Here is a 121,521-nt window from a genome sequence, read left to right on the forward strand (position 1 = left end):
CGGGTAAAATGCAGGAAGTATTGAACACGTCACCATTTTTCTAGGTAAATATATTGGTGAAGGTGCTATTGACATGAAATGTTCCCCACTTGTCGGTAACCGCCCATGCAATCCATACATACAAAGACACCAAAACAAAGTTCAGAAATTAAGTTCTGTGTAATAAAATGTAATGACAGTGGGAAAAAGTATTGAATCTGCTAGCTGAAATGTATTTAATACTTGGTACAAAATCCTTTGTTGGTAATGACACCTTCAAGACGCCTCCTGTATGGAGAAACGAGTCGCATGCGTCGCTCAGGTGTGATTTTGGCCCATTCTTCCACACAGTCTTCAAATCTTGAAGGTTCCGTGGGCCTCTTCTATGAACTCTACTCTTTAGTTCTTTCCATAGATTTTCTATTTGATTCAAGTCAGGTGATTGGCTGGGCAATTCTAACAGCTTTATTTTCTCTTTCTTTGAAACCAACGGAGAGTTTCCTTGGCTCTGTGTTTGGGATCATTGTCTTGCTGAAACGTCCGCCCTCGTTTCATCTTTATCCTGGTAGAATTTTTATCAAGAATGTCTTGGTACATTTTTTCCATTTATCCTTCCTTCAATGAAATTAAGTTTGCCAGTACCGTATGATGAAAAACGGCCTCACCCACACCTTGATGTTCCCGCCGCCAAACCTCATGTCAGGTCACCTTGAGGCGAGGTGACAGATGCACACCGTAGGGATCAGGAGTGCACAGCAAGGTTGTGGACCCTACGGCTGACTGCTGCGGACGGGAGACAGGTCCCACCGGGGTTAGAGCGTAAGATTCCCTGAGGCGCGGAGTCTAAAAGCCAGCAGGTGTTCACCAGCGCCTCGAGTGGTGAGGATGAACTTGGCTGCAACTGGCTCCAGGTCGCGACCCCCAGGGTCTCCCAGCTCACACCCACAGTAGGCAACAGGAGGATAGGGATGGTGAGGGACAAGGTCGGGGCCACAAGCAGACAAGAATAGTCGGGGACACGCCAAAGGGTCAGGATCACAGGCAAACAGGGATAGTCAAAGGCACGCCAAAGTCGGTGACAGAAAACAGTAGAAGAGCACACGGCAGGTAACAGGAAGCTAACACATAATGGTTGATCAGCCCTGATGGCCTGCAGTGCACAGGTTAATATAGAGCTCCCCAATAGGGCCTGGGGTGGAGCCATGCTTAGAGGAGATGTTATAAAAACCACCAGGTGGAAGTGGCTGGCCTCTTAGTCTGAACACATGAGGGGAGGTAAGCAAACACAGGAAGATCACTGCATAACCATGACACCTCACTGTTGGTATGGGGGTTGTTTTTGGGGTGATGTGCCATGTGACCTCCAAACATGGTGTGTATTATGGCATCCAAAGAGTTCTATTTCAGTCTCATCTGCCCAGACTATATTCTCCCCGTATTTCCAGGCTTGTCCAAATGTTATGCAGAAAACGTTAAACATGCTTTTTCCTCAGCAATGGAGTCTTGCGTTGTGAGCGTACATACAGGCCATGGCGGGTGAGCGCGTTACTTATTGTTGTACCTGTTAATTCCAGGTCTTTCTGAAGCTCTTAACAAGTGGTCTTTGGCAACTCTTCTGATAATTCTTTTCACTCCTCTGTCAGAAATCTTGCGAGGAGTGCCTGGTCATTGCTAGTTTATGGTGAAATTATGTTCTTTCTGCTGCCGGATTATGGCCCCAACAGTGCTCACTGGAATAGTCAGAAGTTTAGAAAACCTTCAATGCCATCAGTATGTTTTTCTACAATAAGGTTGCAAAGGTCTTAAGAGAGCTCTTTGCTTTTACCCATCATGAGATGTTTCTTGTGTGACCTTGGTAATGAGACGCCTTTATATAGGCAATCAGATGAGACTGAACCAGCTGATAGTAATTTGCACTGACAAGGGGCAGGATTGCGTTCTAATTACTGATAGATTTCAGCTGGTGTCCTGGCGTTCCGTGCCTTTTTGCACCTCCCTTTCTTCACGTGTTCAGTACTTTATTTCTAATCGTATTTGTTTTGGTGTCTTTGTATGTATGTACTGCACTGGTTGTTACCGACGTGTGGTGAATATATTATGTCAATAGCACATTTACCAATAGATTTACCTAGAAAAATGGTGACTTGTTCAATGCTTATTTTACCCGCTTTATGTATATACACATGTAAGATACACATCTGCAGTGTATATATGAATTATATATTTTTTACTTTTTTAAGAAAATTTCTTTTTTTTTAAGTGGAATGTCCATTTAAATGGAATCTATAGTATTTTTTAAATTTATGTGAATTTTATTGTATACATTTTATCAATGTGTGCTACTGTTTACGGTATATATTGTCTTCCTATGTATAGATTGTCAAAATAAACTGTATATATGCACTCCGTGACTTGCGGGCTTTGTCTCTGGCTTCATAATGCTGTACAATGACTGTGCTCTCCCTCTTGGTCTCCTCAGACCATCTGAAAACATCAGGCTTGTTCTGGCGTATAGAGTCCGGGCATCACATAGTGTCCACTCTGTACTGCACATGTGCAGTACGGAGCAGACGAAGCTTCGGAAAATCTCCGAAGCTGAACGGCGCCTGCGCCGTGAGTGGTGGTGGTAGCCCCACCATCCAAGCGGACATAGGGTTGTGAATTTTAGAGGGCCCCTCGCGGGCGAGCTTCACTCGCCACGCTTCGGGCTCGGCCTCGCTGCGCTCGGCTCTTTTTTATTCTAACTCTATGTCCACTTGGATAGTGGGGATAGAACCTGGACTCACGGCGCAGGCGCCGTTCATCCTCGGCAATTTTCGGAATCTGTGTTCCTGTGTACTGCGCATGCGCAGTACGCAGGGGACACTATCTGATGGAGGACGCTATTTGACAAGACACCGGCTCACACTGCCGCGACTTGGCATTTGACAAAGGAACCAATAGAACCTTTCTAACCGGTGCGACTCAAGTCGCTCCAACTTAGAAAAAAGGTTCCTGGACTACTTTGGGGACCACTTCATCACGACTTGCATTGACGTCTATAAAAGCGGGAGTCCGCCTTTTTTTTTTTTTTTTTTAAAGCCAGCAGCTACAAATACTGCAGCTGCTGACTTTTAAAATAGTAACACTTAACCGCCCAGCGCGCCCGCGATGTCGGCACCTGAAGCCGATCTCTCGATCGTCTCTCGGGTGCTGCCGCCGCCATCTTGGGTATGGGAATCAGGAAGTGGAGCCTTTCGGCTTCATTTCCCGGTTCCCTACTGCGCATGCGCGAGTCGCGCTGCGCAATAAGGATGGTCCCCGCTGTCTCTGGGATCCGTGTGTTTCCCAGCAGGCAGAGGGGCACTTGCGGAAAGGGGCGTAGATTCTGCGGAAAGGGACGTACCTTCTGCAGAATCTAGGATGGAAGTGGCTGCAGATACCTGTACTGTACAGGTACCTGCACCCCCCTCCCCCCTGAAAGGTGCCAATTGTGGCGCCGGAGGGGGGGGGGATTCCAATGAGCGGAAGGTCCACTTTAGGGTGGACCTCCGCTTTAAAGAAGTCGTATGCAAGCCGTAATGAAGACGTCTGAAATATAAATTAAGCTTTGGCGCTAAAACCTTTTTGTGCACTGTGAATACTAAAATCATATATAAGTGTAAGATGATTTATTATCTCTACTGGTGCTCTGAGGAATATTAAAACAAATTTCAGTGGAAACCTCTTAAAACCACTATATACGTGTAAAAGAATGCGTGAAGAAAGAAAAGGGGATGTGTGTCTGTTAATTTACACCTCAAAAAATGCACATATGTATTGGAAAAAGTGGTGAATCGATCATATAAAAAACAATTCTACTGTGCTCGATAAACATACATAAACCAATATCTGAAAAAACATATGTAAATATGTTCAAAGTGATAACGTTTTGTGAAAGTACCCAAAAGAATAATAATAATAGTAACAAAAAATCTTATAATGTCCAACGGAAATTTTCAAAGTCGCATCAACCAGTTGCTGTAAAAACGCATGGAACTTTCATCAAATGAGGAAGGTAGAGTAAAGTGACTAGTGCAGAAGGGTTAAATGCATTCCTCTCCGGTGCGCCACTCTGTGTTAGGCAAAAAGTATGTATATGTGCTCACCAGACAAAAAACCCTCAATGGGTTAATCAGGCAGCCACAGTATGAGCCACTGTGCAGCTTTCTTTGGGCTCTGCTTCTGCTATGCTGGGGAGATGCTTTATACTTTTCCTTCCACAAGTGGTCCGTTTAGCAATTATACATGAAGGGAAACAGAAGTACAAACATAGTGCAATACTGTTGTTTGAACGTTTTTTATGTTTATTAAGAAGTCAGGTTACTCACAATATCCAAAGAGACAAAATCGTGCAGGGATGTCGGCTTCACAGTACTAAATGTACTGTCGATTTTTTTTCCTGCAACAATATACTCTGATCAGCCATAACATTCTGAAAACCCACCATAACCCATTGCATGCATGGACCCCAGTAGACCACTGAAGGCAAGCTGTGGTATCTGGCACCAAGCCAGTTAGTAGCATAACCTTTGAAATCCTATTGGTTGTGAGGTGGAGCCTCCATGGATTGGACTTATTTTTCCAGCACATCCCACATATGCTTGTTCGGATTGAGATCTGGAGAATTGAGGCCAAGTCAAAACCTCAAACTCATTGTTGTGTTCCTCAAACCATTCTTGAATTGATCAGACCAGGCCACCCTCTTCCATTGCTCTGTGGTCCATTTCTAATGCTCACGTGCTCATTGTAGATGCTTTTGGCTGTGGAAACAGGCCAGTATGGGCACCCCATGTGCATCAATGAGCCTTGGCACCCATGACCCTATCTTCAGTTCATTGGTTTTCCTTCCTTGGACCACTTTGTCAGTCCTGACCACTGCAGACCGGGAACATCCCCACAAGAGCTGCAGTTTTGGAGTTGCTCTGACCAAGTCGTCTAGCCTTTACAATTTGACCCCTTGTCAAAAAAATCTTGCAAACCCTTATGCTTGCCTATTTGTTTCTGCAACATGTTCACTTGCTGCCTTATATATCCCACCCACTTGCAGGGGTCATTGTAATGAGATACTAATTATTAGTGATGGCCGAACGGTTCGCCCGGCGGTCGTTTCGCGGCGAATTTCCGACATTCGCGGTCCGCACGTTCGAACGCCTTTTTCCGTCGTTCGCCGCGGCGGACTTACGTGTTTAATGTATACAAGAACTTTAACCTTTGGTGACACGTTTATCATGTGATACAGGACAGCCAATTGAGACATGACAGCACATGGACACTTGTACATTCCCCCTAACCTATAAATACACCCGATCCGGTGGCCATTTTACATTCTTTCTTCTGTTAAGATAGGGACAGGTTCCTGTGTGGAGTAGGGAGAGATAAACCACTAGCTATTTGGTACACAAAAGTTCTTTTCAGGACTGGTATAGGTGTTAGGTGTTGATAGGTTTGCTGTGCTGCTGATTCTTGCAGCAGCCTGAGTGTCTTTTGTTAGTTTAGAGAAAGGGAAAGGACGGTGTATGCTACAGGGACAGCCAGATTAGTCTTTCATCATCATCATCATCATCATCATCATTAGCTGTTACTATCAAGGTCCACAAAAGAGCTGTTCCAGTAACCACTAATCGTTCTCTTTTTTTGCCAATTTGTATAGGGACAGGAAGGAAGCAGTGTTGTCAGGCAGTGAGGGTAATTTTAAAGACTTGCTGTTATTATTAGTTCCACAAAGGTTCTTTTCAGGACTGGTATCAGTGGTACAGTAATAGGCTTGTACATGTATAATATTCTTTCTTCCAAATATAGAAAGGATATTATACTTGACTGCTGCCCTTCTGCTGCAGTCTGCTAAACATTCACAACTCACTTGTTCCACAAAAGTTCTTATAAGGACTGGTAACTTGGTATAGGGTGCTACGGTACATAGGCTTGAGTGCGGTACAGTCTGCTGTTCTGTAAGGACCGCTATCGGTCCACAATAGATAGGGTTGACGTGCACCACTGCTGACCGCTGCCCTATACTGCAGCAGTCCTTCAGCGGTATAGGGACTGACGTACAGTCTGCTAATCACTAACACACAACCTGCTTGTTCCACAAAAGTTCTTATAAGGACTGGTAACTTGGTATAGGGTGCTACGGTACATAGGCTTGAGTGCGGTACAGTCTGCTGTTCTGTAAGGACCGCTATCGGTCCACAATAGATAGGGTTGACGTGCACCACTGCTGACCGCTGCCCTATACTGCAGCAGTCCTTCAGCGGTATAGGGACTGACGTACAGTCTGCTAAAAACTAATACACAACCTGCTTGGTCCACAAAAGTTCTTATAAGGACTGGTAACTTGGTATAGGGTGCTACGGTACATAGGCTTGAGTGCGGTACAGTCTGCTGTTCTGTAAGGACCGCTATCGGTCCACAATAGATAGGGTTGACGTGCACCACTGCTGACCGCTCACCTATACTGCAGCAGTCCTTCAGCGGTATAGGGACTGACGTACAGTCTGCTAAACACTAATACACAACCTGCTTGTTCCACAAAAGTTCTTATAAGGACTGGTAACTTGGTATAGGGTGCTACGGTACATAGGCTTGAGTGCGGTACAGTCTGCTGTTCTGTAAGGACCGCTATCGGTCCACAATAGATAGGGTTGACGTGCACCACTGCTGACCGCTCACCTATACTGCAGCAGTCCTTCAGCGGTATAGGGACTGACGTACAGTCTGCTAAAAACTAATACACAACCTGCTTGGTCCACAAAAGTTCTTATAAGGACTGGTAACTTGGTATAGGGTGCTACGGTACATAGGCTTGAGTGCGGTACAGTCTGCTGTTCTGTAAGGACCGCTATCGGTCCACAATAGATAGGGTTGACGTGCACCACTGCTGACCGCTCACCTATACTGCAGCAGTCCTTCAGCGGTATAGGGACTGACGTACAGTCTGCTAAACACTAATACACAACCTGCTTGTTCCACAAAAGTTCTTATAAGGACTGGTAACTTGGTATAGGGTGCTACGGTACATAGGCTTGAGTGCGGTACAGTCTGCTGTTCTGTAAGGACCGCTATCGGTCCACAATAGATAGGGTTGACGTGCACCACTGCTGACCGCTCACCTATACTGCAGCAGTCCTTCAGCGGTATAGGGACTGACGTACAGTCTGCTAATCACTAACACACAACCTGCTTGTTCCACAAAAGTTCTTATAAGGACTGGTAACTTGGTATAGGGTGCTACGGTACATAGGCTTGAGTGCGGTACAGTCTGCTGTTCTGTAAGGACCGCTATCGGTCCACAATAGATAGGGTTGACGTGCACCACTGCTGACCGCTCACCTATACTGCAGCAGTCCTTCAGCGGTATAGGGACTGACGTACAGTCTGCTAAACACTAATACACAACCTGCTTGTTCCACAAAAGTTCTTATAAGGACTGGTAACTTGGTATAGGGTGCTACGGTACATAGGCTTGAGTGCGGTACAGTCTGCTGTTCTGTAAGGACCGCTATCGGTCCACAATAGATAGGGTTGACGTGCACCACTGCTGACCGCTCACCTATACTGCAGCAGTCCTTCAGCGGTATAGGGACTGACGTACAGTCTGCTAATCACTAACACACAACCTGCTTGTTCCACAAAAGTTCTTATAAGGACTGGTAACTTGGTATAGGGTGCTACGGTACATAGGCTTGAGTGCGGTACAGTCTGCTGTTCTGTAAGGACCGCTATCGGTCCACAATAGATAGGGTTGACGTGCACCACTGCTGACCGCTCACCTATACTGCAGCAGTCCTTCAGCGGTATAGGGACTGACGTACAGTCTGCTAAACACTAATACACAACCTGCTTGTTCCACAAAAGTTCTTATAAGGACTGGTAACTTGGTATAGGGTGCTACGGTACATAGGCTTGAGTGCGGTACAGTCTGCTGTTCTGTAAGGACCGCTATCGGTCCACAATAGATAGGGTTGACGTGCACCACTGCTGACCGCTGCCCTATACTGCAGCAGTCCTTCAGCGGTATAGGGACTGACGTACAGTCTGCTAAACACTAATACACAACCTGCTTGGTCCACAAAAGTTCTTATAAGGACTGGTAACTTGGTATAGGGTGCTACGGTACATAGGCTTGAGTGCGGTACAGTCTGCTGTTCTGTAAGGACCGCTATAGGTCCACAATAGATAGGGTTGACGTGCACCACTGCTGACCGCTCACCTATACTGCAGCAGTCCTTCAGCGGTATAGGGACTAAGAGTTTTGTCACAGGGTCATTTAAAAAATGACATGCAGAGGAAGAGGCAGGCCCTTCCGCAGGGGTGGTAGGGGTAGGGCAGGAGCAACAGGCTTGAGCCAAAGTGGGAAGTTGCAGAAGGTGCGTTCAATTACTTTAAAGGATGCACCAGACTTGGTTGAGTGGCTCGCTCAGCCTTACTCTTCTGCACCCTCCTCATCCTCTCGATCTGCACCCTCTTCTTCACTCTCTGCTATGTGCACCCCCAAAGACACTACCACCAACAACACGACCACCACCACCACCACCACATACCTTCCGCTTGAGTCACTGGAATTATTTTCCGATCCATATCAAGAGGACATTTCTGATGCGCAGCCACTCTTGGTATTGGATCAGGAAGAGGAGGTAGCAACAAGCGCTACTCAGCAGTCTGACGCCAGTACCCAGATCAGCCCAAGGAGGAGGTTGGTCCCCGGTGTTGCTGCCTACTCCGAGATCTCTACTTATAGCGGTGGGGAAGGTGACGTTGATGATGACGTGTCTAGTGATGTCACGTGGGTGCCCACAAGAGAGGAAGAGGAGGGGAGTTCAGAGGGAGATATGGACCAGCAGATAGGGAGGAGAAGCAGCAATGACTTACATTGCACAGCAGGGACAAAGCAGACTGGAAATGTATCAGGAGCGAGTCATCGACCATGTACGGTCACATCTGGCGCTCCCAGGACACCGGCACATGGCTCCGCAGTGTGGGCTTTTTTTAACGTGTCCGCTGCTGACAATAGCGTTGCCATCTGCAATCTTTGCAGTCAACGCGTTAGTCGCGGTAAGCCCAATACTCACCTAGGGACGACCGCCTTAAGAAGGCACATGAGCAGCCATCACCGAGCCCAGTGGGAGCAACGGAACACACAAAGCCACACTGCAGGCTCTCACCGTCCAGCCTCGTCTTCTACTTCTCCTTCTCCTCTCTCCTCACAATTGTCCTCCACTCCACCTTCCATCACGCCAAGCTCACATTTTTCTGCAAAAAGGCAGGCTTCCGTGGGCCTAATGTTTGAGCGTAAAAAAATGATGATGCCGGATAACCCTCTTGCCCAACGGTTGGCGGCTGGCTTGTCAGAACTCATAGCCCGCCAACTACTGCCATATAAACTGGTGGACTCGGAGGCCTTTCGCAAATTTGTGGCCATTGGAACACCACAATGGAAGGTCCCAGGAAGGAAGTATTTCTCAGAGAAGGGCATCCCAGAGCTATATGGCCATGTTCAGCGGCAAGTGAATGTATCTCTGGCACACAGTGTCGGTGCCAAGATACATCTGACCACAGACACGTGGTCTAGCAAACACGGGCAGGGAAGGTATATCAGTTTTACTGCCCACTGGGTGAACCTTCTGACGGCCGTCAAGCATGTAACCCGTGGCACCCGTGTAGATTTGGTTTTACCGCCACGGATTGCATGCAGGCCTGACTCTTCTTCTCCTCCTCCTACTCCATCCTCCTCCCTCTCCTCCTCAGCTGCCTCCTCCTTTTCCGCTGCTAGCGTCTCTTCCACTGCACCGCCCAAGCTCCCCAGAACCTATTCCACATGCCAGGTGAGACGTTGCCATGCCGTGCTGCGTCTGTTGTGCCTGGAAGCAAAGAGCCACACTGGCCCGGCACTCCTTTCAGCTTTGCGTTCACAGGCAGATGAGTGGCTAACACCGCTCAATTTGACAGTTGGTAAAGTGGTGTGTGACAACGGTGCCAATCTGCTTAGCGCATTGAAACAGGGCAAAATCACGCACGTGCCGTGCATGGCACACGTCTTAAACTTGGTCGTGCAGCGATTCCTTGTCAAATACCCTGGGGTCCAGGACATCTTGCGGCAGGCAAGGAAAATCTCGGCCCATTTCAGAAGATCTTACACGGCCATGGCTCGCCTTGCTGACATTCAGCGGCGACACCATCTGCCGGTCAGACGTCTTATTTGCGATTGCCCGACGCGATGGAACTCAACCTTCTATATGCTTGATAGGCTGCTCCAGCAGAAACGTGCAGTTAACGTCTACCTGTATGAACTCTGCGAAAGAAACGGTTCTGGGGAGCTGGGTTTTTTTTCACCGCGCCAGTGGCTGCTCATGCGCGACACATGCAGACTTCTGCGGCCATTTGAGGAGATCACCAAACTGGTCAGTCGCAGCCATGGCGCCATCAGTGACATGGTACCTTATGCCTTCTTTCTGGAGCGTGCATTGCGTCGTGTCATTGATCAGGCTGTGGAGGAGCAGGAGCGGGAAGATGAGGAAGTCGCAATGCTGGATGAATTCCCAGGGGGGGCTACTCTATCTGAGACAAGTCAACAACAGGAGTCTGATGAGGAGTCAGAGGAGGATGGTGCCGGGGCGGATGAGCAGGAGCAAGAAGAGCATGCTTTAAACCTTTCTGGGATCCCTGTTGTGCGAGGATGGGGAGAGGAGAATGAAGAGGACGACATTATCCTGGATGATGAGCAGGAGCCAGGCCACCACACCGCTTCCACTTTAGTGCAAATGGGGGCCTTCATGCTCCAGTGTTTTAATAGGGACCCCCGTATAAAAAGCATGAGGGTCAAGGACCAGTACTGGGTGGCAACGTACTTAGACCCCCGGTACAAACACAAAATGGCGGAAATGTTACCGCCGTCGCAGAGGGCTGTCAGAATGCAGCACTTCCAGGCCTTGCTTCGAGAAATGCTGCATTCTGCTTTTGCGTGCGCTGGCAGAGGAGCAATTCCCACTCCCAGAGAAGGATTTGCGGGTACCAATCCAACAGCGCCTGCAAGAAGAGGCCGGTTTGAAGATGTGTTGGTGACTTCGGATATGAGGTCATTCTTTCAGCCGACCCATCGACAGGTGTCATCCGGATCCAGCATCAGGGAACGCCTAGACCGTCAGGTGTCCGACTACATTGGGTTAACGGCCGATGTGGACGCTCTGAGGAGTGATGAACCCCTAGACTACTGGGTGGGCAGGCTTGACCTCTGGCCAGAGCTTGCCCAATTTGCAATCGAACTGTTGGCTTGCCCCTCATCCAGTGTCCTGTCCGAAAGGACGTTCAGCGCAGCAGGGGGGATTGTGACCGATAAGCGTACTCGCCTAGCTCACCACAGTGTTAACTACCTCACATTTCTAAAAATGAATGAGGCATGGATCTCGGAGGAATTCAACACATGTGACCAGTAGACCATGTATATGTCTATAAACTATTTTTTTAATCAAGCACACAGACCTTCTTAATTCATTTGGCTCACTTCCTTGACCCAAAAAAGCACACCGTACTATATGCCCCTACCCTCCTCTTTGAAGAGGTTGAGCGGTGTCATATTTCTACTGGGGCTGCTTATGATATCCCTGTGCTGTGCTGACTTCCTCCTGGGGGTTCTTATTATGAAGGGATCACACTATCCCTGTGCTGTGCTGACTTCCTCCTGGGGGTTCTTATTATGAGGGGATCACACCATCCCTGTGCTGTGCTGACTTCCTCCTGGGGCTGCTTACGGTGCTGCTGTCAGTGCTGTATGTCACGGTGCTGCTGTCAGCGCTGTATGTCACGGTGCTGCTGTCAGCGCTGTATGTCACGGTGCTGCTGTCAGCGCTGTATGTCACGGTGCTGCTGTCAGCGCTGTATGTCACGGTGCTGCTGTCAGCGCTGTATGTCACGGTGCTGCTGTCAGCGCTGTATGTCACGGTGCTGCTGTCAGCGCTGTATGTCACGGTGCTGCTGTCAGCGCTGTATGTCACGGTGCTGCTGTCAGCGCTGTATGTCACGGTGCTGCTGTCAGCGCTGTATGTCACGGTGCTGCTGTCAGCGCTGTATGTCACGGTGCTGCTGTCAGTGCTCTGTATTACGGTGCTGCTGTCAGATGCCTCTATCACGGTGCATGTGTCATTCCGGTATGTCACGCTGCTGGTGATCATCTCCTGCACCCTCTTCTTTGCCTACCCTGGTCCCTGACCTTCCCTCTCCTCCATTGCCTTCATTAGCTCCATAGTCCTGAATTGTTAGAACAATTTCCCAAATAAAATAAAAATGCTTGTAGTTATCGATCCCAAATTCACCTCATACATGTATTATGTCATTGTCCAGATGGTGGGACTACGTTTTACCCCCTAATAATTACCACGTGGCCGCAAATTCGACATGAAGGTTTGCAAAGTTCGCCTCCCATTGAAGTCAATGGGGCCCGCGGCGAACGGTCGGTTTCGCGAACGTTTGGGTCCGTTCGCATTTCGCGTTCGCGAAACGTCCCGTCGGAAGTTCGTCCATCACTACTAATTATACTACTGGGCCAGTAAGTAAGGTTTTGATGGCATAGATACAGTATAATGCTGGAGTTTAAAAACCAAGGGTAGGGTGAAGGCGTTCTTTAAGCCACAGTGGCTATACTGTGTACTGAAGTATACCACATTATGCTCATTCTTTCTTTAGTAAGAATGTGTGCACCGTGTATGAACTGAACAATTCAGAGTGTCAACAGACTTGTCTTTGGGGAGCAGATTGTGTACCGTCTTCCTAGGCAGGTGCAGTTAGCCTTTTTTGCCATTAGGTGGCTCTGTACCAGAATAGCGTCTGGTTACAGCAGACAGTGTCATCAGGTGTTAGATCCCACCTGCAGTGATATCATGGGGGATTCAGGATTCATATATAAGCCAGGTTGAGAGGAGCCTGAGTGCATGTGGGGCATGGGAGCCAAGTCTCTCTCTCCCCCCCCCTCCCACACCAGCATAGATGTAACCAGTACAGAGGGGGTCCCTGTACAGGCAGGAGGCTGGGGAGGAGAAGATCTACACCCAGGAGAGCTGGCTGTAGACTGGCTGACCCTTATGTGGGGGGGGGGGGGGGGGAAATAGGACAGGTCGCAAAAGGCCTTTTAGGCCAGGCCAAGCCTGGAAGTCCCAGGAGAGGTGCCTACAGGGAGCCCAGTCCTGTGTGTATAATGACACCGGGTGGAAGAAGAGAGTGTTAGAGGGAGATGGCTGCTAAAACCACGCTATAGCCAAAGGTAGCGGCTACAGCGTGGTTGTCTACTTCAGGGTGGCCATCTGTTGACAGCCTCCCAGAACCAAGCGCATCCGGCGCGATCTGTGACTGCTGTGTCCATTGGACACAGATCGGGGTAAAGGGCCAATCACAGTGGCCCTTTACCATGTGATGAGCTGTGTCCAATCACAGCTGATCACACTTGCCAGTTATCGGCATTCCTTTCCTCACATGCTGTCACAGCGGAAAGTGTGAAGGGCGACATCTTCACTGATTATCAGTGTCCTGATGATCAGTGCAGCCCCAACAGTGCCCATTGGTACACCCATAAGTTCTGCCAATCAGTGCAGCCTCATCAGCACACATCTGTAAAGGAGAAAAATTACTTATCTATAAAATGTAACAGAAACAAAGAAAAAAACTATTTTTTTTTCTTCAAAGCTTTTGGTTTTGATTTGTTTGTTTAGCAAAAAAATAATATGGGTACAGCATTGTATGACCATGCCATTCTCATTCAAAGTGCGACAGCGCTAAAAGCTTTATATTGGTCTGGGCAGGAAGGGGGCGAAAGTGCGCAGTAGGCAGCATCAGCTTGTAACCACCCATTAGCAACCACCTGACATAGTGATGTCCGGCTGACGATCTTCCTCTGCGTCCTCCACATCAAGCCTGGGACACCGGAAACCCACGCCGCGGGGCTCGACAGGATATAGGTGCACCAAGCCACCCTGGAGTCCTGTGACACCTTTGGTCGCTCCCTAATGATGTGCCCACAAACAACTGCAATCTAGTGAGTGCAACTATGTGTGAATAAAGTGTGCTTTTATAACTACTACACTCAGATTGGTGCTGCTACATAGTAGGTAAGGTTGAAAGGAAAAAATAAAAAATAAAGGAGGACACAAGTCCATCCTATGTGTGTGATTATATGTCAGTATTACATTGTATATCCCTGTATGTTGCGGTCATTCAGGTGGTTATCTTATAGTTAAAAAAAAAAAAAAAAACACACCTATCAATGCTGCGCGCCGCCCCATCCCCCCCACGGAAGGGAATTCCACATCCTTGCCGCTCTTACAGTAAAGAACCCTCTACGTAGTTTCAGGTTAAACCTCTTTTCTTCTAATTTTAATGAGTGGCTACGAGTCTTGTTAAACTCCTTTTGCTTATTTGTCTTTTATGTTCCAACTAAATTTGACAGCAAGCCTGCCTAAAACATCAGGGTGCTACAGAATGAGGAGTACCATTGCTATTCTGTTAACAGTTCTTTTCTGCCTCTGTATATTTACTGCCGGTGTTCTGCCGTATAGTGTCCGGCCATCAAATGGTGTCCGCTCCGTACTGCGCATGCGCAGTACGGAGCAGACGAAGCTTCGGAAAATCTCCGAAGCTGAACGGCGCCTGCGCCGTGAGTGGAGGTGGTAGCCCCACCATCCAAGCGGACATAGGGTTGTGAATATTAGAGGGCCCCTCACGGGCGAGCTTCGCTCACCACGCTTCGGGCTCAGCCTCGCTGCGCTAGGCTCTTTTTTATTCCTACTCTATGTCCACTTGGATGGTGGAGATAGAACCTGGACTCACGGCGCAGGCGCCGTTCATCTTTGGCAATTTTCAGAATCTGTGTTGCTGTGTACTGCGCATGCGCAGTACGCAGCGGACACTATCGGATGGAGGACGTTATATGACAAGACATTGGGATGACTTGTCAGGTGACTTAGCCGCCTGACAAGTGGCGTTCCGTTCAAGTCGCTCCGACTTAGAAAAAAAGGTTCCTGTACTACTTTGACTTCTAGAATTGACTTCTATATAGAAGTCCTTTTGCAAGTCGCCATTGCTGTCGTGTGCAGGTTGCCTGAGGCAGTCGCGCTGCAAGTCGCGCTGCTTCAGTGTGAACCGGCTCTTACTGTAGAAATGAGGATCTCTAAAGTTTGTGGGTTCTGGTTAGCCAGGGCAAGAAATGACACTGGTTGGAAGATAATCTTTTTAATGAAAGGCAATACAGTAACAGACTAATTGCATGGACATTAGGTGGAAATCAAGGTGAGCAGAATCCAGCAACACACAAGCAGTCTGATGCTATGGACCATGTAACCTGGGATTGTCTATATCTTAAAGCGGCAGCATCAGTCGGCAAATCATGCTCCACCACGACTCTACCATCTAAAATTATAAAGTTACACTAATAATGCCCCTCCCCCATTTTACAGCTTCTCCACTTTCAACACAAAGTTCTGGATGTCGCGGGCGAGAATTTCTGGCTCCTCAAAGGCAGCGAAGTGCCCTCCGTGGGGCATAAATGTGTAGGTGACAATGTTCCTAAACTTCTCCTTCGCCCAAACCTGAGGGGAGTGGACCAGCTCACACGGGAAAGCAGCGATACCGGTGGGCACGTACACCCCGATCCTGGAAGAACATAAAAAAGTGTAAAACCACTCAACGTCTTGCACACACTTTTCCTAGGAAATGCCTACAGGTGATAGATCTTTTATAAATGCTAACTTGTATCAGAGACCTGTACCTAAAGTATCACCAAAGGCTAAATTAATTGTATTTTTTATTTTTTTTTTGCCATCTGTGTCCCATTAGGGAGAGTTCCCTTCACTTCCTGTCCCATACCAAAAACAGGAAGTGAGAGGGAATCCCAGCGTGTTACCAGGGTCACCAGAACTAGTTTTCTCCTCTATTTTTGTTTCAATGTCAACACAAAAATGTGGGAATTTTTTACTTTCATTGATGGTAATATAAATACAGTGGAACCTTGGTTTGCAAGTAATGCGGTTAACAAACATTTTGAAAGATGAGCAACTTTTTAAAAAAAATTCTGATTCGGTTTGCGAGTGTTGTGTCAGAATTCAAGCTAATGGAGTGTGCAGTACCACATTTGTCCAGAGGTGCGGGGGCACCGGTGACACTCGGAACGGTTCGGAGCCGTTTGGAAATACTTGGAACGTCACAAGGGGGTACACACCAAGGCTCATATGCAGAGAGCAGTTCACTCTTGCGACTAAGCGCACTGCACCCCCTGGAGATGGTACAGAGGGTGGATGGCACAAAGAGGCACAAGCTACCAGCAGGCTGGGCAGGGCTTGGCAGCCGTGCAAGAGCAAGTGAGCATGAGTCCAACAGAGGCTGAAGAAAAGCAGAGTACAAAAAAAGGCCAGGGGTCTAGCACCCAGAGAAAAGTCTGTGGGTAGGCTGGGAGCCAAGATACTGTGGACTGGAGGCAAGTTCAAGAACCGGCTGAGGGTCTAGGCACGGGAGACTGAAGGTAATCCGGGTCACAGGAAGAGGGTCAAGGCACAGGAGACCATAGAGCAAGCCAGAGGTCAGGTCCAGGAGAAGATCAAGGCAGGTCAGGGTCGATCCGGGTCACAAGAGGCAATCAGTAAACAGGAATAAGTACACAGGATGCTGAAGACAAACCCGCTTTTATAGGTAGCAAGGAAGTCTCCTTATGCATGCGCTAGTGCGTGGGGCCGCGAATGTGTGTGCACCGAAACGTCGTTCCACCACAAACGCGCAGGGAGATGGCGATGCTGACAAGGTTGATTCAGATTTCTTTTTTTGACATGGAATCACTCAGAAATACTCCGTTCCCGAGTGTTTGAGCCTTTGAGTTCAGCTGAGCTGTCCCCAAGTATTTAGGCTCTCTGGCACCCCCCCACCTCTGGCCACATGCGGTATTGCATGCAATAGAAGTCAATGCGGAATGAATTATCTTCGTTTCCATTGACTTCTATGGGCAAACTTGCTCTGATATGCAAGTTCTTTGGATTATAAGCATTCTCTTTGAACGGATTATGCTCATAATCCAAGGTTTCACTGTATATGCATACATTTCGTTCCAAATTGTTTTAACGACTTTCGACAAATATTAAAATCAACGAAAACCCGTTTAACAGATTTTTCTGAATATTCGTAAATTGAAAAATTCGGAAATTCTAAAAATTCGAAACGCAGAAATAACTTAAAGCGGAGTTGCACCCATTTAAAAGTCAGCAGCTACAAAAAAAGTGTAGCTGCTGACTTTTAATAATCAGACACTCACATGTCCCACAATCCAGCGATGCGGGCGTACAAAGCCCCACTCCTCTTCCCCTCTGCGGCGCCGGCATTCTAACAGTGGGCTCCCGGCTGTGGCCCAGGCGAGCACTGCGAATGGGCGAGCCGTGCTGCGATTGGCCGGGCAATCTTCTGGGACCTGTGACGTGTCCCAGAAGATTGCAGGGAGGGAGGGGGAGAGCTGATCTTCCGGCGCTGTGGCACCAGGGGAGGAAGTGGGAGCTGGGTGCCTGTAAAAACAGAGTACCCGCTTCTCCCCCAAAAAAAATGACATGCCAAATGTGCCATGTCAGGGGGTCACCAGCACTTAAAGTGGAAGTTCCATTTTTGGGTGGAACTCAGCTTTAACTATTAAATTATAGGTATTGTAATTTCCTTTGAAAATTTGGCTGTTTGTGAACTTAACGAATATGAATTTATCCAAAGTTACAAATTATCTGAAATAATGAATGCTGCATCTAAACGAATGGAACGTAACAAATTAATAACAATAAACAATAATAAAAACTTTTATGATTATTAATTATTCACTTGTTCCATTCAATTTGTTTTAGTTGCAGCATTCGTTATTTCAGATAATTCGTAACTTCAGGAAAATTTGAAAAGAAATTCCAATACCTATAATTTAATAGTTCGTTATTAGTTATTCTTTCGTTTTTTTTTCTTTTTCTTATTTTTGGTTTTTCGAATTTCTGATTGCGATCATAACGAATAACCCGAAAAAAAAAATGAATGAAATTAAAATGAACACATTTTTTGGCAGTGCACATATCTAGTAAAACAAGACAAAATAGAGAGGGTGAAGCTCCCTAACGGGGACACACACAGCAGTAAAACCTGACAGGGGTTCTAATCTCTCTCCACTCTGTCCAAAACTAAAACATTCTACCTTTAGAGCCGGTTCACACTGCGGGCGATGCGAGGCGACACGACTCGCCTCGCCGCGCTCTCGCAAGTCGCCCCCGTTCTGTACAATGGAACCGTTCTGAGAGGAGCGACTCGAGTCGCTCCGACTCAGAAAAAAGGTTCCTGTACTACTTCTGGGCGACCTCGGGGCGACTTGCATTGACTTCTATACAGAAGTCATCTGCAAGTTGCCGCTGAGGTCGCGGTAGGTCGCGGCGAGGCAAGTCGGTGTCGCCTCGCCTGCAGTGTGAACCGGCCCTTAATGGCACTTTAAAACAAACAAAGAAGTATAAATTGCACACTACAGAAAGTGAGCAGAGAGAATACTCAGAAGGAGGAGAGGACCCACCCCTGAGGAGCTTACAACAGCATGTATTCCATTTGCAATACATTTTTATTAGGATTTTACATAATACAAAACATAACCCATGTTACTGCGTGGGTAAGGACAATGCATCAGTAAATTCTCAGCTAGTAACAATCAAGTGAGAGGAGGATAGAACAGTTGAAGTAAAAAAAAAAAAAAAAAAAAAAAAAAAATCAGTAAGTATTCCTGGTTACTGTATGAGCTAGGATTACAATTAGGGAGGCAAAGAGGATAGAGAAGGAAAGGTTGTGGGGGGAAGTAGAAAAGGAAGGATGTCAGGGATACCCCAGTCAGAGCCCTAGGACCTCAGGGCCTACAAAGAAAGATACATAACTTCTTACAATCACATATATTCTATACTCACTTGGTGTCCGGGGTGCTGTTATAATTCCGTGGGAAATTCTCCTTGTAGAACCTCATGGAAGACGCAATTGATCCAGTGATCCAATAGATCATCACATTGGTCAGGAGATCATCAAGGGAGAATTTCCTGAACATAATTAGAAACAGGTTAGTGATTGGCTACTGGTGCGTCATTGTATGTTTTTTAAACAAGCCATTTTTGACATGCATTTACTACTTTGAAATTCAGCACATAGTTGCCAAGGAATCTTCTTGATGCTGGAATTTGCCCTTCCCTTATATCTTGAAGTCCTGCGCTATTCTTTTATACACCAGTGGATTGTGTTAATAGCGAGTCTATCACAGCCCATGTCAACCAGGCTTCCTTCAGAGGTTGTTTGGGGTTCCTTGAGTTGTGCCCAATGAATCTTCCATTTGATGGTGCCTGCCTAGCTCCAGGACCAATGCCATTTGGCAGAGCCAGCTGCATGATATCAAAGATCTTCTTAGTTGTCCAAAAGTGTGGCATACTGACCACCACAGTGTAAGAAGCATTCTTCCCCCTGACCACCAATGCAAAGAGCATTCTTCCCACTAACCATCAATGTAAGAGCATTCTTCCCACTAACCATCAATTTAAAGGAACATTCTTCCTAATGCCCACCAATGTAAGGCTCCTTCTTCCCACTAACTATAAATGTAAGGGGCATTCTTCCTACTGACCACCAATGTAAGGGGCATTTGTTGATATTTTGTTGATATTTTAGCTGAGTTTTACACCTGAAAATTATTTCAATGAGCATTCTTCCCACTGATCACCAATGTAAGGAGCATTCTTCACACTAACCATCAATGTAAGGGACATTCTTCCCACTGACCACCAATGATTCGATTTTAGCAGGGTTTCTTCACACCTGAAAATGATTTCAATGGTTCCTCTGGGCCAAAAAGTTTGAGCAAGATTGGACTATCAACTTGTCTGAATGTGGACAATTGTTTGATGCCATTTCATGCTGTGAGCCCCTGTACACACGGTCGGAGATTTCGACAACCAAATCCGTCGGATCTTGTCTGAAACTGTTGCATAGACACGGTCGGACTAAGTTGTCGAAAAATCCGATCTTTCAGAACGTGATGACGTAATTTCGTTACGATGGGACTACATTCAGGCTAGTAGCCAATAGCTTTGATGTGGGAATTTGATCTGAGCATGCGTGGCACTTTGTCTGATCAAAATTCTCTACACATGATCGGAGTATGTCTGATCGAACCAGTTGGTTGGAAAATATTTCCAACAAGTTGGAAAATTGAGTCCGACGGATATTCCAACGGAATCAGTCCAATGCATACCACACACAGTTGGATTATCCGACAACGCGGTCCGATAGGACACATTCCGATGGATTCTCCGATCGTGTGTACAAGGCTTTAAGAGTTCTTCTTTTGCCGTTTCAGTTGCTAAATGAAAGACCAATGAGCAGCCCACTATAAGTGACCAGTTCTGGTAGTGGCCTGTTGTTGCTCACCTGTTCAGGCCACCATCTTCTAGATTACGAAACTCAGTGTTTGTCCAAGAAGAAAACTTCTCCAGAATGTAGGCTGCAAGTCCAGCTGGAGAGTCATTCAGAGCGGAACCTGTAGGAGAATGGAGTCCTGTGAGAAGCAGAGGTGGCCCCTGAAGGGGGCAGGAAACATTATAGGGCTCTGAAGGGGGCATCTAACACAGTGACATTAGATAAACAGAACGTAAAAGAGGAATCTAGTTTTAAAAAAATAAAAATAAAAAAAAAATTAAAAAAACTTTAAAATGATCTAATTTACTTGTGAAGACAGACTGATTGTTCAGTAAACATTCACACTTCTGCTGTTCCTGGGGATTGGGAATGATTATTGCAACTTTCGGTAATTCTTACCAACAGTGTCTGGTTTGGTGGCCTGTATATGGAGGTACCCACTCTCCAGGAGAATGGCAAACACGTTCTTCTCCATGTATGGATATATACGCCTTGCGTCTTCTCGCGTTAAACCCACCAGCCAGGGAGCGTAGCGGCCAATAATGAGGGATTTCAGCCTCCTCAAGCCTCCAAATGGGAGAACCAAGAAATTGAGGTGGAGGCCTTTCACTGACCTGGAGGAAAATACAGATACATTATAAGGAGTGATTGAGGGAACAGAGAACAATGTATTTCATTGGGACGGGACCCATGCTTTGACAGCAGTGACATTTGCCAGAAGCACTGAAGTATCTGACAATATTCATGGATTGCTGTGATATTCTGTGGGTTGCTTAGCCTCTGATCCTCTCGGGGGGGCCACATTTATATCTTCTGGGCCCTGGGGAAAAAAAGACAAGCAGGATCCAGTAATATTTTGAAAATAGCCCTCTATCGACACAAGCATCTCAAGTGTAACTACAGCCACTTATTCTTTATATCTGGTTTCCCATTAGGTGACTTTCCTCTCATTTCCTATGTGGTCACATCTACTGTATACGAAAAGAGAAAAAAAAACTCCTTAACATTCAACTAAGGAGGACTTAATTCCCCTGTAGGAGGAAACTTCACCTCTGCTACACTTCACCACTGGCTACATGTCTCCTCTTAAGGCAGTACCATGGGGTTGGAAACTTGCCATGGTACAAAGGGTCCACCAGCCACTCTCAGATACTAGGAGCCTGAACCTTCCCAGGTCATCCTTGGTTGTCTACTCCATTGACACCATGTACCTCTCCTTTTCTCAACATCAGCTTCCATGATCACACAGAGTTTTACCTACCTAGGTAATTTCTGCAGACACAGGGACCGATTTTCCCCAAGTCAACCAAAGCCTTCCTGATTGTGAACCACCCAAAGACTGTGCCCAACTGACTTTGGGACACTGGAGGCCAATCTCTCAACTCTGTATCCTGGTCCATGCTTCTGGAGACATATTTCACACCCTAGTAGTACAAATGTGATATTGACCTCCCATCTTTAGCCCCCACTTTGAAAGATGAGTCATAGCAGCTAAAATAAAATCTTTAATTCAAAAAGTTCAATACAACAGGGACGTACATCCAACATTAAACCTTAGGCAGTTCCTCATCAAAGACAACAGGTGCCCCCATGATCTATTCCACCATCAATATGCCCTTACCTTGAAGGAAACATTGTTCTCCCCTGCCAAAGCTGGGATTAGCCCCACTCCCCCAAAGGGTAGCCAAAGTCCATAAGTCTCGCATTTCTTTTTGTGGTCTAGTATCTCAACAAAAAGAGGTCCTCAAGGGTGTCCTCAACTGTGAAACCAATACCAAAAACTTCTCCCAGACCTCCTCTATATATTCATTCTTGGCATGTAAAGTGGCAAAATGTATTCCCATTGTAATACCAAGGACAGGACCATCCCTTTAAGAGCCTTACATGCAGAGACAGCATTGTAAACTCGACAAAGAATCTATTGCTTCCATGCTTTATAAAAAAAAAAAAAAAAAAAGTTTACTGGCATTTCTATACTTTTTGTGAAAGACAGCCATTACATAAAATATAAATAAATATATATATTTATATATATATATATTTTACACACACACTGTACTGTTATTGATACTGTGTGCTTAGCTGGAATATACAGCAGTGCAAGCTGTTGTACTGGCTCTTACATAGTAAAGTTTTGTAGCATTCGGCCCCAGACATCAATGTGAGTATCTGCCCTTATACACCGGTGTGAAGGTAACCTTCATACATACGAAACCCCTCATACTTACTCTGGCTTCATCTGAGACAGGAGAGTGGTGATTCTGCTTCCCCAATCTCCACCCTGCAGGTAAAACTCTTTGAACCCCAGTCGAAGCATCAATTTGTAGAATATGCGGGCCGCAGCAAAGGCCGTGAATCCTGTTTTGTGGAGAAAACACATTTCATGATATGAACCAACAGAGGAACCTCTGTTCAGACAAGCAACTAATATTCTGAGACCACCAGGCACAGCTGTAGCACTTCTCTCACTATATGGTCCCTATATTCTGAATTCTTTGCAATCCATTGCTACTAGGTTCCAGGGAGCACCTCACAGGGTCTGCTGTGCAATTTCCTCTCCCTCTGAACCACATGTTATGGTTTTTGATATACTTTAAGCAAATTGCTTCACCCTTCCTCAGCGGTGCTTAACTGAGAACTTAGGGTTCATTCAGACCATGCATTGCGTTAATTTATGTTCATTGCCGCAGTGCGATATTGTGCATTAGGGCAGTCCATTTATTTTGAATGCACCTTACCGCACTAAGAAATGACAGACCAATAATTTTTTTTAAATCGCAACTCAGCGCATGTTGTGGTGTACTTCAGTGCAGATGTTGCTGTAAAAATGCACTGTGGTGCCATTCCAAGCAAGAGGCACCACGACACAATGCACCCTGGATCACGTGGATTAGTGCAAGTTGTAATAATGCAATAACATTCAGACGTTACCATGTGTTATCGCAGAGCAGGTGTTACTGGAACAGGAATAGAGAGGCAATCTACCACTGTGGACACCAGTTGGTGTTTACAGTGGCGCCCCAATGCACCTCCACAAATTCACCAGTGAAACCATTCTATACCCTTTATAAAACTAAAAAACAAAATTGCCTTTAGATACACTTTAATAAACTACAATTTTCACCCAATTATGACAAAAACCATGCATCGTCCATTGCGCCCCATTCCCCTTTCTCCACCTCTCACCTTTCTTGTGTGATGCCTCTGAGAAGCCATACCCAGGGATAGATGGACAGATGACTTCAAAAACAACATTGGGGTCCAAGCCATGCTTCCCGGGGTCAGTCAGGAGCGGGATGATGTGATAAAACTCATATACGGATCCTGGCCAACCATGGACCATCAGCACGGGGCGAACCTTTTGCCTGGAAGATAACTGTGGGGGCTTCACATGGATGAAGTGCACCTCCAGACCTGCAGGTGGAAGGATGATATTGGTGAGTATACTACATATATGTATTTGTATGAATATACCTCTAGACAAAATGGTGGTTTATTACAGTGGCAAATAGACTGTCTGTGCTGGGAGGATCCATCAATGAATGATTTGTCCCTCCAGATGTGCAGAAGGAAAAGCAATTTATTATATTGGTGAATATATACTATGCCCGTACTACAAACCCCCATCAGTGGATGAAGTGCCCTTTCAGATCTGCGGGAGGAAGGACAATATTGGTGAATATACCAATTCTCTGCTGGATGGATCCACCAGTGTATGAATGCGCCTCCAGACCCGCTAGAGGAACTTTATCTGTGCTGGGAGGATCCAATAATGGATGAAGTGCCCCCCCCAGATCTGTGGGAAGAAAGGTTATTTATGATATTGGTGAACAAACTACATCTGGGATGGGAAGACCCATCAATGGGCCTCCAAATCTGCAGGAGGAAGGATGGTATTGGTGAATATACAGTACTACTCTGCTGGATGGACCCATCGACGTATAAATGTACCTCCAGGAAGAACAATGGCCAACTATAATGGTGACTAGACTTGGTCTGTGCTAAGAAGACCCATTAATGGATGAAGTGTCCCTCCAGATCTGTGGGAAGAAAGGTTATTTATGATATTGGTGAACAAACTACATCTGCGATGGGAAGACCCACCAATGGGCCTCCAGATCTGCAGGAGGAAGGATGGTATTGGTGAATATACAGTACTACTTCTCTGCTGGATGGACCCATCAATGTATAAAATGTACCTCCAGACCTGCAGGAAGAACAACGGCCAACTATAATGGCGACTAGACTTGGTCTGTGTTAGGAAGACCCATTAACGGATGACATGCCCCTTCAGATCTGTGGGCTAAAGGACGATTTCTTATGTTGATTCTTATGGTTTGCATACACAGTATAGTTTACATATAAAAACTTATCCAAAGCCATCTCAATTTAATAAAAATTGAAAAAGGTCACTTTGGCCATCCAACTGCCCCGTTATACCTTCTATAGTGGTCTTATAATGAGGATATCTGTTGAGGATTTTCACTTGCTTCTTCCAGTCAAACTCATTTCTCCAGTACGAAACCACTCTTTTCAGCTGGGTGGAGTTGAAACCATAGTGAAATCTGGAGTCCTCCAGAGGTGAAAAGAACCGCGTGCGATCGAGACGTTCATGGAGGTCCTGGATAATACAAACAATTAGAACTTACTCCCCAACTTACACATAGACTAAAAAAAAAAAAAAAAAAAAAAAAAAAAAAACCCCACACACCCCCCACAATTTATTGATAAAACATTTTCTCACTTTGCCCCTCCTCTAAAGCTCTTCCCACTTTTGTACGTGCCAAGATGGAGTGAAGATTTTGCACCCCCTGAAGGTTGTACAAATAGATTTCTAACAGCTCACAGGATGTGTACATACAAAAGTCCGCAGACATAGTAGATCTATTTGTTGATCATATGCACGCCTGGGACATCCAATTATACATGTTAAGGGTACTTTTATTTTTTAAAGCACAACTCACAGACCATAAAACAGAGCCTTGAAAAAAAGTATTCACACCCCTTGGAATTTTCCACATGTCAGGTTACAACCAAAAAACATAAATGTATTTTATTGGGATTTTATGTGATAGGCCAACACAAAGTGGCACATAATTGTGAAGTGGAAGGAAAAATTTGCAAACTTTTTTTTACAAATAAATATCTGAAAAGTGTGGGGGGCATTTGTATTCAGTCCTCTTTATTCTGATACTCCAAAACAAAAAAATCTAGTGGAACCAATTGCCTTCAGAAGTCACCTAATAAGTAAATACAGGCCGTGTGTAATTTTATCTCAGTATAATTACAGCTGTTCTATGAAGCCCTCAGGTTTGTTAGAGAAACTTAGTGAACAATCAGCATCATGAAGGCCAAGGAACACACCAGACAGGTTATGGTTAAAAAATAAATAAAACACACCACACACACACCACCTATCCCAAGGTTTGAACATCTCACGGAGCTCTGTTCAATCCATTATCCAAAAATGGAAAGAGTATGGCACAACTGCAAACCTACAAAGACATGGCCGTCCACCTAAACTGACCAGCCGGGCAAGGAGAGCATTTATCAGAGAAGCAGCCAAGAGGTCCATGGTAACTCTGGAGGAGCTGCAGAGATCCACAGCTCAGGTGGGAGAATCTGTCCACAGGACAACTATTAGTCGTCTCTCCACAAATCTGACCTTTATGGAAGAGTGGCAAGAAGAAAGACATTTTTGAAAAAAAAAAAAAGCCATGAGAAGTCCCATTTGCAGTTTGCGAGAAGCCACAGCAAATGTGGTAGAAGGTGCTCTGGTCAGATGAGACCAAAATTTAACTTTTTGGCCTAAAAGCAAAATGCTATGTGTGGTGGAAAACTAACACTGCACATCACCCTGAACACACCATCCCCACCGTGAAACATGGTGGTGGCAGCGTCATGTGGTGGGGATGCTTTTCTTCAGCAGGGACAGTGAAGCTGATCAGCGTTGATTGGAAGATGGACGGAGCCAAATACAAGACAATCTTAGAAGAAACCTGGTAGAATCTGAAAAAGACTTGAGACCGGGGCGGAGGTTCACCTTCCAGCAGGACAACAACCCGAAACATACAGCCAGAGCTACAATGGAATGGTTTAGATCAAAGCATATTCATGTGTTAGAATGGCCCAGTCACAGTCCAGACCCAAATCGCATTGAGAATCTGTGGCAAGACTTGAAAATTGCTGTTCACAGACGCTCTCCATCCAATCTGACAGAGCTTGAGATGTTCTGCAAAGAAGAATGGACAAAAATGTCCCTCTCTAGATGTGCAAAGCTGGTAGAGACGTCCCCAAAAACTTGCAGCTGTAATTGCAGAGAAAGGGGGCGGGGGGGGGGGGGTTCTACAAAGTATTGACTCTGGGGGGCGCTATACAAGATGCGTAACATTCACTAACAGCCCAATTTGAAAGGAAATTCCAATACCTATAATTTTTTTTTAAAAGGTGTTTATTTTAAAATATTTTTGAACATACATACAGCATATAAGGCAAACAGTACATAAGTCAAGGAGTCTCCCTCCAGAGGTGAATACAGAGGCAACAATAAAGACGCCTCGTTGGAGTAAACCAAACTGCTACCATTATATGCAAAAACACAGAGAAACCCCAACAAAACAAAGACACAACAACAGACATGCCAACATTCGCGCACACACACCCATCACACTCACACCTGTCACCGTCCCCCTATGCAGTATCATTTCAACATAAATAGCTGCCATATAAGGTCATACAGTAGTAAATTACCACCCCATTTCGTTCCCCCCCCCATACCCGGGACCACCATCCACAAAGCCCAAACCTCCGGCCCTACCCCCGCAGCCCCCCCAGGGGGTCCTGCGAGGACAGGACCGTCCCCCAAAATGATCCAGAAACATCCAACCATGGTTGCCACACCTTATGAAACTTTTTCAAGCAAGCTCTGTGTTTATACACTATTTTAAATTTAGGGAGTTCACCATTAATAATACCATACAGTGATTGAATTTTGGGAGGAACATTGTCTTTCCAGTGCAATAAGATCACTTTACGTGCATAAAATAAAATGGTACGCAGAAGAGTCCGTTCTGACGCCCTGTGGACAAAGTCATTCAATATACCCAGCAGCCCCACCTCAGGGGTTTGAGGCACCGGGAGAGCAAGATGATCATCAAAGAATGTAAACAGGTCCGTCCAATACACATTTAGTCCAGGACAACTCCAAAACATATGAAATAGATCAGCATTATCGTGAGTACATCTAGGACACAAGGCATCAGTTCTCAAACCCATTCTAGCCAGTCTAGCCGGTGTGTAGTGCAGCTGATGAATAAACTTAAACTGAACATATTGGTCGGAAGTGCTGATAATATCCTGGAAGCAGGTTTCAGTAGTTTCCTCCCACCCCTCCTCTACCATGGCAGGTATCAAACGCTTCCACTTCACAAAGGAATTACAAAATGGGTCTGCTCCTGCCCTGGAGAGGTGATCATAAAAAGTTGTAACCTGTTTAGTAAGATCCGGGTAAGACATTAGGTCCTCCATAGGGGACTCCTGAAGCTCTATGTGCAAGGAACCAAACTGCGCCCGAATGGCATGTCTAAGAAGTAGATACTTATAGAAAAATGTATTATCTATTGAGAAGGTACCCCGTAAGTTTTCAAAGGATTCAAACTCATTTCCCTTGATGATGTGGGACAGGCGCAGAACATGCAGCCTAGCCCACCATTGGGAGTCTGGGTGCCTCTGTAGTTCAGGTACACTGGGATTGTCCCATATCGGTGTTTGTGGTGACCTGCCCGGGGTAGAAATAGAAAGAAGCTTCTCTCCCTCTCTCCAGGCCAGTAGACCCACCTCCATAGGGGAGAATCTAGAGCATCTAGAATGTAGGGCCCTGTGCAGTACGTCATTAACCGAGTCAAACGGGGCATGAAGGATTGACATGAGAATGGCGGAGGGGGGCTGGGGGTTGGAATGCAACCAATCATATATATATGTCAGTTGGGAGGCAAGGAAATACTTGCCTAGGTTCGGGTGGGCCAGGCCTCCTTTCGATTTAGGGGATTGCAAAGATGTCTTGGCAAATCGCGGATGGGAGTTTTGCCAGATAAAGGAGGACACACTGGATTCTATATTCATAAATACCTTTTTTGGGAGATAGACCGGGGCAGCTCGAAAACAGTATAGAAATTTTGGGAGGAATATCATCTTAAAGATGTTAATACGACCTATTAAGTTGAGAGGGAGAGTTGCCCACGCTTGAAGTCTGTCAACCATCTGTTTTGTGATTGGGGTAATATTCAAGGCTTCATATTTGGGGAGCTCATTATGTATCTGAATGCCCAGATATTTAAATGACTGGGACGTCTGAAGTTTAGACGCGGTCAAGTAATCATAGGAGTAGCGCGGGCCGATGGGGAAAGCTATCGACTTGTCCCAACCTACCCTCAGACCAGACACATCTCCAAATTCCTCAACCACCCGCATGAGACCATGAAAGGAGCCTTCCTTACCATCCAAATAAATCAAGGCATCATCTGCATACAAAGATATCTTTTCCTCCAGTAATCCTACTCGGATGCCCCCTATCCCCGAAGCCTGCCGCACCGCCAGGGCCAGGGGCTCTATGGCGATGGCGAACAGGAGCGGGGACAGGGGACACCCTTGTCTAGTCCCCCTAAACAGCCGAAATGGTGATGAGACATCTCTATTAGTTCTCACCCTCGCACTCGGCTTAGCGTATAGCAGGCGGACCCATTTTGTAAATAGTGGGCCAAAGCCCATGTTAGCCATTGTCTCCCACAAAAATGACCAACGCACCGTATCAAATGCCTTTAACACATCTAAGGACAGTACCAAACTACTTTGTTTATCCCTACATGCTCTATGGATATGTAGATATAATCTGCGTATATTGTCAAAAGTGCTACGTCCAGGCATAAACCCAGCCTGATCTGGCGAGATTAATGAGAGTATGACCTTTTGCAAACGAAGAGCCAATATCTTGGCCAAAATTTTTGCGTTGTGGTTTAGGAGGGAGATAGGACGGTAGGACTCACATAGCAATTTGTTCTTGCCCGGCTTGGGCAAGACCACTATCAGGGCTTCATTCATGGAGTCAGGAAGAGATCCCATGTTCAAAGACGCTCTGTACGTAAGGAGTAGCTTAGGGGCTACCAATTCAGTATAGGTCTGGTACCACGCCGAAGGGATACCGTCAAGGCCGGGGGCCTTCGAAGGCGGTAGGGAACCTATCGCTGCCTCCACCTCCTCAAGAGTAATCTCCCGCTCAAGGAGGTCTCGCTGGGCCTCCTCCAGTCCAGGAAACACCAAAGACGAGAAAAAACCCTGAAATGTAGCCTCCGATGGGGGCACTGGATCGTCATAAAGTTCGCTGTAGTATGAGGTAAATTCCTGATTTATCGCCCCCGGGTCTTCAGTAGTAGAACCATTGGGCAGTTGTATGGCAGAGATGGAACTATCCAGATAATCCGTATGAGCGAGGAAGGCTAACAGCCTCCCATTCTTACCCCCGTGTTCGTGTAGTTTTGCTGTCAGGTGTAGTTGTTGTATTTTAGTCGTGTCCACAAGATGTAACTAACAGCTTGTGGGCATTCGTCAGGTCACCTCGAGTGGTCTCAGTCGGGTTGAGTATATGTCTACGTTTAGCCTCCTCAAGGGAACGTTCGAGATCCAGTTGTTGGGCCCTCCCCGCTCATCTATGATGCTTAATACGGGATATGTACGATCCGCGCAGTACCGCCTTAAAGGCATCCCAGGTAGGTCCCGCTGCCGTGGTGCCAGTGTTCGTGGACCAGTAGTCTGACATATCTGAGGGAATGGCCTCTTCTATCCCCGGTGTGGACACCCACAAGGGACTAAGTTTCCACACCCTAAATGAAGGACAGTGCCCCAGGGAAAGGGTAACCTGCAGTAGTGAGTGATCCGAAACTGTTTGAGAGATATATTTAATCGCCCTGACGACCGGCAGGAAACTCCCGGTGGCCAGTGCATAGTCTAGTCTGGACAAAGAGCCATACGTTTTGGATTGACATGAGAATACCTTTACCCCCGGGAATTTCCAACGCCAAATATCAACATATCCATAGGCCTCACACCATTTACTAAACATTCTTGATTCGCTTCCATGGGGTTTCAACCGATCCAGATCAGGCTGTAGCACCGAGTTGAAATCACCCACAATAAACGTAGGGCAAACAGGTAACTGTGACAACTTAGTACTCAGATCGGAGAATACCGTGGCCGTGGCTGGCGGAGGAACATAAATTGTGACCAGAATGACAGGAGTTCTTAGCACCGTGGCATGCAACACTAAAAATTGACCCCCGGGGTCCGAGACCACCTGATGGCACTCAAACTGTAGCCCCTTGCGTATTAAGATGGCCACCCCACGAGCATAGTTGGAGTAAGTGGAATGGAAGTTGTGAGCCACCCAACACTTTTTTAACGCAAGGATTTTTGAGCCCACCAGATGAGTCTCCTGCAGACAAAGAATATGCGGGTGCAGTCGTTTAATCTGCTCAAACACCAATGCACGTTTAAATTTAGAATTTAGCCCCCGAACATTCCAGGAGCATATGTTTACCTCAGCCATGTACGGGCTGGGAATAGTGTACAAGAACGTGAACAAGCGGGTGTAGCCCGCCCAGGAACCCCAAAACAATCCCTCACCAGACAGCCAGAGCCACAGTACCTCCAGGGGGACAGGTGACACAGACATACTCCCATCCATCCACACACCACACACTCCTCACCCATACAACAGACAACAAATAAAGGGCTGCCAAGTAGCAGCAACAACCCTGCCCTGCTCCCACGGAAATGGAGCGGCTTGTACCCAAAACTGGGGCCATGCGTGGGGCGCATGGCCTGATAGCCATGCAATTATCCACAACTAGATAACCTCACCACAATGTGGCTCAAAATCGTTCTGCCTGGAGCAGCTCCCAGGTACTCATCCAAGAAATGGAGGAGAAAAAGAGTCCCGCAACATAAAAAAAATAAATCTTGTTAGTCCCAACATGTTTCAATAAGAGCAGCAGAGACCCGCCTCCCTGACCGAGGCAGTTGCAAAAAAGAAAAAAGGGGGGGCAAAGAAGAAAATAGAATGATAACCATCCAGGCCATTATCCTTCAGGCAGGATCTTGAGGGGGTTGGGGTAGGGAGTCCCACCATGCAAGGACGTTCTTGGGTGACTGGAAGAAAAGAACCTTCTCCTGATAGACAATACGTAGGGTAGCCGGGAATATCATAGAATACTTCACTGCGTGTTCTCTCAGCTTGCGTTTAACAGACTGGAATTGCGCCCGTTGGTTGCGAACCGCCACAGAATAATCCGGATACAGTGACACAGCAGCATTATTGATCTTCAAGCTGCCTTTCACTCTGGCCGCCCGCAGTATAGCATCTCTGTCTCTGTAGTTCAGCAACCTAATTACCATGGTACGTGGCGGATTGCCCGCGGGGAGAGGTCTGCCCGGGACTCTGTGAGCCCGTTCTATCACAAAGCAGGGGGACAGGGTGTCACGGCCAAATTCCTGCTCAAGCCAACTTTCCAGAAAGGCCACTGGGTCAGACCCCTCTACCCGCTCAGGAAGACCCACCAGCCTCAGGTTGTTACGTCTGAGGCGGTTCTCGAGGTCGTCCATCTTGTTTTCTAGGGAGGCAATTTTACCCCCCGCCGTATTAAGTTTAGGCCAGATAGGGTCAACTGCATCCTCCAAGTCACTAATACGTTTCTCAGTCTCATCCACCCTTCCGCGTATTTTCTGAACATCCTGTCTCAGCAATGTAAAGTCACTTCTTATTTCAGCCACAGTCCCCATTAGAGCCACATGGTTTACCTTAATGGTGTGCAGCACATCGGCAAGCGTCGGATCCCGGCCGCTCCCCTCCGCCTCCTCTCCCTCCGAGATCTGTGACTCCAGGATCGGGGGATCCGGATGTCCCGGGGAGGACGGCGGAGAGGATTCTCCAAAGAGATCCGGCGTGGAGGCCGGAGAATCACAGAGCTCCGCGGTGGTGGTCCGGCGGCCATCTTGGCCCGAGCGTGTGTGTGCGCAGACATTCGCGCCGGCGGCTGCCTTCTGCGTTTGCCCATCCGCCGATATCACCTGCCAGGGAAGCAGGGGGGTCCTCCGGTGCAGTCGGTGTCTTTCGGTCGGCGATTGGCGCGGGATTAACCCAGGATGGAGCAGGATTGTAGCGGGAGAAGACGGAGCTGCTCAGAAAGACGTCCGCTCACATGACCACCTAGGCCACGCCCCCCAATACCTATAATTTAATAGTAATAGTTATTATTTCAGATTTTCAAATTTTTGGATTTACGTTGTCATTTTAGATCTTTTGAATCTTCAGATTTTCAAATTTCAAATTTTTGCATATACGAATTTTTTAATTTTAAAATTTTCGAATTCTGAATTTCCGAAATTTGTTTGTTTTCGGGAAAAATTGTTAAAACATGTTTTCGTTAATTTGAATATTTCCGAGTTAACGAATTTGTCACATTTCATTGAAAAACAAATTTGGAAAGAAACAAAAATTGCAGATGTCTAGTTCCCGCCATCATTGATCTGTTGGATGCAACTGCTCCCCGTGGTGAATTTTCATCGATCTTGGTGTACTGGGTGTTCTCACCCATCCTGGGGTGTTCCCACTTCTCCTATTTTTTTTTTAACAAAGTCCCACTTCTCCTATTACTTTCCACAATATACGGTAATATAGATAATTGATAAATCCATCAGGGAGAGGGAAAGCCCCTCATAAAAAGGTATAGGGTGTGGAAATGTAGACCCCCCGGGGGACTGAACTCTCCAGCATCCAAACACTAAAGTATCATTTGTGGGTGCAGTGATCTTTTAAAGAGCTCCAATGACATACAGACCATGTAATGCAGTCTCAGTAGATACCATCATTTATAAGAGTTTACCCAAGAAGTAGAAGTAGATACCACCATAAAACGTTTGCCCGCACATCGATACCTCAATATCAGCTTCAGAGGCCTCAATGATGAACGGCCTAATGCTGGTGTCCTCGCTTAGTAAATGGGGCCTGTCCCCTGGGCCCCACCATCCTTCTCCCAGCTCAAGGGTCTTCACTTTCTTGCCATGCAGCCTCCAGCAGAGCAGTGCGCCCCCCAGACCGACAGCAGCGGCTGGGACCAGAAGACTGTGAGGCCAGTGAGTGCCGAGGGCCTCCCTGCGGAGAAAGGATAGCACACTTAGAATCCACCAATGAAAGACAAATTGCACACCTCATCCAAAATATCAGTCTGAACTGCCTACACCAGAGGTCTCAAACTGGTGGCCCTCCAGCTGTTGCAAAACTACAAGTCCCATGAGGCATTGTAGGGCTAACAATTACAAGCATGACTCCCACAGGCAGAGGCATGATGGGACTTGTAGTTTTGTAACAGCTGGAGGGCCGCCACTTTGAGACCCCTGGCCTACACCCTCAACATACAATTGGAGAACAAAGCTTGTATGCACCAATCAACTTAAAGTATAAAAATATGACCTACATGCCCTTAGAATTGGCACATGGGGTGGGGGCTTTCTGGCCCCAGGGCTGGGACAAGGGGTGGGCACCACAAGTAGATTGGTGGGTGTTGATTGGGGGGGGGGGGGGGGGGTGGGATTTGTGTTATAAAAAGTAATATATGTTAGAGCTGCACAATTAATCGTCAGGAATAGTTATCGCGATCCTGACTGAAGTGTTTCACAATTCTTTCTATGCAGAGAATGCTCTCTGCTCTTCTGAAGCAGACAGCCTTCAAAAGAAAGGAAGAGAAAAACCAGGCAGTCTGCCAAGAATCAAAACATTCTTTATCAGTTGAACTTAAGTATAAACATTGTAACAATTTGTCAATGAAATAGTCTGTGTGTGAGCGGAAAAAGTTTAACCATTTAAACACTAAGACCCCTTTCACACTGGGGCGTTTTGCAGGCACTATAGCATTAAAAAAAAAAAAAAATATATAGCGCCTGCAAACCGCCTGAAAACAGCTGCTCCATTCACTCCAGTGTGAAGGCCCGAGGGCTTTCACACTGGAGCGGTGCGCTGGCAGGGCCTCAGAAAAGTCCTGCCAGCAGCTTCTTTGGAGCGGTGAACTCACCACTCCTCCACATTGAAATCAACGTGGCAGCGCTGCTATACCGCCGGCAAAAAACGCAGCTGCATTTTGCAGGCAGATTTAACCCCTTTTCAGCCGCTAGCGGGGGGGGGGGTTAAAACCTCCCCGCTCGTGGCCAAATAGCGCCGCTTTACGGCTGACTCGGTGTGAAAGGGTAGTAAACATTTTTCTGACATTTGTTGGTTTCAAGTTAAAAATCATTTTCGTGTGAGAAAATTACTTAGAACCCCCAAACACATTATATTATATATACACATTAAGGGGTGAACATGCAGATAAGCGCTTGATTTTTTTATTTTTTTTGGTGGGGGGGGGGGGGTTATTTGCTGACACATAATGCCCATACATCTTGGGGGGGCACAATTTGCCATATTCACCCTTGTCCCGGCACTGTCTGACCCTCATGCTAGTGATTCATTTCTCTGATCACCCCTCCTGTCCACACATGTGCACTACCGGAGAGCCTCATTGGCTCCTATTGCCATCCCACCTTTCTCAGTACGAGATCTGCTCTGTAGGGGAACACAGGAATCCGATTTGAAATCACATTCCGGTACTTACACTAGCTGCTTTTTTGAAGCAATGCAGAACTGCAATAAATCTAAGTTATGATAATGGAGAATGCAGCAGAGGACAGCTCTTTTCTGCTCCTGCACTGTACAGCAGGCATAGTGAAGACCCAACAGATCTTGGAATTATTGATCACTGAGCGGTCATAGGCTGGATTCCAGGTGGTGTCCCACCATGTACTACCACCAGGACTGTGATTGGGTCATTATTCTCACTTCATACTTTGCACTCAAGAAGCAGCGGTCACTCTTCACCTACTTAATGCTAAAAATTAACTTTCCTGTATAGACAGCCACGTGCTTCTCTCTGCTCCGCGGGACAATCTCCACCCCCCCATCCAGGGTACATACATACATAGTGGTTAAAGGGGAACCCTATGACAGCAGTAAGAGGGGGAAAAAAAAAAAAAACACAGCATGGGGCCCTCCCCAAAATCCATACCAGGCCCTTTGGGTCTGGCATAGATTTTAAGGGAGACTTCACACCACAATTGTCCCCCCCCCCCCAAAATCCATACCAGACCCTCATGCGAGCAAGCAGTCTGGCAGGCCAGGAAAGGGGGGGTAGGGGCAGGATTTTTGTTGAGAATGGGAAATTGGGGGGGGGGGGGGTGTGCGCTGGAGTAGGATTTGTTCTGGGAGGGGTAAAAAGAATTTTGCTGGGGGGGGGGGGGGGGGGAATTTAGGAGGGCAAATATTTCTATTGAGATAGGGGAGATAGGGGAGCATGAAGGGCACTGTCTCTCTCATTCTCCACTTCTAAAGTTGGGAGGTATGTTAAATGACATATTAATGATTACAGAACTGCATTTGTTTCATCTTTTCTATCTGCCGGGAGTTCAGATTTAAACCCCGAGAGAGTGTGTTGGAAATGAACACAGACTAATGATGGGATTATAGACAGAAGCCATTGATGGGATTAGTGTAATGTTTCCCTATGGGTGGAATATGACACTTACTTTCACCATTTAAATAAAAAAACTTCCAGAATGTTCCGTGCCAACGATCTGAATTATTTAATCTGTTATTACAGACACAAAAAGGTTTTATATTCCACTGTTTGTTTCTACCAATCACAACATCTTATTCCCCATATGACCCGTGTCACCCAACACGTTCAGCTACATGTCCCAGCAGGTTATGTGCAGACACGTGTGTGAGAATATACGGAGATAAGTCCACTATATACACACACACACACACACACACAAGTTCTTCACTCCTGTATAATATATCCTATATCTGGAGAGCGGTGATGTCACTCCTGTATAGTTACATAGTAAGGGAGGTTGAAAAGACAAAAGTCCATCCTATGTGTGTGATTATATGTCAGTATTACATTGTATATCCCTGTATGTTGCGGTCGTTCAGGTGCTTATCTAATAGTTAAGAAACTATGAATGCCACCCACTGAGACTACCGCCTATGGAAGGGAATGCCACATCCTTGCTGCTCTTACAGTAAAGAAGCCTCTACGTTAGTTTTAGGTTAAACCTCTTTTCTTCTGATTTTAATGAGTGGCCATGTGTCTTCCGCAAAAAAGTTTTCTCCCTATTGTGGGGTCACCAGTACGGCATTTGTATATTGAAATCATATCCCCTCTCAAGTGTCTCTTCTCCAGAGAGAATAAGTTCAGAGCTCACAGCCTTTCCTCATAACTAATATCCTCCTTGTGTCAGAACAAGTGCCCTTCATTGAAAACCCTGGAATCAATTTTCATTGACGTTTGTTGCACCCTCCTCTAGTTGGCTACTAGATTAAATGTAGTTATTGGCTTCACTGTCATCAGTGATGAAGCAAACTTTGCTCATAACTAATATCCTCCAGATCCTTTATTAGCTTTGTTGGCCTTCTTTGTAGTCGCTCCATTTCCAGTACATCCTTCCTGAGGACTGGTGCCCAGAACTGGACAGTATACTCCAGGTGCGGCCGGACCAGAGTCTTGTAGAGCGGGAGAATTATCGTTTTATCTCTGGAGTTGATCCCCTTTTTAATGCCAATATCCTGTTTGCTTTAATAGCAGCAGCTTGGCATTGCAGAGTCTATCATCTACTAGGACCCCCAGAGGTTCTCCCCCCAGTGTATAGATTGCATTCAGATTTTGCCACCCAAAATGCATTATTTTACATTTTTCTTTTCATTAAATCTCATTCACCATGCAGTTGCCCACCCCATTCATTTGTTCAGATCTTTTTGCAAGGTTTCCACATCCTGCAGTGAAGTTATTGCCCTGCTCAGCTTAGTATCATCTGCAAATACAGAGATTAAACTGTTTACCCCATCCTCTAGGTTGTTTATGAACAAATTAAATAGGATTGGTCCCAGCATAGAACCCTGGGGGACCCCACTACCCACCCCTGACCATTCCAAGTACTCGCCATTTATCACCACCCTCTGAACTCACCCTTGTAGCCAGTTTTCAATCCATGTACTCACCCTATGGTCCATGCCAACGGACCTTATTTTGTACAGTAAAGATTTATGGGGAACTGTGTCAAATGCTTTTGCAAAATACAGATACACCACGTCTATGGGCCTTCCTTTATCTAGATGGCAGCTCACCTCCTCATAGAAGGTTAATAGATTGGTTTGGCAAGAAAGATTCTTCATGAATCCATGCTGATTACTGCTAATGATACCGTTCTGATCACTAAAATCTTGTATATAGTCCCTTATCCCCTCCAAGAGCTTGCATACTATTGATGTTAGGCTAACTGGTCTGTAATTCCCGGGGGATGTATTTTGGCCTTTTTTAAATATTGGTGCTACATTGACTTTTCTCCAATCAGCTGGTATCATTCCAGTCGGTAGACTGTCAGTAAAACTTAGGAACAATGGTCTGGCAATTACTTGACTGAGTTCTCCCAAGTACCCTCTGGTGCAAGCCATCTGGTTCCTGGTGATTTATTAATGTTACGTTTCCCCAAGTCTAATTTTAATTCTGTCCTCTGATAACCATGGAGGTGCTTCCTGTGATGTGTCACGAGGATAAACACTGCAGTTTTGGTTACTGAAGCCCCCCCCGATTCCCTTGTGAAGACTGAGAAGAATAAATGCAATAGCTTCGCCATCTCCCCATCCTTTGTAACCAGATGTCCATCCTCATTCTTTATGGGGCCAATATGGTCTGTCTTTTTTTTTTTTTTTTTTTTTTTATTTATTTTTTTTTTTTTACATACTTCATAATTTCTTGGGACTTTTTTGCTCTCCTTTATGCGTCTTTCGTGTTCTATCTTTGCCTCCTTAACTGCACCCTTAGATTTCTTGTTGCACTCTTTATAAAGTGTGAAGGTCAGCTCACTCTTAATTACTGCCATATGTGGGCTCTCCCAATAAATGCTTATGAGCTTATAACCATGTATATACTGTCACAAGTATAAAGATTTAAATAAAAATTTTCACTTTTTCCATACAGAGAAGAGATATAAATATATATTTCTATTTTTTTAATTTCTTCTCCTTTGCTTTTATATGCATTTTTACATTGGAGTTAAGTCATCCAGAACATTTGTTCGCTCTTTTAAATGTACTACGCAATGGAATGCATTGGCTTATGTCCTTATTTAACATGCTCTTAAAGCAAACCCATCTCTCCTCCGTGTTCTTTGTTCCTAATATTTTATCCCAATTCATCATGCCTTCTAGCAAGGTTCATAGTTTAGGGAAGTTGGCTCTTTTGAAATTCAGAGTCTTTGTATTCCCCTTATGTTTCCCATTTGTGTGATTTATACTGAAGCCAAGTGACCAGTGATTGCCGTTACCTAAATTGCCCTGTTTTTTTTCACATCAGTGATCAGGTCTGTATCGTTGGTAATCAGATCCAGTAACGCTTTATTTCTAGTTGGTGCGTCTACCATCTGAACCATGAAATTGTCATGCAAGCAATTTAGGAACTGCTGAGCCTTAGCCCTTGTACACACAGGTCAGAGAATCCGTCGGAATGTGTCCTATCGGACCGTGTTGTCGGATAATCCGACTGTGTGTGGTATGCATCGGACTGATTCCGTCGGAATATCCGTCGGACCCAATTTTCTGACTTGTTGGAAATATTTTCCGACCAACTGGTTCGATCGGACATACTCCGATCATGTGTAGAGAATTTTGATCGGACCAAGTGCCACGCATGCTCAGATCAAATTCCTACATCAAAGCTATTGGCTACTAGCCTGAATGTAGTCCCATCGTAACGAAATTACGTCATCACGTTCTGAAAGATCGGATTTTTCGACAACTTAGTCCGACCGTGTGTATGCAACAGTTTCGGACAAAATCCGACGGATTTGATTGGCAGAATGTCCGACCGTGTGTACAGGGGCTTAGACGAATGCGTGGTTCCCTCCGCCCAATCTATGTCTGGATAATAATAAATCCCCCATTATGATAACACTTCCCATCCTTGCTGCTAATCTAACTTGTGATAGGAGATCTGTCTCCCCCTCCTCCATCAGGTCAGGGGGTCTATAGCATACTCCCAGTATTTTCCCTCTTAGCTTCATCCTTTTGGAGCTCTACCCATAAAGGATTCCACCTCCTCCCTTAGTGATGTCGTTTCTCACATTCTTACCTGTGTCAGTCAACAGCAGCTGCAGGGGAGAAAGAGCTTGGCAATGGCTGATAAAGCCTGATGAGGTGATGTCACCCCTAGGTTTCCATGTCACAGTTGTTATTGGTGCTCCCTCTTCTCCCCTGCATACGCTGCTGGATCACACAGGTGAGATAACATGACCAGATTGGAACAGTCTGAAAATAGGTTAGTCTGCATTGCTGTTAGGGGTAAGGGAACATGGGGCAGTTTTTAAGGCTAGAGCAAGCTGGAATTATTTCAATCTACCCTCCCTATTGGTGGTTTGTGGCAGTGTTAAAGCAGAGCTCCACCCAAAAGGGAAAGCTACACTTGTTTGCACCCTCCCCCCCTTCCACTGCCACATTTGGCACTTTTTGGGAGAGAGAGTGTACCTGGTTTTGCCGAGGCGATCTGAGCCACATGTAAAACCATGCAAAATATGCTGCGAGTGACCACAGCAAGTGAAGGTATAAAACATACAATTAGGCAATTACTCACAAAAAAAAAAAAAAAATTTTTTAAAACCCTACACCTGCATGGCGCAGCATTGGCTTAAGACAGTGGGGATTTTAAAATCTGTATGGACACAATAGCATCTTTAGGCCGTTGTGCCCATATAGCTGCTTTTGTGCCCATGTAGATGCGGGTGTGCCTCTATATGGGTGCAACAGCATCTATATAGGCACAATAGCAGTTATATGGGCACAATAGCATAAAGATGATATTCTGTCCATACTGTATAACTCTTACTGTGCCCATGCAAATGCTACTATCTCCTACTGGGCGCTCCCAGTGCCGGGACAAGTTTATCTGGTGACCAGGGCGAAGATGCCAAACTGCGCTTAACGCTGGGTGTCTTTAGTTAGCCTAAATACAGATTTCTTCTAAAATATTAACAGCTACATACAGAATGCCCAAAAAGATTTATACTGACTGAGAGATTTTTAGACATTTGTAACTGACCTTAAAAAGGGATTGTAAAGTGATTTTTTTTTTTTTTTTTAAATAACAAACATGTTATACTTACCTTCACTGTGCAGCTCCTTTTGCACAGAGTGGCCCCGAACCTGCTCTTCTGGGGTCCCTCGGCAGCTGTCTCGGCTTCCTCCCTCAGATGCTTCTCATGTTCATGCGAGCTCCCTCGCATGGTGGGAAGCATCTGCGGGCACGCTCCCGTGATACAGCCGGCGGCTATAGCCACTCGCTGTATCACACGACCCCGCCCCCCGGGACTCCGCGTCAGTGGATGTGATTGACGGCAGCGCGAGCCAATGGCTGCGCTGCTTTCCATCCATCCACTCCAGCCGATCAGCGGCCAGGCTGAACAGTGGAAATAATGTCGGGGGACGAGCGCGGGACTTTGAGGGGTGAGGTAAGTAAAACGGGTGGGGGGCGCAGGCAGTGTCAGATGTTTTTTCACCTTAATGCATAGAATGCATTAAGGTGAAAAAAACATTTACCTTTACAACCCCTTTAAAAGAATATGTAACTGATCACAAATGTATTCTTGTAGACACTCACCTCCTTTGGAATCAAAACATGTAGCTTTAAAAGTGTCCATTACAGATTTGTAATGAGCCTGGGAAATAGTATAATTGTCCTGGTCTGGGGTCTTAGCAAAGTTGCTGGATACTGATAATTAAACAGTAATCTGCAAGCACTGGTGATTACAGACAAACCATGACACAGAACAAGCTGACACTAGCCCAGCTTGTTCTACAAATATCATTTAGCACTTCACCTTAAAGTGGTGTTGCTACAAAAAATATTATTAATAATAATAATAATAATAAATAATAAAAAAAAAAAATTGTACTCACTTCTTAATGCCTGTTGCTAGGGGGTCCCTCGTAGTCTACCTTCTTCGTTGCCTGGGCTGGTGACATCGCTTCCCCCCGCACAGTCCTCTGGGACCTGTCACGTGTGCCAGATGACTGTGCGGCGTATCAGCCGGGTGCCCACAGTAAGAATGACGGCCCTGCGAGCGGAGTGGGGAACGAGGGGGGGCTTCATTTCCCCGCATTGCTGGTCCCCAGGAAAGGTAAGTGTCCGATTATTAAAGTGCAGTATTTGTAGCTGCTGACTTTAAATTTTTTTTTTTTTTTTTTTAGGGGGCACCCCACTTTAATGGCAGCTTCCATGGCTTCAGGAACTTCTAAGCTGGCCTGGGGTGAGCTCTGTGCTGGACAGTGGCTGCTGAGTGAACTTTATCTTCCTGCTCCACCCACCCTCACTGCTGCTCTGACTGTGATCACTCTGACTTGGACAGCAGACAAACATGGGAGGATCGTCCTCCTCCTGTCTGGCATGGCTGCAGCTACAGAGAAGGAGGCAAGCACAGCCTCAGTTCAGTGTGCGGCTGTATCAGAGTTCAGAGCATGGGGTAGTGTGGCAGCTGGGCAAGTTGCTGAAGAACTTCTCCTGAGCGTTATGAGCACCCCCTTTCCTCCCCGCCGTGCCTGCCAGGACTGCTCACGGACACCAATGTGCAGACACCTTGCCTATTCCGGGGCACTACTTGCCCCCCTCCCCCCCGCGCCTCTATCTGTGGATGCCCATGGATAAAGGGTATAACCTTGAATGCCTGCCAGCCAATCATGAGAGCTGTTGAACCAGGTCTCTGAAATTCCCACAAAACCCAAATCCTCCTCGAACAACAGTATCTCCAGTTCACCCATCTTGTCCGCCAGGCTCTTGGCATTGGTGAACGTGCCGTAGTTTAGACCGGTCGCATACTATCCTCTTATTGGCTGTTCTGAGATTGCAATTAGATACAAGATATCTTATATCTGGAAAACTGATGTTGCTCCCCTATAATTTAACTTTTATCTGGAGAGCAGTGAGGTCCCTCCTGTATAATATAACTTACATCTGGAGAGTGGTCACGCGACTCCATGTTCTGTACAACGAAATGAATGGACAAGCATGACTATATTACCCCATATATAACTCACAACGTGCCCTACAGGAAAAATAAAAAAGGTGTTACATGAGGGTGTCCCATATAAGGTGGATCCTTGTCCAGGAACTCCTACATGACCCATGTTAAAATACTCATATGTTGTGCAGTATGACGTATACATAAAAACAGTAATGCACCGCTCACCTGCCATTATCCAGAAGCTGCCTCCACATTCTCCTGCCTTGTCTGCTCTGGATGGACTTTGTGCGTTCATAGGGCTGCCAGACCACAGGACTCCTCCTCTCTGTACATATGATATATCAGAGCCATCCAACTGCAAGAAAAATCTCAAAGATTCACACCAAACTCTGCAGGTTAGAATTAGGAAAACAAATCAGATTCCATTTATCGCTAGAACTACCAGAATGCTGGAAAATGCATTACACAGGCAAGCGTTTGTGTTCACCTGATCATCACACCTAGCTGAGCTTGTTGGACATCACATGCCAAAACCATCATAAATATTGACCCACCCCACGGCCATTAATATGGAGTTCAGACATCTTGTTACACCCAGCCCATATAGTAGAATTTAATTTTTTTATTCCAACATCCCTTAATTCATTTGAGTCAGTAATTAAATGTATTATCACTATTATTCCATTTAGTGAAAAAGTATAGACCACTGGCCTTACGAAAAATATACACTTTTTTTCTTAAAATAATACTAATATAATACAAACGGATATAATTTAATCTGTGCTTATGGAATGCACCGAAGATGCTACCATTTGATGCCCAAATTGCAGGTGCGGCTTGCTTGCCCTCACGCCCCACATTTTGGCTCTGGGGGACTTTCCATACATGCAACTCCTCGCAAGGTTCGCAGTGGCGCCTCTGTCCTTATCTGTGTTGCACCGGCCGACCAGGGACCCGCACTGGGACCGATGTGGTGGAAAACTTGAGGATTTTAAATTCAGGAGAAACTGCCAAACATATGTGATTGGTAACTATATGCAAAACATTAAGATGTATCACTACTGTCTAAGTGATGAGAATGATATATTTTAATTGTAAACTTCTTTACAGCGCTTAATCCTCTGAAGATGACCTGTGGGGGTCGAAACGCGGCAGGTTTCGTTCAAACTATGTCAGTCATTCTAGCGCTGATATCTCCAACACTGTGTTTAGCTTTATATATGCAGTTTTGCTGCTACCTCCTGGATCATAGCTCATAATTTACTATTGTTATTCCCGATACTTATGTCCTATTAAAGCTTTTTCCATTTTTAAATATTGATATATATTTTTTTCGAATTTGTTGCTGCCTAGAAAACCCCATTTTGGGGGACAATTCTCTTTTTTCTATTACTACTCGGGGTGTGCAGCGTTTTTCTTTTCTCCAAAGTGTCCTTTGTTCTACAGCCCATATAGTTAGGGTGCTGCTTTTATGTGGCCGAGTGCAAGGAGTACCAAGATGGGCATCACAGGCAGCCTTTCCTCATTCCAGTGTCTGCCATCACTGTCCATAAATGCCACCTATCAGTGCCCAATGCCCATAAGTGCCAGCCACCTGTCATCAGTGCTGCATATCAGCACCACCTAATCCTTATTGTGCTTTGAAAACTATCACAAGACATAAAAAAAATAAAAAAAGGTATCGGTAATCGGCACTTGTACTCGGCCTTAAAGTGGTATCGGGACAACCCTACTCTCTAGGGAGGGTTCCAGTTCTCCTGGGGCTGCTACCCATACAAAATAGCTATTGAGACAATAAGTTGCAGTGTGGGCACCAGCAGGAGTTGGGCTTAGGGCCTAGAGGAGATTGCTGATGGAATTTTTCCTGGCGGGCACTTTACTGTCCTGGTCTGGAGGTGGATCTTCTTTCCCCCTCGCTGAAGATCTACCGATAGATGCTGGGTGGCAGACGGTGGAAAAAAAAAATTATTTTTAAGAGCTGACACTCTACAATCCCCAAAATCAGGTCTTGCTCACAATGTCCCAAATACTACAGTCAGGTCCATAAATATTGGGACATCAACACACTTCTAATATTTTTGGCTCTATACACCACCACACTGGATTTGATATGAAACAAACAAGATGTGCTTTAACTGCAGACTAAGCTTTAATTTGAGGCTATTTACATCCAAATCAGGTGAACGATGATTACAACAGTTTGTATATGTGCCTCCCACTTTTTAAGGGACCAAAAGTAATGGGACAATTGGCTGCTCAGCTGTTCCATGGCCAGGTGTGTTATTCCCTCATTATCCCATTTACAAGGAGCAGATAAAAGGTCCAGAGTTCATTTCAAGTGTGCTATTTGTATTTGGAATCTGTTGCTGTCAACTCTCAATATGAGATCCAAAGAGCTGTCACTATCAGTGAAGCAAGCCATCATTAGGCTGTAAAAAACAAAACAAAAACAAACCCATCAGAGAGATAGCAAAAACATTAGGTGTGGCCAAATCAACTGTTTGGAACATTCTTAAAAAGAAAGAATGTAGCTCAGCAACACGAATCATGGTGCCTCTCCAAGCTGAGAGCACACCCGGACACCTTGAATCCTCCCTCAGTTACTGCGCCTTGGACCAGCCAGGTCCGAGACACAGGAACAGATGGATCCCTACCCCAGACCAGACGGGTCTATCAGGGGCCACTGTTAGGAACATGTTGCGGGGTGTCGAACACCTCGTGACCCCTCACGGGCTACCCCGGTCCTGGAACCAGAACAGACCACACGGATCTCACGAACCTCTCTCCCCAAAACACGTGACCCACACCCCTTAAGTACCCCCTCCCAGACTCCTCAGCGGGCCCCGGCACTCCCACTGATTGGCTCAGAGAAGGCCGATACCTAAACATCCAACCAGGCCTGGTTCTGGCCTCTCATGTGCACCTCACTGTCCACATGACCAGGCAGAACTTCCAACACGGCCCAGCCAGACTGGTGTTAAGGCCCAACCTACTCAATTAACCCTCAGAACCCCTACTGTTCTGAGGCAAAAACTAAATTTACATGCGTGTGACATTTTGTCCAAAATGTCATCCGCTACATTAAAAAGTGAAAGTTTGATGGATGATTGTTAACCACTTCAATACCTTCCTGCCCAGACCAATTTTGAGCTTTTAGCGCTGTCGCACTTTGAATGACAATTGCGCGGTCATGCTACACTGTACCCAAATGAAATTTTTATCATTTTTTTTCCCACAAATAGAGCTTTCTTTTGGTGGTATTTGATCACCTCTACGGTTTTTATTTTTTGCGCTACAAATAAAAAAATACCGCAAATTTTGAAAAAAAAATGTTTTTTTTGTTTGTTTCAAAACTTTGTAAATAAGTACGTTTTCTCCTTCACTGATGGGCACTGATGGGGCTACACTGATGGGCACCAATGAAGTGGCACTGATAGGCGACACGGATGGACACTGATAGGTGGCACAAATTGGCACTGATAGCTGGCACGGATGGGCGGCACGGATGGGCATGGATAGGCGGCACAGGTGGGCACGGATAGGCGGCACAGGTGGGCACGGATAGGCGGCATTGGTGTTATACTATAGTAATGGATGCCAATCAGTGCCAAACAATAATGCATGCCAATCAGTGATGCCCATTGTGGGCACTGATTGGCACCCATTGTGCTGACTGGCATCCCTGGTGGTCTAGGGAGGATTATGACCTTTATTACCTTTTTCCTGGTGGTCTGGTGGCGTCCCTGGTGGTCCAGTGTGGGCATCCTCGGGGGGGCTGTGCTGATAATCGATCAGCACAGACCCCCCCCCTGTCAGAGGAGCAGCCGATCGGCTCTCCTCTACTCACGTCTGACAGACGCGAGTGAGGGAAAGCCGATCACCGGCTCTTCCCATTTACACTGTGATTAGCCGTGATTGGACACGGCTGATCACGTGGTAAAGAGTCTCCGTCGGAGACTCTTTACCGAGATCGTAGTTGCCGGGTGTCAGACTGACACCCCGCAACAACGATCGCCGCGATGCGCGCCCCCGGGGGCGCGCAGCGACTCATAATCCTGATCACGTCATATGACGTCCGGTCAGGATTATGAAACCACTTTGCCGCCGTCAATTGTCTATAGGGCGAGCGGCAAGTGGTTAATCTGTCCCATTACTTTTAGTCCCTTAAAAAGTGGGAGGCACATATACAAAAACTGTTGGAATTCCTACACCGTTCACCTGATTTGGATGCAAATACCCTCAAATTAAAGCCAAAAGTCTGCAGTTAAAGCACATCTTGTTTGTTTCATTTCAAATCCATTGTGGTGCTGTATAGAGCAGTGATTCTCAACTAGGGTTCCTCCAGAGGTTGTAGGGGTTCCTTCAGCATTGGGAAATTTCTGCCTCTCAGATAAGTTCCCACTGACACCATTGATCTTTTTATCTATCTGTAAGGAAGTAATTCTTCCCAATGACCACAAGTGTAAGGACCATCACACTAATGTCAGGAGTTGTAGATGCCTAATTTTTAGCAGGGGTCCCCCCCCCCCCGAGACCAAAGAACTATTCCAAGGGTTCCTCTGTGTTGAAAAGGTTGAGAAAGGCTGGTATAGAGCCATAGAGATTAGAATTGTATCAATGTCCCAATATTTATGGACCTGACTGTAGATTGCTACTCTGTTTCCCCGAAAATAAGACCTAGCGCGATTGTCGGTGATGGCGGCAATATAAGACCTACCCCCCAAATAAGCCCTAGTTAAAATCCTTGTAGGTCTCATTTTCAGGGAAGGGCTTATTTGTGTGTTAGTGGGGGGGGGGCTTATATTGCAGCCATCACCAACAAGCACGCTAGGTTTTATTTTCGGGGGGAAACAGGGCAATTCCGTTTTGGAGTATCCTGGGACCCAAACTCCTCTCCCGTTAAAGTGATTCAGCTACACATTTTAAAAAGACATCCCGTAGACTGAGCGTGAATTGTTAGCGTGCATAGAAACTGTGCTTGCGATTGGCAGCCTCTGAACTATTGTGGGAGACCTGAGTGTAGTCTCAGCGGCCCCTCTGTAGAGTACACCCTCCAGGGGGTGGCAAGTATTGCAGGTTTGTACAATCTCTGATTGTAGCCCTGGCCGGCGGGACCTTGAAGGCAGTGGCCTAGGCAGGGCCGTTTTTAAGGCAGGGCAAAAGGGGCAGCTGCCCTGGGCCCTGTCATTGTTGTGGGCAGGGCAGGACTTAGGGTGTTGGGGGCCCCTGGGCTTGAGTCACTTTCGGGCCCTACCTTCTATACATTATCGGATTTATCGGCGTATAACACGCACCCGAAGTTTAGGATGGGATTTTAAAGGAAAAAAACTTTTAGGAGGGAAGTTTAAGGAAAAACACTTACATTTAAATGCCCATCAGTGCACCCTTATCAGTGTCCATCGGCAGCCTTGCCCATCCATCTGCAGCCTTGTCCAGTGTCATTGCCTTGTCAGTGTAGCCTTGTCATTTGCAGCCTTGCCCCAGTGTCATTTGTAGCCTTGAAGTTTAAAAATTGCGCATCTCGGTGGCTCTCGGGTCCTCTTGGCGGCTCTCGAGTCCTGTCGCAGTCCCCGAGTGGAGCAGAGAGTATCCGAGTGTACTCGGCTTGGCTCATGTTCACGCCCAGTCCCTGTGTTACGTCCATCATAGGGCGGGACTGGGCATGACTGTGAGTGGAGCCGAGTACACTCGGCTAAGTATCTCGGCGGGGCCCCCTATTTGGCGGGCCCATGGGCTTGAGCCCAGTCAAGACCAATGGTAAGTCCTGCCCTGGTTGTGGGGCCTAAAGTAGCTACCTCATACTTGCCAAACTATCCTGGTTTAAATTCCCTTGAAGTTTTAGTCCTGTGTTGTGTCCCAATAGCTCAGTGTGAAGTGCTGCTACAAATGCTGCCCAGATCTATCCTATTGCTGTGTACAGATGACTCACCTGCAGACCCTGTGTTTACATGTAAATTACTGGCATTCATGTGTAAATAGAGGAGGTCGGCAGCATTGATATGTATATCATGCCCCCCTGAGGTCACATTCAGAGTAATCTCTAACAACCAATCAACAAGCAGAAATCATGTGCTGTAACCTCTAGCAACTAATCAGTGAACCGTGTGTGCTGAAGAAAGGAGAGAGACACTATGCGGAGAGGAATGCCCAGAGAAAGCTTTCAGAAGCCTTGTGGATGCTCGCAGGTATGAAATATGCTTAGCATAAAATTCCCAACATATTTCTGCACCTGGAGAGCGGCAGGTGTGAAGCGTGATCGCTGGCCGTATGTAAATGTGACGGTTCTGGTCACATGTAGCTAAAAAGTTTTTTATTTTTTTTTTTATATATATATATATATATATATATATATATATATATATATATATATATATATATATATATATATATATATATATATATATATATATATATATTTTTTTTTTTTTAAATGTGAAAGTTTTACATTTGGAAAATGCATTGTACGTGCATGCGCATGTTAATGCTGATGCACAGGAGCAGCCACATTTACATACTGCAAGTAGGGGGGTGTGAAGCCATTCACTACTCTGGCCAGCTATGTGCCCCCCCCCCCCCCGGCTCCCCTGTGTGTTATGTTTATTTTCTGTTTGTGTGAAATAGGAAGATCATTTCAGACATCTGCTTAATTAAACCAATCCCGATGGAGTAGCTTGCAACATGGTTTCTGCAGAGCAGTTAACCCCTTGGGCCAGCGTTCTCCAAACTGCGGCCCTTCCGGGATTATTTCATTCACTGATACCAGCAGTGGGGCAGAATTCCTCGCATTGACACCAGGGGTGGGACAGAATTCATCCCAATGACAATGATGGGGCACTATTCCCTGTACTGACACCAACAATAGGGCTCTACTCCTCCCACTGACACCAATGATGGGGCACTATACCTCCCACTGACACCAATGATTCCTCCCACCGACACCAATGATGGGGCTCCATTCCTCCCACCGACACCAATGATGGGGCTCCATTCCTCCCACTGACATTAATGACGAGGCACTATTCATCTCACTAATACCATCGATGGGGCACTATACCTCCTACTGACATCAATGATTCCTACCAATGACATTAATGATGGGACAGGAACTTATCCTCCCACGGACATCAATGATGGGGCATTATTCCTCCCACTGACATCAATAATGGGGCACTATTCCTCCTCCTTCTGACCCCGGGTACTAAGCAATTTTTTTCCTTTTACTCCCACTGACCACCAAGCCATAAGCATTGTTTCAATTTCCACAGGCAACAATTTAGCCTCCCTGAAGTCTGAAGAACGGTAAAATGGCCCTTTGGAGTTTGGAGACCCCCGCCTTGCATAGATCACTTTCCTCTTCCAGGGCAGTTTGAGATCTGCTTACCAGGGCCGGACTGGGCATAAAAACCAGCCCTGGAAATAATTTCATAGCAGCCCCAGTGGCGCAGCGTGGGTTGTCAGCACCCAAGACAAGTAATTTGCGCCCCTAACCCACGGACATTTAGCACTCCAAGTCCCTTCCACTCGTACAGTATTACACCTCTTAGGGGTCTCTCTCTCTTGATGCCAGACATTGCATGTAATTCGCAGAACACTGCCGTTCGCATTACATGCAATGTGCGGGTTCGATGTCAGCCATACAGATAGTATGGCTGATATCGCACCGCGTTCGGTGCAAACACGCACAGGATTCTTTTTTCAGTTCGGAACAGAATCGGATCGCGTGTGCGTTCAAACATATGCGATCCGATTCATGTCCGAACCGTCAGTTCACAGTGCGATATGCGAGCTGAAATGGGGGTGTCATTAACATATAATTACACTCCCCAGCAGTTCACATATGGCAGTGTGAACTACCGTGCGTGCCGGGTGCGATGCGGGAACCCACAGTTGATTTGCAGGGTTCTCACATCGCAATAGCGATTACCGGCCCTTAATCCTTGTTCCCCCCCTCCCCCCCTCTATATCTATACACACACAGTATGCATTTACACCTATATGTATATTGCACCCAATGAATAATTGGGTTTTGGGGGAGGGTGGATTCCAATGTGAAATGTGCCTCAGCCATAGCGCCCAAGCATTCTCCCTCTGTACTGGTCCAGGACTGGGGCTGTGTGAGAGAGTGTGTGAGAGAGTGCAGCCATGGCGCAGGAGACGGTCAGAGACTGCATTTAAAGCTGAACTCAGTGTACAGGTATATAGTATTGCAGAGTTGCTCCACTCTATTTAAACCATCTCTGCAAGATCAAGTCAGTCATTTTTCCTTTGAAAAGTACAACCAAGTGACAGAAGAAAGCATTAACATCCAATTTCCAAAATACAAATTTTCGTGCAAACACTGAACTGCTGAAGATTAACGTAGGCCAGTAACCAGTTAATGGATCTGTGAAGCTTTTGGCTTGATTCAGCAGTAAATCCTCCAAAAAACAAAAACCTCCCATCAAACTGTGCAGCATGCACACACAGAGGGAGCTCTGGCTAAATAGCTGATTATAAGGTCAAATGGTTATCAGCCATGTGTCCCTGGTCTCATAGAATGCTGCTGCAGGTCTTTCAGAGATCTGATCAGTGTGATCAGGTCAGGTCAGGCAGATAAAAAAAAATAATAATAATCAGGGAGACAAGAGGGAGGGGAGGCTGATCAGTAACCTGCACACTGCCTGATCACATAGATATCTGGAAGACACTGCAGCCGGCCAGCAACATGTTACTGTGATCCCAACGATCCTGTTTTTTCCATTCAGCCAGAGTTGGGTGTCCTGCAGAACTTGCATTGTTGTAGTCCTACCTCCTTCTATCTCCCTCCTGGCATCCCAATTCAACCCAGCTCCAGCACTTACAGTCACATTTGAGCAGGGAGGAGGGCTACACTGCCTGCTATTTGGCTGTGGATGGATGGGAGGAGGAGCAGGTCTTGTATTCCCCTAAGCAGCGCTATTGGCTAGCCCAGAGAACACACAGTAAGTGTCCATGCTCCCTCCCACCTGCATTATCCACACCACACACCTGCCAGTGTAACGACATATTCGGCAACCCATCGCAGTTTGCTACGGTAGTGACATTCCGTCGCCGCCATCTTACTACACCCCACACTCGTCCACAGTAAGGATACACTAAGAAGGGGTAAAGCGGACATCTTGTTACACCCACCGGAGTTTTGCGTTTTACACGTATTTATAACAATAAAGTCAGTTTATATAGCCAAATACAGGACTTAGAACTCCGTCTGACTACTTAGATGTTCAATTTTAAAAGCAGGGGCAACCCTGCTCATCTCACAGGTTTGATAATCTGACAGAAGGTCGCTGCTTTTAAAATTCAATATCTAAGTAGTCTGACAGAGTTCTGAGTCCTGTATTTCACTAAATAAATTGACTTTACTGTTATAAATACGTGTAAAATGCAAAACTTTGGTGGGTGTAACAACATGTCCGCTTTCCCCCTTCTTAATGTATCCTTACTATGGACGAACGTGGGGTGTAGCAAGATGGCGGCGACAGATCGTCACTTCCATAGGGTTGCCACATCATCCCTTTAATCCGGGACACACATTAATTACACAGGTTCTGTGGCTGATTAAGGTGGTAATTAACCCCTTGCCGCCGAGCGTACGCAGATGTGCGTACTCAGCTTTCAGGGGGTTATACCGGGATGATGCCCACAGCTGCAGGCATAATCCCGGTACTGTTTTTTAGAGCCGGCGATTGGCTTTCCAGCGATAACAACCCAGGCGGCTAAAAGCCGCTCGGCTGTTATACCGGAGGAGTGGGAGGGGAGCCCCAATCAACAATCTGCCGCTTCTGGCGGCTAGGGACAGGCTAGATTGAAGCTGCAAGACGCTTCATTCCAATCTCCTAATTGTAAACACGGAAGCGACGTCATGAGGTCACTTCCCGTTTACTCGGCTGCCAATGGTCCCGGTTTAAAAAAAAAATATAGTATTCAGAATCCCCGAAAATGGCGATCTGAATACTTTGAAGTGCAAAAGAGGGATTGGAGGTCTTTTAGACCCCCGATCCCTCCATAAAGAGTACTTGTCACCACCTATTACTGTCACAAGGGATGTTTACATTCCTTGTGACAGCAATAAAAGTGATCAACATTTTTTTTTTTTTTTTAAAACAATTTATTCATTTTAAAATAAGACTTTTTTTAAAGCACCCACGTCGCCGCGAGCTCGCGCAGCAAAGAAAACACATACGGAAGTCGCGCCCGCATATGTAAACGGTGTTCAAATCACACATGTGAGGTATCGCCGCGATCGTCAGAGTGAGAGCAATAATTCCAGCACTGTATCTCTAACCTGGTAACCGTTTGAAATATTTTAAAGCATCGCCTATGGAGATTTTTAGGTACCGTAATTTGTCGCCATTCCACGAGTGCGTGCAATTATAAAGCGTGACATGTTTGGTATCTATTTACTCGGCGTAACATCATCTTTCACATTATAGAAAAAAATTGGGCTAACTTTACTGTTTTGTTTTTTTAAAAATTCATGAAAATATCCCTTTTCCAAAAAAGTTGTATTTAAAACACCGCTGCACAAATAGCGTGTGACATAAAATATTGCAACAATCGCCATTTTCTTCTCTAGATTCTCTGCTAATATATATATATATATATATATATATATATATATATATATAATGTTTGGGGGTTCTAAGTAATTTTCTAGCAAAAAATATGGATTTTAACTTGTAAACACCAAATGTCAAAAATAGGCTTAGTCATGAAAGGGTTAAACTCACTTGGTGCCTTATCTGCATTAAATCAGCCTCAGAACCTGTGTAATTCCTATGTGTCCTGGATTAAAGGGATGATGTGGCAAACCTACACTTTCGTAGCATACTGCGATGGGTCTGGTGTCTGTTTTCCGGGACCTGTGTGTCTCCCAGAATACAGCAAGGGGGAGCGGTGTCTCGGGAATCTATGCCCGGAAGTTGGAGAAAAATACCTGTATTAGACAGGTAACTGCTCCCCCCTCCCCCCTAACAGGTACCAAATGTGACACTGGAAGGGGGACCGGAAAAGCGGAATTTCCATTTTTGGGTGGAACTCCGCTTTAAGTCGCTAAACTTCCCTCATTTGCACGCCAAAGTCTATTCCTTTCATTTTAAAGGACAAATCGTTACAATGTTTATACATAAGTTCCACTGCTAAAGAATGTTGTGATTCTTGACAGACCTCGTGTTTTTTGGGGGTTTTTTTCCCTTTCTTTTGACGGCTGTCGGCTTCAGCAGAGCAGAGAGAATTCTTTGCATAGAAAGAATTGGGAAATACTTTGTCAAGGTTGCAACGGGGGAAAAAAATCACGATAATGATTCTTAACGATTAATCGTGCAGCTCTAGCATATGGGGTATCTCAGCCAATGGGCAGGGGTTTTCTTAAGTCCCTTGGCCTGCTGGGAGAACCTATATATTCGGGTGGAGTCAGGTGATCGGGGTTCTGTGCCACCTGGATGGCTGTTTCGGTGGATGTGTGTTGTATGCCCAGGGCTGCTAGGCCGGAGATTGGGCATATCCTGGGCACATCTGGCTGCTAGATTTTCTGAGGGCCTATCCAGAAGCAAGAGAGACACGCAGGGTTGGGAATGCGGCTTGCAGTCCAACCAGAAGTGACGGTTCTGCTGGTCAGAGAACCTGTCGTGGTCGGAGGTAGAGGGGAAGCTGTTGCCACTAAGGGACCATCCACCTTATTACCAGGGACCACCGTGAATAACTGAAGAAAGTACCGGAGAAGCATTCTCACCAACCGGGGATGGTGAAGAACCGGTATCAAGCCAGGGAAGCAGTCAGCAGAGGTGACGCTTGCAGAGCAGCCTTGTGTGTCAAGCCAGGCACCGGCCGAGTAGGCCGGTGGGGTGACGCTTGAGAGGTATCTAGAATGCAAAGCAGAGAAGCGGGGGTAACGCTTGAGGAAGATACCACTGTGAAAACTGGAGGAGCTCAAGGGATTCAGTGGCAGTGAATCAGTGGATCTAGGGAGAGACCGGGAGCTCAGTGGGAACTACAAGGAGTGATTGTAGTGAAAGTGAAGGAACTGTTATGTTTGAGTTTGGAACTGTTAAAGGCTGTTGCCATAGGAGACAGCATTTCTGCACATGCAGATGTGGCATCTTGCTGGAGGCCTTTCCCTGCATGGCTGTCCTCCTGTTGAAGTCTCGGAGTCTGCCAATTAATCTTGCAACTACCTAAGGGTGTCCTGGCCCTAACCCTCTCTCCCCCAGAAAAAAGTTTGTTAAGAGAAATAAACTTTCTTTTGCATTCAAGAAGTGTCTGGCGCCCAATACCTGCAACTACTTTACACCCACGAGGCCTCAAAACCCACTACATACAGAAGGCTGTTCTTTATACCTGGCCCTGGAGGCTCTTATTAGACCAAAGGAGGCCTGGGACCCTGCTACATATACATTTCCCCTCATTAGGAGCAGCGATATTTACAGAATTAATTTTTATTAGGCAGCACATGTGGAGTTGCAGGTCCTATCCTCTATTTAGTGTTTTGTTTCCACCTTGGATACAAATTGCTGGATGTCACGGGCGAGCAGTTCGGGCTCCTCAAAGGCAGCAAAGTGCCCCCCACGGGGCATGTAGTTGTAGGTGACGATGTTCTTGAATCTTCCTTTGGCCCATACCTTGGGGGTGTGTCTCAGCTCACATGGGAAGGCAGCAATGCCAGTAGGAACATACACAGGGGTGCTGCAATACAAAGACATCAGAGTCCCATGGTACAATACCTGTACAAATGACCATAATGGAAAAAACAACAGGGGCCTTAAAGCCCAACTGAATTTTCAGAGGTCCGACATGCCACCTGCTGAGTCAGAACAAGAGATCTCCAATCAGCAGGAATCATTAGCTTTGCTGATTGAAAAACAAGTCTAACTCAGAAAGGGGAATGTCAGACCTCTGGGGAGAGACCACTGCTTCCACGATGCAAAGGCCCATCTCTGCATCATGCTGGCCAGGGACAGGCTTTTCTATTGTACTGAAAACAATCTGTAAGGCTGCTTTCACTCCGGCCGTTAGCGGTAAAGCGCCAGACGTTTTGGTGTCGCTTTACCGCTGTTTAACCACTACAATACAGGGTAGTTTCGCCCCCTTCCTTCCCAGCCCAATTTTCAGCTTTCATTGCTCTCGCAATTTCTATGACAATTGCGCGGTCATGCTACGCTGTACCCAAATGAAATTTTTATAATTTTGTTCTCACAAATAGAGCTTTATTTTGGTGGTATTTATTCACGACTCCGTTTTTAATTTTTTGCGATATAAACGCAAAAAAAGGGGAAATTTGGAAAAAAAAACAATATTTTATTTTTTCTATTTTAAAAGAAATCCAATAAAATCAAATTTTGTCATAAATTTAAGCCAAAATTCTGCTACATGTTTTTGGTAAAAAAAAAAACGTGTATAATAATTGGTTTGTGTGATCACGGACATATGTACGCAAATGATCATGTACATATGTGTGCAGGTGATCACGTACATATGTGTACAGATAATCATTGGGACATGTGATTTTAGTGGGACATATGTTTTTTTATTTGGGGACATGTCTTTTTATTATTTGGGGACATGTGTGTTTACACTAGACTAGTGATCAGTGAGTAAAAAGCTGTAAAAACAGCTCATACTCACTAATCACCAGCCAGCTGCAGCGATCTGCTCTCCTCTCCTCAGCGACGACTTTCGTGTGAGGAGAGGAGAGCCGATTGCCTAGCAACCGGCTGTTTGTTTTGATCACATGACGGCTGTGATTGGACACGACCATCATGTGATCAGGAGGGCCAATGACAGAGCCCTCCTGCTGATCTGAGATGTGCCGTGTCCGGGTGACACGAGCGCATCAGGATCGCGCCGCTGCGCGGGCACGCGCACGCGCGGTCCCCCTACTTCTGAAGGACGTTCCTGAACGTCCAGTCAGAAGGAGGCCACATTTCAGGCTTCAAACATAAAGATTAGGGATGAGCTTCGTGTTCGAGTCGAACATACGTTCGACTCGAACATCGGCTGTTCGTCCATTCGGCGAAGTCCGAACATTTTGGTCCGTTCGCACGAATTCGTGTGCCGCTCACGGCCCGCAATGGACTGCGATGGCGCAGTGCATTGCTGGCTCATGATTGGCCAAGCATGCACTGTGACCCCGCATGCTTGGCCAATCGCAGCGCCAGCAGCGAGGAGAGCCATGATTTGCCACAGGCAGGATGCCTGTGGCCAATCATAGCTCAGGCTGTGTAGTGCACGCCCCACACTATATAAGGCCGCCAGCGCGGCGGCTTTGTGTAGTGTGTTGGTGTCTGAAGCAGTGGGTGTTCTGTGTACCTTCAACACAGTACACACCGATCGTTTTCGGCCGATTTCCGATCTTGCTGTTGTGTAGTGGTTGTTGTCTGCGTGCCCTGACCGCAGTATACACCACTATATTCACCTCACCTATATAGCTAGTGATCTATCTTTTATAATAGAGCTTGCAGTCAGTAGTGTTAGGAGATAGTGCGTGCTGTCTGCATGCTCTGTACCCAGTACATACCACTATATCCACCTACATAGCTCTTCTCTATTTGAGCCCACTTGCCATCTGCAGGAGTTATTGGAAGTTGTGTGTGCCTCCAGCACAGCACAGTATACATCTGTATATACCCCTTTATCTCTGGTGTTCTATAATAAAGGCATCTGCAGGAGTTAGTGGGTGTTGTGTGCCTCCAGCACAATATACACTACCCAACTGCTTTTTTACCCAACTCCCTTCAGGCCATTACCATGTCTGGAAGGCCAGCAAGGAGAGGCAGACAGGCGCGAGCCGATAAAAGAGGGCAAGCAGGCTCTGTGTCTAGAGACAACAGTGCTGGTCGTGGACGCGGTGCATTGTCATCAGCACGTGGCCATGGGACATGCTTGTCCTTCTTTTCGGCAGCTGGACATGTTGAGCCGCAACATGCCAACGACTTGGTAGAGTGGATGACCAAGCCCTCTTCATCCTCCTCATCCTCTCTCACCCAGTCTCAGGGTACTAGCAAAGCAGCTGCCAACGCATCGTCTTCCCTCCTCTCAATGTCATCATCAGTGACTCCTTCCCTAGACCCACCACGTCCTCCTGAGGAGTCTCCTGAACTCTTTGAGCACAGTGTTGGGTACATGCTCCAGGAGGATGCCCAGTGTTTTGTGGGCTCTGATGATGACACTCAGCTAGAGGAAGGCAGTAGCGTGAATGCAGAGAGAGGGGATGCTCAAGAAGCACAGCAATCTGGCAGTCATGTTCCACAAGCTGCAGCATACTGCCAGGTTTGCTACAGCGATGAAGAGGGAGGGGATGATGAGGCACTGACTCCACGTGGGTGCCTGGAAGGAGAGAGGAGGAGGAGGCACATGTCCAACGAGGCAGGATGCCCTCCGGAGGCCAGCTTAGGGGCAGCACACCGACTGAATCACACCGCAGAGCTCCGTCTGTGCAGGGCGCTGCCTCTGCGCGGTATTCTAAAAGTTCTTTGGTGTGGGCCTTTTTTGAGACGAGTGCATCAGATCGCACCGCTGCTATTTGCAACATATGTCTCAAGCGTATCTCGCATGGCCAAAACATCAGCCGCTTGGGCACCACATGCTTGACCAGACATATGTTGACCTGCCATGCAGCTCGTTGGCAAGCGTACCTCAAAGACCCACACCAAAGAACAAAGCGGACCTCTCCTTGCTCCTCATCAGCTGGCATCTCCAACCCCACTAGACCTTCAGTCCTCTCTGAAACCTGCTCTGAGAGGAATGAAGGTGTAGAATTAGGTGTGTCACAGCCAAGTGCTTCCGGGAACTCTGCTAGCGGTACACCCACGTCCGATTATAGCAGGCAAATGTCCCTGCCCCAGCTGCTGGACCGGCGAAAGAAGTTCACTCCCAGCCATCCACCTGCCCAGCGGTTGAATGCTAGCTTGGCTAAATTGCTAGCACTTCAACTGCTGCCTTTTCAGTTGGTAGACTCGGCCCCCTTCCGTGAGTTTGTACAATGTGCGGTTCCTCAGTGGCAGGTCCGCAAACGCCACTTTTTCTCACGGAAGGCAATTCTGGCTCTCTACCGGCATGTGGAAGGCAATGTCCTTGCCTCGCTGGACAGGGCGGTCAGCGGTAAGGTGCATATTACCGCTGACTCATGGTCCAGCAGGCATGGACAGAGACGTTACCTGTCTTTCATGGCCCATTGGGTCACTCTTCTGGCAGCTGGGAAGGATGCAGGACAAGGTGCAGTAGTGTTGGAGGTTGTTCCGCCACCACGCCTCCAAAATGCTACTATTGGTTGTGACACACCTCTCTCCTCCACCCCCTCCTCTTCTTCTTCCTCCATGGCCTCTTCCAGTGCTCTGTCCTCAGAACCAGCGGTGCTTCGTAGGCGTTCCAGGTGCTATGCAAGTACGCAGGCAAAACGATGCCATGCCGTGCTTGCGCTGGCTTGTTTGGGGGACAGGAGCCACACTGGGGCGGATGTTTTGTCAGCTCTGCAGGGGCAGGCCGAGAGGTGGTTGACGCCACGCCAGCTTAAGCCAGGAATGGTGGTTTGTGACAATGGCACCAACCTCCTCTCCGCCCTCTGACAGGGACAACTGACCCATGTGCCCTGTGTAGCTCACGTCCTTAACCTGGTGGTGCAGCGGTTCTTGGGCAGGTACCCCAGCTTACAGGATGTCCTGAAGCAGGCCAGGAAAGTCTGTGTGCATTTCCGACGATCATTTAATGCCTGTGCTCGGCTGGCTGAGCTCCAAAAGGAGTTGAACCTGCCCAAGAACCGCCTTATATGTGACATGCCCACCAGATGGAACTCAACATTGGCCATGCTGCAGCGGCTGCACACGCAGCAGGGGGCCATCAATGAGTACCTGTGCGACTACGGCACCAGGACAGGGTCAGGGGAGCTCGGTTTTTTCTCACCACGCCAGTGGGGCATGATCAGGGATGCATGCACTGTCCTGTCACCGTTTGAGGAGGCCACAAGGATGGTGAGCAGTGACAGTGCATGCATCAGTGACACTGTACCTCTTGTCCACCTCTTGGAGCATACGCTGCGTGGAATAATGGACAGGGCACTTGAGGCAGAACAGAGGCAGGAAGAGGAGGACTTCCTTGCCTCTCAAGGCCCCCTTTATCCAGACAGTGTTCCTGCTGTGCCACCCATCACACAGGAAGAGGATGAGGAGGAGGAAGAGGAGGAGGAGGATGATTGTGTCAGCATGGAGGTGGAGGCTGGCACTCAGCAGCAGCAGCAGCAGTCTTGTAGGGATGATTTACAGTCCCAAGAAACACGTGGACTTGTACGTGGCTGGGAGGAGGTAGCTGCGGATCATGTTGTCCTTAGTGACCCAGAGGACTCCGGACCGAATGCCTCAGCTAACCTACGCTGCATGGCCTCCCTGATCCTGCAAAGCCTGCGGAAGGATCCTCGTATTCTTCGGATCAAGGAGAGGGACCATTACTGGCTGGCCACTCTCCTTGATCCACGGTACAAGGGTAAGGTTGCCGACCTTATCTTGCCATCGCAGAGGGAGCAGAGGATGAGACATCTCCGGGAGGCCTTGCAGAAAGCTCTGTGCAACGCGTTCCCAGAGACTGGGAGGTCACAAACTCCTGGTCCTGGACAACGTGTTGCTGAGGCATCAGTCAGAAGGAGCGGTGAAGAAGGTGGCCGTCTGACTGATGCTTTCAGACAATTTTTTAGTCCGCAGCCCCAAGGTATGATTGGTTCCAGCACCCATCGCCAGCGTCTAATTTACATGGTGCAGGAATACCTAGGGGCAAGGTCAGACTTGGACACCTTTCCCACTGAAAATCCTCTGGCTTACTGGGTCTTGAGGATGGATCACTGGCCAGAGCTTGCACAGTATGCAATTGAGCTACTGGCCTGTCCTGCATCCAGCGTTCTTTCGGAATGCACCTTCAGTGCTGCTGGTGGCTTTGTTACCGATCACAGGGTGCGCCTGTCCACCGAATCAGTTGATCGATTGACCTTCATCAAGATGAATCAGTCTTGGATCACCCACAGCTACCAAGCACCTGAAGCTGATGTAACCGAATAATTTTTTTTGAAATATCACATCCCTTCAAGACTGCCTATGCTGATGCTGAGTGACTGTCCTGTTATGTTGATTGTCTATCCTCTTCCTCCTCCGCTGATATGTTGGAAGAACATTTCTGGTTCTGGGTGATGCCATCAGCCCAATTTTTCTGCCCCTGTTTAACAGGGGCGTTTAAGTACAATTTTTGATGCAATGCTTTGCAGCAGGGCTAATTCCTGCAATAAAACAAGAGTATATGGGAGAGGTTGCAGTGTGGTGGCACCAGCACCAGTGCCTAAGGCCAAATTTTTCTGCCCCTGTTTAACAGGGACATGTAATTACAATTCTTGATATAATATTTCACAGGAGGGCCCCTTCCTGTGCCCACCCAGAGTAACGGTGAGGACTTATAGTGTTGTGGCACCAGCACCACAACCACCAAAGGTCAATTTTTCTACCACTGTTCAACAATGGCATGTAATTCCAATTCTTGATATAATCGTTCACAGCAGGGCGCTCCAGCGCCCACCAAGAGTCACTTTCAGGGCTTACAATGTTGTGGCAAAACCAACACCTTGTTCCGCCATTTCTGCAGAGCATATAGGGCAGGCCCCTACTTTCAAACATCCAACTTACAAACATCTCCTACTTGCAAATGGAAGGAGACAACAGCAAGTGAGATGAAAAAAGATGGACGACAAAACAAATTATACAGGGGTGATAACCCTTCCCTATGTTTTCCAAAAAGCTTAAAAATTGTTTTTTTGACTGGAGCTACACTTTAAAAATGTACCAGTTGAAAATTACAAACAGATTCAACTTAACACAACAAACCTACACAGTCCCTGTCTTGTTTGCACCGCCTGTATACTGCTGTTCTGAGTATATAGGGCCTGGGGGCCACACGCATTTCCTTTTTTTAATATGGGTACGGGGTTCCCCTTAATATGCGTACAAGACCCAAATAGGCTGGTAATGGGCAGGGAGGGCTACCCATGCCATTTTTCTCAATGATTTTCAACCATATTGCAGGAACCAGATATAACATTAAAACCGCAAGCAGTTTTAAATGGTGTTATTTCCGTTTAACCCCTTCCCGCCGAGCGTACGCAGATCTGCGTACTCGGCTTCCGGGGGGTATACCGGGATGATGCCTGCACCTGCAGGCATCATCCCGGAACCGTTTTTTACAGCGGGCGATTGGCTTTCCAGCCATAACAACCGATGCGGCTAAAAGCCGCTCGGCTGTTATGCCGGAGGAGCGGGAGGGGACATCCCCCCCTCCCGCCGCCTCTCGCCGCTGTTACCGGTGCTCCCGCTCGATCGGGAGCACCGATCAGTGGTCCGACGCCTCCGGCTGCTGCGGAGGAACTGGAACGAAGCCGTAATCGGCTTCGTTCCAGTCTCCTCATCGTAAACACGGAAGCGACGTCATGACGTCACTTCCCGTTTACTCGGCTGCCAATGGCGCCGGTTTTAAAAAAATATCCGGTATTCAGAATCGCTGTTTTCGGCGATCTGAATACATTGAAGTGTAAAGGAGGGGTGGGGGGTCTTTTAGACCCCCGATCCCTCCATAAAGAGTACCTGTCACCACCTATTACTGTCACAAGGGATGTTTACATTCCTTTTGACAGCAATAAAAGTGATCAAATTATTATTTTTTTTTTAAAACAATTTAGTCGTTTTAAAATAAATAAAATAAAAAAAAAATTTTCAAAGCGCCCGCCGTCCCCGCGAGCTCGCGAAGCAAAGAAAACGCATACGGAAGTCGCGCCCGCGTATGTAAACGGTGTTAAAATCACACATGTGAGGTATCGCCGCGATCGTCAGAGCGAGAGCAATAATTTTAGCAGTAGACCTCCTCTGTAACACTAACCTGGTAACCGTAAAAAAAATTTAAAGCGTCGCCTATTGAGATTTTTAGGTACCGTACTTTGTCGTCAATCTACAAGTGCGCGCAATTATAAAGTGTGACATGTTTGGTATCTATTTACTCGGCGTAACATTATCTTTCACATTACGCAAAAAAATTGGGCTAATTTTACTGTTTTGTTTTTTTTTTATTCATGAAAGTGTCCCTTTTCCCAAAAAGTTGCGTTTAAAACACCACTGCGCAAATACCGTGTGACATAAAATATTGCAACAATCGCCGTTTTATTCTCTAGAGCCTCTGCTAAAAAAATATATATAATGTTTGGGGGTTCCAAGTAATTTTCTAGCAAAAAATATGGATTTTAACTTGTAAACACCAAATTCCAAAAATAGGCTTAGTCATGAAAGGGTTAATGTCATTTTGTGCAGGGACTGTTCTAAACACGGGAAACACGTGGCACTTCACAGGCATACTACAGACACCCCCCAGGCACCATATTTAAAGGAATATTTCACTTTTTTTTTTTCACTTTAATCGTCATTAAAATCAGTGCTCCCGCCAAAACGGCCATTTTTAAAAACATTTTAGGCATTGACCCATGTCCCCTGGGGCAGGAGCCAGGTCCCCAAACCCTTTTTAGGACAGTATCTTGCATATTAGCCGTTAAAATTAGCACTTTTAATTTCGAACGTTCGAGTCCCATAGACTTCAATGGGGTTCTAACGTTCGTACGAATTTGGGGTCCGTTCGAAAGTTCTGGTGTGAACCGAACCGGGGGGGTGTTCGGCTCATCCCTAATAAAGATATAAAATTGTTATTTTTTGTGAAGAATCGCCAACAAGTGCTAAACCCCTTCCCAGCCAGTGTCATTAGTACAGTGACAGTGCATATTTTTAGCATTGAACACTGTATTAGTGTCACTGGTTCCCGCCCAGTGTCAAAAGTGTCAGTTAGTGTCCAATTGTCCATCGCAATATCACAGTCCCGCTATAAGTCTATGATCGCCGCCATTACTAGTATAAAAAAAATTAGATAAATACAAATTCCATAAATAAATCTCAGTTTGGCGATGCTATAACGTTTGTGTGCACCAATTAATATACGCTTATTGGGATTTTTTTTTTACCTAAATCATGTAGCAAAATATATATTGGCCTAAATTTATGAAGAAATTCGATTTTAGATTTTTTTTTTTTATTGGATATGTGTTATAGCAGAAAGTAAAAAATATTGTTTTGTTTTTTTCAAAATTGTCTGTCTTTTTTCTTTATTGTACAAAAAATAAAGAAACACAGAGGTGATCAAATACCATAAAAAAAAAACTCTATTTGTGGGGGAAAAATTTACATACATTTTATTTGGGTACAATTTCGGAGGACCGCTCAGTTGTCAGTTAAAGTAACACATTGCCGTATTGAAAAAAATGGCCTGCTCATGAAGGGGGTAAATCTTCCAGAGGTTAAGTGGTTAAGCTGAGAATTTAATTTGCCTTTAGGCATTCCCTTCTCTATCCAAAACTATAAAAAAAAAAAAAGAAGCTTTAGATACATTTTAAGCATGCAGCCCAGCCATACGATCTCCAGCAACAAACAATTGTGATGTAATCTATAATCTTAAAAGAGTCTAGACACCTTAAGAGGTCATCATGAAAGAGTATGGAGACCACACATCCGTTCCATCTCCTTATGCGCGGCACTCAAGGACTTCCCATCCAGAAGAGCAATATGCTGTCTCACCACTGCTTTGTCTGGCAACAGGCTATGTCCATTACTGGAGCCCCCAGGTTTCATTCCCACACCCCCCTCTGGGATAACCCCTCGCTCCCTGAATTGCTTACTATCCCTGACCGCTCCCAATGGATGACCATGGGTGTTCTTTTTCTGTCCCAGGTCATCACTAACGGAACTATCAGACCTTTTCAAGCCCTTAAAGACGAGTTTGGCCTCCCTAACCAAATGCTCTTCCGCTACTTCCAACTCCGACACGCCCTTGGCTCCCAGTTCGGAGCCTTTGTCCCCAGACTTGAGACGCTCCCGCTCGTGACCGTGGTCCTTGGCGACGACCCTAAGAAAATGATATCTTTCTTTTACAACAACCTACTCACGCCGGGGGCCACCCTGCGTGCGTACCGACTTAAGGCTAGATGGGAGGCGGATGTTGGGGCTCTCGAGGACGGGGACTGGGACATCGCGCTGAGGGCTCTCAAGATGGTTTCCCCTAAATTATCGGACAGACTCACACACCTCTATATGCTTCATAGATCCTACCTAACCCTCATACGACTGTACAAATTTAGACCCAACCACAACCCGACATGCCCCAAATGCGGTGATCCCCAAGCCACATTTTACCACCTAATGTGGTCATGCCCCATACTGCAGGACTACTGGATTCAGATTGTTGAGTTCCTCCATGACCAAATGGGCTCCCCATTGACACTCTGCCCCCGCCAATGTCTATTGGGAATTCTTCTAATACCCGAGGAGGCTAGGATCCCAACCATTCTCCTACAAGAGACCTTATTTCTAGCCAGGATGCTGATAGCCCGCACTTGGATGAGCCCATCACCCCCCACTGTCTGGAAATGGAAGGCAGCGGTCAACGCTACCCTTCCCTACAAAAAGTTGCTGTATAAGCATAGAGGATGACTGGGCAAGTTTGCTAAGATATGGGATAGGTGGGTGGGGGATTCCAATGGCTGTACAGAATAAATGCAACCCGATGCTACTTTGTCCTAAAACTATCAGGAACCTGTATGGTATAACCAATCGACCCTCATGTGAAATGGGGGTCCCCGGCCCCGGCTGGCGCTCTCATGCCCCTTCCCTCTGGGCGGCCTCCTGCAGTGTATGCCGTGCATCTGCCCATAGCCCTCATTCTCTGAAATCCCCCCCCCAAACACACTGTACTGCTATTATAAATGTACTTTTATAAATGTAACCAAAGAAGCATTTTCTCAGTCTGTAATACCGTTAACAGCTATTCTATCCTTGTATTTGGTGCATGTTGCACCCCACACGTGTTTCTATTGAACAAAAAAAGAGTATGGAGACCATCAGAGGTCACCATGTCTAAGAATTATGGTTAAAGGGAACTATATTACCTAATTGTTATCTATTGTTTTGGCTAAAAAACAAGGTTCCTAGTTATAGAAAATCAAATTCTAGAGCTGGGATGATATCTAACCCTAACCTCTTAACAGAACTTTTATCTGGTTGGTTATACAATCTTTCAAAAACATATCTAAAGGTTACCTTCTGAGAGAAATCTCTTCAGAGTATGTTTCTGGATCCTTTACCCAACAATCCCTCCCTGTATTGTGCACTTGGATCCTACACTGAATGGGGCTTTTAATGGGTTGCTTGGGTCTTTACCAAAATATATTTTTTTCGGCTGTCCTTTCAACCCCACATCCAATCACTTTCCAAAAATTGCCACCTTCACCACTATAACAATTCCAAAATATGCCCCTTTTTAACCAATGGCACCACCAAGTTACTATTTTATTCCCTTGTTATCTCTCATCTCGACTATTGCAAATCCTTCTTCGTTGCTGCTGCCAGACTCATCCAACTTACAAACTCCTCTCTGCCATTCCCTCCACATGCTTGCCCAACAAATAATATGAAAATACTAACAACATATACATTATAAAGCTATCCACAGCTCTGCCCCAAACTATATTGCCAACTTTGTCTTAAAATACCAACCAAAACCATCCTCTTCACTCCTCCGAAAAACCTCCTGCTCTCCAGCTCCCTCATCACCTTCTCCCATGCTCACCTCCAGGACGTCTGTAAAGCCTCTCCCAACCTCTGGAGCTCCCGACCCAAATCAGTTAACCTTCTATTCTGTCGACCTTTAGGTGATCACTGACAACTCATCTCTTCAGGACAGGACCTAACATCGAAATTTTTACTTTCTTCCTCAACTTAACTCCGCTCAGTTATTAAGTTTTATTGCTTGCCCCTCCTCTTTAGATTGTAAGCTTTCAGGAGCAGAGCCATCCTAGTAACAACCTTGACTTGATTTGTATTGTAACCGTACTGTTTCTTTTTATATTGTAACGCACTGCACAAATTGTTGCTGCTATATAAATCCTATGTAATAATAATCACTGTGTACATCAGGGGTGCCCAACCTTTTGAAGAGCGAGGGCAACTTAAGTAACTTAGTAACCAGTCACGGGCCACAATGAGCAGACGACAGGTCCGCGTCCAATCTGCGTATGCAAAGCGGACACAGACACAGCCCACTCTACTCTATGAGCCCTCTCATCTGATAAAATAGAAGGGGGCAGATCCACTTCTGTTTTTTTAGCAGATTGGACTGGAAATAGGCAGATAGGCAGGTGTAAATGGACAGGAGGTGAATGGAGGGTCCAATTTGGATCAGATCATGTTAAAGGGGCCTAAGGCTACTTTTACACTGATGGTCTGCGATCTACCCACACCGTGGATGCAGCGCAGTGCACCTGTGGCTTTCCTGCAGGTTAGCTGTACTTTGCCATAGAATTCTATCATATCCTGCAGGTGTTGTGCACGTTCTGAAAGTTCACCAAACCCACAGGTAAAACCAGAAGTCTATGGCTCAGTGCAGGTAAGCCGCAGGTGAACTGCGCTACACCTGCGGATCAGTTTAAAACCATCCCAGTAACCACTGAAGAACAGATATGTCCATATATACACTGTGATTTTAGTAATGAACTTGCTGTCCCAGGCAGAGTGAATTTGGTATCACTCCACCTATGACAGGAGCCAGTGCTATACAGGAAGCATTGGATTATGCGGCTTTGCTCCGCAGCTGCTTGCTCTCTCTACCGCAGGCTTCATTCACAATACTGATGCTATGGAATGGCGGGTAGGTAACCAGCAATCTGGGCTTGCCAACCCGCCATCCCAGAGCAGGAGGTCGCGGGCCACATCAGAGTGCTCCGCGGGCCACATGTGGCCCCCGGGCCACTGGTTGGGCACCCCTGGTGTACATTGAAAATTTCAGGATGTCCAACCATCAAAGCTTCACTCAATGATTCCAACTTAATTAATTGATAGTTTTGTTTCATAATTTCTCTGATTGGTTGGTTATTCGTTTAGTTATTAGGTCATTTGTTAAATACATACCGTACGATTGGATTCACCTGGAAGTCAGGGGCAAAATTGTCTTTGTAAAACCTCATGGAAGATGTGATGGATCTTGAGACCAAGTATATCATCACATTGGTGAGAAGGTCATCCAAAGAGTATTTCCTATAAAACAAACATTTACAAATGATTTTCCTGAAGCTTATTTAATTAGAAATATCATTTTTGTTCCATTAATAATGTAAACTTATGTGATGTTTCGGACCTGTACAACCCGCCATCCTCCAGTTCTCGATAGTCTGGATTGGTCCAGGTGGAGAACTTTTCCAGGATATAGGCAGCCAGTCCAGCAGGCGAGTCATTCAGAGCAGAGCCTGGAGAGAGGCAAAACATTTACAGAATATTGGAAAAAATGTGAGGACCTGTATGGCCTGTCATGTCAAAAAGGAGTAGTGTAACTAAAATTGTACGACCCATCATGTCAACCAGGAGTAGTGTGAGGTCTTATATGACCCAGCACATCAATCAGGAGTAGTGTGAGGACTTGTAGGGCCCATCACATAAACCAGGAGTTGTGTAAGGACCTGTATGACCCATCATGTCAACCAGAATATTGTGAGGACCTGTAAAGCACTGCACAAATTGCTGCTGCTATATAAATCCTGTGTAATAATAATCACTGTGTACATTGATAATTTCAGGATTTACAACCATCAAAGCTTCATTCAATGACCCATCATGTCAGCCAGGAGTTGTGTGAACACTTGTATGACCCATCATGTCAACCAGGAGTTGTGTGACACGTGACCCAACATTTCTATGAGAAGTAGTGTGAGGACCTATATGACTGATCATGTCAACCAGGGCTGTCTTTAATATTGATTGGACCCTGGGCAAAAAATGTCTTGCCCCCCCCCCCCCCCCCCCCCATTCAATTTCACTCTCCACCTGCTCTGAGACATACAATAAATAGCAGCTAGACTTAAAAGCAGTTTACTATATCAGATCAGGGAGCAATTGTGATTGGTTGCAAGCGGTTACAGCATATAACTACTGCTTACTGACTGGTTGCTAGAGGTTACAGCACACATTTCAGCTCATTGATTAGTTGCTAGAGGTTACAGCAAATGATTTCTTCTTGTTAATTAGTTGCTAGAGATTACTGTACAATATTACTGCTCACTGATTGGTTGCTAGAGGTTACAGCACATCATCTCCTCAATGCAGGGGTGCATGATATACATATGCCGCCTTTATTTACATATCAATGCCACCAGCGACAGCTATTTACTTATGAATGCCACCACTATTTACATATGAATGTCTGTTGTTTACATGTAAACACGGGGTCTGCAGGTGAGTCATCTGTACACAACAATAGGGCAGAGCTGGGCAGCATTAGTACCAGCACACTGAGATATTGGGACACAGCACGGGACTAAAACTTCAAAGGACAAGGGAATTTAAACTGGGATATTTGGGATGTATGAGGCAGCTGCTTTGGGCCCCATAACAATGACAGGGCCCAGGGCAGCTGCCCCTTTTGCCCTACCTTAAAAATGGCCCTGATGTCAACCAGGAGTAGTGTGAGCACCTGTATGACCCATCATTTCAACCAGGAGTTGTGTTAAGACCTGTATGAACCATCATGTCAACCACGAGTAGCAAAAGGACCTGTATGAATCATCACAACAACCTGAAGTAGTGTGAGGACCTGTATGACCCATAATGGCAACCAGGAGTAGTGTAACTGAGCCTGCATGAATTTGAAACTGACACAACAGTGGGCACACCGCTGTTTACAGGCACCATTTGTGAAGATAAGCCAATTTATTGTATGTGTTAATAGCCTAGTAATAAGTAATACAGAGATTTAGATTCGGGCAAAATTATAATTCAACCAGCATTTCTAGAGTTCAGATTAAATTTTTTCCAATTTGAACTGCATTGAAGTCAACAGACAACTAGTTTGAGGGTTCCTTGTGGCCCTTTGGAGGGCTGCTAGACACGCAATTGTCACCCAAATGGCATTGAAAGCCCCTAGTGTTAATTTGTTTGGGTGGAGATTATTGTTGCACCTGAGGTGTTTTAGACATTGGGTATTAAAAAAGTTTGACAACAGCATCTTAGAAACCAAAAGAGGAAAAAGGAACCAAAAATGTTTTTTTCATGTCCTCGCTTCCAGTACAAAACCCCAAAAAAGGAGAAAAGTCTCTGCTAATAGGCAAGTAGGCAGAGTCATGCAAAACATTCCTTTTTGCCCCTTTTAGGCATCAGTGCATCCAGAACCACTGGTGAAAATCACAGATTTAGCCATAATTTTAGAGACAATATTTTTTTGCGACTTGGTAATAATGGCTCTGTAAAATATGGGCTTGTTCTATTATGCTTGGATTAAAACATTTACAATCTCTGCAACTGATCAGAGATTGTTTCTCCTTATCTATAGAAAAAGCTGCTGTCGGATCCAACTCTTATGCCATGGTACACACGGTCGCAATTTCCATCAACAAATGTTCTATGTGAGCTTGTTGTCGGGAATTCCGACCATGTGTAGGCTCCATCTGACATTTGCTGTCAGATTTCCAGAGAACAAAAAATTGAGAGCTGGATCTCCAATTTTCCAACAACAAAATCCGTTGTCGGAAAATCCAAGCGTGTGTAGACAATTCAGACGCACAAAATTCCACGCATGCTCAGAATCAAGCAGACGAGCCACGCTGGCTATTGAACTTCATTGTTCTCGGCTTGTCGTATGTTTTGTACCTCACCGCGTTCTTGACGTTTGGAATTTCCGACAACATTTGTGTGACCGTGTGTATGCAAGACAAGTTTGAGCCAACATCCCTCAGAAATAAAACCATGATTTTATTGTCGGAATGTCCGATCGTGTGTAAGCAGCATTACACCAGGAATAAATTGCAGTTGTCTTTTTGATATTGGGCCAATCACTTTCCACCTGCAATTTCAAGGTGGTGATAGGCCTATTCAAGGGATAAATTAGTTATTCTTTACTTCTTTAGTTTATACTTATACGTGATAATGAAAGGTTCCTCACCTACAGTATCGGGCTTGGTTGCCTGAATGTGGAGGTATCCTGATTCCCGTAGCCAGGCGTACACATTCTTCTCAAAGTATGGATAGACACGCTTGGCATCTTCTCTCGTCATGCCCACTAACCATGGCAGGTAGCGGCCAAGAAGCAATGAAATGAGCATTCCTAACCCACCTTGACTGGTGAAAACCAGATTCAGATGGAGTCCTTTGACTGGCCTAGAAGAAAAAGAAAAAAACAGTCTGTGTTGTGTAGCACCCTGGTGTTTAGACAGGGTTGCTAACAAATTTAGTTTGCCAGGTAGTAATTGTCCTGGCTGATTGATATAAGATCCACTGATTCCTCCCTAAATTCTGGAATTGCTGCACCTTTTTTCTTCTGTCACTAGGTGGCACTGTGGCTGGTGACATTAGATTGACAGGGGCTTAGCAAGGTCAGTTCATATATTAATGGGGTGTCTCAGCCAATTTTCAGGGGTTTCTTTTAGTCTGAGGCCTATCCCGGAGACAGCTGGCTGCTAGGCTGCCTGAGGCTTATCCAGAAGCAGGAGAAGCAGCATAGGGTTGGGACTGCAGGATTGCAGTCCTACCGAGTTGCGAAGGTTCAGCCGGATGGGTAAACCAGTTGTGGTCGGAGGTAGAGGGGAAGTTGTCGCCACTAAGGGACCATCCACCTTGTTACCGGAGACTACTGTAAGTAAGCTGAAGCAAGTAACTGAGCAATCTTCTCACCAGCCGGGGACGGTGAAGAAGTGGAAAAGAAACAGCAAGTGCCAAGCCAGGGACCCAGCAGGATAGCGGGGGTGACGCTTGAGGAGCATACAGCGGGATAGCTGTGGAAGAGCTCAGGGGATCCATTGACGACTGGGATCTGGAAGTCTAGTGAGAGACTGGGAGCTCAGTGAGTGAAGATCTACAGTGGCCTACTGTGAGATAAGTAAAGGACTGTTCTCTGTTACCAAAAGTTATGTACAACTACCTCTAGTGACTGTTGCAAGATTAGTTGTCATAGGAGACATCGATCCTACCTATACAGAAGTGTTATCTGGCTGGAGGCCCTCCCACTGTATAGCTGTCTACATATAGAAGTCTTGGAGTCTGCCAATTATCATTGCATCTACTCAAGGGTATCCTGGCCCTAACCCTCTCTTCCACAGTTCTGTTAAGAGACAATAAATCTTTTGTTCGCATTCGATTGGTGCCCATCAGTTCTTCTTGCATCACACCCACTATGCCTGGTAACCCCCTCTACAAGGAAGGATGTCTGCTCTCCCTAACCCTTGAGGTCACATCAGGCCTCTGGGTCAGTGTTAACGAGTCAATAACCCCTGCTGCGCTTTTGTATTCTGACAGCGGGAGGCTTCCCCGCTGTCAGAATTCAATGATCCGAGTGATTCTACGAAAAAACCCAACAGGCTGTTTGCACTGAAGTTGATTGATAGATCAACTTCAGTACAACCAGCCAACCCATATATGGATTGAAATTTGTCTGTTTCCTGCCAACCCAACCCAATTTCGATACATCTATGGTCAGCTTTACAATGCTTGACACAGATGTTGGGGAAACATTTTATTTACAGAGAACATAGTTTATTGGCTCATCTCCTGAACAACATCCATGTTAGGTATGGCTGCTTTTACTGTATTCGGAGGGAGTGAGGAAATTCTCTGTAACATGGCACCAGTTTGTTGAGATAGCACTAGTGTTTCTAGTAGAATGGAGACACTGACTCTGGTAAGGTTGCCTCACCCTAGGGACATGCCATCACCTTGGTAACATCTCTTCCCATCATCAAGATTCACGGGAAGTGTGGGATGGGGGGCATTAGATGTGCATTTTTGCATGTCACTGCAAGAAAGGACCCAAACCAAACAAGGCTTATTTTTCAATTGTAGCTACAAATGCATTGTGCTCTTACTCTGGTTTCATCTGGGACATGGTGGTGGTGATGAGGCTTCCCCAGTCTCCTCCTTGAAGATAGAACTCATTAAATCCCAGTCTCAGCATCAGCTTGTAGAAGATTCGTGCTGCACCAATGGCATTAAATCCTGTGCAGGGAAATTTAACATATACAATTATGCTTCCAGTGTAAGTAAAATTCCCAATCAGTGCCCACTTTATTTAGGAACAAGCTCTAGATAGCTGCACACATATGATCTGGCTTGGTCAATTGCTTTAATCTATGATTCCTGATAACAGATCTCATTTTTACCCAGAGAATTAACTCACCCTTCTTATGCGGTGTCTCTGAGAAGCCATATCCAGGAATAGAGGGACAGATGACCTCAAATGTAAAGTTGGGATCCAGACCGTGTTTCCCCCCGGCTCGGTCAGAAGTGGAATAATCCGATAGAATTCATAAAATGAACCCGGCCAGCCATGAATCATCAGCAGAGGGATGGCTTTCTGTCCAGCGTGAAGGTTTGGAGGCTTGACATGGATGAAATGAACATTCAGTCCTATAGGAGACATATAAAACTGCATGGAAGTGCAATCAGGGAACAGTATTAATGCAAATGGTGGACAGGCATGTACTGGCCATCGGGACTACCGGGAGTTTCCCGGTGGGCCAATGGCTCAGTGGGCCACTCTGATGTAAGGGGGCTGCTGATAGGACACTCTGATGTAAGGGGGTGCTGATGGGGCACTCTGATGTAAGGTGGTGCTGATGGGGCACTCTGATGTAATGGGGTGCTGATGGGACACTCTGATGTAAGGGGTGCTGATGGGACACTCTGATGTAAGGGGTGCTGATGGGACACTCTGATGTAAGGGGTGCTGATGGGACACTCTGATGTAAGGGGGCGCTGATGGGACACTCTGATGTAAGGGGGCTGCTGATGGGACACTCTGATGTAAAGGGGCTGGTGATGGGACACTCTGATGTAAGGGAGTGCTGATGGGAGACTCAAAATGTAAGTGGGCCAGTCTGGATGAATTCCAGGGCCAAATTTCTGTCCCAGTCCAGCCCTGATGGTGGAGCATGCTGTCACTGGCATTTCTTAGCTTAGACTTGGCCCATCTGTACACTTTATTATTTATCATCTGCGTACTTTATTATTTTCCATAAAAGATTTACTTTTGCCATGAGTAAAAATGGTATTCTGAGCTCCATTATGTCATGTGCAACCATGGAAAGGATGACATGGTCTATGGCTACCAGGAACGTTGTGGGTGTTTTATATCACTGGAGTACTGTTGTTTTCATTCAACAGTCAAGAAACCTTTCCACCCTGTTTCTAACATTTAGTTATTGTAATGTCGCGTACACACGACCAGACTTTCCAGTAGACTAGGTCCGACGGTGTTCCCAACGGACTTTCGGCTGAGTTCCGACAGACTTTCCCAATGAACAGACTAAAGCCCCATACACACTATCAGATTTTCTGCTGATTTTTGTCTTCAGATTTACCAAAACCATGTAGTACTAGGGCCTGCCTGATTACATACACATTAAAACTCCTAAGGTTTGACCTCATATTATATGGTTTTGGTAAATCTGAAGACAAAAATCTGCAGAAAATCTGATAGTGTGTATGGGGCTTTAGTCCGTTCGAAAGTCCGTTTGTTTTGAACGTGATGACGTAAAACAGGACTAAAAAAGGAAGTTCAATAGCCAGTAGCCAATAGCTTCCCTTGCGTCGGTTTTCCCGATAGGAATTGAGTCCATCGGATAGATTTGAAACATGTTCTATTTCTAGGTCCGTTGGATTTTTTTAAATGAAAAACGATCGGATTAGCCCGCACACGATCAGATTGTCTGACGGACTAATTCTCTCAGACCTCGTCTGCTGGTAAGTCCTCTCGTGTGTATGCGGCATTACATATAAGTCCATCTTTTGGTGCTCTTATGTGTTATCCTTTCTAGTGACTAGTGATGGACGAACTTCCGACGGGACGTTTCGCGAACGCGAACCGTGAACGCGGCCAAAAGTTCACGAACCGCAAAGTTCGTGTCAGACCCCATTGACTTTAATGGCAGGCGAACCTTAAAAACCTCCAGGTCATATTTTCAGCCACAAAATACTTACTAGCTGTGCACACATAGTCCCACCACATGGACACTGACATAACAAAAGTATTAAGTGAATCTGGGATCAACAACCACAAGCATTCTTTTTTTATCTGTGAAATTTTGACAATTCAGGAGCGCATGAAGGCCATGGAGGAGAGGCAAGGTCAGGCCAGGCTATGAAGGGGGTGCAGGAGATGATCAGTGCCACAGTCAGGGCAGCGCAGTCCTGTGCCAGTGTCCCAGTGTGCCAACCTGTGCTTGAGCCCCTCCCTCTGCCCGGCCCTTAACCGCACCTATGCAGGGCTCCACTGCGGTGGTCCGGAGGTGCCAGTCCAGTGCTGATCCTCAGCCATGGTGCTGGCACTGCCTGCTGATTGGCTTCTCCACTGCTATCTCCCTCACTGACACCAGCACTGAGATAGAACACTGACACCAGCACCACGATAGAGACTGAGCACTGACACCAGCACCGAGATACAGAGCACTGACACCAGCACCGAGATAGAGAGCACTGACACCAGCACCATGATAGAGAGCACTGACACCAGCACCGAGATAGAGAGCACTAACACCAGCACCGTGATAGAGAGCACTGACACCAGCACGGTGATAGAGAGCACTGACACCAGCACCGAGATAGAGAGCACTGACACCACACCAGCACAACCCTATATACTGTACACCTATACCAGTCCTTAAAAGGACCCTTGTGGACCTAGTAGCTAGTGATTTGCAGACTGTCCCTGCTCCAAACACCAAACTGTCCCTCAGTCCCTACACTGATAAAAGACAGCTGCAGAATCGGGCAGCACTCAGCTCTCAGATCTCTGCACCATCATTGGTCATGTGTGCAAGCTTTTATGGTCCAACGGTCATGAGGGAATGGGGACCTCAAGAGTCTACAGGAAAGCAGGCCATCCTTTGGTATCTGCAAATAATTCTGTTCCCACCAGTGAGTAACTGCTTGCAGTCATCTATTTGGCAAATTTTACAATCCAGCCTTTGCCCCATACAGGCCCACATAGTAGATATTGAGCCAGTAAGCCCCCTACTTCTGTTGGAGGAGATAGAGGAGACCCTAGTTTGGTTCAGTAATGCCGCATACACACGATCGAATTGCCCGGCGTACTTAGTCTGTCGAAACGCATTTCACCGGACAATTCGATCATGTGTGGGCTTCAGTGGACTTTCTCAGCGTAAAGTATTTTTGCAGTCCAATCTTTCCCCCGGACTTGGGTTTCAGCGGACAATACGTTCGTCAGTATGCTAGTCTGGCGGACTAAGAATGACGCATGCTCAGAAGCAAATTATGAAAAGGAAGCTATTGGCTACTGGCTATTGAACTTCCTTTTTCTAGTCCCGTCGTACGTGCTGTACGTCATCGCGCTAGCAAATGCCGGACTTTCTGTGTGTCCGTGTGTGGCCAAGTCCGTTCGGTAGAAAGTCCACCGGATTGTTTGCCGGACTAAGTACGCCCGACAATTCGATCGTGTGTACGTGGCATTAGTCTTACTGATGCATCTTAAGGTCTCCATCTCTTGCCGCACAGACACATAAGGGTGGCTTTAATTTCATTTTTTTTAAACAGAGATAATACTGAATTTATGATTTTTTGCACCTAAAAGTGACACTGAAAAGGCTTAGCTTGTACCTATGGAATACGTTTTCCTATCTTTCTAACCCTGTGGTCTCCAAACTGTGGTCTGCAGGCCAGATGTGGCCCTTTGCTTGCATTTATCTGGCCCTTGGGACCCTATTCCCCCCACTGATACAAGATACTATTCCTCCCACTGACACCAATGATGGGGCACTATTTCTCAGCTGATACAAGGCACTATTCCTTCCACCAGCAGTATTGATTGAGCACTATTTATTTTACAAAGAGCAATGATGGGGCACTATTCCTTCCACCAAGAGCAATGATGGGGCACTGTACCTCCCACTGATACCAATGAGGCTGCATTATTCCTCCAAGTGACACCAATGATACGGCACTATTTCTCCTAGTGACACCAACGATGGGGCCCTATTCCTCCCACTGATACAAATAATGGGGTGCTATACCTCCCAATGACACCAAAGATGGGGCTATATTCCTCCTCCCACTTACCACCATGTCTGGGGCATTGCTCACTCCCACTGATGACTGGGGCATTTTGTACTTCCACTGGCCACAGTCCAGCCCACCAAAAGTCTGAAGGACAGTAAACTGGCCCTTTGTTTGGAAAGATTGGAGACTCTTGTTCTAACCAATATATTAGGGATGTGGTGCCAGGAATAATACTTGAATCTGTATCATACTTTGTAATCTTGTGTAGTAGTTTTCTGGCGTGATGCCATTGGGGCTTTAGATCCATGAATCAAGATGAAGACAATCCTAAAATGTAATCCCACACTAACAACCTTTAATAGGACATTTTCCAACAGCACAGTAGTTTGCTGTCCAGATGTCCATGTTAAAATAAGGATTTTATGGTGAGCACCAAACTCCAATTTTTTTCCCATTCATTGAAGGATACAGGTAGTCATCTACTGTTGGGACATCCAAAACCAGCCCAGCTGAGCCCAAGAGCTGCCTGAAGGGGTAGTGTCCAAATCGGAACACCAGATGAGCCCAACTCACTGCCTGATAGCTTAACTAGACATGTGCAAAAGGAAAAAATTCGTTTAGTTTCGTTTCGTTTTAATTCGTTAATTAATTCATTTCATTTAGTTATATTAGTTAAATTAGTTAAATTCGTTTTTGGATTTAGTTTATTTTTCTACTGAATTCAAAAAATCGGACGCATTCGAAAATATTTCAACCAAATTCGAAAATATTTCTACCAGATTCGAAATGATTTCAACATGATTCGAAATTATTTCAACTGCATTGGAAACTATTTCAACCAGATTCTAAAATATTTTGCGACCCAACTTTAGGGCCATGTATCTCGGGGTCACTTGGTGCTAGAAACCCCAAATTTGGAGATGTTGTATTGCTAGTTCTATTGTGTTTGTATACCAAATTTGGGATTTCTAGCTATAAGTCACCCCGAGATACGTGGCCCCAAATTCGAGTCACAAAATGTCATTCTCTGCTGCAGAAAAGTGCTTGACATTTTGCGACCCAACTTTGGGGCCCCGTAACTCGGAGTCACTTGGAGCTAGAAACCCCAAATTTGGAGAGTTTGTAGTACTAGTTCTACTGTGTTTGCATACCAAATTGTGGGGTTTTTAACTGCAAGTGGCCCCAAGATATGTGGCCCCAAATTCGGGTCACAAAATGTAATTTTTCAAATTTGATTCGAATTTCGTTTGAATTCGTTAGCATTGTAATTCGGTAATTCGGATGCATCCGAATGTCTGAATAATGAAAATTCGTCCGAATTTCGATTCGGAACGAAACGATATGCAAGCTTAACCTGGATGTTAACAAATTGGATTAGCTGCCGGTTTCTGGCAAACTTGCCAGACACTCCGTCCAGCTTCTTCTTGAGATGGGGTATGCACATACCTGTCCTTAGGAGAAACTCTGCCATGTTGTGTCATACGAACTCCAGCCCTGAGGCCCCCTACCTTGAATAAGTATCAAGGGATTAACAGCCCTACAGCCACTTCTTCACATACTTCTTAGTCATCCAGTACAGTTCCATTAGTGCAAGTAACCCAGAACTCAGAAAGTCCAGCCCATTCTACCATCCTCGCTCCATGGTAAGTTCCCCAAACATGGGTTCTCTTCCAGAAACCTTGCCACTTCAACCAGATGCCCCGAGACCAAAGTAAATATTTGATCACCAACCAAGGGGATTGATTCAATTCAGGAAGGAGCACCAATAAAAGGCCAAGGAAATTGCTGGGCAACCTGAACCCACCAAGAGGTGGAGAAATAAATTTGATTTAAAGGACAAGTCCACCCAGCAGCCTAAAAGCAACCCAGCTAGATGTGAGTGTGTAGGCAGTGCCCATCCCTCAGAAGCAGACAGGCTTTTCTATTAGTTCCCAGAGACATATTATACCCAGAACAGCTCAGTCCGCATTCAATACACAACCGGTACACAGATGGAGAAAGAAGTCCCTTAACTGATTTTCTGTGCCCCACATAGGGAACCAATCTGTAACTAGACAGAGCAGAGGTGTTACCTAGCCCCCCATCCCCCCCCCACACCCATACCCACTCCATAATGGAGAATAAATAATAATTGGGAATTTTAATCTTGAGAGACAATTTAATACTGGGACACTACTGCAGAAAATAAAGTAATTGTAGGAGGAGCAGAGACGCCAACTACTGCAGGAAATCTCACCATTGTGGGAGGGGCAGAGACACAAACTACTGCTAGGAAATCTCATCATTGTGGGAGGAGCAGAGACACAAATTACTGCAGGAAATCTCACCATTGTGGGAGGGGCAGAGACACAAACTACTGAAGGGAAATCTTCATATTGTGGGAGGGGCAGAGACACAAATTACTGCAGGAAATCTCACCATTGTGGGAGGGGCAGAGACACAAACTACTGAAGGGAAATCTTCATATTGTGGGGTGGGCAGAGGCACAAACTACTGAAGGGAAATCTTCATATTGTGGGGTGGGCAGAGGCACAAACTATTGCAGGAAATCTCACCATTGTGGGAGGGGCAGAGACACAAATTACTGCAGGAAATCTCACCATTGTGGGAGGGGCAGAGACACAAACTACTGAAGGGAAATCTTCATATTGTGGGGTGGGCAGAGGCACAAACTACTGAAGGGAAATCTTCATATTGTGGGGTGGGCAGAGGCACAAACTATTGCAGGAAATATCACCATTGTGGGAGGGGCAGAGACACAAACAGAAACTACTGCAGGAAATCTCACCATTGTGGGAGGGGCAGAGATGCAAAAACTATTAAAGGGAAATTTCATGACTGTGGGAGTGGCAGAGACACAAACCACTGCAGGAAGTCTCACCATTGTGGGAGGGGCAGATACACAAACCACTGCAGGAAATATCATCATTGTGGGAGGGCAGAGACACAAAAACTATTAAGGGGAAATTTCATGACTATAGGAGGGGCAGAGACACAAACTACTCCTAGGAAATCTCATTATTGTAGGAGGAGCAGAGACACAAATTACTGCAGAAAATCTCACCATTGTGGGAGGGGCAGAGACACGAACTACTGATCACATCAGACCTGAGCTTTCACATAGCAACCAGAACAATAATTCCTGTCTAGTTCTTGGATCACAATACTTTGCACTGACCTTCTGTCTTATAAAGCCATTTTCTGTTAGGTGTTCCATTTTTTTTTTTACCTTTATAACATCTTCGGATACCTCCACCTGGAATGGACTGATTCTGGTGTCCCCCCTCTCGGTGGGTTTCTCTCTGTGTCCCCACCATCCATCCCCCATGTCTATAGTCTTCCTTTGACGTCCACATAAAAGCCAGCAAAGTGTGGCACCACTGATCCCAACTGGAACCAGAGCGCTGTACGGCCAGTGCTCATTGAAGGCCGACCTATAAAGGAACAGAATTACATCACTTATAATTGTATAAACACAAATGCAGTTGACATTAAAGAGGAAGTAAACCCTGATGGGTTTACTTCCTCTTTTATTCCCTGCAAAGGCAAAGCATAATGGACTACTATGCATCGCATAGTAGTCCATTATGTGTCACTTACCTGACACAGGAGCCAGCGATGTCACCGCTGTCCCCTGTAGTCCGGCGCATCCATCTTTTCGGTGGGGTCTCGCAGCTCCGCCGCTGTCATTCGGCGGAGCCGCGATGACGTCACTCCCGTGCATGCGCACGGGAGCCGACACGCGCGGCAGCTCCATTGTTGGAAATGCCGCGCTCAGTGCGCCTGCGCGCCGCTGTCTAAGGCGCATGCGCCGTAGACAGTGGTGCCTGTCTTCGGGCAAATATCTCCTAAACCGTATAGGTTTAGGAGATATTTCTTGGACCTACAGGTAAGCCTTAATCTAGGCTTACCTGTAGGTCAAAGTGGTTTGTAAGTGTTTACAACCACTTTAAGCACTATAAAAAGGAGAATCGGTCGGCTTAGAAGGACATCCATAATAGATGTAATGTAAAAAGTTTTATGGATTTTAGGACCAATAAATCTTTATTGTATATTAAAAGAAGTCACAAGAAAAAGCCAACACGTTTAGGGGTCTCAACACCCCCTCCATCAGGGCTTAAATGCTGACAGACTGTAAAGGGGGTGAATACTGAACAACATATTGTAAAGTATAGGAATGATGTGTTGCTCATTTGGCTTGCTGGTCTACCTGCTTAAAGCGGGAGTCCACCGTTTTTTTTTTTTTTTTAAAAGCCAGCAGCTACAAATACTGCAGCTGCTGACTTTTAAAATAATGACACTTACCCGCCCAGCGCGCCCGCGATGTCGTCACCCGAAGCTGATCTCTCGATCGTCTCTCGGGTGCTGCCGCCGCCATCTTGGGTATGGGAATCAGGAAGTGGAGCCTTGCGGCTTCATTTCCCAGTTCCCTACTGCGCATGCGCGAGTCGCGGTGCGCAATAAGGATGGTCCCCGCTGTCTCTGGGATCCATGTGTTTGCCAGCAGGCAGCGGGGGACCTTCGGAAAGGTGCGTCGATTCTGCAGAAAGGGGCGTACCTTCTGCAGAATCTACACCGGAAGTGGGTGCAGATACCTGTACTGTACAGGTACCTGCACCCCCCTCCCCCCTGAAAGGTGCCAATTGTGGCGCCGGAGGGGGGGAGGGATCCAATGAGCGGAAGCTCCACTTTAGGGTGGACCTCCGCTTTAATGGGTGACCCGAATGAGCACCACTTTATCCCTTGTGACGTTTGTGGGTGTTAGCAATCATGCCAAGCATTCCTGGATCACATGCAAAGCCTTTTTAAAAAAACAGAAAGTCCTAAGTCCTCAAAAAGGCAACAAATATAACTTAAAACAAATGTAGCTTTTCTTCAGCAGTACAACGCAAATAGAAACTAGCCTATCTACAGCAAAGAATTGAACACAAAACTGCTTCCTATGGACTTCAGCTTGTACCTGGAGGCAGAGTTATGCTGGACATACAGTAATCATTTTATGGGGGTTTTGGATAGAGTGGAGAGGGATTAGACCCCCCCCCATGAGTTTTTATTGCTGTCTGTGCTCCGGTTAGGGAGATTCACCCTCCCTATTTGTCCTGTTTATCATTATCATCGAAAGTGAAAGTAAAAGAAAATCCCAAATTTTGGGTTGTCCCCAGAAAAGTATTAGAGGGGAAATCTTCCAATGGGGACATTAGTTCTGGTGACACACCAGGATTCCCTTGTTCCGTCAGATTAGGCGACCCGTCAGAATTGATAACGAGAGCGACGTTCCGTCCCCGCCATCTTGCTCCACCCCGCACTCCTCCACAGTAACGATACACAGAGAAGGGGGCAAGCGGACATCTTGTTACAGTTACACCCACTGGAGTTTTGCATTCCACAGTTATTTTTAACAGGAAACTAAGCTTATAAAAGGTGAAAGTATTTGGAAATCCATCGGACTGTTGAATTATAAAAGCAGAGGTGTTCTGTCACATTAGCAAACCTGTGAAATCAATGAAATCAATGAAATCAATTAAATTAAAAATTCAACATCTAAACAGTTCGTCGGATTTCTATATACTGTATTTCATCTTATAAGCTCTGTTTAAAAATAACTGTGAAATGCAAAACTCCGGTGGGTGTAACAAGATGTCCGCTTGCCCCCTTCTCGGTGTATCTTTACTGTGGAGGAGTGCGGTTGTAGCAGGATGGCTGCGACGGAACGTCACTTCCGTTACAAAATCTGATGGGTCGCCATATCTGACGGAACACCCTCACATTGGAGGGATTGCTGTCCAACTTCCTGTTTTGGCTCTGGGACAGGAAGTGATGGGAAATGTCCCAATGGGACACAAATAGCAAAAAAAAAAGGGGGTTTTAAGCCTCCTTTACCAATTAACTTCTGGAAGGTTTATCTCCCTTTCATGACCAGGCCAGTTTTTGCGATACGGCACTTTGTTGCTCTAACTAACAATTGTGCGGTCATGCAACCCTGTACCCAAATAAAATTGAAGTCTTTTTTTCCCCACAAATAGAGTTTTCTTTTGGTGGTATTTTATTGCGGTTTTTATTTTTTGCGCTACAAACAAAAAAAAGACAGACAATTAAAATAGCAATATATATATATATATATATATATATATATATATATATATATATATATATATATATATATATATATATTATTTATTTTTTACTTTCTGTTATAAAACATATCCAATAAAAAATAAAATAAATCGAATTTCATCAATTTAGGCCAATATGTATTCTGCTACATATTTTTGGAAGAAAATCCCAATAAGCGTATATTGATTGGTTTGCGCAAAAGTTATAGAGTCTACAAACTATGGGATATCTTTAGTTATTTTTTTTTTTCACTAGTAATAGTGGAGATCAGTGACTTATAGCAGGACTGCGATATCACTAGCAAACAATCGGACACTGACACTTTTGACACTTTTTTGAGGACCAATGACATTATTACAGTGCTAAAAATATGCACTGTCACTGCACTAATGACACTGGCAGGGAAGGGGTTAACATCAGGGGCGATCAAAGGGTTAAATGTGTGCCTAGGACAGGGGTGTCCAAACTTTTTTCAAACAGGGCCAGAATTGATGAAGTGAACATGTGCGAGGGCCGACCATTTTGCCTGACATTCTTCTTTCTGCGCCTCCATATAATCCTGTCTCGGAGGTCTACAGACAATTCCTTGGACTTCATGGCTTGGTTTGTGCTCTGACATGCTACTTTCAGACTGGGGCGTCGGTGGTAAAGCGGCGTTATTTTTAGCGCCGCTTTACCGTAGTTTTAGATGCGCTAATTGGTGGTTTTAACCCCCCGCTAGCAGCTGAAAAAAAAGAGTAAGAAAAATGCACGCAATACTATGCTGCAGCGGTGCTGCCCCATTTTTTTCAATGGGAAGGGGCGCTTTAGGAGTGGTGTATAAAACGCTCCTACAGCGCTGCAAAGATGCTGCTTGCAGGACTTTTTTTTTTTACCGTCCTGCAAGCGCAGCGCCCCAGTGTGAACGCACTCATCCAAAAAACTTAATTTACCACAGGTGGGCTCCAATCAATTTGTAGAAACATCTCAAGGATGATCAGTGGAAACAGGATGTACCTGAGCTCAGTTTTGAGTGTCATGGCAAAAGCTGTGAATACTAATGGCCCGTAAACACGATCCGAATATCGTACGAAAACTGTTGTCCGAGGAACAATCGTACGATTTTCGGATTGTGTGTACACTACTTTTGACAGCCGATCACGACAGTTCATCCGATTATTGTTCGATCGGACATGCGCGAAAAACTTCCGTGTACGATTACAGATCGTACGTTTTTTTATCGTTTAGTCAGTATAGTTGTCGTCCGAAAATACAATATAAATACATTACAACATATGACATCACTTTCGATTTTTTTTTTCCTTTCACACGAGAATTTTCGTGACTTTATTTTCCTATTCAATTTCTACTTGCGCCTATTAAGCGAAAAAGGTCGTATGATCTGTCATACAATATTCGGGCCGTGTGTACGGGCCATTACGTACATGGGATTTTTTTCATTTTTTTTTTTTTATTTTAAATAAATTTGCAAAGATTTTAAACAAACTTCTTTCACATTGTCGTTACGAGGGATTGTTCACAGAATTTTGAGGAAAATAATGAATTTATTCCATTTTGGAATAAGGTTGTAACATAAAATGTGGAAAAAGTGAAGTGCTGTGAATACTTTCCGCATGCACTGTACATAGAATTTAACCACTTGCTTACTGAGCACTTAAACCCCCCTCCTGTCCAGACCAATTTTCAGCTTTCAGCGCTGATGCAGTTTGAATGACTATTGTGCGGTCATACAACACTGTACTCAAATCATTTGTTTTCCCACAAATAGAGCTTTCTTTTGGTGGTATTTCATCACCTCTACGGTTTTTATTTTTGTTAAAAAAAAATTAAAAGACCGAATAAAAAAAATAAAATAATAATCATTTTTTTATATTTTGTTATAAAATTTTGCAAATAGGTAATTTTTTCCTTCATTGATGTACGCTGATGAGGCCGCACTGATGGGTACTGATAGGCTGTACTGATGGGCACTGATAAGGCGGCACTGGTGGGCACTGAAAGGTGGCACTGATGGGTGGCACTGATGGGCACTGAAAAGTGTCACTAATAGGTGGCACTGATAGCTGGCAGTGATGGGCACTGATGGGTGGCAGTGATGGGTGGCAATAATGGGCACTGATCGGCACTGGTAGGTTACATTGACAGGTAGAACTGCTAGGTGGCACTGATGAGGCACTGATTGGCACCACTGGTGGGCATTGATAGGTGGCACTTGTGGGCATTGATAGGTATCACTCATTGGCATTGATAGGTGGCACTGATGGGCACTGGCAGGTGGCAATGGCAGGTGGCACTGGCAGGTGGCAATGGCAGGGGGTACTAATTGGCACAGATGTGGCAGATGTGCCTCCTTCCTCTTGGGGACCGATGTCAGCTTTTGTTTACACATGTGATCAGCTGTCATTGGCTGACAGCTGATCACGTGATAAGGGGCCGTGACTGGCCCCTTACTGGGATCTGTGATCACCCGAGTCTCGGTGACTCAGTGATCACAGAGCGCACGGTAAGTGTGCAAAGGGAAGGCCTTCACGTGACGGCCTCACATAAATTCAGGTCCACGCCGTCATTCAGCTATAGCACGGATGCCAAGTGGTTAAAGGGAAGCATTTTTTTGAGCTTTTCTGGCACTTTTTTTTTTTAATGCAAAAGTGCTTCAAAAACTGTGAATGTGTAAATGCAGCGTAACTTTGGAAAAATATCCATACCTGGAATTCTTCTTTAGCCACTCCAGGAGATTTACACCACTCATGATCAGCCCATTTTTTTTTGTGCGGTCATGCAATGATGTACCCAAATTCATTTTATGTCATTTTTAGCCCACAAATAGAGAATTGCTTTGGTGATATTTGGTCACCACTGGTGGTTCGTCCTCCTCTTCTCCAGAAATGAGTAGACTGGGAGACAATAAACCTTACGGAGAATCGTCCTCTTCCAGAACCATGAACTGTACAATGTACATCTCTAGGGGATATTAAAGCGGGAGTCCGCCGGGACTCGGCGTTTTTTTTTTTTTTTAAAGCCAGCAGCTACAAATACTGCAGCTGCTGACTTTTAAAATAATGACACTTACCCGCCCAGTGCGCCCGCGATGTCGGCACCCGAAGCCGATCTCTAAATCATCTGTCGGGTGCTGCCGCCGCCATCTTGGGTATGGGAATCAGGAAATGGAGCCTTTCGGCTTCATTTCCCGGCTCCCTACTGCGCATGCGCGAGCCGCGCTGCGCAATAAGGATGGTCCCCGCTGCCTCTGGGATCTGTGTGTTTCCCAGCAGGCAGCGGGGCACTTGCGGAAAGGGGCGGGCACTTGCGGAAAGGGGCATAATCTACGCCCCTTTCCGCAGAGAGCTATCCCGGAAGTGGGTGCAGAATACCTGTACTGTACAGGTATCTGCACCCCCCTCCCCCCTGAAAGGTGCCAATTGTGGCGCCGGAGGGGGGGAGGGTTCCGATGAGCGGAAGGTCCACTTTAGGGTGGACCTCCGCTTTAATATGGATTTATATATAAGAAGAAAGCCACAGACTACAATGTAACAAGTGGATCTTCCTGTAGATTGTTACATTGTCTTACCCCTTACCTGCCGTTCTCAAGGACTTGTCTCCACATGTCGCCCTCCTGATCTGATGGGACTTTACCCCGTGGCTGTCTGGGTAATAGAGCGTCAGCCTCTCGTCTCTCCGCCTCTCTGTGTGTAAAACAAAAGAGAAATAGAACAATAAACTGAAAATATTGACAACTCAACGCGATAACACCCAGCCAGAATCACATGGAATAGGTAATGCAAAGTTAAAGGGGTTGTAAAGGTAAATTTTTTATTTTCTACATAGGTTCCTTTAAGCTAGTGCATTGTTGGTTCACTTACCTTTTCCTTTGATTTCCCTTCTAAATGTTTTTTTGCTTTGTCTGAATATCTCACTTCCTGTTTCTCCTCAGTAAACTTCTCACCATCATCCGAGCTGGTGGTTAGTCAGCCAGAACAGCTTACTGAGGAGGAACAGGAAGTGAGAAATTCAGACAAAGAAAACAAAGAAAAAAAACATTTAGAAGGGAAATCGAAGGAAAAGATAAGTGAACCAACAATGCGCTAGCTTAAAGGAACCTATGTAGAAAATAAAAAAATTACCTTTACAACCCCTTTAAGCCCCATACACACAATCAGTTTTTCTGCTGAGTTTTTCCTTCAGATTTACGAAAACCATATAATATGAGGTCAAAACTTAGGAGTTTCAATTTGTATGCAATCAGGCAGGCCCTTCTACTACATGGTTTTGGTAAACCTGAAGGACAAACTCAGCAGAGAAACTGATAGTGTGTATGGGGCTTAACTCCTTCCTGGAGTAAACACATGGTAGTTTATTTAAAGGGCCAGTCCCCCTAAATAATGCTGGAGCATGCCTGCTGTACAAAATTATGAATGGTTCCCACTATCCCTGTGTGAAATTCCCAGGTCTGCACGCTTTCTGTTCCCATTATAATGGGGTCACACTTTCCCTGTGCTGAGTTTCCAGGTCTGTACATTTGCTGTACCCATTATGAGGGGTTCCCACCATTCATGCGCTTAGTTCCAGGGTCTCTATCCCGTCTGTGACCATTATGAAGGGTTCCCTCCGCCCCTTTGTAAAGTTCCAAAGTCTGTACACTTGCTGTGCTCATTATGAGGGGTGTCCCTCCACCCCTGTTCTGAGTCCCTAGCTCTGCACACCTGCCATGTCCAATATGAGGGGCTCTCACTATCCTTGCACTTAGATCCCATTCATACCAAATGCGCCTGTTATGAGGGGTTCCCACCATCCCTGTGCTGAGTTCCCCGGTCTGTACAGCTCCTGTGCTCATTATGAGGAGTTCCCACCATCCCTATGCTGAGTTTCTTGAACTGTACACCTTCTGTGCTCATTATGAGGGGTTCCCCCATCACTGTGCTAAATTCCCAAGGTCTGAACCCCTGCTGTGCTTACCATCATCATAGCACTGAGCTACTGGGTCTCCTCATCTGCTCTGTCCATTATAAAGGGTTCTCAACTTTTCTGCACAGTGGTCCCAGGTCTGCACACTTGCTGTGCTCAATGAGGGGTTCCCGCCATCCCTGTGCTGCAATCCTGGGTGTTTACACTCGCTGTGCCAGTTCTTACCATCCCTATTCTTGGTTCTCAGTTCAGCACACCTGCTGTGCCCATAAAGTTTGGCTCCCACCATTCCAGTGCTGAGTTCCCCTATTTTCAAACCTGCTGTTCCCATTATTAGAGGCTCTCATCATCTCTGCGCTGAGTTCCCAGGTGGGTGGCAAAATCACCTTTGCCTGTGTAGACAAAAATTCTTGCACCGGCCATGGATTTGGCAATGTCACTGCTCTACTGCTCACTGTTCTCCTTGCTGGAAGGGGAACTGTACCTTACAACCTTGTATTGCAAGTATCTCCCTTACAAATGAAATAAAGAGTTTCTTTTCAAATTTGCAGTTTTTTAAATGTAAAATGTGTAAATATATGTTAAAAGTGTGAACATATTAACAAACAAAACAAAATAACAAAAACATTTTAATATATCGATGATTAATAGAATAGAAAATGGTTAATACTATAGAGCAGCCCGATTAGGGCAGCATGGATTAGGGGGGCGGCCCATCCATACGGGGCGCAGGGACGCCGCTCCCCTAATCCATGCACCCGACCCCTAATCTACATGCAGGGTGCCAGACGCATAGATTTCAAATGTTTTTTTTTTTTTAACTGCATGATTAGAGCCTAAGGCTCTAATTGGCTTATAAAAGGGGTGGGTTTGGGGCGCAGAGCACTGCGCCCACCCAGTTATGTGACAATAACAAATTAAATTTCACTATTGTCTTCCTGATTCTCCTCCTGGCCAATCAGAAAGCTGGTCCTGAGACCTGATTGGCCAGGGAGTCTAAGGGCTCCCGGCCAAACAGGAAGTGGGTCCTGAGACCCGATTGGCCAGGAGCCCTTAGACTCCCTGGCCAATCGGGTCTCAGGACCAGCTTTCTGATTGTCCCGGGAGGAGAATCAGGAAGACAATAGTGAATATTAATTCGTTATTGGGAGGAGAAGCAATGGCCTTGGAGCGAGAAGTCACTCCGGGTATCATGGCGGCATCGGAGGAGGATGATGAGGGTTGCTTCGGGGGCTTCCATCTCAGGTAAGTTATTCATAATGTGCTAGAATTCTATGCATACTAGCTCATTATGCCTTTGCTTTACAGGGTCTATTTTTTTTAAGGCTTTACTTCCTCTTTAACTATAATTTATAGACATTTTTGTACATTTTGTATACATTTCCCCCTTCAATAAGAGCACTGACACAGAGAGATACTTTTCGAACAGTTTTTATTAGGCGGCACACGTGGAGTTACAGGTCCTGTCCTCTATTTTGCTCCTTTTTCCACCTTGAAAACAAATTGCTGGATGTCACGGGCGAGCAGTTCGGGCTCCTCGAAGGCAGCAAAGTGCCCCCCACGGGGCATGTAGTTGTAGGTGACAATGTTCTTGTGTCGTTCTTTGGCCCATGCCTTGGGGGTGTGCCTCAGCTCACATGGGAAGGCAGCAATGCCGGTGGGAACATACACAGGGGTCCTGTAATACAAACACATCAGAGTCACCCAGGGCCGGATTAACATAGGGGCTATTGGAGCTGCAGCTCCAGGCCCCTTTCTCAAGATAGGCCCATTTGCCCAAAAAAAAAAAAAAATTTAAAAAAAAGATCGACTTCGAGGATTGTAGCTCGGCGATCAGGAGTCACAGAGATCCCATATTTGGTGGGTATGTAGCTAAAGACCCACCCCAGCACTGGTTAAAATATGGGGCTGCTATCATATATGGTTCCAGAGATACAGGTCTCCTTGCACAGCCTGTCAGAAGCTACATACAGAGCGGCAGTATAGATACAAGCTGGAACACTCTGCAGCAGACTGAGAGGATGAACTCGCAGAGCTTATAATAATTATTTGTATATTACTTATCATAATTAACCCCTTGGCAACCAGGCCCATTCTGAGACTTCTCTCCTACATGTAAAAATCATAATTTTTTTATGCTAGAAAATTACTCAGAACCCTCCAAGCATTATATATTGTTTTAGCAGACACCCTATGGAATAAAATGGTGGTATTTGCAACTTTTTATGTTGGAAAGAAACTGTTTTATTCATAAAAAAAAACACTAAAGTTATCACGATTTTTTGTTGTGTATTAAGCCATGCTTTACATTTTTTTACAGGTTACATGTTTAGAGTTACAGAGGAGGTCTAGTGCTAGAATTATTGCTCTCGCTCTAATGATCTTGGCGTATGTAACCTGTGTGTATCTGGCTCTGATGCTAACCAGTGCCTACCCAGGGACTGACTAGTATCTCTCCCCAGCCTGTCCCCACACACCCTCTCACCTGCTGCCCTGTGAATGGGGCAATCACTCCCGCAGTGTTATTGTGTTCTGCCAGTGAATACAATGATTAGTGTTGCTAACTATAGCTGGCAGCACTGATTGTTTTGGGGAAAACCTGACAGGCTGGTTGCACTCAAGTCGGTTAATAGGTTGACTTGTGTAAAACCAGCTAGCCCATACATAGATCGACTATGGCTGGTCTCTGCTTAATTGGTGTCATTTCAATCCATGTCTGGCCCACTTAACCACTACGCAAGTCCCTAAACATCCTTCCACAAACCTTTACATTTTTCCTTCCCAGATTACTTCATCCTCCTCTCCTATATATAGTGCACACTGTCATACTCTCCACACTTCTCTCCTATACATAGTGCCCACTGTCATACTCTCCACACTTCTCTCCTATACATAATGCCCACTGTCATACTCTCCACACTTCTCTCCTGTACATACTGCTCACTGTCATACCCTCCACACTTCTCTCCTATACATAACGCCCGCTGTCATATCCTACACTCTCCTCACCTGTACATAGTGCCCGCTGTCATACACTTCTCTCCTGTACATAGTGTCCACTGTCGTACCCTTCACACTCCTCTCCTATACAGTGCCCACCGACATACCCTCCATACTCCTCTCCTATACATAGTGCCCACCGCCATACCCTCCATACTCCTCTCCTATACATAGTGCCCACCGCTATACCCTCCATACTCCTCTCCTGTACATACTACTCACTGTCATACCCTCCACACTCCTCTCCTATACATAGTGCCCACTGTCATACCTCCAACACTTCTCTCCTATACATAGTGCCCACTGCCATACCTCCAACACTTCTCTCCTATACATAGTGCCCACTGTCATACCCTCCACACTCCTCTCCTGTACATACTACTCACTATCATACCCTCCATACTCCTCTCATATACATAGTGCCCACTGTCATACCTCCAACACTTCTCGCCTATACATAGTGCCCACTGTCATACCCTCCACACTCCTCTCCTGTACATACTACTCACTATCATACCCTCCATACTCCTCTCATATACATAGTGCCCACTGTCATACCTCCAACACTTCTCTCCTATACATAGTGCCCACTGTCATACCCTCCACTCCTGTACATACTACTAACTTTCATACCCTCCACATTCCTCTCCTGTAATTACTGCTTACTGTCCTACTCTCCTGTACATAGTGCCCACTGTCATACCCTCCACACTCTTCTCTTATACATAGTGCCCAATTTCATACCCTCTACACTCCTCTGCTGTGCATACTGCCCACTGTCTTACCCTTCACACTCCTCTCCTGTACATAGTGCCTTCTGCCATACCCTCTGCACTCCTCTCATGTACATAGGGCCCACTGTTAGACCCTCCACATTCCTCTCCCTCACCTGCACATACTTCCCACTTTTATACCATCCACACTCCTCCCCTATGCCTCTTACCCACAAAAACTGTTCTTTAAAATTATATGTTAAAATGATATGTTAAAATTATATGTGCCTCAATGTTACCAGCTCTAGAATGGGCACTTTTGTCAGTTCAACTAAAGGAAATCTCACAGTCCTCATATTTGTTCTTCCCCATTATTAGTACTTATTTTATTTTGTAATTACTATTGTGATGTATAGAGGAACACGGGGGATGTCAGCTACTCTAAATATAGCACTTGTAAAAAAAGTGTCCCTAAAATATATTTGAAATGTTGACAACCATGTACTTAGGCACTGCCCAAGGGCCACAGGGTCAGTAGGGGCCCCATGAGAGGCTCCGGTGATAGTAAAGCGGTAGTAAACTTTTCTAACATTACTACTTTTTAGAGGCCCTTGGGGAGATTATGCAATAATGTACAAGTGTGCCCAGCATATTAGCACATTAGGGTACACTTAAATTGTCAGACTGAGCCCTCCAGTGCTGTGCTGTGATCAGTCTGGCGGGGCCCGGGCACTTCCATTTTCACCCGGTCTTCCTTCTGGGTTCTGTGCCTTCCGTCATTTGCCTTGGCCAGGCTGCGTTGATGTCATTCCCTCTTTCTCCCATTCCCCCCTTTCTCTCTCATCCTCCCTCCCTTACCCCTCACACCTCTTTCATCCCCTTTCTCTCTCTCTCTTCCTCCCTCTCTCTCTTGAATTGAATTTGTTATAACAAAATTTTTTTTGCATTTTTATTTATTTATTGTTTATAAAAGGCCCCATCAAAATCCTCAGCACCAGGCCCACGATGTTCTTAATCTGGCCCTGGAGTCACCTGGTACAATATAAACAGGGCCAAGGACACATCCAAGGGGAAAAAAAACCAAGCTTACTTACCGACCAGCTCGCAGACAACCAATTAAACCTGTCTAAGCCCCTGTACACACGGTCGTAGATTTCCACAACCAAATCCGTCGGATTTTGCCCGTCGGATTTTGCCCGTCGGATTTTGTCCGTCGGATCTTGTCCGAAACTGTTGCATACACACGGTCGGACAAAGTTGGCGAAAAATCAGATCTTTCAGAACGTGATGACGTAATTTCGTTATGATGGGACTACATTCAGGCTAGTAGCCAATAGCTTTGATGTAGGAATTTGATCTGAGCATGCGTGGCACTTTATTTTATTTTTTTAAATGCAACCTGCAAGGCAAAGGCATAATGAGCTAGTATGCATAGCATACTAGCTCATTATGAATAACTTACCTGAGAACGAAGCCCCCGAAGCGGTCCTCCTTCTTCATCTTCACCGCTGCCACGTATCCCGGAGTGACTTCCGGGTCTCGCTGCTCCGGAGATTCGCCGGAGCCATGATGACGTCATTCCCGTGCATGGGCACGGGAGCCGACACTCGCGGCATATTGCCGTGATCTGCGGCCTGCCCAGTGCGCCTGCACGCCCCGCTGTCTAGTATGCGCCATAGACAGCGGCGCCTGTCTTTTTGTAAATATCTCCTAAACCGTGTAGGTTTAGGAGATATTTCTTGGACCTACAGGTAAGCCTTAATCTAGGCTTACCTGTAGGTCAAAGTGGTTTGTAAGGGTTTACAACCACTTTAAAAGCAGGGGTTTAGTCTGCATGCATTTGCAAATGCATGCCTAAGCAGCAGAGCCTCGCCACAGCACCTTGGTACCACTGGTAAGCTTGTTTTTTTTTCCCTTGGATTTATCCTTGGCCCTGTTTATATCTAATGTAGCCTTCCAATGCTGCTTACTGCAATGGCCAGCTATAGATGGTGGCAGCGGCATCCTTTTTGTATCACATGGTACAATATCTGTATGAATTTACCATAATGAAAAAGAAAAAGGGATCTTCAAGGGCCTGACATGCCCCATGCTGAGTCAGAACCCGAGCTCCCCAATCAGCATGGAGCATTAGCTTTGCTGATGGTAGAACTATTAGCCTGACTCAGAATAGGACGTGTCAGACTTCTGCATAGAGACCACTGCTTCCACTTGGGGCACAAGGGTCTTTCTCTGTATCATAGCGCCTGTAAAATACCTCTCCTGTCTCTCCAGTGTGAAAGCCCAATTGCTTTCACACTGGAGCGGTGCGCTTGCAGGACAGTCAAAAAAGTCCTGCAAGCAGCATCTATGCAGCGCTGAAGGAGCGGTGGACCCACCATTCCTAAAGCGCCCCTGCTCATTGAAAACAATGGGTCAGCGCCGCCAAACTGCCGGCAAAGCACCGCTGCAGTGGTGCTTTGCGAGCGGTTTTAAACCTGTTTCGAAAACCTGTCCAAATAGCGCCTCTAAAACGATGGTAAAGCGCGCCACTTTACCACCGGGGCCCGCCCACCCCAGTGTGAAAGTAGCCTTTAGAAAACAATCTGTAATGTTCACAGGAGAATGCCATACAGGAAACCCACGTTTTATGCCATCTGCAGAAGGTGTCAGTACAAAGTTAACAACACCCCCAAACGCAGGTCACAAACGCAGAGCGTTTGCCTGCACCGGATCACATGGTACAAAAGTACCATGCGATTCAGTTGCAGTGCATCTCCCATGGTACTGTATGCACTACTTTTAGTGCGATTTCTGCCCATGCAAAATCAGTGGCGGCTGATGCTCATTATTTTGGGGGGGACGGCAAACAACCTGCCCCCCTTTGTCGCACAATCGATAACTAACCCCCCCCCCCCCACACGCACGCTCAAGAGGGATGGAAAGGCGGCAATCAGACAGAAAGGCAGCGATTAGTCTGGCCTTACCTTAGGAGACTGCTCCTCTCTAAGCTCCCCCTCACCCCAGGCTTCTGGCCAAAGAGGTGTTGCCACTCCCCTTAAGACTCCCGGCCATTCGGGTCTCAGGAGTCACTTCCTGATTGGCCAGGAGGATCAGCAGGAAGACATTAGTAAATATTAAAGTGGTTGTAAAAAAAAAAAACTCAGACAAAGGCAAAGGTATAATGCATCGCATATTAGCCCATTATGAAATACTTACCTTAGATCGAAGCTGCTGCAGCAGCCCCCGCACACCGTTGTGACTGGCATCATGTCTCCGGAGTTATTTTCTGATTCGTGGGCTCCGGCGCTAAGATTGGCCAGAGCCGCAATGATGTCACTCCTGTGCATGTGTGCGGGAGCCGCCGGTCACTGCCTGCTGCTGAAGAAACGGCACTAACAAGCCGTTTATTCAGTGCGCATGCGCCGATTATGTCAATACAAGCGTATATGGTAAATATCTCCTAAACTGTGCAGGCTTTAGCGGCGCACAGATTTTTTTTTTTCTTTTAGTATACACTATAGCAGGGATATGCAATTAGCGGACCTCCAGCTGTTGCAAAACTACAAGTCCCATCATGCTTCTGCCTCTGGGTGTCATGCTTGTGGCTGTCAGAGTCTTGCTATGCCTCATGGGAATTGTAGTTCTGCAACAGCTGGAGGTCCGCTAATTGCATATCCCTGCACTATAGGATAACAGACCAGGGACACCTTTTGGCGCTCCAAAGAGAATAGTAATGCAGCGTGCATAGTGCCCCCTCCCCCTCCTGTCAGGCCCTGTTTCGAGCCACATTCATGTTTGAAAAATGTGTCCAGGTTTCAGGGGGACTGGAACCCTGACACATGATTCAAAACCCAGACTGTCCGGGTGAATCCTGGACAGATGGCCACCCTATTTAAGAGATATTTACAGTACCTACAGATAAGCCTTATTATAGGCTTACCTGTAGGTACAAGTGGTGTAACAGGGTTTACAACCACTTTAATTCACTAATGTCACACAACTGGGTGGGCTCAGGGCGCAGTGCTCTGTGCCCCAAGCCCACCCTTTTTTTAAGCCAATTAGAGCCTCAGGCTCTAATCACATACTTAAAAAAATAAAAAACCCATTGCACCTGACATCCTGGCCTAGGCCGACAAGGCCCGGTCCTAGGGCAGCACTTTGCAGGGGGGCAGCACGGAAAGAGTCCCCGCCAGTTTGCGCTACACTGTTATGCCCTGTACACACGATCGGACATTCCGACCACAAAATCCGTCTGATTTTTTCTGACGGATTTTGGCCGAAACTTGTCTTGCATACACACGATTGCACAAAGTTGTCGGAAAATCCGATCGTTCTGCTGAACGAAGTGACATCAAACGAGTACGTCGGGACTATAAACGGGCCAGTAGCCAATAGCTTTCGTCTCTTAGTTTATTCTGAGCATGCGTGGCACTTTGTCCGTCGGAAAAAGTCTGATTGGATTTTGTTGTTGGAAAATTTTATATCCAGCTCTCAAACTTTTTCCGTCGGAAATTCCGACCGTGTGTACAGGGCATCCGTGTAGCACCAGTCTTATGGGGCAGACTGGGCTGAGAGGCAAATTAGTCTAGTTTCCCCATAAAGCGGCCGCACTGCCTCCAGTATGTGGGCAGACAGCATTCCACAACTGGGGGGGGCGTTGCTTCTAATTTTGACTGTCCTATCATCCTGGACCACAAACCTTCCTCACCTTGCTATATGTTTTCTGCTGCACCATTGGCATGGGTATATCTTCTTAGTCCTCTCCATAAAATTATCAGAAATTTGTGCTTAAAGTGGAACTATAGGCAACACTTTTTCTTCATTTTGGATAGAATAAGGGAGGGTTATAGCCCCTGTCAGTTTATTTTTAAATTTTTTACCATTCCTGTCCCATTGCAGAGATTTCCCTTCACTTCCTGCCCCACAGCCAAACAGGAAGTGAAAGAAAATCTATGCAAATTAAGGGAATCCTTTGCCCCCCCCCCCCTCGGCCCTCAGAACTAGTGTCCGCACTCAAAAATTTCTGGGCGGGTCTTAAACAGCAAGGGGTGTGGCTTTGACAGGAATGGGTGGGTCATATTGAAATTAGGGGGTACACGAGTTTAGTCAGGCCTAGGGCAGCACAAAACCTAAATACACTACTGCCTGACACCCTGCATGTTGATTAGGGACCGGACGCATGGATTAGGGGGGCAATGCCCCTGCGTCTTCCACGAGCAGCCGCCACTGTTCAAAATGAATAGGCAGAAATCCTACTGCACAGAACTGCATATGTATTGCTCAGGAACAAACAGTGCTTTCCTGTGTGAATCAAATGCAATTCCTAGCATTAATGGGTCCTAGGACTTTGAACATCTTTTGTTTCGGTGCATCTGATTAGTCGATTTAAACTGAGAGTTCAAGTGGCTTTAAATACACATGTTCGCCAGCATACCATGGATCTTGAATTGCTGTCCAAAACTTTTATCGTGGAGAGATCACATCACAACAGAATAAGTGTAAGCCCTTGTACGCACGGTCGCAGATTCCGACGGAATGTGTTCTATCGGACCGTGTTGTTGGATAATCCGACTGTGTGTGGTCTCCATCGGACTGTTTTTTACGGACAAGTTGGAAAACATGGTCCGTCGGATACTCCGACGGACCATGTTTTCCAACTTGTCCGTAAAATTTTCCGACAAAATGCTCCGATCGGACATACTCCGATCATGTGTAGCCTGCTCCAGCGGACAAAGTGCCACGCATGCTCAGATCAAATTCCTAGACCAAAGCTATTGGCTACTAGCCTGAACGTAGTCCCGTTGTAACGAAATAACGTCATCACGTTATGTACAATCGGATTGGGACAAAATCCGTCTGACAAAATCCAACGGATTTGGTTGTCAGAATGTCCGTCCGTGTGTACAAGGGCTAACGTTTTGGAGCCACACAGGACGCCTTATGCCCTGTACACACGATCGGACATTCCGACAACAAAATCCCATGTTTTTCTTCCGACGGATGTTGGCTCAAACTTGTCTTGCATACATGCAGCCGCACTAAGTTGGTCGAAAATTCCAAACGTTAAGAACGCGGTGACGTACAACACGTACGACAACCCAAGAAAAATGAAGTTCAATAGCCAGTGCTGCTCTTCTGCTTGATTCCGAGCATGCGCTGCACTTTGTGCGTCGGAATTGTGTACACACGATCGGAATTTCCGCAAACGGATTTTGACGTCGGAAAATTTGAGAACCGGATCTGTGTGACTATGTGACGGAAATTCCGATGGAAACTGTCCGATGGCCGACAACAAGCTCCGATCGCACATTTTCCGTCGGAAAGTCTGACCGTGTGCACAGGGCATAAGTCAGGCATGTGTCGAAGGAGTCACAATTGGCTATATTCTACAAAAATAATCCATACCCATCCAATACTTAATGGGCCTGTAATATATTTTTCATTAAATCGTTTTCTTATTTTTCTGTCGCCTTGTAACGTTCTCCGTGAGCTATTGGGTGATCTAATAAATACAAACCTTGCAGCTGGACTAGTCTGGAAGTCACGGGTGAGGTTTTCTTTATAAAACCTCATGGAAGACGTGATGCAGCCTGAGACCCAATATATCATCACATTGGTGAGAAGGTCATCCAAAGAGTATTTCCTATAAAATAAGCATTTATACATTATTTATTCTGTAGGAAGAAAGTATGCATAAAGAGAGTTTTCGATTTTTTGTTCCATAGATAATGTTATGTGAGGTTTCTGACCTGTCCAGCCCACCATCCTCCAGTGCTCTATTGTCCAAATTGGTCCAGGTGGAGAACTTTTCCAGGATATAGGCAGCCAGTCCAGCAGGCGAGTCATTCAGAGCAGAGCCTGGAGAGAGGCAAAACATTTACAGAATATTGGACAAATGTGAGGACCTATATGACCCATCATGTCAACCAACAGTTTGAGTGCCTGCATGATCCATCGTGTCAGTCAGGAATAGTCTGATGATCTGCATGACCCAGCACATTGATCAGAAGCAGTGTGAGGACCTAAATGACCTATCATGTCAGCCAGGAGTAGTGTGAGGACCTGTATGACCCATCATGTCAACCAGTGGTAGTGTGGGGACCTGTATGACCCATCACTTCAACCAGAAGTTTGTGCAACTGCATGACCCATCATGTCAACCAGGAGTAGTCTGAAGATCTTCATGACCCAGCATATCAATCAGAAGTTGTGTGAGGACCTCTATGACGCATCATGCCAACCAGGAGAAGAGTGAGGAGGTGTTTGACTCATCATGTCAACCAGGAGTCATGTGAGGATCTCTATGGATCATCATCTCAATCAGGAGTCATGTGAGGACCTCTATGGTCAATCATGTCAACCAGGAGTAGTGTGAGGATCTGCATGACCCATCATGTCAACCAGGGGTAGAGTGGGACTAGTATGACCCACCATATCAACCAGTAATATTGTGTAGACTTGTATGAGTCCCATCATGTCAACCAGGAATAGTGTGAGGACCTGTATGACCCATCATGTTAACCAGTGGTAATATGGGGACCTGTATGACCCATCATGTTGACCAGCAGTTTTTGCACATGCATGACCCATTTTCAGGGCTGGCTTAACTCTTCCTTCTCTGGGCTGGCTGCTCAGCTGTCGGCTAATTGCCAGCTCTCATCTCTCTCCACATTCACCCAGCTGTTCCTGATCCTACTCGTCTGACCTGCCTACTTAAAGCTATCCAGCTCACTTCATCTCTGCCTTCACCTTGGTCACATCACAAGAAACCATCTCCTGCGGTTCTGTTTAAAGACTGGCTTGCTGACATCCCTTCTGGCTCCTTCTTACCCTGCTTGCTGTTACTCCACTTGGATCCCTGACTTCTGGCCTGGCTGATTACCCGATCTGGTTAGTGAACTTTGGACTGGCTGACTACTCGATCTGGTTACTGGACTCTGGCTATGCTTTGACTATGCTTACTCTATTTACCTTTTTATTAATAAACAAGTGTGATTTAATTGTACTTCTGTCTCGGTCTGGTTCATGGTTTCTGACACCCATCATGTCAACCAGGAGTATTTTGATGATCTGCATGACCCCGCACATCAATCATAAGTTGTGTGAGGACCTGTATGACCCATCATGTCAAGCAGGAGTTGTGTGAGGACCTTTTTGAATCATCGTGTCAAACAGGAGTCCTGTGAGAATCTTTATGGTACATCATGTCAGCCAGGAGCAGTGTGAGGACTTGAATGACTCAACATGTCAACCAGGAGTAGTATGAGGATCTCTATGACCCATCATTTCAATCAGGAGTCGTGGGAGGACCTCTATGAAACCATCATGTCAACCAGCAATAGTATGAGGCCTGTATGATCCATCATATCAACCATGAGTAGTGTGAAAACCTGTATAATTCAACACATCAATCAGGAGTAGTGTGAGGACCTGCATGATCCATCATGTCAACTATTACTAGTGTAAGGACCTGTATGAGCCCATTGTGTCAATCAGGAATAGCGTGAGGACCTGTATGGCCTATTACATCAATCAGGATTAGCGTGAGAACCTTATGAGCCCATAACGTCAACCGGGAATAGTGTGAGGACCTGCATAACCCATCATGTCAAACAGGCCTGTATGACCCATAATGTCAAATAGGAGTTGTGTGAGGGCTTATATGGATAATCATGTCAATCAGGAGACATGTGAAGACCTCTATGGCCAAACATGTTAATCAGGAGTAGAATAAGGGACTGCATGGCCCATCATGTCAACCAGGAGTAGTGTGAGAACCTGCAAGACCCATCACATCAACCAGGAGAAGTGTGAGGACCTGTATGAACCCATCATGTCTACCAGCAATAGTTTGAGGACCTGTATGACCCATCATGTCAACCAGGATAAGTATGAGGCCTGTATGACCCATCATGTCAGCTAGCGGTGATGTGAAGACCTATATGACCCAACACATCCATCAGGAGTAGTGTGAGAGGACCTACATGATCCATCACATTAACTAGGAGACATGTGAGAAGTGTGAGGACCTGTATAAGCTCATCATGCCAAAATATGGACTTGCCCTGTCTTATTTGGATTAAAATATTTATAGTGTACTAATCCAAGTTTTTTTTTCTTATTTAGCGAAAAAGCTGTTGTCTTAACCAACAGCTAAGTTGGGAATAAATTGCACCTATCTTGCTGATATTGGGCCAGTCACTCAAGGTAATGATCGGTCTAGTCATAGAACACATTGGTTATTCCTCATCTTTTAGTTTAGACATATGTGATAATAAAAAGCTCTTTACCTACAGTATCAGGTTTGGTTGCCTGAATGTGGAGGTATCCCGACTCCCGTAACAGGGAGTACACATTCTTCTCAATGTATGGGTAGAGGCGCTTGACATCTTCTCTCGTCATGCCCACTAACCATGGCAGGTAGCGCCCAAGAAGCAGCGAAATGATCAATCCTAACCCGGCTTTATTGTGAAATACTACATTCAGGTGAAGTCCTTTGACTGACCTGGAAGACAAAGAAAAATACTTCAAACAGTCCATGTTCTATCACACTCCAAGTTTGCTAAATATAATCTGAGGACATACAGGGAGTTAATGTGAACCAGATCAGATTTTACACTGCTTGACCCAGATGTTAGGGAAATATTTTTTTTACAGGGAACATAGTTCATCTGCCCATCTACTGAACAACATCCATGGGAAGTGTGGCTGCTTATGCTGTATCTAAAGGGAATGAGGTATTGGAGGAGCAACCCTGTATTTGGATTCTCCAGTTCCTCTGTCTCTGTAACATGGCACCAGTTGTTGAGATGGCACCAGTACTTCTATTAGAATGGTGAGGATGCCTCGCCCTAGGGATAATCCATCACCCTGGTTAAATGTCTTCCAATCACTAATATTCAGGGGAGGTCTGAGTAGGGAGCATTTGCCCCCTGGACTAGTAATGATAAGATATGTTGAGCAGAGGTCCCTGAGTGGAGATACTTCACTGTTCAGACATTTATCAAAGTGTGACTTGCAAACATTGACACAAGCTGGACTGTATCTAGTTACCCACTTCCTACCAGACCAAAAATCACAGCATCTACCAGAAGGAAGCCTTCCAGCACCATCTTTCTTTATGGCTTTGAGGTGTCATGTGACCAGATGCAGAGAGCTGCAAAGTAAGCTGATGTTGGGACAATGTGAAGACGTGTCACAATACGTGTCACATATCCTTTGCAAACACCGATCTTTCATCATGCCTAGCTATAACTTAGCTTGGTGCACTTTCTTTAGCTTATTGAAATCTGTCACTACCATGAAAAGACTTGCTGGGTGTGCTCGTTACTCAGGCCTAGTCTTTCCCTGCTAATACCCTGTTTCCCAGAAAATAAGACCTAGCGTGATTGTCGGTGTTGGCTGCAATATAAGCCCTACCCCTCAAATAAGCCCTACCCTGTTTCCCTGAAAATAAGCCCTACCCTGCAAATAAGACCTACAAGGACTCTAACTAGGGCTTATTTGGGGGGTAGGGCTTATATTGCAGCCATCACCGACAATTACGCTAGGTCTTATTTTTGGGGAAACAGGGTATGAGATCGGATTAGTGGTGTGCGTTTTTCAACATTCATATCACTCTAGTAACATGGCTCTCTTCCTATACCAAGGCACACTTGCAGCTCTTTTTTGTAACTTTTAACTTTTGTAACATGGGGGGGTCAAGGTTCACCGTAATAAAATGTTTGCACTGGACCCCAAGTAATCTAAGAATGATGTTGCTACAGGTCTGTATTTAGGCTCCTTTAAACAAGATCTACCTATCCTTAGTAGACATGGGCGCCGTCAATAAATTTGTTTTGTTCTGTTCCGTTACAGTTTGTATTAAAATTAATTTATACTTCGTATTTCGTGTCCGAAATTCAATTTCAATTCGTACGAAATACGAATTGTCGTTAGGTTTGTTAACTTGTACGAACGTTCGTTACGATGAATTTAAAGGCAAAAATATACCTCAATATGGCAGTCGATGCTGATAGAAGTTTGGTTTTATCCGAAATACGAAATTCCGTTGAAAAATTTCCTATCCGAAATACGAATTTTCGTTAGATGAGGGGCTCCCACCATTCCTGTGCTGTGCTGACTTCCTCCTGGGGATTCGTAAACAAAAGTTCGTATTTCGTACAAAATTCGGACGCATGGCAATTCGTATTTCGGATCCTCCCGAACGTACAAATTTAGAGAAATTCGTACGAATTTGAGATTCGTACGAAACGAATCGCACATGTCTAATCCTTAGCCCTTGTACACACATTCGGACATTCCGACAACAAAATCTGTCTGATTTTGTCTGACGGATTTTGTCCAAAACTTGTGTTGCATGCACACGGTCAGACAAAGTTGTCGGAAAATCCGATCGTACGTAACGTGATGACGTTATTTCATTACGACGGGACTACGTTCAGGCTAGTAGCCAATAGCTTTGGTCTAGGAATTTGATCTGAGCATGCGTGGCACTTTGTCCGATCGGAATTCTCTTCACACAATCGGACAAAGTCCGATCGGATCATGTTGTCGGAAAATTTTATATCCAGCTCTCAAACCTTGTTGGTCGGACATTCCGACGGAAAAAGTCCGATGGAGCCCACACACGGTCGGATTATCCGACAACACGGTCCGATCGGACATTTTCCGTCGGAAAGTCCGACCGTGTGTACAAGGGCTTAGATTGAAAATGTGTCCTTTATCTCACAGGTTGAAAAACTGTAAACAGGTTCTGATGATGCAAAACTATAGAACATATAATAGCCGCTGATTTACTAAAACTGGATAGTGTAAGATCTGGTGCAACTCTGCATAGAAACCAATCAGCTTGTTTTTTTTTTGTTTTTTATGTCAAAGCTTAGGTGAACAAGTTTAAGTTAGATCAGCCATTCTCAACCTTTTTAACACAGAGGAACCCTTGAAATTAGTTTCTGGTCTCAGGGAACCAATGCTAAAAATGACTATATGTACATTTCATGATACATTAGTGTTATGGACACTGGAAGGAATGCTCCTTACACTTGTGGTCATTGGGAAGAATTACCCCCTTACAGATAGCTAAAAGAATTAATGGGAGCCTATGCGAAAAGCAGAAATTGCTCTTTGCTCAAAGAGCAACCTTTGGCAGAACCCTGGTTGAGAAACCCTGAGTCAGATGCTGATTGGCCACCATGCACAGCTGCACCAGAATTTGCATGCTCCAGTTTTCATAAATTAACCCCTTAATGTCCAGATTTATATAAGAATATAGATTGAAGGAGAGCTTAAAGTGATTGTATAGTCAAATTTGGGACTTTTACCTACAGGTAGGCCTATAATAAGACTTACCTGTAGGTAAAAAAAATATTCCCCTTGCAATGCGCCGCTGATTGCAGTGGCGCATGCGCACAGGGGATTCTTGGCTGAAAGTCCGGCAGACGCTGGACCCTGCCGGAGAGAAATCTCCCACGCGCATGCGCGGGAGTGACGATATCGCGGCTCTGGCCACTCACAGCCCTGGAGCCGCGATACCCGGAAGAAAGCCGAGGGAACATGTCAGCTCCCTCGGCGTGGATTGGGCCAGATGTCGGGCCCTCGTTCTAAGGTAAGTATTTCATAATGAGCTAGTATGCGGTGCATACTAGCTCATTATGCTTTTTCCTTTGCAGGTGAGAAAAAAATGAATAAATCAGCGGGTATACAACCGCTTTAATATCTCACAAGTTGTATTACTATAATCAGGTTCTGATGATAAAGAGCTATATAACATGTGATCTCCAGGCTTATATAAAATGAAGGAGACATTTATATCTCACACGTTCTAGAACTATAACCAAGCACTGATGATGACGATGATGTTGATGAAGAACTATAGATCATATAATCTCCAGGTTTCTCTAGGAACCTAAGTGAGGGAAAAAAAACTCTACAGCTGTACGATCTAGATCCAAATCAGGCTCAAGAAAAATCTACATATCCAGATACACGCGCTGAAAATAGCTTACAAGTTGTAGATCAAGGGCCAAGAAGGGTCTCTTCTTTAACAATCACAACCTTTGTATTGGAATTGTTCTCTGAGTTAATCTTTGTTATGTTCCATCTGTTGCGAGGAGCTGTAAGCCATTCGCCTTTTGCTTATGTTTATTTTGATCGCTGAATTCATAAAATCCAAAACTATTCTTTCAGTGGCATCATTTCCATTCAATAAATGATATAAGGGGGCTCTAATCCCAAACAATTAAATAACATGCGACCAAAACACCTCTAATATACCAAAGTGCATCTGCCCCTTTTAATGTATATAACACAACACAATAGAAAAGGTAGGCGCTACTCCTTTAAATGTGTGTGTAAAAATATACGTAGCGGCCATAACCCATTGAAGGGCGGCCTTGACTAAATGGGCTTACCGGTTACCTTCTCCTGGCCTGCTCTTCCATGTCTAGGGGTTCCCAGGGTTGATACACAACGACTTGTACACTGACATGGATAAAGTCCTTTCAAAAGATTTTATTTTGCAGTAGAACTTTCACAAAACACAGTCTCTTAGGGAACAGAGGGCACGGGTGAAGAACTCCGATATCTTGAAGTGCAGGTTTAACAAAGTCTCTACTTCCACCCAGAGAGTAGCCACTCGCAGCTGGGTACTTCAAGGCTGAACAGACCTCTAGCCAGAGATCATGGCAGTCAGCACGTTGATTCAAACTTGAACAATCAATTCAAGATGAACAGGAACCTTTTTCTAACCGTACCTGGAACGTTTCCCGCTTCCTTTGTGGTACTGGAAAAGTGTGAACTCATCAATGTCCTTCCCAACTCAGTAACCAGGCACTTCTCAGGATGCCACTTGTCGGCCCATCCTCCGAAGAGTCCTCCCCCGGTCACTTCCACGAGCTGTGGTGTCCCTCCAAGCTGAGAGCACACCCGGACACTTTGAATCCCCCCTCAGTTACAGCGCCTCGGACCAGCAAGTTCCGAGACTCGGGAACAGACGGATCCCTACCCCAGACCAGGCGGGTCTATGAGGGGCCACTGACAGGAACATGCTGCGGGATGTCCGACACCCTGTGACCGGGACCCCTCACGGGGCTACCCCGGTCCTGGAACCACAACAGAGCACACGGGTCTCACGAACAACTCCGGAAACCCTGAACACGTGACCCACACCTGCTTAAGTACCCCCTCCCAGACTCCTCTGCGGACACGGCACTCCCGCTGATTGGCTCCGAGAGGGCCATACCCAAACATCCAACCAGGCCTGGTTCTAGCCTGTCAAGTGCACCTCACCGCTCACATGACCAGGCAGAACTTCAAACATGGTCTGGCCAGACTGGTGTTAAGGCTTACCTACACAATTAACCCTCAGAACCGTAGGGTCCTGAGGCAAAAACTAAATTTACAATGCGTGTGACATTTGATCCCAAATGTCATCCGCTACATATACAAATACTAATTCATTTACAAGTGCAAAAAACATTCATAAAACACATCAGAAAAAAATCCAAGTCCATCCAAAATAGAAATAATGTCCGTTATTAGATATTTAGCATCCCAACACCGTGCTCAGGAATAGTGGACTAACATTTCTTCTTTCATTCAAAATAATGTGCCTTAGTCACCACGTGCAGTAAAAGTGCTAACTCACCAGAACCTCTTGGCCAGTACAGGCCTATCTAGTCCTTCTATACATCCACCAAGGCCAAAGGAGACAAAAGGGGTTCACCGACTTGACCTCCAATCTAACTATGGGCTCCAGCAATTCATCTCCCTCATGTTCAACAACGAAAAAGCCAGAAAAGGATAATCCCATTGTGTAGTAATATTTATTCAATAAAATACATTGGTGCTTCCTGAAGACACACTCATGCAAAACGTGGTGAGGCGGGACCAGTATTGTCCCATCCGGGAGCCAGTGATGTCAATTCCTGGTAGCGAGTTCCGGTCTGCGGACAGCATGCTACACTATGAGACTATTCTTTTCTGGCTTTCGTTATTTATTTAGCATGAGGGAGATTAATTTCTGAAGCCCATGGTGAGATTGGAGGTCGTGTCGGTGAACCCCCTTTGCCTCCCTTTCCCTTGGTGGATATATACAAGGGCTTGATAGGCCTGTATTGGCCAAGATGTTCTGGTGAGTTGCACTTTTACTGCATGTGGTGAGGCACATCAATTTGAATTCCTGAAGACACACTCATGCAAAACGTGGTGAGGCGGGACCAGTATTGTCACATCCGGGAGCCAGTGATGTCACTTCCTGGTAGCGAGTTCCGGTCTGTGGACAGCATGCTACACTATGAGACTATCCTTTCCTGGCTTTCGTTATTTATTTAACATGAGGGAGATTAATTGCTGAAGCCCATTGTGAGATTGGAGGTCAAGTCGGTGAACCCCCTTTGCCTCCTTTTCCCTTGGTGGATATATAAAAGGGCTTGATAGGCCCGTATTGGCCAAGAGGTTCTGGTGAGTTGCACTTTTACTGCACGTGGTGAGGCACATCAATTTGAATGATAGAAGAAATATCAGTCCACTATTCCTGAGCACGGTGTTGGGATGCTGAATATGTAGTGACGGACATTATTTATAATTTGGATGAACTACACACTCATTTAAAGGAGGTATGCCTTCTTTTGCTACTGTGGCATCATTGCCATTGCTGGAATCAATTCTTCCCTCACCTTTTTTTTTTTTCTCAAGTAGATTATAGGGAGTCGTCAAAGTTTAGCCACATTGTCAGGAAAAATATGTACCATGTACATCATAGGGCTTTCTACAAAAAATGGGAAATTCCTTGTCTATTTGGGCCGCTATGCATGTTTTTGCATGAAAGGGCCTAAACCAAACAAGGCTTTATTTTTAGACATTACCTTTAATTGTAGCTATACAAATGCACTCTGCACTTACTCTGGTTTCATCTGGGACATGGTGGTGGTGATGAGGCTTCCCCAGTCACCTCCTTGCAGATAGAACTCATTAAATCCCAGTCTCCGCATCAGCTTGTAGAAGATTCGTGCCGCGGCAATGGCGTTAAAACCTGTGCAGGGAAATTTGACATATGCAGTTGTGCTTTCCAGCAACTAAAACAGTGTAAGCAGAACCACCAATCACCCTCCACCATTTTATTTAGGAACAAACTGCACAGATATGATATCTGGACTGGTCCATTGCTTCAATGTACAATTCCTGATAATACCTCATCTTTACCCAGAGAAGGAGCTCACCTTTCTTATGTGGTGCCTCTGAAAATCCATATCCAGGAATAGAGGGACAGATGACCTCAAAGGTGAAGCTGGGGTCCAGGCCGTGCTTCCCCGGCTCAGTCAGAAGTGGAATAATCCGATAGAATTCGTAAAATGAACCCGGCCAGCCATGAACCATCAGCAAAGGGATGGCTTTCTGTCCAGTGGGGAGGCTTGGAGGCTTGACATGGACAAAATGAATGTTCAGTCCTACAGGGGACACATAAAACTACATGAAACAGAGGTGCAACCAGGGAAGAGTAGCAAATACTAGATCATGAAGTCACTGGCATCCCTTAGCGTAGACTTGGCCCATTTCTACACTTTATTATTCATCATCTGTGTAAATTGTTATTTTCAGTAAAAGATTTATTTTTGATTTTGCCATGAGCAAAAAAAAAAAGGGCCATTCGGAGCTCCATCATGTAATTTACAGACTAGGCAAGGATGACATCAGGGCCGTCTTTAAGGCAGGGCAAAAGGGGCAGCTGCCCTGGGCCCTGTCATTGTTATGGGGCCCAAAGCAGCTGCCTCATACTTGCCAACTATCCCAGTTTACATCCCCTTGTCCATTGAGGTTTTAGTCCTGTGCTGTGTCCTGATATCTCAGTGTGAAGTGCTGCTACTAATGCTGCCCAGCTCTGACCTATTGTTGTGTACAGACGACTCACCTGCAGACCCTGTTTTTACATGTAAATAACCGTAATTCATATGTAAATATCAGTGACATGCATATGTAAATAGATGAGGACAATGGCATTGATATGTAAATAAAGGCAGCATTCATATGTATATCATGCCCCCCCCTGCAGTGAGGAGATGATGTGCTGTAACCTATAGCAACCAGTGAGCAGTATTACTGTACAGTAATCTCTAGCAGCCAATCAACAAGCAGAAATCATGTGCTGTAACCTCTAGCAACTAATCAGTGAGCCTTAAGGAGTGCTGTAACCTCTAGCATCCAGTCAGTAAGCAGTAATGATATGCTGTAACCTCTGGCAACCAATCACAATCGCTGCCTGATCTGATACAGTAAACTGATTTTAAGTCTAGCTGCTATTTATTGTATGTCTCAGAGCAGGTGGAGAGCGAAATTGCATGGGGGGAGGGGGGGGGGGCCTAAAAAAAATTTTGCCCAGGGCCCAATCAATATTAAAGACGGCCCTGGATGACATGGTCCATGGCTACCAGGAGCATTGTGGGAGTTTTTATATCATTAGAGTCTGTTGTTTTCATTCAACAGTCAGAAACCCTATTTATAGACTGTTTCTAACATTTATTTATTACTATATACTAAAAAAAAGTCCCTCTTTAGGCGCTTTTACGCATTATCTTTTTCTAGTGGACCCATGGCTCTTCCATTTATGACAATCAAACAAAAAGTTGAGGACTTCATATTTTCAGATATATGCATTACTATATTTCTTTAACTTCACAACATTAGAAGAACATGTCCTCTAATAATAATAATAATAAGAAGAAGAAAAAGAAGAAGAAGACAAAGAATGCACCTTCAATGTTGGTGGTGTAGTGGGGGTATCTGTTGATTATTTCCACCTGTTTGCCCCAATCAAATGTATTCCTCCAGTATGAGACCACCTTCTTCAATGTTACACTATTTACCCCATAATGAAACTGGGAGTCCTCCAGAGGGGGGAAGTAGCGGGTGCGGTCCAGACGATCATGAAAGGTCTGGAATAAGAAAATAACAAATTACTGATTATTTCACCAAATCCAATTATCGGGAATCAGCATCAGAGATGCTCACATCTGCGTAGCTACACCCAGGAAACTGGGACCAAATTGGGTATACCTGTACTTTTTTTTTTAAATACTTTTTATTGAGTTTTCAAGTAAAATAGAGTCTTACAATATAGAGCCTCTGGGCATACCCCGGCTCAGACTTATACATCAAAAACATACCAGAAAGGTCATATATCTTAATAAAAAAACAACAACAAACCTAAACTGCTGGTATCCTCTGAATGGTAAGAGAAAGTTAAGATAAGGATTAAATTTAACTTAAACATCCACCTCTAGACATTCCACTTTGGGAGAAGAGAAGTTCTACAAAACTAACTCAGAAGGGCAATAGTGGCATAGCTGCCCTATCTAACAGGGCGAGCTGTACGGATGGGCATCTCCTGCTATGGATCACAGCGCTCGCTGGCTCTGTGTTCGGCGGCCGCACTGTAACATAGTCTCGCCCCTCCCCTCCCCAGTCCGGCTCGTGTGATAGGTGGAATGTTGATTCTATCTACTATCACACGAGCAGGTCTGGGGGGGGGCGGGACTGTGTTACAGCGCGGTTGCCGAACACAGAGCCAGCGAGCGCTGTGATCCATAGGAGAGACTGAGAGCAGAGCAATGCAGCCAGAATGAAAAAGCGCCCCCACGGCAGGCGGCCTACCGGGAAATGTCCCAGTATCCCGGAAGACCAGTCCGGCCCTGTATTGGCCTGTCAGTGCTGTCTAATTAGGGAATCTGGACATTATTGTGTGGTGTTGGTTGTATCTGATTCTATCCAAATGTGACAAATTTTATCAAAGTTGGCTGGACAGCACCTGGCTAGCTAGGCTGCTTTGTAGAGTGGTTCTGCTGAGTTGACCAGTGATTTCCATATGTAGCACTAACCCCCGAAGGAGCGGCTGAATTTTTCTGGGCTTACCGATTACCTCCTCGAGCTCGCACTCGTTGTCCTTGTCTAGGGGTTCCCACGGTTGATAACCCAGTAACTGTAGAGACCGACACTTGAATTCCTTGTTAGGATTTTTATTTTGCATAAAACGATTGAACAAACTCAGTCTCTAAGTGGGGAATAGAGGGTATGAGGGTAAAGTTTATCTCAGGTGTTTGGAACTGCTGACTTCAACAAAAGTCTCTCTCTCTGTACACAATCCAGGGAACAGACACTCACAACTAGACTCTTTAACTGTTGGGTTTAGCAGCCAACAGGTAATTTTCACATTCAAAGTCTCTCACACAGACTTGGTTGGAAACTTGGTTACAACCGGAAGGGTAGAAGTAGGAACTTTTCTTACTGTACCAGAATCTTTCAGCCAGTCCGGCAATACTGGAAGAATTGTAGATTCAATCAATGTCAATGGCAGCTCAGCTTCCAGGCTCTTACCAAGCAGACAGCCTTGCGCCCGCTGATTGGTTCCGAGATAGAGATTGGTACCCAGTGCGTCCAACCAGACTGCGTTCTATAAGCTCCCACAGGTGTACAACCCCACCTATGACCAGGCAGAACTTCCATGCAGCCCAGCCAAACCGATGCCAAAATACAATTTAGCACAATTAGTCCCAAAACTCATTACAGTTTTGAGCAAAAATTAAATTTAAACATATAGCGCGTACTCATTAGGAGTACTGACGCTACACATATATTTACAGAGGGCACTTCTGGTTGTTTCCATTTTAGAAGCAGCGCCTTCCTAGCGTAAAACCACAGGAGTCCAATAATGGTCCTGGTTGCTCGGCGGTGGGCTAAGGAGCCCACTAAGCCCAGCTAGCAAACTGACACACTCAGGGGGATGTGGATCGAAGTTAGAGTAGTGATGACCTCTGCCCAAAAGGCTTGAGCCATAGAGCAGGACTATAGTATATGATTGAAATCAGCATTTTCATTTCCACACTTCCAACAATGTGAGGAGGAATTTGGGTAAATTCTGGATAATTTTTGGGGTGACATATAAACCTGGTGGATCAATTTAAAGCGGAGTTCCAACCTAAAGTGGAACTTTCGCTCATCGGATTCCCCCCCCCCCCTCCGGTGCCACAATTGGCACGTTTCAGGGGGGAGGGGGTGCAGATACCTGTATAATCCAGGTATCTGCACCCACTTCCAGGAATAGCTAGCCGCAGCTAGCCACAGATGACCCCCCCCCCGTTGTGTTCTGGGAAACACACAGTTCCCAGAACACAACGGAGACCAGTGAAGAAGTGCAGCGCGCTCGCGCATGCACAGTAGGGAACGCTTCACTTCCTGATTCCCTGACAGAGGGTGGCGGCGGGGGCAGTCGAGAGATGAGCGGTTGCTCGTCATCTGCTGCCAACATCACGGGCACCCTGGACAGGTAAGTGTCCATTTATTAAAAGTATTTGTAGCTGCTGACTTTTAATATATATTTTTTTAAGGTGGCCCTCCTCTTTAAGTGAGATTTATTTACAGTGAAACAAAATCCTCCCAAACACGAGCACACAGCAAACATGAAGAAAAGAAGCAAAAAAAAAAACAAAACAGTGACAGAATGCCTGACTAATGATTAACCAACATAAAGCCTAATTAACAACTAACTATATCAAATACCTACAAATAGGGGAACACTGAAAAGCAAGGGAAACTGAAGGGGTTGAAAATTAAATGGGATCAGGAACAAGGGGGAGCGGGTACAAGGCAGCGGGATACAGGATACAGCAAACAGGGCAGGAGCAAAAGCAGGATAACAGCTAGCAGTATCCGACAGCAAGCAAAACACTGGAGCAAGAAGCACTTAGTAGGGGAGGACCTCAATACTCTCCCAATAGCCACCATCAGGTGAAAACTGATTAGTGGGGTCTGCTGGCTGCTGGGAGACACTGGAGCTACAACCCTCCTCTCAGGAAACCATTGTGCATTGTGCCACCAGCAGGTGATCCAGGTCTTGAAGGTCTTGACACCAATTTTTTTTTTTTTTTTTGGGGGGGGGGGGGGAGGTTAAGTGAGAACTGTCTCGCCTCCCTGAGATTCTCCATCCAGACTGATTCTGAACTCCACACTTACGCCTCAGCTCTATAGTACTCAGATTTAATAATAATATTAGTTCCTGGGACATTTCCTTTTTGAACATTGGCCAGATTTCCAGCGTTAAAAATACACTACAGGTAACGTTTTATTCATTTTTCACCACGAGTACAAGGTCGCATCAGAAGTCAAGCATGCAAGCTTTATATCATATGATGCAACAAGAATAGCGTTTTTTTTAATTCTACCATTTAAATTTACAATTCAAAGCAGATCTGAGTCCATCAAAAAGTAGGCTACACTTCCAAATACCGCAGTGAATGATATTACGTAAGTAAAACGGCGGCTTAAATAAATCCTCTGGGTGTAATGAATTTTATTGTTCATAGTGAGATAGCAAGGTACAAGCTACAATTATCTAGCTCAGTGATTCTCAACCAGGGTTCCTCCAGAGGTTGTAGGGGTTCCTTCAGCATTGGGCAATTTCTGCCTCTCAGATAAGTTCCCACCGACACCATTGATCTTTTTATCTATCTGTAAGGAGGTAATTCTTCCCAATGACCACAAGTGTAAGGACCATTCTTCCCACTGACCATCACACTAATGTATCACGAGTTGTAGATTTCTCATTTTTAGAAGGGGTTCCCCGAAACCGGAGAACTATTTCAAGGGTTCCTCTGTGTTGAAAAGGTTGAGAAAGGCTGATCTAGCTAATGAGAGCTAGTAATATATCTTATCCTAACTATATTTAACTTCAGAAGTAAAATTAGAAATGAGGGAGTGATGAGGAGGAAGAGAGTAGAGTCCACTTAGGGGAGGAAAAGGTAAAGTCACCCATGCTCGTCTTATGAGACATTCAAAGAGGGCTTTCCATTATGTGCCACAGTTTCCAAATCTTATGCCGCGTACACACGATCGGAATTCCGGCCAGAAAAAAGACCGGTGAGAGCTTTTCATCGGAAAATGCGACCATGTGTACGCTCCATCGGAATTTAGCTGTCCGAATTTCCGACCAGCCAAAAATTGATAACGTGTTCTCAATTTTCCCGACGGAAAAACTTTCTATCGGTAATTCCGATCGTGTGTATGCAATTCCGACATGGCAAAAATCACGCATGCTCAGATTCAACTACGAGATGGAAGCTATTGGCTACTGGCTATTGAACTTCCTTTTTCTAGTCACATCGTACGTGATGTACGTCACCGCGTTTATAAATGATCGGAATTTGATGTGACCGTGTGTAGGCAAGACAGCTTGAGCCGAATTCCGTCGGGAAAACCATCAGAGCTTTTTCCGACGAGAATTCCAATCGTGTGTACGCGGCATTATTGTGTTTGTCCAGGTATTGGCTGAGAGAGGCAATGGGGTGGATTCACTAAAGGCAAACACACTATACACTTTGCAAGTTGAGTTGCACCTCTTCAAGTGCAGTTGTCCCCGAGATTAGTAAATGAGGGGAAGCTCTGCTGACTTCTACCATGCAATCATATGCAAGCAAAAATTATTATTTTTTTCCTTAAATGTGACGGGATATTTTGTGCAAAGTGAAGCATCACCTTATTTACTAAGCTCTGGAGCAACTACACTTGCACAGTGCGCAGTCTATTTCCCTTTAGTAAATCAACCCCGAAGAATACCCATGTGGGATTTTTTATGTGCAAAAAAATCATAAATTCAATCTTATCTGTATTAAAAAAAAAAAATTATCTCAAAATGCTTAAGGCTGCTTTCACACTGGGGCGGGAGCGGTGTCGGCGGTAAAGCGCCGCTATTTTTAGCGGTGCTTTACCGTCGTTTTAGCAGCGGTCTGCGGGCGCTAGCGGGGTGGTTTTAACCCCCGCTAGCGGCCAAAAAAGGGTTAAAACCGCCCGCAAAGCCCGCTGCAGCGGCGCTATGCCGGCGGTATTGCCGCGCTGTCCCATTGATTTCAATGGGTAGGAGCGGTTTAGGAGCGGTGAATACACCGCTCCTTCACCGCTCCAAAGATGCGGCTAGCAGGACTTTTTTCACTGTCCTGCCAGCGCACCGCTTCAGTGTGAAAGCCCTCCGGTTTTTTTCAGGCACTACACAGGCGCTATTTTTAGCGCTGTAACGCCTGAAATCCGCCCCAGTGTGAAAGCAGCCTTATAGACATATACTAGATCAGTGGTCTCCTTTCTGCGGCCCAGGGACCAGATGTCAGGAGATACTACTGCAGGGATATGCAATTAGCGGACCTCCAGCTGTTGCAGAACTACAAGTCCCATGAGGCATAGCAAGACTGTGACAGCCTCAAGCATGACACCCAGAGGCAGAGGCATGATGGGACTTGTAGTTTTGCAACAGCTGGAGGTCCTCTAATTGCATATCCCTACACTACAGTAATACCTGGGATTGCAAGTAACGCTGTTAACCGCTTCCCGACCTCCTCACGCCGATATACGTCGACAGAAGGGCATGTACAGGCAGATTAACGTACCTGTACATTGCCCCTTGAGAGGCGGTTCTGTGGCCGTGATCGGGGGTCCCCGCGATTGTCTCACGGTGTGGAAGAAAAGGGAGATGCTAATGTAAACAAGCATCTCCCCGTTCTGCCTAGTGACAGTGTCACTGATCAGCTCTCCCTGTAATCGGGAGCAGAGATCAATGACGTGTCACACACAGCCCCCCCCCCCCAGTTAGAATCACTCCCCTAGGACACACTTAACCCCTACAGCGCCACTTAGTGGTTAACCCCTTCTCTGCCAGTGACATTTTTACAGTAATCAATGCAATTTTTTAGCACTAATCGCTGTATTAATGCCAATGGTCCCCACAAATATGTCAAAAATGTCCGATGTGTCGGCCACAATGTCGCAGTCACGATAAAAATCGATGATCACCGCCATTACTAGTAAAAAAAAAATTATCAATAAAAATGCCATAAAACTATCCCCTATTTTGTAGACGCTATAACTTTTGTGTAAACCAATCAGTAAACGCTTATTACGATTCTTGTTTACCAAAAATATGTAGAATATGTATCGGCCTAAACTGAGGAAAAAATAATTTTTTTTAATATTTTTTGGGGATATTTATTATAGCAAAAAGTAAAAAAGAATGCGTTTTTTTTAAAATTGTAGCTATTTTTTGTTTATAGTGAAAAAATAAAAACCGCAGAGGTGATCAAATACCACCAAAAGAAAGCTCTATTTGTGGGAAAAAAAGGACGTAAATTTTGTTTGGGAGCCACGTCGCAACGACCGCGCAATTGTCAGTTAAAGCGACGCAGTGCCGAATCGCAAAAAGTACTCTGGTTAGGAAGGGGGTAAATTCTTCCGGGGCTTAAGTGGTTAAAGAGCAATATGAGCTATTATTTTTCTTTTTATTCTGACTCGGTTTCCGAACGTTGTCTCGCAGTACAAGCAGGATTCAAACAGATTCTGCGGATTCTGCAGATTCTGCGGAGTGCAGTACTGCATTTGGCCAGAGGTGCGGGGACAGAAGTCACATTCGGAGCCACTCGGATACACTCCGAGCCACTCAGAAACACTATGTTCCTGAGTGTTTCCGAGCCTCTCCAAGTGCATCCGAGCGGCTCTGAGCGGTTTCTGAGTGTCTCCTGTCCCCCCCCACCTCTGGCCACATGCGGTACTGCATACCATAGAAGTCAATGTGTAATGAATTATCTGAGTTTCCATTGACTTCTATGAGGAAGCACGCTTTGATATACGAGTGCTTTGAATTACAAGCATTCTTCTGGAACAAATTATGCTCGTAATCCAAGGTTCCACTGTATTCTTCTCACTGACACCAACAATGGGACATAATTCCTGCATACCAGCCCATTATGTGCCACTTACCATCAAACAAAGCCCGTGTCCATCTTCACCCCTCTTCCTTCCGGGGCCGCAGACTCTGGCTCTGTGACTAGCCGGAATCACGTGACGTCACTCCCGCGTGGAAGCCGCCGGTCACGGCACGGGCCCTTTAGAAACGGCACTTTCTTCAGTGCGCATACGCTGATGACGTCAGCGCATGCGCCAATGACATCGGCGCAAGCGTATATGGCAAATATTTCCTAAACCGTGCAGGTAAAAGTGGTATGTAAGGGTTTGCAGCCACTTTAACTGATTTCTTATGTCCCACATCTATAACCATCTGCAGGGAAATCTCACCATTGTGAGAGGGGCAGAGACACAAACTACTGTAGGAAATCTCACCATTGTGGGAGGGGCAGAGACACAAACTACTGCAGGAAATCTCACCATTGTGGGAGGGGCAGAGACACAAACTGCTTCAGGAAATCTCACCATTGTGGGAGGGGCAGAGACACAAACTACTGCAGGAAATCTCATCATTGTGGGAGGGGCAGAGACACAAACTGCTTCAGGAAATCTCATCATTGTGGGAGGGGCAGAGACACAAACTACTGCTGGGAAATCTCACCATTGTGGGAGGGGCAGAGACACAAACTACTGCAGGAAATCTCACCATTGTGGGAGGGGCAGAGACACAAACTGCTTCAGGAAATCTCATCATTGTGGGAGGGGCAGAGACACAAACTACTGCTGGGAAATCTCCCCATTGTGGGAGGGGCAGAGATGCAAACTACTGTAGAAAATCTCACTATTGTGGGAGGGACAGAGACACAAACTACTGAGGAAACATCACCATTGTGGGAGGGGCAGAGACACAAACTACTAGAGGGAAATCTCCCCATTATGGGAGGGGCAGAGACACAAACTACTGTAGGGAATCTCACTATTATGGGAGGGGCAGAGACACAAACTACTGTAGGGAATCTCACTATTGTGGGAGGGGCAGAGACACAAACTACTGTAGGGAATCTCACCATTGTGGGAGGGGCAGAGACACAAACTACTAGAGGGAAATCTCACCATTGTGGGAGGGGCAGAGACACAAACTACTGTAGGGAATCTCACTATTATGGGAGGGGCAGAGACACAAACTACTGTAGGGAATCTCACTATTGTGGGAGGGGCAGAGACACAAACTACTGTAGGGAATCTCACCATTGTGGGAGGGGCAGAGACACAAATCTGAGTTTTCATGCAGCAGCCAGAACAATGAAAAATTACTCCTGTTCAGTTATCTTGGGTTACAATACTTTGCACTGACTTTCTGCCGTATGAAGCGTAATAAAGCCATTTTCTATTGGGGGTTCCATTTTTTTACCTTTATAACATCTTCAGATACCTCCACCTGGAATGAACAAATTCTGGTATCCTCCTTCTGGGTGGGTTTCTCTCCGTGTCCCCACCATCCATCCCCCATTTCTATAGTCTTCCTTTTGCCTCCACATAATAGCCAGCAAAGTGCGGCACCGCCAATCCCAACTGGAACCAGAGCGCTGTACGGCCAGTGCTCATTGAAGGCCGACCTGTAAAGAAACAGACAGACTGAATGTCAACATTAACCCCTATAGAAGGAGAAATGGACCATTTAGAGGGACATGGAGAAAAGATTTTATGTACAAGGTTTAGTGAATTTTTAATATTAATAAATCTTTATTGGATAATATTGGATATGAGAAGTCATAAGAAAAAGCCAATGTGTTTACGGGCTCAACACTCCCGCTTCATCAGGGCTCAAATGCTGACAGTAAATGGGGTGAATACTCAACAACATATTGTAAAGTAAAGTTGATGAATTGGTGCCCATTTGGCTTGCAGGTCTACCTGCTTGATGGGCAACCCGAACGACCACCACTTTATTCCTTTGCTTATAATACGTTCTCCAGTATTCACCCCATTTACTGTCAGCATTCAGGCCATGATGAAAAAGTCACAAGTGTAGCACTGACCCCCGAAGGAGCGGCTGATTTAATTGGGCTTACCGTTACCTTCTTGACCTCGTGTATGTCTAGGGGTTTCCCGAGGTAGATGGCCCAAGAACTGCAGAGACTGACGCCAGATCCGCTTAAGGAATTTTTATTTGCATAAAAGAATAAACAAACGCAGTCTTTCAAAGTAGGGTTAGAGGGTTTAGGTAGGAAAGTTCAGGTACACTTGAACTAAATCAAATGGACAAAGGAGTCTCTCACCAAGTTAGGAAATCCAGAGAATAGCCATTCACAGCTGGATCCTCACCCTTATCGGATAGTCCTTCTCTCACCAGGCCTAGCAGCCACCAGGGTGTTTAAATCAAACAAAGTCTCTGCCACAGACTTGTTGTAGAACACTTGAATAAAGTCTCTGCTACAGACTTCTTGTAGAACACTTGAATAAAACTGAAAGATGTAGTCAACTCAGAGAACCCTCGTACGGTACCAGTATCTTGCAGCCGGTCCGGCGATATCATACGAGACCAGATTCACTTGGGGTCTTTCAACTTAGCCTCCTGCTGGGAAGCCAACCTTTGCGTGGACTTCTCCCGAAGCGTCCTCCCGTGGATGCTTCTACAGTTGCTGGGCCTCTCCACAAACCGAGACGGCACCACCTTTGAATCCTTCTTTCAGTTATTTTGCCTCGGGCCAGTCAGCCCCAAGACTTGAAGTCAGGTGAATCCGCACCCCAGGCCATGAGAGCCCTGGGGGCTGGTCAGGAGGACCAGGACCAAACAGTCAGAAGGCACTTCTGGACCGGAAACCCGAAGCACTTGACGTCAGCACCTTAAGTACCCTCTCCCAGAATGCACAGCAAGAGTGACACTCCCACTGGGCTGGTTCCGAGAGAGAACAGACACTTAATGCACCCAACTGGACTGTGTTCTAGCACCTGCCAGGGATGACAGCACCACCTATGGTCAAGCAGAACACAGTGCAATCCAGCCAGACTGGTACTAAGGCCAAAATTTCAAGTAATTAAACCCAAAACCAAACTGCGGTTCAAGGAAGATTAAATGCCAAAAGCACATAGAGCGTGCTCTTTAGGAGTCGGCGCTACACAAGAAAAAGCCAACATCTTAAAGGGGCACAACACTGAGTGGGTGCCGGGCTCAGAGATGGCTGTGCATCTTTTCAAAGAATGCAAATCTTTCTCTGATTGGATGAGGTAGAGAGTGTGATGTCACCACCCCACCTCCTCTTCTGGTTTAGTTACAGAACACTCTGCAGGCATTTAGGGAATGCAAAGTGATCTAAAAAATAGCTCCTATGCCAAGCTGGAAGTTAGTGGAGACCGCTGGAGGCACAGTGCCTACTACAGTGATTTCCAGCTTCTTGAGAAGCCATTCTTGACCAGGGTTTTGTGGAACCCTAGTGTTCCTCCAAAGGTTGCTTGGGGGTCCTTGGGCAATGAGAAATGTCTGCCTTTCAGCTAAATAATCATTGAAACCATTGTTTGTTATAGCTACCTGTAAGAGAAGAGGGTGGTCTTCCAACTGACCAACAAGCTAATGGGCCGGGAACTGTAGATATTGTAATTATTAGCAGGGGTTCCCTGATACAAGGGTTCCTCAATGTTAAAAAGGTTGAAAAGAGCAGTTCTAGAGGGATCCCACATGTATGGTTTATGCATGGCTGCATGAGTCCAAGCTGGAACTATGTAATAATATTCATGCCTGGGATTCAGCTTTAATGGTTATTTTAATATATATATATATATATATATATATATATATATATATAACTGGATCATTTTCTCCTAAAGTTTTGCCTGGAGTTCAGCTTGAAGGAAAATATAGGAATATTTCAACCCAGTGAATTGACCTGGCAGACCCTATGGTGCTAAGAACCCCCCCGCAAGAGGTCATACTGGATATGACTGTCGTAGGGTGTCTTCTGCTGAAATTATGGAGGTTGGGAGAGGAAGAACCTGACGGAGAATTGTCCTCTTCCAGAACCTTGAACTGTACAATGTACATCTCCAGGAGGTATTATTATGGATTTATATATAAGAGGAAACCTACGGATTACAATGTTACAAATGGATCTGCCTGTAGATTGTTAGATTGTCTTTCCCTTTACCTGCCGTTCTCAAGGACTTGTCTCCACATGTCGCCCTCCTGATCTGATGGGACTTTAATCTGTGGCTCTCTAGGTCATAGAGCGTCAGCCTCTCGTCTCTCCGCCTCTGTGTGTTGGGACAGAGAAGGATGGTTTTAGGCAAAAATAAATATTACAAATAAACTAAAAATATCAATAACCCAGAGAAGGAGAATCACATGACAGAATTACAGAGGAAGTATGATATATAAAATATAACAGAGACAATCCTCTTCAATTACAAAAGGTTAAATGTTACATGCTGCCTCCTATCCCTGTCCCACCTCTGGGATATCAGCCAGCCAGACTCACATGGTCACACTTGGACAATTCATAGGGGTAACCCCTTCCTAGCCAACAGAAAAGTTACGTGGTAGTTTATATATCGGAACACTGGGGAAAAAAACAAAAGAAGAGTTTGCACCAGCCTTGCGCATTACCTTTATAAATCTTTTAATTCCAGTTATAAAACAGTTGTATACTTACAAACAGCTGAGAACAAGCTCATCCACATCAACAGTGATCCGTATTGATCAATCCACTGCACATATTAAAATCCAGGAAAGACACTTCTCGGACCTATGTGGCTGACGCATTTCGAAATGCATCAGTTGTTAAGGTCTAGGAAGTGTCTTCCTTGTATTGGAATATGTGCAGTGGATCGGGTAATACAGATCAATGAGCTTGTTATTGAATATCCATTCTGTGGATCTGTGAGTTTTCTACTTTTATTATGACCCCACCAATTATCAGGAGGGCAGCTCTGACAGCAAAGCCCTGCCCTTATCAGAATAGCCACCTCCACACTGAGACACGGTGCCGAATAAGGTGTAACCCGCTACCAGTGGTAATTTTGATTTAAAATTTATATTTACTAAAAAAACTATTTAAAAAAAAAAAAAAGTTTTGTTACAAGACCTGTAATGCACAGTGAGTGCTCTGGATGGTCTGAGGAGGCCTGTAATGCACAGTTCTCTGGATGGGGGTCTGAGGAGGCCTGTAATGCACACAGTGCTCTGGACAGTGGTTTGAGGAGGCCTGTAATGCACACAGTGCTCTGGACGAAGGTCTGAGGAGGCCTTTAATGGAGCACAGAGTGCTTGGGACAGTCTGGGGTGGCCTGTAATGCACACAATGTCCTGGATGGTGGTCTGAGGAGGCCTGTAATGCATACAGTGCTCTAGACAGTGGTCTGAGGTGGCCTGTAATGCACACAGTGCTCTGCACTGAGGTCTGAGGAGGCCTTTAATGGAGCACACAGTG

At 45.7% G+C, this 121,521-nt stretch overlaps 4 protein-coding genes across 11 annotated transcripts in view; 1 reads left to right on the forward strand and 3 right to left on the reverse strand.

The window, feature by feature from the left end:
* Positions 1-2,382, forward strand: part of LOC143986994 (uncharacterized) — a 165,728-nt gene extending 163,346 nt beyond the window's left edge. For all 7 annotated transcript variants that reach the window (XM_077485425.1, XM_077485424.1, XM_077485429.1 and 4 more), the window contains one exon: positions 1-2,382. This exon is cut by the window's left edge and continues 1,166 nt beyond it. The gene's annotated coding sequence lies outside the window, so the exon portion shown is untranslated.
* A 12,812-nt stretch (positions 2,383-15,194) lies between these two features.
* On the reverse strand, positions 15,195-42,922 carry LOC143986995 (epoxide hydrolase 1-like). Of its 2 annotated transcripts, none has more exons than XM_077485431.1 (9): positions 42,793-42,922; positions 33,403-33,619; positions 24,859-25,039; positions 23,605-23,832; positions 22,647-22,776; positions 20,818-21,032; positions 20,431-20,539; positions 18,927-19,052; positions 15,195-15,630 (listed from the first exon to the last, which is right to left on the reverse strand). In XM_077485431.1, exons 1-9 carry the CDS (start codon positions 42,819-42,821, stop codon positions 15,429-15,431), a joined length of 1,437 nt encoding a protein of 478 aa, XP_077341557.1. In that variant the 5' UTR covers positions 42,822-42,922; the 3' UTR covers positions 15,195-15,428. The 2 variants fall into 2 exon arrangements, with proteins under 2 accessions (XP_077341557.1, XP_077341558.1); XM_077485432.1 differs by lacking the exon at positions 42,793-42,922 and adding an exon at positions 42,556-42,576.
* Positions 42,923-55,061: 12,139 nt separating this feature from the next.
* On the reverse strand, positions 55,062-86,492 carry LOC143986662 (epoxide hydrolase 1-like). The gene is given in 9 exon segments (XM_077485067.1): positions 55,062-55,266; positions 67,596-67,721; positions 67,822-67,930; positions 70,615-70,829; positions 72,530-72,659; positions 72,841-72,931; positions 72,934-73,089; positions 79,906-80,110; positions 86,366-86,492. Coding segments are annotated over 9 exon segments (1,266 nt in total). The 5' UTR covers positions 86,395-86,492.
* A 2,615-nt stretch (positions 86,493-89,107) lies between these two features.
* LOC143986996 (epoxide hydrolase 1-like) lies at positions 89,108-120,377 on the reverse strand. The gene is made up of 9 exons (XM_077485433.1): positions 120,241-120,377; positions 117,510-117,714; positions 109,137-109,317; positions 107,608-107,835; positions 107,291-107,420; positions 100,678-100,892; positions 98,137-98,245; positions 97,905-98,030; positions 89,108-89,370 (listed from the first exon to the last, which is right to left on the reverse strand). Exons 1-9 carry the CDS (start codon positions 120,267-120,269, stop codon positions 89,163-89,165), a joined length of 1,431 nt encoding a protein of 476 aa, XP_077341559.1. The 5' UTR covers positions 120,270-120,377; the 3' UTR covers positions 89,108-89,162.
* Between the last annotated feature and the right edge of the window lie 1,144 nt (positions 120,378-121,521).

Source organism: Lithobates pipiens, unplaced genomic scaffold, assembly GCF_037356315.1.
Source record: "Lithobates pipiens isolate NorthernLeopardFrog02 unplaced genomic scaffold, aLitPip1_a1.2 Scaffold_18, whole genome shotgun sequence".
NCBI lineage: Eukaryota > Metazoa > Chordata > Amphibia > Anura > Ranidae > Lithobates > Lithobates pipiens.

What these genes read in the sequence shown, in the direction of transcription:
- LOC143986995 (XM_077485431.1), bottom strand. Translation starts at nt 42,821, where the DNA reads ATGTGGAGGCAGCTTCTGGATAATGGCAG. An exon ending in AGAGGCATCACACAAGAAAG is followed by an intron (nt 22,777 to 23,604) that starts GTGAGAGGTGGA and finishes TCCACAAAACAG; the next exon opens with GATTCACGGCCTTTGCTGCG. An exon ending in CACCAAACCAGACACTGTTG is followed by an intron (nt 20,540 to 20,817) that starts GTAAGAATTACC and finishes ATTCTCCTACAG; the next exon opens with GTTCCGCTCTGAATGACTCT.
- LOC143986996 (XM_077485433.1), bottom strand. Translation starts at nt 120,269, where the DNA reads ATGTGGAGACAAGTCCTTGAGAACGGCAG. An exon ending in CAAGTCCTTGAGAACGGCAG is followed by an intron (nt 117,715 to 120,240) that starts GTAAAGGGAAAG and finishes GTTTCTTTACAG; the next exon opens with GTCGGCCTTCAATGAGCACT. An exon ending in TATCTGAAGATGTTATAAAG is followed by an intron (nt 109,318 to 117,509) that starts GTAAAAAAATGG and finishes TTCTTATTCCAG; the next exon opens with ACCTTTCATGATCGTCTGGA.